At 36.5% G+C, this 136,050-nt stretch overlaps 2 protein-coding genes across 3 annotated transcripts; both read right to left on the bottom strand.

Moving 5' to 3' along the window:
• Positions 1–11,796: 11,796 nt before the first annotated feature.
• Positions 11,797–25,621, bottom strand: LOC149804858 (kelch-like protein 38). Of its 2 annotated transcripts, none has more exons than XM_089945365.1 (3): positions 25,474–25,621; positions 19,916–20,094; positions 11,797–18,646 (listed from the first exon to the last, which is right to left on the bottom strand). In XM_089945365.1, exons 2-3 carry the CDS (start codon positions 20,090–20,092, stop codon positions 17,117–17,119), a joined length of 1,707 nt encoding a protein of 568 aa, XP_089801491.1. In that variant the 5' UTR covers positions 20,093–20,094; positions 25,474–25,621; the 3' UTR covers positions 11,797–17,116. The 2 variants fall into 2 exon arrangements, with proteins under 2 accessions (XP_089801491.1, XP_089801500.1); XM_089945374.1 differs by lacking the exon at positions 25,474–25,621 and adding an exon at positions 22,365–22,483.
• A 13,203-nt stretch (positions 25,622–38,824) lies between these two features.
• Positions 38,825–131,504, bottom strand: LOC149804857 (tRNA (guanosine(18)-2'-O)-methyltransferase TARBP1-like). The gene is made up of 27 exons (XM_089945356.1): positions 131,388–131,504; positions 128,821–129,883; positions 124,123–124,192; positions 119,601–119,749; positions 117,679–117,731; positions 113,529–113,629; positions 112,959–113,094; positions 110,898–110,994; positions 108,825–109,026; positions 106,100–106,342; positions 94,465–94,574; positions 91,086–91,226; positions 88,041–88,240; positions 79,820–80,021; positions 79,295–79,477; positions 75,469–75,641; positions 70,938–71,009; positions 66,450–66,681; positions 60,256–60,405; positions 59,406–59,489; positions 58,437–58,624; positions 51,873–51,954; positions 46,551–46,734; positions 45,858–46,073; positions 45,019–45,143; positions 44,051–44,187; positions 38,825–39,114 (listed from the first exon to the last, which is right to left on the bottom strand). Exons 2-27 carry the CDS (start codon positions 129,877–129,879, stop codon positions 38,946–38,948), a joined length of 4,758 nt encoding a protein of 1,585 aa, XP_089801482.1. The 5' UTR covers positions 129,880–129,883; positions 131,388–131,504; the 3' UTR covers positions 38,825–38,945.
• Positions 131,505–136,050: the final 4,546 nt, after the last annotated feature.

Here is a 136,050-nt window from a genome sequence, read left to right as displayed (position 1 = left end):
AGTCAGTCTTAGGAGAAGGAAGTGGAAACTGGCATGGTCTTAACTTTACTCGCTTGAGAGCATGTGGACATTTATCAAATAAATCCTGTGTTTCACTTTCAGTGAGGACTCATCTGATTTGGATGCTAATGGCAGGTCAATATTGATGTTGTTATAAGCACCTCACTACAAAACACCCATGTTACTTCACAGAAGGTTATTGACAATCAGGCTTCAGTTCATGACTTTTGATTTGGAAATACATGTAGGCCAAAAATCAACAGTTTTGTATCATGTTTTATTTTGTGAACAAGGAAATCAATCATTAGCATCATCAACAAATAACAATGAACTTAACAATTTTCTCAGTATCTTTTTGTTCATTAAGACAATGAACCATAAAATGATGATCATATTTTAAAACTTTACATGGAGTCCACTGAGCTGAAAACAGCATCAACTTCACATGGAGTCCATGAGTTGTAAACAGCATCAACTTCATGTGGAGTCCACTGCTTCATAATGAGCTGGAATATATGGGGCTACATTTTGAACAAGAAATCATAAGTATGGTGAAACCAAACAAAAAAGACCCTAATCTGGGCCTATGCAGTTTGCGATTGTGTAACTTGTTAGAAAGATGCATATTTATTGTGTCAAGCCTGTTACTTGAAGTCTCGATTGGACAAAATGGTCTAAGGCAGTCATACCTTTACAAATTGCTCACACATCTCACCTCTGTCTGCATGAGTGTAAGTTTCTGCTGAGCCAACATGGGTTTATGGATATGTGAGAGGTTTTCCAGTAGCTTATTGTAGTTTTGTGGTTCTAGTGATGTCCTGGGTTCTCCTTCCACCTGATAACGTTACTGCAATGTATAGCTTAATATCATGTATGGACAATTGGCATTAGATGCCATATGCCAAACTAAACCAAGCCCTGCATGCCACTTGTGAAGCCTCAAAGTTAACAGTTTAAACCAAGGGACTTGGATGTTGTCCTTAATGCAGGATGTGGATAGATTTACAGACATGCACAAGGATGGTGTCATATGTGCAGACATGCACTAGGATGTTGTCTTATGTGCAGACATGCACAAGGATGTTGTCTTATGTGCAGACATTCACTAGGATGTTGTCTTATGTGCAGACATGCACAAGGATGTTGTCTTATGTGCAGACATGCACAAGGATGTTATCTTATGTACAGACATGCACAAGGATGTCTTATGTGCAGACATGCACAAGGATGTTGTCTTATGTGCAGACATGCACAAGGATGTTGTCTTATGTGCAGATATGCAGATGCATGTGGACATATACACAGATATGTATAAGAATGCAGACAGATGTCCATATATGCAAAAGGCTATGGACAATGAACAGACATACACAAAATTGTGAACAGATATACACAGATATGCATAAAGATGTTGACAGCATTACAGACCAGTACAAAGATGTGGATAATGTACAGACAAGCACATGGATGTGGGTAATGTACAGTCAAGCACATATGTGTAGGCAACGTACAGACAATCACATAGATGTGTGAAATGTACAGACAAGCACATGGATGTGGCCAATGTACAGACAATCACATAGATGTGGGCAATGTACAGACAAGCACATGGATATGGACAATGTACAGACAAGCACAATGATGTGGGCAATGTAAAGACAATCACATAGATGTGGGAAATGTACAGACCAGCCAAAGGATGTGGGCAATGTACAAACAAGCAAGCGGATGTGGGCAATGTACAGACAAGCACATATATGTAGGCAATGTAGACAAGCACATGGATGTGTACTATGTACAGACAAACACATGGATGTGTACAATGTACAGACAAACACAAGGATGTGGGCAACATACAGACAAGCACATGGATGTGGGCAATGTACAGACAAGCACAAAGATGTGGGCAATGTACAGACAAGCACATGGATGTGGACAATGTACAGACAAGCACAAGGATGTGGACAATGTACAGACAAGCACACGGATGTGGGCAATGTAGACGACAAGCACAAGGGTATGGGCAATGTACAGACAAGCACAAGGATGTGGGCAATGTAGACAAGCACATAGATGTGGACAATGTACAGACAAGCACATGGATGTGGACAATGTACAGACAAGCACAAGGATGTGGGCAATGTACAGACAAGCACATAGATGTAGGCAATGTACAGGCAAGCACATGGATGTGGACAATGTACAGACAAGCACAAGGATGTGGGAAATGTACAGACAATCACATATATGTGGGCAATGTAGACAAGCACAAGGGTATGGGCAATGTACAGACAAGCACAAGGATGTGGGCAATGTAAAGACAAGCACATGGATGTGGGCAATGTACAGACAAGCACATAGATGTGGGCAATGTAGACAAGCACAAGGGTATGGGCAATGTACAGACAAGCACAAGGATGTGGGCAATAGAGACAAGCACATGGATGTGGACAATGTAAAGGCAAGCACATGGATGTGGGCAATGTAGACAAGCACAAGGATGTGGGCAATGTACAGACAAGCACATGGATGTGGGCAATGTACAGACAAGCACAAGGATGTGGACAATGTACAGACAAGCACATGGATGTGGGCAATGTACAGACAAGCACAAAGATGTGGACAATGTACAGACAAGCACATGGATATGGGCAATGTAGACGACAAGCACAAGGGTATGGGCAATGTACAGACAAGTACAAGGATGAGGGCAATGTAGACAAGCACATAGATGTGGACAATGTACAGACAAGCACATGGATGTGGACCATGTACAGACAAGCACAAGGACGTGGGCAATGTACAGACAAGCACATGGATGTGGGCAATGTACAGAAAAGCACAAGGATGTGGGCAATATAGACAAGCACATGGATGTGGACAATGTAAAGACAAGCACATGGATGTGGGCAATGTAGACAAGCACAAGGATGTGGGCAATGTACAGACAAGCACATGGATGTGGACAACGTACAGACAAGCACAAGGATGTGGACAATGTACAAACAAGCACATGGATGTGGGCAATGTACAGACAAGCACATGGATGTGGGCAATGTACAGACAAGCACATGGATGTGGGCAATGTACAGACAAGCACATGGATGTGGGCAATGTACAGACAAGCACAATGATGTGGGCAATGTATACAAGCACAAGGATGTGGACAATGTATAGACAAGCACATGGATGTGGGCAATGTACAGACAAGCACATGGATGTGGGCAATGTAAAGACAAGCACATGGATGTGGGCAATGTATACAAGCACAAGGATGTGGACAATGTACAGACAAGCACATGGAGGTGGGCAATGTACAGACAAGCACATGGATGTGGACAACGTACAGACAAGCACAAGGATGTGGACAATGTACAAACAAGCACATGGATGTGGGCAATGTACAGACAAGCACATGGATGTGGGCAATGTACAGACAAGCACATGGATGTGGGCAATGTACAGACAAGCACATGGATGTGGGCAATGTACAGACAAGCACAATGATGTGGGCAATGTACAGACAAGCACAAGGATGTAGGCAATGTACAGACAAGCACAAGGAAGTGGGCAATGTACAGACAAGCACATGGATGTGGGCAATGTACAGACAAGCACATGGATGTGGGCAATGTACAGACAAGCACATGGATGTGGGCAATGTACAGACAAGCACAATGATGTGGGCAATGTACAGACAAGCACAAGGATGTAGGCAATGTACAGACAAGCACAAGGAAGTGGGCAATGTACAGACAAGCACATGGAGGTGGGCAATGTACAGACAAGCATATGGATGTGGACAATGTACAGACAAGCACAAGGATGTGGGCAATCTACAGACAAGCATATGGATGTGGACAATGTACAGACAAGCACATGGATTTGGGCAATGTAGACAAGCACAAAGATGTGGGCAAGTTGTTGTTGTTGTTATAGGGTTTAACACCATTTTTAGCACAAGATAGGCTATACATGGTGGCCAGTATAAATGGTGGAGGAAAACCCCGGGAAGAACCACCAGCCCACAAGAAGCTACTGGCAAACTTTCTCACATAGCCACATTGGCCAAGCCCAAAACTTGAATCCACGCAGACAGAGGATTTGGGCAAAGTAGAAACATGCACAAGGATGTAGACAATGTGCAGACATGTATATGCATGTAAAAAGATACACAAATAATATGCACAATGATGACAAATTGTACTCAATGGCACCCTTCTTCCAAGTGACTGTTTTACAATGAAATCTAACTATAATAAGACCAAGTACTTTCTGACGCAATGGTGAAAGCATAATAGGGTATTTAAGGTAAGGATAAGGATATCAAACTAATATGTACCTTGCAAAAACCACCAAACATGGATGGATAACCACTGGAGTGAGGATTGAACCAAGAACTGTACATGTGAAAACAAGTGCCTTAACTACTGGCCTATTCAAGCTGCATATATTAGGCATACTAGAGTGGCAAAAAAGTAACATATGCATACAATTTTTGATGTTTTTTTTGTGTGTTCCTTTTCCACTTTAATTTGTGTCCATTCAGTGGTGAGAAACTAATATATGCATAAAAATTTTGTTAGGGTATTTTGAGTTCATTATTTCCTTTAATTTATTTGTGTCCATTGAGTGGTGAAAAACTAGCATGCACACAATTTTTGTTGGGTATTTTGTGTGTTCATTTTCCACTTTAATGTATTTGTGTCCATTTCACTATTTTAGAAATGTCACTTTTATGAATAATTTTTCAAGTCTACATGAGGGCCATAGAAAATAGTCATAAAAATTATTTCCTTTAATTTATTTGTGTCCATTGAGTGGTGAAAAACTAGCATGCATACAATTTTTGTTGGGTATTTTGTGTGTTCATTTTCCACTTTAATGTATTTGTGTCCATTTCACTATTTTAGAAATGTCACTTTTATGAATAATTTTTCAAGTCTACATTAGGACCATAGAAAATAGTCATAAAAATTATTTACTTTAATTTATTTGTGTCCATTGAGTGGTGAAAAACTAGCATGCATACAATTTTTGTTGGGTATTTTGTGTGTTCATTTTCCACTTTAATGTATTTGTGTCCATTTCACTATTTTAGAAATGTCACTTTTATGAATAATTTTTCAAGTCTACATGAGGGCCATAGAAAATACAGTCATAAAAATTATTTACTTTAATTTATTTGTGTCCATTGAGTGGTGAAAAACTAACATGCATACAATTTTTATTTTTTTTTTTGTGTTCATTTTATACTTTAATTTATTAGTGTCCATTTCATTATGTTAGAGATGTCACGTTTATGATTAATTTTTCAAATCTACATGAGGGCTATAGAAAATACAGTCATAAAGATTACCTGGAGTTTGTAAAGCTGCTTCCCGATAAGGTCATTAGCACTGTGGATATTCTGTCCATTTTACCTGGACGATGGGTAAACCGGCAGTTTCTCTTATATGCAACCACCAAAACTGACAACTGAACAAGCCAAAACTGAAGCCAAATTAATTTATATATTACTAATATAGATACTAACAGAAAGCCTGATTTATGTTCTATTCATGTATGTATGATTTGTAATAGTATCTCCAGAATCAATGAATTTATTTCAACTTCCAATGCCATGTGTTGGTTGGCATTTAATTTATAATTATATCTAATACATGTATATATCCCATGAAACTTCTATATACAGTACATATCATTTGGTTTGGTGTTTTATAGCACAGCAACACAAGCAATGACATGCTATGGTAGCTGAACCCAGGCCAAATTAATGGTAAGATATTACCAGCACCCTCTCAGTCATAAGTCTGGCGTACTAACGACTGACCCAGCACTTGTTCTATCTAATGCATTGGGCCGATTCTACAATTACAGTCCACAAGCAACAACTGCTCTTGTCAACATTAACATTGATAGATTCCTCATATTTCTGAATGCTTTTAATCTACCAATGATAACCCCATGGCTGTGTATAACAAGTACAGTGAAACATTTTGTACCTAGAGTCTGATCACCTATATGGACGATAACTATGTCCCCCAAACTTTTTACTTATTACTATATATATATATATATATATATATATATATATATATATATATATATATATATATATATATATATACGTCCTTTGGGACGTCCACAGAAGGGATTTACCTGCATACACGATCAGACGGCAGACTGTTCAACCTGGCACGACTGAAGGCAAAGAGCAAAGTGCGTGAAGTAACCATCAGGGACATGCTCTTCGCAGACGATGTTGCTCTAGCCACCCACACAGAAGCTGAGCTTCAGCACCTGATAGCCCGCTTTGCTAAAGCGTGTGATGAGTTTGGGTTAACCATAAGCCTAAAGAAAACAAACGTGATGGTTCAGGACGCGGACCCCCCAAGCATCATCATCAACAACTACGAACTTGAGGTGGCGAGTCAGTTCATGTATCTCGGCTCTACCATCACCAACAACCTCTCGCTCGATGCTGAGCTCAACAAGCGGATCGGAAAGGCATCAACAACTCTCTCCAGGCTGTCACAGAGAGTGTGGAACAACAGCATGCTGACCATGAACACTAAGATCACCGTGTACCGTGCATGCGCGCTAAGCACTCTCATGTATGCCAGTGAAACCTGGACTCTGTACGCCTCACAAGAGAAAAGACTGAGCGCCTTTCACATGCGATGCCTCCGAAACATACTCGGGATCACCTGGAGCGATCGAGTAACAAACAACGAGGTGCTCGAGCGTGCCAAGATTCCCAGCATGATCACGCTCCTCCGCCAACGCTGCATCAGATGGCTGGGCTATGTATCTCGGATGGTTGACGGACGGATCCCCAAAGACATTCTTTATTCGGAACTCGCCTCTGGCAAAAGGTCGATCGGACGGCCACATCTCCGCTTCAAGGATGTCTGTAAGCATGACATGAAAACCCTTGATATTGATGTCAACACCTGGGAAGAGCTCGCTCTTGACAGATCAGGCTGGCGACATGCTCTGATCACTGGTCTGAAAGCCGGAGAGGACAAGCAACGCTTGCTAGCTGATGAAAGAGGATCGCAGAGGAAGAAGAAGCAGCTTCATCCAACACCTGACACAACCTTCAAGCGCAGCAAGTGCAGCAGGGACTTCCACTCCCGCATTGGACTACTTAGCCACAGCAGACGCTGCACAACCACCAACCGGGACATCTCTCATGGGCGCAGTTCCATCGTCTCTCGAGACTAAAGGATGCCAACACATAAAGCCAAGAAGTAATGTGTCATGCAGAAATGTCAAACTAATCAGACATGCTTAAAGACTCAACAGTGTGATCAAACACATTATGTAGTCCAGGTCCAAGCAGTTAACTATCTATCTGTGATCATTAGTGACACAGCAAGTGACAGAGTTAATTACCTACTGGCACATGTGTGAACAAACCAATATTAGCCACAGTTAACTTTGATTAAAGCTATTTGGCACATGGCTCCATAGACCAAATATTCATTACATGTAAAGTTTGGCAGGGGCAGCCCTTGTGCAGCTGCCAGCAATTTTGGTGCCCTTGGCAAACCATGTAATCTGTCCCCAACACCAATCTTCCATTAATTTCTCCTCAGATTTAGCATCCCATATAACTTAGCGCCCTAGGCAACTGTGTAGTTCACCTCTGTGGACTGGCCACCCAACCCTTCACTTTCATCAATACCTTTAATATTTAATGAAAGCATTTTTAAAATATTGTATTGATTCTGCAGTTTCTGCTCTTAACCATGTAATAACATGTATACAAAAATGTTAATATTGATTCAGTTAGTGATACATACATTTAAACATACAATCTTCAGGAAACATTTAATACAGAGATTTCCATTCACAATTCTACATTTTTACAAAAATTTGATTTTCCAGGAACTAATTATCCAGAAACCGATTATCCAGACATAATCTGTCCACTAATGGGTCTCGATAGCCAACATTTTGCTGTGACCTACTCTCAATGCCTGTCAGTTGCTACTTTCCAGCAGAATGTAACCATTGCATTTCATTACTGCAGAAGAAATCTATTAATTACTTAAGTGTCCAAGAAATGGAAAGAAAAACTTTGAAGCTACCGAGACTGCGCAAGTGCCAACAACACCGCAAATTCTACTATCAGTTACACCAAAGACATTGTGTATTTCCATAAGTGATTACTATGATTGTTTTGCAAAACCATGAAAATGTATACCCCCAAAATAAACATGTTCATTATAAACTTTTATAGTTGGCATGCAGTTCATTAGGTTTTCAAGAAACAATCCAGTGTAATTGAAGATTGAGAAGAAAAAAAAGTGATTATATGGAATGTGATGTTTTGCCTGCTCCATTGTTTGACAAAAAAATCTAACATAGTTAATTAAAGAAAGAAAATGAGGTCAAAGTAATCCAATTTCATCAGTGCAAATTTTGATATTTGAAAATGCAGTTAGTGTTTCATGACTGGGACAAAAACATTACCTTTGGAATAAAAGATTATACTTTACACATTGGTGTGGGTAGGAAAATGCATCCCAATGGTCAGAAATTGTGGGCAGGGATGTAGCTTTTCAGAGTTATTGTTCAAAAATTTCAAATACTGAAGCTGGGTTCTTCCTACCCACAACAGTTCATGTGAAGGATTATTTTTCACTATATTAGGACATTTTGGAAAAGCAATATGGCATTACATCAGTATCTATACAGCTTTAGAAATACAGAAAGAAAAAAAAATCTTCTGTCTTTTACATCCTTCAAAACAGCACAAATGTGTTAGGTTGACAAATGAATTTGTTCTAAACAATGATTAATGTTTATAGGTTAGCAAAATATTTCTTTTCATTAACAAAACCGATAAGAAATTGCAAATGATTATGACATCACAAGAATAAAGTTGTCATCTACAGTGCTACTCATTGCAATTGTGGGAGACAGATGTGTCCCACATGGCTTTCTCACATGGGCAAACAGTATCAAATATATAGGAGAAAAAAACAAAAAACAAAAAACATTTCTGGCCTTTGCTTCTTGGGTCACACAACAGAATGGAACAATAATTATATATACAGATTGATATAATCATGTTAAATGTACTGCATGGGATGATCCAGTAAATCTTAGGGCATCATCAGTCACTTACCATATATATATATATATATATATATATATGATCTCAAATGGGTAATGATTTAATATTGAATTTATGAAACGAGTTGAATATACATATATATATATATATATATATATATATATATATATATATATATATATATATATGTGTGTGTATATATATATATATATATATATATATATATATATATATATATATATATACACACGTCTTTCTTTGGTATAATCTGCAGAATGAGCAACACAAACCCTGTTCTGCTGATGCATTATTTGATGCATTCAGTTTCTTTCCTGTTTGAATTAGGACTTGACTTACAGGTGAATATATACGGTATGTTGTGCTTTAAGCATACATTGGAGCCAGTAAGTTTGTTGCTATGTATATGTAACATAAAGGGACAACGAGCAATTTTTGGAAGCAACAGTAATGTAAAATTATGTCCTGTTATACTTTGTATTCATGCACAAATCTACTGTCAAAATAAATGAATTAAAATTTCTCTTCAGATATTTTTACACACTTTAAATTTATGGAAAGTAATTTAAAAACAATTTTATTATTTTACAAAGAGGAGAGTACTATAATTATCACAGTGTTTCACAGGTACTTGATCCTATCAGTAAAACAGGGATTAAATGATGATAACACCCTACTCTACTCCCAATTAAAACTTTGAGTAAAAGAGGGTGTTATCATGAGTTTTCCCTTTATACTGATAAAATCGAGTGCCTGTGTAGTGTTTGTACACTGCTGAATTGAGGTTTTGTACAGTAAACATGTTGGGGGCTTAAATGTGTATATTTCTTACCATCTCAACCTAAGATATGTTGTGAATTGTCAATGATAAATAAAGTTTAAACATGCTACATTATTCATGTCTGTCAAAATGATGAGATCATATATTCTTGTGTACTACCACAAAGGAGAAAAAGCCTTTTAAAAAAATGTGTAGTTCCAGTTACGGCATATAAAAATATAGTTTAGGAAGGTTGGTACTAATTTGTTCTTTTTATCATTTTTTGATCCATCTCAAAGAATCTAAACCTACTGGTTTCAATGTAAAAACAAGGCACAATTTGGAAACCATTTTTTTGTTTTTTTTTGCACACACGATAAAAGTTACAGTTTGGGGCCTTTATACGAGGTAAGTCATGTTAATGGAACCATATTTCTTTCTATGTAATTTAGAATGACTTATTATACCCTCACAAATCAAGTCATGTATCTCCTAACTATTCCAATTATTTATGCCACAGTGTTTTAGCTATGTAAAGCAATATGTATTTCTGTAATGATGCATAAAATCAAGGGATTGACAGAAACTTTCTCTTTAAGAAGGATATAAATATTTTACTTCTCAATCTTTTCCTGGTAAGTGATTTTTACCAGACAAACATTAACCCATTACCAGTGTGGAAATTACTCTTGAGTACTCATTAGCTCCAAAAATGTATGTAAAGTCTGTTTTTCTTAAAAAAAAATTTAATTAGGTTATTGCATTGTATATATTTAAAATATAATCTCAAGTGATCAATTCTTTCTTCTAAATATACCCTGAAATTATATTCCACATGACTGTAAAATTTTATTCCACATGACTAACAATTGTTATTCCACGTTACTAGAAAATGTAATTCCATGTGACTGGAAAATATCATTCGACATGACTGGAAAATGTCAAAGTTATGACTGGAAAATGTCAAAGTTATGACTGTTAAAATGACATGATTTAATATTAATTTTTAAACCATTCTGAAAATTTCAAGAAAACTGTACTCATAATGTACTCATGCTATAACTCTCTGCCTCCTTTTGTATCAAGTGCTGTACATAGTGAAAAAAATAAGTGGAATCAGGTCACAATTAGTACTTCCAGTTCAGTGACCCATGAATATAGTTCTAGTCTATTTTTAGAACATTTTTCCCTCTCATTTTGGTGGTGATAGAAGAATTGTATTTATGTTTTTTTGGTGGGGATTTAAAGGTAATTGTTTATTCTTGCAAATATGAGCTCAGGGTGTTGTTGTCTGTGTGTATTTCGACGAGAGTGCAGAGTGAGTAATAAGGCCTTAGTGATGATCCGAAAGTGAAATCTGTGTTCTGTTTACAAAATTGCTGCTCTGTTGACAGTCCAGCCTCTCAAAAAATTTATAGGTTTATTTCAATGTCCATTTTACAAACAAATCCTAATTGTTAATGACAGTTTAGAATATATAAGAATGTGTTATGCTCATTGGAGTTACATTGTGGAAAGGATTAGTACTGGTTGATTATATTTATACTATTTGAATAATATATTTCCTTAATTAAAAGATATAAACAATTACATTTTCCAAGACAACTGCCAGCCCCCACCCCCTTAAACAATGTTGATAAAGTGTTCTTATTCATGTTTTAAATAGAGAGGTGTGTATGTAGTAAAGTGACCATTTCTTATATTTTGTTTAGCACATAAAATTACACTCTACTTATTTGATGTGATATGCTTGTATAATCTAGAAATGTTGCACAGACATTCCATATATTTAAAAACAATGCATCAATGTGTGTTTTGGGGTTTTATTTGTTTGTTGGTTTGTTTTGCTGGTATTATGCATTAGTGATTTTATCAACCTTTTCTGATTCTGATGTGTTAATCAGTAACAAAGATAAGAAAAAAGAAGAGAAATTTATATGTTTATTTCAATGTCTGTTTTACAAACAAGTCATAATTTTGAATGACAGTTTAGAACATATAAGAATGCATTATATTCGTCAGAGTTATGATGTGGAAAAGAACAGGACTGGTTGATTATATTTATACTACATGGATAATACATTTCCTTAACTAAAAGATATATACAATTAAATTTTGTCGGGAGGTATAATTTTCTGCATGTAATGATGGAAACAGCAAAAAAAACTGCTGTCCCTAATGACAACAGCCACCCTTAAAATAATACACATTTTAAACACAAACACTAACTGAAAAGAAAACAAAGTAAATAAATAGTATTGGTTTCAACACATTCATTTGAGAGAGAGGCACACACACACACACACACACACATAGTAACTGCTCATGTGGCCTATTGGTTAGAGTGTCCGCATCGGATGCGGGAGGTCATGGGTTCGATACCCGGCCAAGTCATACCAAAGACTTCTAAAAATGGTACTAACAGCTGCCTCGCTTGGCACACAGCATTAAGAGGTTAGTGTTAGGACTGGTCGGCCCCGGTGTCAGGATAATGTGACTGGGTGGGACATCATGCTACATGTCTTTTGCATGATGCCCCAGTGCTAGACATGTCTATGAACTGCCCCACTGCAGACATCATAGCCATATTACTGAAAAACTGTTAAAGCTATGTTAAAAAATCCAAATCACACACATGCATACATACAAACATACACACACATACATATATAATATGCATATAGGAGAGTTTTACTAAATGAAGATTAGAAAACAATACAAACGGATGACAAAGAAATACAATGTACAAATTATTGCTCATATATTATAGCTGAACATATGACAACTTTACATAATGAGGGAAGTGCAAATAAAAAAACTTTATTTTTGCATATATATCGCGAATTACTACATGCTACTAAGCGTATCTCTGTGCTTTGTCTGAAAAATGTACGGCGGCAGACAGGCACAATGATGTTATGGTCTATTTTTAGCACAAGGTAGATTTAAGTACAAGCACCATTGAACTTGTACCCATCTAGTCAGGAGTCAAGCTCCTTAACCACTGAGTCAAAATGTACATTGTTAAAAGTACAATAGTATTGGACAGTTCAGCATTCGAACTCCTGCAATCTTAAAGTGAGGATGTGAATACATATTACTTGACAATTACCAAGCATTTGTATTGGTCGTTAGTTCATTGGAATGACAAAGATGTAAAGGTTTGACTGACAGATGATCAATTTGTTGTTCACTGACTGTAATGAATGGCCAGGCCATCATCAGGTGCAGATTCCATATTGTTCATTGACTGTACTGAATGGCCAGGCCATCATCAGGTGCAGGTTCCACATTGTTCATTGTTTGTAATGAATGGCCAGACCATCATTAACTACAGATTCCATATTGTTCATTGTTTGTAATGAATGGCCAGGCCATCATCAAGTACAGATTCCATATTGTTCATTCATTGTACTGAATAGCCAGGCCATCATCAAGTACAGATTCCATATTGTTCATTGACTGTACTGAATGGCCAGGCCATCATCAAGTACACGTTCCATAGTGTTCATTGACTATACTGAATGGCCAGGCCATCATCAAGTACAGGTTCCATATTGTTCACTGACTATACTGAATAGCCAGGCCATCATCAAGTACAGATTCCATATTGCTCATTCATTGTACTGAATAGCCAGGCCATCATCAAGTACAGATTCCATATTGTTCATTGACTGTACTGAATGGCCAGGCCATCATCAAGTACAGGTTCCATATTGTTCATTGACTATACTGAATAGCCAGGCCATCATCAAGTACAGATTCCATATTGTTCATTGACTGTACTGAATGGCCAGGCCATCATCAAGTACACGTTCCATAGTGTTCATTGACTATAATGAATGGCCAGGCCATCATCAAGTACAGGTTCCATAGTGTTCATTGACTATAATGAATGGCCACGCCATCATCAAGTACAGGTTCCATAGTGTTCATTGACTATACTGAATGGCCAGGCCATCATCAAGTACAGATTCCATATTGTTCATTGACTATAATGAATGGCCACGCCATCATCAAGTACAGGTTCCATATTGTTCATTGACTATACTGAATAGCCAGGCCATCATCAAGTACAGGTTCCATATTGTTCATTCATTGTACTGAATGACCAGGCCATCATCAAGTACAGGTTCCATATTGTTCATTGACTGTAATGAATGGCCAGGCCATCATCAAGTACAGGTTCCATATTGTTCATTCATTGTACTGAATGACCAGGCCATCATCAAGTACAGGTTCCATAGTGTTCATTGACTATAATGAATGGCCACGCCATCATCAAGTACAGGTTCCATATTGTTCATTGACTATACTGAATGGCCAGGCGATCATCAAGTACAGGTTCCATATTGTTCATTCATTGTACTGAATGACCAGGCCTTCATCAGGTACAGATTCCATATTGTTCATTCACTGTACTGAATGGCCAGGCCATCATCAAGTACAGGTTCCATATTGTTCATTCATTGTACTGAATGACCAGGCCATCATCAAGTACAGGTTCCATAGTGTTCATTGACTATACTGAATGGCCAGGCCATCATCAAGTACAGATTCCATATTGTTCATTGACTATAATGAATGGCCACGCCTTCATCAGGTACAGGTTCCATATTGTTCATTCACTGCACTGAATGGCCAGGCCATCATCAAGTACAGGTTCCATATTGTTCATTCATTGTACTGAATGACCAGGCCTTCATCAGGTACAGATTCCATATTGTTCATTCACTGTACTGAATGGCCAGGCCATCATCAGGTACAGGTTACATATTGTTCATTGACTGTACTGAGGTCAGGCCATCATAAGGCACAGGTTCCATATTGTTCATTGATTGTACTGAATGGCCAGGCCATCATCTAGTACAGGGTCAATATTGTTCACTGACTGTATTATATTATCTTATTTTTATTATCTCCACATCCACATTCAGGGAACAGCAGTAGGTCAGTTGGTTGAGTGCTGGATTCTTAATCCATGTGTTGCTGGTTTAATACCCACCCAGGCCAGTCAAGGTCATCTGCCTTTGTGTGTTACTGGGAAAAAGCATCCATCTGATATTTCCATGGCAAGATGCAGCCACTGATGTGTTACAAGTACAGGTGTTCTTACTAAAAAAACAAAATTAAATACAATATACAAACATATGCATGCCAAATTACAATAATGAATACAGACTCTACATGATGTTGTTGTTGTTGTTGTAGGGTTTAACGCCATTTTTCAGCACACGATAGGCTATACATGGCAGCCAGTATTAATGGTGGAGGAAGAACCCGGGAAAACCCCGGAAAGAACCACTGACCCACATGAAGCTACTGGCAAGCTTTCTCACGTACCCACATTGGCCGAATCCGAGACTTGAACCCACGCAGACAGAGGTGAGATGGCAGTGATCCGTAACAGAGAACGCTTTAGACCACTCAGCCACTCGGGGCCCCTGACTCTACATGTACATTTCATCCTGTACAGACCAGTCCTTGCTGGATGCCATGGTGTGCATCTGGGCGTGGCAGTTTTGCTCCCAATGCATCTGCACAACATAGCCTTTGTTGTGATTATGTGCCTTTAAACAGCAACCAACCCACCATGTAGTAAATAAATAGGTCATTTTTGAGTTTTAGATCTTACTTTTGTCTGTGCTCTGAAGGAATTTCAAAATTATGGAGCCCAGTGGTAGTGGTAGGCTTGAAAATATTAATCTACAGTATTCTTCTAAACTGTTCATAACCTTTACAGGGGCTCATCAGTAAAAACTGTTTTACTTCATCTTGGTTTTAAAATTGCGTAAAGTTCAGAATACTTTTACAAAAAATATATCCACCATGATTGCCATAATAATAATTACATGGAGTTTAGATTTTACACCTGATGCCTTCTGTTCATCTGGTCTGTTGTTACAGTTTGACTATTGCACATGAGATTTTCAAAAATTAAAGTTCAAAATTTATTTTAAGCTTCAGGTAGTATAAGTGTTTCAAACTTCAGGTAGTCTAATTATTTATTTTTTTAAAGAAAATATGTGGGTGCATAGTTAGGTATATTGAATCCAGCATTTGAAAAACTTGCATGCAGTATTCACTGAATTCACACACACAAATGTTAGGGAGGTTCAAAATGCAGTTTCACAATAACTATTTATTAGTGACATTAACAGTCATGACTCTTAAACATGTGTCTAGTACATAGTTTGAGGTACCACTGTGTGCCAAACAACCAATTTTTAAGAGTCAGTGATTCACTGGAATGCTAAAAGTCTCACCTGATGCTCAAAAGTATACCGTATATACTCGCTTATAACATAAATCCAACAGCATACTGTACACACCCAAATCTTCTGCCACAAACTGTGCTGGCAGATCTGGGTCTGTGCAGTTTGTTAGGAATAGTCAGTAGAACAAACAGGATAGACCCTGATCTGTGGGTAAATTGTGCTATGGCAGATTAGGATCTTTGTTGCTTGCAGTTTGACATAACTACAAGCACATACATACCATATATTACCTGTTGCATGCAGTCAATATATATCTCAGGACTACAGGCAACAATCTTCTCTCTTTGTAGTTGATTTTTTTGTATTTACCACACCATTTTACAAATTAAAATTCTTAAAATATTATGGAGAACTGAAGTTATTCAAACACATTTTAAAGCAATAAATAATATAACACATGGTGGTGAATGATATTAAAATTATTTAATTATTAATTTGATAATCTAGCAAGGCTCAAGTGATCTACTTCTACTTTAATGGGCAAATACTCAAGGAAGAAAAAAAATAAGTCAGGAAACTTTAAAAGACAATTACTTCTCCCCTTGTCCACATTAATGATGATTTTCATACAGGCAAACCACATCCCTTGGAGTATGTCACAAATGACGGTCAACCTTTTATTCCAAATCAGCTGGCTGCGCATTTTCTGAAAAATCTAGTAACTGATGTGTTTCTTGACTGGAGATAGTGAGAAGAAAAAAAACTATAAGGACATATCCAATAAAAGTGTGGTTGGGACTAAAATTAGACACATATGCAATGATGATATCATAAACTGAAATAGTTGACCTGGAGTATTACATGGTAATCAAACTCAAATGGTGAAACAATCAACATTCTTTAACTTGGAAGTCTTACAAGTCTTATCCCCACTCACAAATTTATTCAAACTTGATAGAGTCATTTACCATTCGACTGTATTCCATTGACTGATAATATTTAAAGCCTAGGTTCTAATATACACTGGCTTCAAGCAACATCAGTTTTCAAAAAACTTCTACGAATGTACATTGTAGCATGACCAAAATTCTTGGCTTCAAAATGCAGTTTTTCTGGTAATTCAATGCTAACACCACTATCTGGATTGTAAAGGACCATGGACTTTAATGTCCTCATCTCCCCTGATTCCCCTCCAACTAACAGGACCTTGTTGTCATAACTTGCTATCCCATATTCCTTCTTTGGACAATGTTCCACCTCGCCTATTTGTTTTGGAGTAGAACGCCCATCAAACGAAAAGGCAACACCTTTTCCTGACATAAACATGATCAGCACTATTGTATCCTGGATTATCACTGTATTCTGGATTGTCACTGCCCCTAAAGTTGGACCTTTTGTTGGAATTGGGAGCTTTGCATCAAGTTTGCTACCATATCTTTTCTCTGTGTTAAACATCTGGATAATGTTTGATGGGCCTCGACCTGTTTCTTGCATGTTTCGTCCACCAAAGAGAAAAATATTGGTACCAAGAACTGCCACGGATGGGGAATGGACTCGGACAGCCAATTGCCCAACCTGGTCCCATCTCTCCTGTGCAATATCAAACCTGTCTACTTCCCACATAGCGGTAGAGTCATCTACACCTGAATGTCCACCAAGTATGTAGACTCCTCCTCTAACTGTATGCATACAGTGTCTTTGCCTTTCCTCAATCAAATCCGGAAAATCCTTCCATACACCTAGAGTTCCACTGTAGCAGAGAAACTGATCTCGTTTAACACTTCCTCCGCTGAGGAAAAGGAAATCATTCAACGCGCATACAGCAAAGAAGAATCCTGGATCTCTTCTCAAAGATGGAAGCTCAAGCCATCGTCGATCTTTAAAACTGAAGCAAGTGATATTCTTGTTTTCGCCAGTCTCTTTTCCACCAATCATTATAAAACACTTGTCATACTCACCAGCTGGAGATGGGACAAGTGACGTGAATGTCATTTTTCTGACTGCTTCTAAATGTTCTTGGCAAACTGTCAGTCCAGCAAGTTGCTGACTACCTCGAACTTCTTCGTTAATAGTTTCGAAAGTCAGTTTTAACTTTAGCAAATGCATGAACAAGTCAAGGATATGTATATGCCTTTCATCTAAGTCTGCCTCCAACCAGCGAACCACTGCCCTGCACTTCAGATGATCCTCGGGGCAATTTAACAACGGGTCTTCTAGAATCCGTTTCAATTCATCAAATGAAAGCTGTGGGAAATCTTCATTTTCAAAGGTACCTGAAAAATTTTTGAGGATTTCATACCATGCCTTGTCGGCAACATCGCAACAGCCATGTAGACCAGCCACTTTCCAGATCCCAACACAATTCTCCTTTGTGATACCACTTGTCAGGAATTCCTGACACTGCAGGGACAGTGACGGAAGCATGTAGCACTGAGCTGCATCTAAGAGCTTGTAGACGTTTTGTTCTGTAACAACTTTGTCACCAGTGTAGATGAAATTGAGAACAGCTTCAACAACATCCTCATCGTCCTGCAAGGTGATCATTCCACTGCCAGACTCCTGAAAGCAGTGACAGCAATACTGGCAAATTGCTTTGTAATATATATGTAGCTAGGATTTAATTAGCTGTTTGTACATTTAGGGCTTGTAATGACTGTCTGACGAAATACATATACTGTATGCTAAATAAGAAAGGTGACATGAACTAATTCTCAGAATTGTTGCCAAGCGTAGGTAAGGTTCATTTTGGTTCATGACATTCTTAATAAATTCAAACAACAGAACAATAAATGTAAGTCAGAGTTATAATTTAATTACAATTTTGCATATATATTCATAATATTAACAAAACTCTTCCAGGACACATTCGTCACTTTTGCGCCATGTTACCTGCCTCCAAACTTGATCTCCAGTCGCACTAAAATTCTTTGTTCACTTGTAAATAGTCCAGATATTGATGTAGACCAGACAGCCGAATTGGTGGAGCTTAAGGTGGCAGGGTCCAGTTTCGTAAATTGGCCCCTGGCAAATTTCTTAACTTAATGCTATGGTGTGACTTTTTCAGCTATTATTGTTTAGTATTTATAGATATGGATATATTTGTGAACTAGGTGTTTTGGGCCTGTGTTGTTCTTGAAACTGATGTCAGGCATGTACACCTTCCATAGTTTCTCTGCAGTATGTTGATAGTGAAATACCAATAGTTGGCTAGGAAGAAGAGCTAGCCTCCCATAGCAGTAGACACGTGGGTTCAAGGCAACTAGAGTATCTCAAAAATGGCTTGGATGACAACTATTCTGAATTGCATAAAAAAACTATTTAGTAGACAATGTTTTTCAAAATTTTCATCCAGGGAACGGGCTTGCGTTTGCACTGTGAGCACCACATGCTGTCAAAAATGGCATTTGGATGTGAAAAATGCAGGTATAAAATAGGGGTTGGGGTGCATAAACCTCTTCTGCTGTGAATTGCCATTGACTTCTCTGGTCAAGTGAATACTATTCTTATGCTTTGTTTTAATATAGGTATCTAAAAATATGGACCTTTTTGACCTCACTTGTGTATTTGATTTTTTATGATTTTTTATACTAGGTCGCTGATTGCGGCATTAAATTTGTACATAAAAACTGGACCCTGCCCCCTTAAACCTAAAAGCAGCATCTCATCTGTCATCATGATATTCTGTTATGTTAATTAAAGCTCTAATGGTACTGTATATGTCTAATGTGTTTGATTTTCTTTCAAAACACACACATACAAACGTGTAAACACACACACACACACACACACACATCGGAACTTATCTTACTGCAAATAAAATGTACTGACCTTCATAGGATTCTGCAGCATTGCGTCGAAATATTCAGACATGGCGCAAAGTACGACTCGGTGACAGTAGAACACCATCTCCCCCGCCTTCACTTCCACGTCGGTGTAGTGCTGACTGCATCGGAAGCTTTGAAGCCGCGATGCCAAATCTGCACTGTATTTTTCACGCCAATTCATACCTAAAACAGTGAATTCAATGAAGCAAGTTATATATGTCGCTCTTTTCACAAAATCAATATTTGATGTTGGCTGTTTCAATTCAAAACTGTCTTTTCAGCTCGAGACACACGTTAAAATCTAATCTGTACAATGATCAGGCGTGCATGCTGACATGTTCTATCCTAATTAGTACATCCAACTTATAGCCACTTTTAGGCCATTTTCTAAGACACAATGTTAATGACTCTTAGATTAACGCAACTGTGGATACAAAGCGCTTAGAACATGTGGATTCTAGTACAACTCTTGAACGAAGAATTTTGATATTCCTGTTCCTTAAAGCTTCAGTGTTGACTTCGTACCGCAATGTCAACAGTGCGACATTATGTTACCAATTACTCCTATTCGTATACTGCTGATAAAGGAAAGTTCTCCAATTTATATCTTTTTGTCAAATTCATTTATCCAGTCGAATGATGTTTTAATTCAGACAACCCAAATGTTATTGGAAGATTTATGTTATCCTTTTTTTCTGTACTTGAAACCCAATATTCAGTCACACTACTGAAATTTAGTGAAAATTACATAGCAAGAATATCAAATGGCCAGATGAGCTTTCATAGGCAATAGTCCAAATGTTTCAAAAAATATGACATAATTTCATCTGGACATTTGTTTTCAAGCACACACGAGTCTTAGTTTTGCTGATGGCATCCATATGTGGTTTACTAAAAGGTTGAATACCGTATTCATCATGAGAAGAGAAAATAAATATTGGATCCTCAAGCAGTAACAGAGGTACAACTACAAGATCTGTTGTTTCTTCAAAAGTTGTACCACGAAGAAATAATCTTGGGTAAAACATCAACCATAACGCGGTTGCATAATCTGACGTCTAAGTTACTAGTATTTTATCTATGCAGAAAGTTTTTTTTTTTTTAAATTGCAAATATGCAAAAATTTAGTCACTGCCTTACCAAAAGCGGGAGGTATAGTCACGATGTATTTTAGAAGTGAAAATTTAGAGGGGAACTATATCGTCTTTTTGTAAAATAAAAGAGCAATTTTTGAACATAGGAGAGATTTGATGAAGAAACAAAATAGGGTTGGGAAAGTATTATCGGCGATTTGTATTAAGTTCATTTCTCAGCACAAGGTTTTAAAAATAAGCGCGAACCCCGCAAACGCCCGTCATATCTTGCATAATATTAGTGTTTCAGTCCGTTCGTCTGTCATACTTTCACTTCTATTCTATTATTTTAAAGACGTTTGAGATAGACGGATAATACATAGTTTGATAACATATAACCAGAAAATGACATGTCGTGGAAAACATCGGGGGGATAGGCCATGTCGTTACGGTTCAGGTCACTGATCAATTTGATTCGTTTTCCGTCTTTCTTTTTCGCTCAATAACTTTAGGGTTCTAGGATATCAGTAAATGACTTTGTTTCCTTAAGTATCATTGTGTTGTGTAATATATTTTGGGGTCATGTCTTCAAGGTCATGGCCACTGGTCAACATTTTGATTCTCTTTGTTGCTACTACTAGGTAGAAGATCTTTCCGAATTTCAACGATCAACTTATTTTCGCCATCTGACGTCATACTATATACCCTTATCAAAATCAATCTTAAGGTCATGGTAACTGATTCATTCCCTCCCTCACCCAGTCTGTGCTAATACCCTTTTAAACAAAGTCATGCGACTTCGTGACTTTCCAAAGAAGTTCGCCCAGTAGGTTATATCACTGCAAATGTCACGTTAAAGTTCGATACAAGCTTTACAAATTCCGGTGTTTTTCAGAACCTATTACTTCCATTTAAGCATCATAGGAATGCAAACTGCATGCAATATTTATTGACCTCTGAAACGTAAGAGCTTGACAAAGAGCAAAAACTACACACCTCAGGAAATGATGATTTGATCATGTAAGTGCTGAGAATGGGCAATATCACGTTTTGCAAAAAGATAAGCGATTTTGCGAAGCAGGACTGTGGATAGGATTTGTGGGCCCTAGGAAAAATGATTCAGTAGGCCCCTCTGAATTACAAATTGTGACGGCAGTGGGCCCCCTGACCATTGTGAGCCCCGGAAGTTTGTCCCATTTGTCCTACCATGTCGGCGGCCTTCTTGTGAAGAATTTCACTTTGCTCAATTTACAATCAAGACATAATATTACACCATCCTTAGAAAGTCACCACAACTAAAAACCTAATGGATTCAAATGTTTGGAACTATAGTTTTGTATATTTAATTTGTGTTTGTTATTCTCTCTCTCTCTTAATTACCTCTCTTGTTGGTTCGTCATTTCGCTTAGTTTCTATTCCACAATAATTTCCATACGCCAGCACGTAAATGCCTCACAGTTCAGGTTCAGTGTACAAGATGCTAACTGTGTTTGTAGTGCACAGTGCCACTACTTTCTTCATAAAAACCATATTTCATGTTCAAATCATGAGTGTGTCTTATATTGATTTGATAAATGCGAATACATATAGAAACTCAAAAAAGAAAACAACCAACTTATCAATTTGCATATGTGGTCGTGAAAAAAAGAAAAATCATAGAACTACATTTTGTTGCGGACACACTCGCAGGGATGTGAGGAGTTCATTCACTCGATCAATACACAGTTGCCTGGCGCATATGATAACACCATTCAAAGTACAAATGTGTGTATTTGTATGTAATATAAATAAAATATATGTATAGTATGTACGCTGTATCAATGATATACCACTTGTTGTATACATTTTTCATTAAAAGGAAACTCGGCAAGCCAAGTTTCCTTTTAATAAAACATTTATACATCTCATGGTATATCACTGATGCAGCATATATTACATACTATATAATAATAATAATAATAATAATAATAATACAATCATTATCTTGGTCTGAGTCAAGGACATTATTTTTTACGATGTTCTTTATTACAATTTTAGCAACTGATTTTATCTTGTTAAAAAAAATAAAATTTTCTAGAACGTAAAATTTCACTAGATAAAACTAATATTTTCAGAAAATGCAAATTGCGACCTAGGTCAGGTATAGGGGTTTATAATCTTGTTAATTTGAGAAACTACTCATTCCTGCAATAACATCTGAAGCAGAATCAGTTGTATTGTTGTGTAAAGTAATTGATTTGGGTGAAATTATTTATTGAGATTACTTATTCGGTAGAAATACAAATTGCTCATAAATAATATTCTTGGACAGATATTAACTGGGATTTATACTGAATTCAAACAGGGACATCTTGGATTATATTACTGTGATTCATCGAAATAATGTTGGCACATCTCAACGTCGCAGGCTACTAATGGCACATCAACACTTCTTTCGAACACCAATGGAATTTATTTAGAACTTTATTTATAAGAGCTGGCTATATAACTTTTTGGACTAATTGGGATTTAATTCCCAGTACTGTAAGTTCTTTTTAAATTTTCACTTTCTGTTCAAGGAAAATATATTATTTGTTGAATTTTACAAACCTTGTTGGTTTTCGATCTTTTATATTACTTAGTTTAAGACCACAGAGTCATAATACTAATTTGTTAGTCTCTTAACAGAAACGTGTCGGTTGAGTTGGTCTGCAATGGAATAATATCCAAAAACTGGAGAGGCGTTTACACAGTTGCGATGGTGCGAATGAAATTTACTACTGTACAATTTTAGGAGGTTGGGGACAAAAGTTAACCTAATTTTTTCTTTCCTTTTTGGTGTGTATAATGCACATACCGTACATTTTATGCCATAGCATTTTGGGGATCAAAGGATACCTTTGCGAAAGGTTAACACTCGTGAAAGTAATAAACACCAAACGAAACAATTAACAAGAAAAGCGTGGAAATATAAAATGCTACGTGAAACTCTTTGTTTCAGCTATATAGAACAGTAAATTCTTAGAGATGACTACAGGTCTGCGTGCAAACCTGATTTTGTCTTGATCGATTGATGGAAAGGACATAAAATAAAGGAAAGCATTCCGAGCAGAGCTTCCCACTACTAGCGATATTTCTGGTGACTGAAAATTTTGTGGGAAATTTCAAGCTGGCTGTGTTATTGGAATATCGTTGATTTCTCTCTGTAATCATATTACGCAGCGTTTGATACTCTCTGTGTATGTGTGTGAAGATGCCCATTTTTATAAGAATCTAACAACCTTGGACAATTTTATTTGTGATTATGGAAAGAATTAAAATGTCTGTTTATTTCAATTTTCAAAGACTTTTAAAGACCTTAGGGTAATCTGCTTGATTTTCCCAAAGTGTTAAGGCCTTGAAAATTCTACCTCATTTTTCCCAAACTGTCAAAGACCTTAAAAGACCGTTATGAACCCTGTTATTACTTCTGGTTGAATCAGTATGCCACCACCCCCCCCCCCACCCCCGCCAAAGTTTCTGGATTCCAGTTAGGTTGAAGATAATTCCAGTTAGTCTAAAAATACAAAATAGATCCTGAATACTGTTAGGCACGTTTACACCAGTTCTGCGTTGGCGGGTGCAAGTTTATATAAGTCCTTTAAGTTTCTGTCTGTCACACACACGTTGCGCTCAGCTTAAAAATGAATTTTTTTATTTGCTATATAATTTATATTCCAGATTTTGGCACTGCCTTCTTGTTTTCTCATGCAAATTAAAACATAAAAATATAATTACCACAGGAATGAAATTATTCTCGCTAAGTCGTAATTTTGTTAAGAAGAATTATTAATTCGTTCGTGTGTGTACTCGGGCTCGATGTATGTGCATCCGATCGGTAGTTTTAAAATGTATTATGACCATATTTTATCCCCAAATAGATGATGTTCATTTATTTGTCACCGGTCGTCGAAAATGAAAATAAAGCATTGTGATCACTTCCGTCTTGTGTGAGGTCAATATTTCAAGGTTATTTAAAAAGTGAAAGTAGAACTAGCTGCTTGTTTCATATATTTGTTTTATTGATAGAGCGAAGAATACAGGACAGTATTTGATGTAACTAAGGCTACTGTGATGTAACTAAGGCTACTGTGATGTAACTAAGACTACTGTGATGTAACTAAGGCTACTGTGATGTAACTAAGACTACTGGGGTGATTTTCCATTTCTACCTTATTATATCTTCGTAAGTCAGTGAATAGATACATACATAGGCGTGCAGAAAGAATGGGTGAACGGGGTGTATTGGTGAGTGATAACACGAGCACAAAATTTAGTGCATCCACCCATCCAGAGGAACATACATTCATACATACATACATACATACTTCCATACATACATACATACATACATACATACATACATACACCTATTCAACGACCTATATCATTCAAGTTCCTTTATTCCTTCCGTTTGTTTATCAAACTCTCCGTCAATACGACCATATAAATAAGCATTTACATTTCTTACCTTGCGAGTTCAAGTCGGATACCGTTCCTGGTTGTGTCTTAAGATACAGAAGTAGTCCAATGTTCACGGATAGGAGTGGAGTCCATCAATGCGAGTACAAATGATATGCTTTTAACCTCGGATAACGATAAGCTACCAATGAGGGAAATATTCCGAAGAAATACAACAACAACAACAACAACTAAAAAAAAAGAATCCATTGGAGCCCCTCGGTCTTTTCCCTCAAGTCCAAAAAGACGCTTTAGATATAATTCGTCGCCACTGAGAACTACATTCTGAACTACTTTCGTTTGAATGATATGGCAGTGATAGGAGACATACTTATAATCGGAACAACGTTTGCTTTTATAACATGTGGTGCATTCCACCAGAGGAGAATCACTAAACACATCAACATGATGTGTATTCTTACGAAATGACTAAACGATGTTCCCATCCAGAAAAAAGTGTACAAATCTGAGTGCGTTTCACAGCTGACCTATTTAAAAATATTACAAGATATCTTGATAACAAAATGGACGGATTTAGACTTTATAAAACGATATAGACCGTCAGTAATTGCCCACCCTACACTGAATACTGGTGTGTGTGTGTGTGTGTGTGTGATTAGGATTTTTAACGTAGCTTTAACAATTTTTCAGTCATATCGCTACGAAGTCTGCAGTGGCAATTTATAGTGATGTCTAGCACTGGGGCATCATGCCACAGACATGTAACATCATGTCCCACCCAGTCACATTATCATGACACCAGGCAGACCAGTCCTAAAACTGACCTCTTAATGCTGAGCGCCTAGCGAGGCAGCTGTTAGTACCATTTTGGTAAGTCTTTGGTATGACTCACCCGGGGTTCGAACCCACGACCTTCCGCTTCCAAGGAGGACGCTCTAACTACTAGGCTTCCGGAGCGGTCGAACGTTGTAGAACCTTTGTTTTAAAGTCCCCAGCATGTTTGCATTGCATGCTTAACAAACTTTCCGATATTAATAATGGCCATATTGAAATGACTTCAAACCCGTGGTTGTTTTTACGCCATAATAACTTCATTGGCATCGCAATTTTCTAGACGATGTGTCATCAATGACAACCATATAAGCAACACTTTCAAGTTACTAAAGAAGAAAGATCAATTAAACTCTTCAAAACATAGGGAAGTATTTGCACGATTACATCGAGTCTCTTCCAGAATGTCGATACTCTTCGTTTCCACTCTGGAAAATCACCACTAGGAATGCGCCCCTTATATCTGCCTATTTATTTTCCATCTTTGGATATTATCCCTACCCCGACCAGCTCACCAGACAACTTGTGTGTTGGGAGTTTACAAAGACAGTTCGAAATATTAGGTATCAGACAGGTACACATGACTGTGTACCTCCTGAAGGGTGAACTTCGACTAGAGAGCATGCCATGCCCGTGTCTGCTGACAGGGGAACACATAGTTGTCAACTACGTAGACTTCCACCTTGTAAGACAGATGTTCACGTAAACTGCATGATGAAAATGTAAAGCAATCTCCCACCTGAGAAAATCTTTATTGAGGGAATGCGGCTAAGAAAACAAATTGTGACTATCTATTTAATTGATTTCACCGGTGTTACTCTGTGTGTGTGTGTGTGTGTGTGTGACTGGATTTTTAATGTTGCTTTAAAAAAATTTCATTAATATCGCTACGATGTCTGCAATTTGGCAGTTTAAAGTGGTGTCTAGCACTGGGGAATAATGCTGCAGATATGTAACATCATGTCCCACCCAGTCACATTATCCTGTCACCAGGCCGACCTTCATGCTGAGCGCCAAGCGAGGCAGCTGCAAATGCCAATTTTATAAATCTTTTCTATGACTCGACAGGGGCTCGAACCCGCGACCTCCTTTAACCACTTAGGCCACCGGAGCGGTCTATCATTTGCATACATTTTACAGAATTTTAACATCCGTATGTTTTGTATTTTATCTTCCTTGTGCTGTATATTTGTATTTATTTGGAAGGGTTCAGCTTACAAAAAATTTCTGCTAACCTTTACCTTTAGTGCACACCATATAGCCATTATTGTACCGAGATGCCGTAAAACTGTTTAATACATACTGGGCAGGCTGCAGCTGTACTGATCAGTCAGAAGAATAAAACGTTAAAATTGCGCCCCCCCCCCCCCCCGATTCTCTGGTACCCGGCTAAATATGGCAGGCCGGTATCATAACTAGTGAAATGTCTCACAATAGAATTTGTCAATGAATCAATACACAGTTATGACGTCATTCACACACCTGTGATGTTATCAAGAGAGCTGTGACGTCATTCACACAGCGGTTAGTTTGGAAGCTGCACATGCTTCACGAGAACTAGTGTTTTGTGTTGTTTCGTTTTTCAATGCAACCATTTCCTTTTCTTTTATTTTTGTATTATGGAATTGCGTACTACAAGCAAGATTTACTTACCTCCAAAAGCTGATGAAATAGACGAGGTGCAATACTACGCACCGCCAAAACTGAAGATTTTACAATTGAAGTGCTCCAATGAGCACATGCGATTTTACTTTTGCGTGTTAAAATTATTTTTGCAAAAAACGTACTTATTTAAATAGCAATCAAGACATATATTAGATTAACCTTGGCAAGTCATGAATACAAAACAAAGTAATGGAGCCATGAGCTTGGAACTATTTTGTTACTTTTAACAGATCTACATTTCCCATGAACTTTACAGCGTAGGGATAATATCCAAAATTGTTTGGTGAATCATCAGATAGCAGAGGCGCTTAGTTAGAAATGGTGTAGAGTGCTGAAATACATTGACTGGCATGTACCAATAGGAAAATTCCTAGGCCTTTACCGTCTCATGCTAGTAAAAACCCGAGTATGAAAGAAAAATTGTCAGTTTTGAACTGCCGTTGTGTTTCCTTCATACTAGCAATATTGACTGACAGAGTGCCTACATCTTCGTTCGTTATTAAACTTAAAGATGGCAAGTGTGACGCGGTACCCAGCGAACATTTTTGATCGTTTACATTACGCGGATACATTTTCATCTCTTCCTTTAACAAGAGCCGATTTCGATGTCGATTTACTCTAGGTGTGCATCATGCCCAATGAACGTCCCCAAGAATAAAACAACGGTAAAATTTCAAATGACAAGTGACTATACTTTTTGTCCGTGTACGTTTTTTGGCCGGGGTGATGTGGGGTTCTAGACCCCCTTCCCAGCTCCGGCCCTGTGTTCGCATAATCGGTATTAAGACGTTAAAGCAACGCTAGACAAGTCTCACCGCCCTATATTGCGCTGATGATGACACTGCCATCAAAAGGTGAAACTTGTTGAGGAACTTTGTTTCCTTGGCTTAACCTTGATTTGGAAAGAATGTGCCAAAGTTAACGGATAAAGTAAAATATGCAATGCTTCAAGGGGCCGCTTACGTACTTTTAATTTTTTGTTATATAAAATGTCTGATAGAAAACATATTAGGTTTCAGTAGGTAGATAAAGTTACGAAATGTCTGGTAATTACATCAATGGAAAGCGCAATATGAAAGAGAGGGAGTCGGGTGTTATCCTAACTCTTAGTTAAGACATGATTGTTGTGGTTATTCAATTGGTTTAATAACCAGATAATGAAATATGTTCATACGCGTTTGAGCCCATGTAAAATGCTTAATATGGTACGTTTTCGAGTTCGGATTTGTTGATTTCACTCGGAATGCAACCCATTGTCGCTAACCAATGGTCGTCAATCCCTTTCACGATCAAGGGGGGGGGGGGGGAATCTACGCACTAGCATTTACATTCGGTACATATTTAGACAAAAGTAGATCAAAACTCTTATCTTCATAACACTAGAACTATTCACTAACTTTACGGGCGTGTAATGTAGAAACCATACTTTTATACGATGCATGAAAATAAATGTCTTTTCCAATCGAAACTTTTCTGCCAAATTCAATAAAATATGACAAGTTCATCGAGCCTTTGAGATCTAGAGCTGTCATTGTAAAGTTATCGATCTGTTTGTCAACTAGTCATCTCCATAAGAAAATAAAGTAGTATAATACCAGTATTAGTTTCTGCTGCGTACATATAGATACAGATTTCAAAACGAGGCTGACTCTGGGCATTGAACTTTGGTGGTGTTAGTGGCACTTGCGCAGTTTGTCATCTAATCTAGTACCCTGACAGTTTCCATTACGCTTCTTTTCATTATGAAGGTCCATCGTAACGAAGACAAAGGTAATGGAAACGTTAAGGGTACCATACTATTTGTCATGGAGTCATTCGGACGTACAGCGGATACTTCTGTGAGACTAAAATCTCGGACATATGTCGAAACAGTAATATATATATATATATATATATATATATATATATATATATATATATATATATTAAAAATCATACATTTTATTCGCCTGAAGTTTCTCAACAAGAATTGAACCCTATCTTTTCGAACCACCTTGCCTACTTTGTTGGATTCGCTGTATGACTGACCAAATTGTTACGAAAGAAAAAGTAGTTAATCACTGATAACTTCTCCCTCAATCCTTGTTTTGCAAAAAGCCAAAAATGGTTCGATTAGCAGCTATCGCCAAACATTCAAGGTGCTATCCGTAAGACTGACCTAGAAGTTGCGTTTTGACTGCTCCGGTGGCCTATGCGGCTAGAGCGTCTGTCTCAGATGCGGGAGGTCACGAGTTCGAACCCGGCCAGGCCATACCAAAGACTTATAAAAATGGTATTAGCAGCTGCCTCCCTTGGCGCTCATCATTAAGAGGTTAGTGTAAACTATAAACTACAACACTTCTGACATAGTAATTGTTGTTGTTGTGGGGTTTAATGCCATTTTTCAGCACACGATAGGTTATGCATGGCGGCCAGAAAGTGGAAGAACCACCGAGCCATAAGAAGCTACTGTCAAGCTTTCTCGCATACCCACTTTGGCTGAATCCTAGACTCGAACCCACGCAGAGGTGAGATGGCAGTGATCCATAACGGAGAGCGCTTTAGACCACTCGGGGCCCCGACATCGTAGTGATATGACCGGAAACGTCAACGGTTAAGGGTACCATACTATTTGTCATGGAGTCATTTGAAAGTACAGCAGAGATACTTCTGTGAGACTTTGTGTCGTTTTGTTTACTCATTCGGTGTATTTTCGTCTCTATTTTTTAGTGTTAGCCTGTCCAAACTGAATCTACACAGGGGACACGCTACATAAGGTCCATTTTTAATATGCACATATGCACGTGTGATGTAGTTTTACGTAGCTTTAACAATTTTCCAGTGATATCGCTACAATGTCTGCAGTGTGGTAGTTTAATGTGATGTCTAGCACTGGGTCATCATGCTGCAGACATGTAGCATGATGTCCCACCCAGTCACATTAGCCTGACACCAGGCCGACCAGTTTTAACACTAACCTCTTAAAGCTGAGTGCCTAGCGAGGCAGCTGTTAATACCATTTTTGTAAGTCTTTGGTATGACTCAGCTGGGTTCGAATACACGACCTCCCACATCCGAAGCGGACGCTCTAACCACAATGTTGGCATATTGTACTTGTGAAAATTGTGTAAGATCTAAGTACATAGCTGACTAAAATGGCTGCTCTCGTGTAATCGAAAACTCAGCCTGAATTAGTCCAAAGCACACTAACTTTAGCGGTTATTTATTGAGAAAACGAATTTTTTGCCAGAGTAGTCCACACTAGCGTCTAAAATTGCAATGAATGAATTACAAAATATATCAAAAGTATGGGAAAAAAACTTATCGGATCTTTATTGTTTGGCAATTCTCCTCTGAAATCAAAGATGAGAAAATGACCAAGCCAAGCCTGCAGATTTTTTAAAAAAAAAGTACACAACGGAAGTAATGCCAAGCTGTATACTCTAAACCCCAAATTATACCCATCAATATTCATGAAACCAAAGGAACTGAAAGTACTTTTAACAACATATGAGACATACGAGGTCTTTCTAAATAGACAATATAACTAGTGGGAAAAACCTGGGAGATTAGTTTTCCTTTCGAATCTAACCCGCTGCAAAATACGAACTGTACAGGTCCACTATAGAGAATTTGTACATGTTAGTCGGGGGGGGGGGGGGACCCCAAAAATATTATTACTTCTGGTAGGTTGTTTACATCAGGTACACATATCCCATTTTTGATAAAGTGCTGATATAACAGAGATTATAACGTCATTGCACATTTTAATGAACAGGTGGAATCATACCTTTAAATTGTTGGTCAGTATCAATACATGTTGGAGGTATTTTATCGGACTATGGTACTATACAATAAAATGAAATTTTTGTTGCCCATTTTTAATTATCAATTGCAGTTAAAATATAGGAATATACGTAGTTAGGGGAATAAGCTTAAATGGCCCTATGTGGGGCGAGTGGGAATTAACATTACGTCACCATGTTAAACGGGCCTAATTGGGATCAGTGGGAATTTAACATGTCAATAAGTTTAACATGATGGTTTGTATGGGGTCAAGGGAAAATATAATGCTAGATACGTCCATAGGAATAACATTATAGGGGGTCAAAGGAAAATATAATTAATCAGAAACACCTCTAACACCTACAATTACTGACCAGCACCTACCTATACCTGACTAGCACCTACACCTACTAACAGTGTCTAACTGACCGGCACCAATGTTTACAGTGTTACTAACCAGCATCCGCATCTACTGACCAGCACATATACCTACTGATCAAAACAGTCTTACTGACCAGCATCCATATCTGCTAACACCTAACCCTACTATCCAGTACACAACGTTACTGACAAGCACATATACATAATATTACAAACTACTGACCAACATGCAGTCTTACTGACCACCACCCACATTTATTGATCAACATGCTGTCGTACTAATCATTTCCAGCCTTTACTAACTGGCACAGCATCTTACCGACACGGACATAACATTTACTTACCTTCATTCACACATACTAACATAGTCAAACTGAACAGTGTCCACATCTACCAACCAGCACATATGGCCACTAACCAATACAGCCCCACTGACCCACACCCACATCCACCAACTAGCAGCTACATCTATTGATGAACATCCACACCTACTGACCAATGCTCACGCATACAAACAGGTGTGCAAGGACAGGATGCAAATTAATGGGTAAAGTAATAAAGATTAGTACTTAATTTTAGACAGCATCTCACCCTTTTTACACATCCAACAAAGCAAATGAAGTCCCTTAGACAGAATGCTGCTGAGTGCCTACATGCAAATATCTTAGATTTATATATAAAGCATCATTTATACCTTTGATTACATTATATTCATGTTATAAATAGCTTTAATCAAAAAAGTAATTTAAAAAAAAATACTGAAAGGACAGTGACTAAAAGTAATGACAAAATTTAGAACATAGTAAAAACAGAAGAAAAAAAAAACTGCAGAACATTAAAATGGCTAAAATGCTAAAATTCTGAAATACAAGCTTTAATGGAGACTAAACCAACATTCAGAAAAAGAATGTAAAAAAACGTTTGGCTTAGATCAAAATCTAAACTGACACAGAAGCTGATGGATACTAATAAATGTCTGGAAAAGGTAAAAAAATGGTCAAGAGTAAATGAAAGAAATAAAACATTCCATGACTAACAAGAAATTTAGATGAAACTGAAAAAATACAACAAACAAATAACAGAAATAAATAAGGCCCAGACTACAAGTAACACTCAAATTTCAAAACTAATATAAGATTAAAAGAAGCAACAGAATGTCAAAACTATTACGAACATAAGCAGACACACAAAAATCCAAGAACAAATGTAAAAATTATGGTTTACAATGAAAGTGTTGCTAATATGTGAAACTGAAAACTAGAAAAAAATCTAGAAAAGTAAATCAGAATAGCAACAATACTAAAATTATGAAGAAAAAGATACGTCCTTGAGTGGAGACTGGAAAATATCTGGGAAAATCTTAAAATGATAGCCGAGACAAAAAGTAGTACTAAAATCTGAAACTGACATGGAGTTTAATGGAGAGCAACCAGTTTGTAAAAATGTACAAAACATGTCTTGGACTAAAATTAATGCAAAAATTCTGACACCAATATGAAATGTAGCAGACTGAAAAGGGACATCAAGTCAAATTTTATAAAATACTTAAATTTTGAAACATATCACCTTTACTGGAGACTGAAAAAAAAATTCTTCAAACAATGCAAAATACTCACTTAGACTAAAGGTAGTTCTGAAATCTGAACTGACAAGAAATTAAATGGAAATAAAATATGAAATTAAATTTTAAAATATGTCCCTTTCACATCCAGCTGACTTTGCAGATAGGTCTCATATGGCTTTGTATAGTCACAAGGAAAACTTTTCCTTCAAAGTGTCATCTGCACAAAAGGAAAATGGAGAGAAAGAAGCAGAAAACAGACATTTCAGAAAACAAAGAACAAGCAGTTATAACCTATTCCCTCCAAAGAATTAAAAGCAAGACCACTGCAACAAAAAAGTAACTTTTGTGACACAGATTAACTTTCACTTTCATTCTTGTTCACAAGAATAAGAATATACCAAATGGAACTGAAAATCAAAATACCACTGGACACACACACACACATTACATACCTGTCATAAATTGATGTTACGATTTTGTTTACTCCCAAACTCCCTAATGTGCTAAGTACTTTGAAGACCGTAGTGGGCGAGTCAATTGTGCTAATTTGCATAGGAAAAGCTCACGAAGTGGAACAACACAATATAGGTAAATCAATACTAGAAGCTTGTTGTATAAAAAAGTTATTACATATCACTGAGAATGTTTAAGCCATCTGTATTGATGATTATTGACAAGTTTGCGATCAGTGGCACTGTTTTGAAGCTGGATTGTACTCCATATATAAAACACAAAGCATGATTATTTCAGTTGCTGGAATAGTGTTCAAGTGTGATTCATTCTCTGAAGGTGATTCAGAAAGCAATCAGCTATCAGCAAAGCCATGCAAATATAAACTTCAACTCCTGGTTAGTTTTACTTCGCGAAACCAACATGGAGGGAGGCATCTAATTCAATGGACAAGCTGCAAACAACATATTGGCATACATCATTGCTGTGTACATGATGTGTTGAAATAGGACCACCACCTGTATGTAGCATACTGGACACACTGAACTAAACATTCAGATAAGTTCCCCTTATTATACATCATCTTAATCTTGTTAAAATACTAACTATTAATCAACCTATGCATTTCAAGATCATTTTAGCAAGGAAATATTTGCACTGAAATACAGTAATAAGCATACAGAGGTGTTTATGACTGCTGTATTGCCTGTAAAGCCTCCATTAAACTTGAAAATATTATAGGCCCCCCCTTCCCCACTGAAATGTTCAGTCCCAAAGGTGATGTATATAGTTATTTTACTATAAAGACATGTATATCTTGTTATCAGACTGCATCAGATACATTTATGGCAATGCTATTGTTATGGTCATCCAGACAACAAAGTTCTGACCAGGACTCGCTTAGAGAATCCAGCCGAGAAGTTTGAACACAGTACCATCGAATCTCTAGTGAGTTTGGTGATGAACCCTAATGACACTTGCATTACTTTCAAACCCCCTACTGAACTATTATTGACAGTAAAAATGAATGAATCTTATTAATCCTATATTTTGCCATCTAATGGATTTTAAAGACAGAAACTTGATGATATTTTAATTTAATGTCAGTGTGGTTGTAATTATGGATGGTAATGATATTTGACATTACTACGTCTTCCAAATAAATTTTTCTTTGTAAGTGTATTAAATTCTTTGAACATGATAAATTATTTTCAGATTTGAATTTCTAATCATCTTCTATGTTACCTTGTTCTCAATAGAACATCACTTTTTTGCGTCATGTGCACTGACCACCCATGGGACCCCACAACACACTTTTTGAGTCACTAAAATCCCCCAACACTGTCTGGGAATATTGCATATATATATATATATATATATATATATATATATATATATATATATATATATATATATATATGGAGAATTTATCTTCTTGATTTCACCATAGTAGTACTGGAGAAATATGGGTCATATGGTTTGTGTTGTTGCTTTGAAAAAAAAGTCTTCAAAAATCATACCTCTTCCATTTTCAGCTGCAACTGTCTCAGAGATATTCTACATTTGAGCCACCTACAACTGTAGTGTTTTCATCCTTGTTGTAACTGCTGCAGCTGATCCCCTTTCAGACAAGTTTGTATGGAAGTGTATGGGCATTGTATAGTGAATAATGTGTGTTGGATTGCAAATATGTGTGATAATACTAATTAACTATATTATCATATTATCTGTAACCCCTTTCACGAGTTGGTGTGTGGTCTGGAAATTAAATAGTTTGTCTTCAATTGTATGTCCCTTTTGAAATGAATCTGGATGAATGTTTATTTTAGTTTTTTTTAGTAAGGGTGTGTGTTTGCACATAAGAAGGTGTGAGTGACCCTGGACTATCCCCATTCCATCATCTGTCCTGTTTGTAAGTGTGTGATTTGGATTTAATTTTAATAAATTAGTGACCATCACATGACTGTTTTCTTAATTTGTGCCTATATTGGATGGTCAACGTAAGTGATGGATGGTTATTAGATGTTTGTGATTACCACTCTAAAGGTTACATCAAAACAGTGTAGCATATGTCAACAACCTATAACTTTGTTAACCCCCATTCTCCCTCTTCAGAGCTACCAAGGTTTCTAGAAATATAAAATACTACCTAATATTACCAACCTCAAAATAATTATGAAATATTTCTTAATGTTATAATGTTTCTTATTTAATTATTTTAAATTTTATTTCTAAACTTTATACAGTTGTATAAAATTGCAAAAATGTTTAACATTTAAAATGGTTTCCAGATTTATTTTCAGTCTGTGCTAAATTTCGTATAATTTACTTAAGTTTAAAAATTCTAATAGCAAAATTTATTAACAAATATTTTTAAAAGTTTTGTTTGAAATTATTGTTACAAACAGTTTGCAATTCCTTTTTAGAAAGTTTTTATTTTTAAAACTTATTTTTAGTTTCTGATAAATTGCATACTAGTTTCAGAATGTTGTTATTATTATTAGTTTGGTCATATTTAAATAAAATTTCAGACAATATTTTTCAGTAGCTGCTAAATTTCATATTAACTTCTGAATTTTAGTATTTCTTTTAGTTTCATTAAAAATTTTACATCTGTTGATTGTCTGCTTCACTATTTTGAACTTGATCACTGTCTGATGGAATGCCAATTTTGTCTTCAGGGTGTTTACTGATTTCACTTGAAATTCCTATGTTTATACTTATGGAGCTATGACAGTTCATTTGGTTGTGTCAGACTTGCAATCCAAGGGTCACAGCTTTGACACCTGCTCAGTTCAACCTTGGTTTGATGCCTTGGTGTTTCCTTATGAAAGGCCTTTAGTTTGGTTTGATGCCTTGGTGTTTCCTTATGAAAGGCCTTTAGTTTGGTTTGATGCCTTGGTGTTTCCTTATGAAAGGCCTTTAGTTTGGTTTGATGCCTTGGTGTTTCCTTATGAAAGGCCTTTAGTTTGGTTTGATGCCTTGGTGTTTCCTTATGAAAGGCCTTTAGTTTGGTTTGATGCCTTGGTGTTTCCTTATGAAAGGCCTTTAGTTTGGATTCATGCCTTATGGCACAGCAACACAAATACTGTTTATATTCTCTTATAAGTCCAAGTGCAAACTGCATAGACCCAGATCTGCTGTCACATAATGCACTGGCAGATCAGGGTCTGTGCAGTTTGTTATGAATAACAATCAGTAGAACAAACAGCACAGACCCTGGTCTGCAGGAGCATTATGCTATGGCAATCCAGGGTCTTGTTGTTTGCAGTCTGACTTGTCTTATAAGTGAGTATATATGGTAGGTTCCATTCCACGACTTCCAGAAACAAAATCTCCAAGAATAGTCTGCCGTCTTAACAGAAGTGTGTGCATATACTATGAATGAGAAAATCACTGGCTCTTGTACAATCAGGATCTCATGAACAGCTGTGAAATCACTGGCTGTTGTACAATCAGGATCTCATGAACAGCTGTGAAATCACTTGCTGTTGTACAATCAGGATCTCATGAACAGCTGTGAAATCACTGGCTGTTGTACAATCAGGATCTCATGAACAGCTGTGAAATCACTGGCTGTTGTACAATCATGTTCTCATGAACAGCTGTGAAATCACTGGTTGTTGTACAATCAGTATCTCATGAACAGGTGTGAAATCACTGGCTGTTGTACAATCAGGATCTCATGAACAGCTGTGAAATCACTGGCTGTTGTACAATCAGGATCTCATGAACATCTGTGAAATCACTGGCTGTTGTACAATCAGGATCTCATGAACAGCTGTGACAATTTCTTGCTCAGACTCCATAAAGGGAAATCAAATTAAGCATGCAAATTCACCTCAGAAGAATCAATATTTAAGTAACAAAGAAAAATAAACATTCATAAAAGTAGGACACAAATGACTAAGAAATTCAATAATCCTTTTTTGAAAGAGAACAAAGTAAACAAAACAGTTGTACTTTGGTACAAAACACGACTGATATTAAAAGAACAGATTAACCCTTTCAAATAGTTTTAACAATATTATGTAGCCATCATATGTAATTTTGTCACAGATCACTGTGTGTGTTTGTGTGTGATTTTGATTGTTAACGTAGCTTTAACAAATTTCCAGTCATATCGCTACGATGTCTGCAGTGTGACAGTTTATAGTGATGTCTAGCATTGGGACATCATGCTGCAGACATGTAGCACGATGTCCCACCCAGTCACATTATCCTGGAACCAGACCGTCCAGTCCTAACACTAACCTCTTAATGCTGAGCGCCAAGCGAGGCAGCTGTTAGTCCCATTTTTGTAAGTCTTTGGTATGACTTGGCTGGGGATCTAACCCACGACCTCTCGCATCCAAGGCGTAAGTTCTAACCACTAGGCCATTGTAGCGGTCAATCACTTTGTTGTGCCAAGATTAAGAGTCAGAGCAGGGCGTTGTTTGCCAGTTAGGGCAATTTTAAAGTGTATTATGGTCTCTTCTGCGGAGCATCCTCTTTATTCAGGGCATTTTTATGGACTCCAATGGTGCATTAAGGCATTATTTGCAATGGAAGTGAAAAATAAGGGTAAACAGTGCTATATTAATCCCAAAACTGGACATGTAATACTATATGCAGTGTATCTAAAGTGAAACAATCAAGGAGAGCTCAGCATGCGCCAAGAGGGCAGGGTTCCCCCAAGGGTGGGCAAGGCACTATAATGGTGGGCAGGGGGCATCCCCTTCCAAAAAGATACTAGGGACAACACTGACACACATTTGTTTATTAAAAGTAGTCGATAGGTATGATTACAAATGAGATATTTCACTTCTGTCTTACATTATCTATCCTCTACCCAGATTTTGTAGCTAAAATCTTGATTTTTCCTGTCATCTGTCTCCTGTTGACCCTTTCATGATCTGCTGTCTCCTGTACTCCCAGATAAGCAGGGCCCCACTGACGTGGACATTAAGGGACCGTATGACTCCCTGCTGAGGAATCTCCACACACACATCCAAAAGACTAATCAGCTGTACAGGAATACCTTCACGCTCATTTCTGTAATAAAAATTATTACACTCAAGATATGAGGGGCAAAAAAAAATAGGAATACATATTACGATGGAAGAAATTAAACATTTTCAAATTAAAATTATTTTTTTATTATTTTGAAACAAAACAAAGGGTCAATTGTTAGTCAATGTTACCTAGTTGTAAAAAATATCATAGCTTTATATAAAATGTTACCCACCAAAATCTAACTACTTAAGAATTAAGAATGAATGCTCTGAACCGTTAAGGGGGCCCTGAGTGGCAGAGTGCTCTAAAGCGCTCTCCGTTACGGATCACTGCCATCTCACCTCTGTCTGCATGGGTTCGAGTCTCGGATTCGGCTAATGTGGGTATGTGAGAAAGCTTGCCAGTAGCTTCTCGTGGGTCGGTGGTTCTTTCTGGGGTTTTCCAGGTTCTTCCTCTACCATTAATACTGGCCGCCATGTATAGCCTATCGTGTGCTGAAAAATGGCGTTAAACTGTACAACAACAACAACAACAACATCTGAACAGTTAAGTCCTGTTTATTTCAACGTTCATCACTTGCATCTCCAATACCACATATTTAAATATATAATATGTTTCTTCGACTTACGTACCCAATCATAATATTACGTCCATTACCTCTTATCATATTATGATCAAGTAACATAGATGAAGAAGAAACCAATTTTTGAAGGTAAAATAATTGTTCTGGTAATACTTCAATGATCAAGACATATCAGGAGGTAGAAGACATGTCAGGAGGTAGCATACATGTCAGGAGGTAGAAGACATAGTAATAACATATATTATCAGGTAATGTATTTGAAGACGAAAACAACAGTCCCTCCAAGGGAATCATGATTTACTGTCCAGAAAGAATTTCCAGGAATTCAAGATAAGACCATTTCTTATTTTTAACTAATGAGTGCTGAAACCATCTCTCATATGCCAGAAAAACAGTTTTCAATTAGCCACTATGGCAGCCATACTGGATCTAAGATTGGCACCAGTTTCATTTAAGTCAAACTAGACATCATTACAAGATTTTTTGTGTCACCCACCCTCACCTGCCCATGTTTACGAGATCATCAATTCTGGAGAATTTACAAGAAGATTTTCAACATGTTCATTGTGACAGACATATTTGAGGTTTGATCAGCACCATTTTCATTCAGGGCCAACTTGGTAACATAATCAGTCTGGTGAAAACCCCATGTGGATCTGCTACCATTTAGAGAAGTAGCAATAATAATAACTTCATGATGGCAGACCTGGTGGTCATACTGGATGTCAGATAAGCACCATCTTCATTTAGTACGAACTAGACATCATAAGAAGTCTTCTGCTGAAAACCCAATATTGATATAAATTTCCATCTAGGTGGAGTAATGATACAGTTTTCAAGCTGTTCACTTATTATGACCAACTAGCCACCATCAGAAGTCTTCTGGTGAAAACTCCAAGCTGATATGACTTTCTCTGGGTTCATACAGCCCTGAAGGCAATATTTCAAAGGGTTTTTCTAGGATTTTACCAGTTTTTCGAGAAGTATTTCCAACTACCCAGAATCAACACTTGGAATAGATTGTAGTTTTGATATGAATGGTGTTCAGTCACGATCATCAAAGTTCACAATATTTCTGCTTATAATACATCCTTGTTGCAATATTATCAATACCACCTGAAAGCAGATTAGTCGCTTATGACAGCAGTGGCAGAGGCATTGTTAACTTTTCACTTGAGACAGTGGGTAAAATTTCAAAAACCTCCCTTGTTATTAGTCACATAAAATGAATGCAACACGACAGCAGGGAAACTTGCATTATTTCTCTGTTGTTCGTCAGTTGTCAAATGAGCCTTGAAAGCATTTTCTCCCATGGTGGAAATGTCAAATATCTTGACACTAGCCTTAAAATTGCCTTGCTTATGTCTCTTCAACACTTTCACTCAACTGCTATAAAGTGGGTCATGTTCCCATTAGTACAGCTCATGCTGTCAAGTGTGACAAAGGTCAGCCATTAGCACTGTCAGTGTGATTATAGTGCCATGTCTGCAAAGGGACACAACTTGTTGTTGTTATTGTAGGGTTTAACGCCATTTTTCGGCACACGATAGGCCATACATGGCGGCCAGTATTAATGGTGGAGGAAGAACCCACGAAAACCCTCAGAAAGAACCATCGACCCACGAGAAGCTACTGGCACGCTTTCTCACATACCCACATTGGCTGAATCTGAGATTCGAACCCATGCAGACAGAGGTGAGATGGCAGTGATCCGTAACGGAGAGCGCTTTAGACCACTCAGCCACTTGGGGCCCCAACACAACTTGTGCCAATACCTACCAGTAACATAAATTCAGCAACTCAATTAAATCATAGTATGCTTTTAATAAATATTTTTAAAAAATTTATTTTCTTTTTGAAATTACATTTTTAGCATTAAGAATTTGACTAACGATAAAATCTGAAAGGTTACTAAGATATTTGAGGATTTTTTTTTAAAAAGTTAAAGTGCTATTTAAAAACAAAACTGATTTTTTTTAACTCTAGGACTTTTCAAGGCAAACCTAAATCCAAGACTTTTCAAGTCTGTATGAACTCGGTTTCCATTCAGGAGTAACAATAATAAGATTTTTAAGATGACTGCCATGGTGGCCATATTTGCTTCTTGGATTTAGGACTAATTAAACATAATAAAATAACCTTTTGGTGTAAATCCGATTCTGATTTGACTTTCTGTTTAGGAGATTTAGCCATAACAAGATCTTCAAGATAGTTACCAAGGTGGCCATAGACATCAGATCATTTTTATTTAGGCCCAACAATAAAAATTCTTTCAGTGAAAATGATTCTATGACCATCCATTTAAGAGTTAACAATAACAAAATTTTCAATATGACTGATGAGGCAGCCATACTGGATGTACAAGTGGCACCAGTTTCATTTACAACCAGCAGGACCTCATAAAAATTCTGCAGAAAAAACCCATGTTGATATGACTTTATGTATAGGAGGAGAAAAAAATAAACAGATTTCAAGATGACTGCCATTATTACCATTTTCATTTAGGACCAAGTACACATCAAAAGAAGCCTTTTGAAGAAACTCTAATGTTGATATGACCATCCATTCAGGATGAGTAGATATAGTAAGATTTCAAGATGGCTGCTATGGTGGTCATACTGAATGTACCAGCCAAAACTATAATTTTATGACCAACTTGACATCATAAGAAGCCTTCTGGTGAAACCCCTATGACAATACGGCTTTCCATTTAGAAGTAGCAGCAGCAGGATATTCAAGATGGCAACCATTGTCACGGAATTGTATATATCTATCGTTTATTTATTATCTGGATTAAATACATGTACTCGGATTTCATTTTTGTGTACAGCGTTACCCGAGGGTGGTTTATGTATATCGTATATTATTTCAAAATGGTGAATTGGTTCACCCAATGCTGCATGAGCAAAGTGCTTACGTTGGGAAAACCAAAATACCTTGAGTACAACACAGGCAGTGTATGGCTACATGGCCTATGTATAAATTATCTCATCATAGAGTAAAACATCACATTACAAAGAGTCTTGTCAGTGAGCAGTCCACTTTATGACATGCGATCTCCAGCTGTAGAGCTGACTGATTGGTTATTGATTGATTGATGGCAGGTGACTGGTGAATGCTGAGTGTAGTGCTGAAGGAGTGAGGGAGGGATGGAGTGATAGTTATGCTATATCTCCGTATATGCACCATCTTGTAGGTGTTATTTAGCCATGGTGCTAATTTGGGTTGTGTTATACCCAGTGTGCTGCTGTTGGGGGTGGCATTATCCCGGAAGAAGATAAAAGGTCATCACGTAGTGAAGAACCAAGGCTTCTGGACCAATGGGTCTTCAGAGAACAAGAGCTTTTATGAATCTTTAGGAAGACCAGGAGGGGCAGACTGTTCTTGGTGGCTTCTCAACCATATGACAGCATTGGGGATAAGAAGACCTTTTGGATTTGTGTTCGACTCTGCAAGATATATGTCCCAATGTTTCATATCATATTTCACTACTTGAATGGAAACACATCATATATCATTAGTTGTGTGAAACCTATGTATGATGTATGATCACTAATTGAGTGAACTATATCATTTATTACTATTTGTGTAGAAATTTTCAACGTTTATGTGAATCATTTTTCCATTGTTTGTGTGGAATCACGTTGAATCATTAATCATTGTATCTTTTTACTACTTAAGGTTTTTTCTTGCATATCAGTTCAATCGCAATACATTATCAGGTTCATATATATTTTGTTAAATATCCAATATTTGCATTTTGTTGGTGCATGAATCAAACACAGTCTTTTTCATTGAATCATTCATAAATAAGCATTGTATTTTTGTCACCATCAAAAGATTTCTTTGTTGTAATCTGACCCCAACCAGGTTATCTTGTTACAACCATGATAACTATAATGATCACCAATTCTGTTTAAGACCAATTCAACATCATAGAAAGTTTTTTTAAAATGAAACCCCCCATGCTGATATGACCATCCATCCATTCAGGAGTGATACAAATATTGTCAAGATGTTGGACTTAGGACCTTATGAACGTTAACAAATTTGATCCTTATAAGTTTGAAAACAGCCTTTTAATGTAGTTATTGTTTATATCACTCATAAAAAAATGCTCAAGCTGTATATATCTGCCCGAATCTGGTGTTCTGCAAAGGGGGTATATACACACACACACTTTTACTAAAAAATTAGCAAACGCCCATATATTTAGTTTACTCATATGAATAAGTATTATGTCCTCTAACTTCTTGATATTTGTTGCGGTAAATATAAAGGTTTTGTGGGAACATTTTAAAACATGTACAGTTAGGAACAGCAATTTCATTCTAGAAGACCAGTACATAAATTTAATCACAATCAGCAGCAAAAAGCACAAGACAACATTACCCAAGCAATAGGAGAGTTTTCTGAGGAAACTGGAAATCAGTCAGACAGACACTGTTTGCCGTCTGCTCCACCCCAACCAGTGTGTAGCCCTCTAGTCTCTTTTGCTGTAGGTACTCTGGAAGCTTGGTCTCATACACCTGAAAGTTACAGTACAATAAAACCACAGATACCAATTTTTGTGTTCTTATGTATTTGACATGTATATACATTTAAAAAATTTGCCCATGTCTCAAAGATTCTCTACCCAATCTTAACTTGTTTACTCTCTAACTCAGGCATCTGCAACATCCTCTAGGACACAAGCCAGACAGCAATTTTTAAATGTATCCTAATGATGTAAGTGTAAAATATAAATTAGTTTGCAGGCTGGATGTAGTCATAGGTTGCACAATGCCAGCTGTAAATCATCTCTAACCACTGATGCTCGAGTTTTTACATGCCTGATCAGATTACTTACAAATGCCAATAACTATGAAGTACTATGGTCTGCTTAGACCTAAAATTAGTTTGAAATTCAACAAAATATGTAGATACTAGGGTGTGATATTTACCCTATCACAATAAAGGGATATAACGTACTGAATCTGCTAATTTTCACTCTGAAGTTGCTTGGATTGAACTTTAAACAAACTTTGGCTGAATCAAACAATGTGGATACAAAGAAATTGATAAAAGCGCAGATGCATGTCTTAGCATCCCAATGTACAGCATAGTAAAAGTGCTAAACACAAAAATGTGCACCTTAACTTTACTAAATATTTTTAATTTTTCCACTATCAAAAAAAGGCAAAATTTGTTTATACTACTCACATATGCAAATAGATAAAGCATGAACACCAGGTCTTTCTCTCCTCCTCAGTGTCATACAATAACTGACACTATTCAAATTCTTAGACCTTGAGTCCTTTAGTATACAAACTAAGTAAACTAAGTTTTACTGATTATCACTGACACTGATAAATGATTACCTCCGTGATATTAAGCCACTTGTGAGCAGTAACACTCAAACTTTGAAATGCTTTGTCCTCAGTGTAACTCAGCTTTCCTAACACAAACTCTGACACACCGAATATCTCACTGGTTCGACACAAACCTGGACAAAAACAATAAAACAATTACTTCATACAACATGCTCTAAGAGTCAAAACAAAATTAGTAAATCTACATGCAACACATGCACAGTTTTTCAAATTGTTTCATCACAGTAATGGAACAAGTGTCTGATAAAATGGAAGAGTTAAAAAATTTCATCTTAAATTGTCCATGGTATCCTATTTACACCTAGCAAGCTTTCACCATTTTTATGGTCATTTAAAGAGCGTCACTGACCACAGAACCTATATGGTTTTTCAAAATGGAAATAACTGTTACAAAATACTGTTCTGGCCAAAGCATGTCTAGGGACACTGCTGAATTCCTCATTTTTCTATGATTTTGCTTTGTTAGTAACCAGATTTTTTTCCTTGCCAACCGGATGTAAGAGCCCCAAATTCCATCCTGACAATTTTATTATACTCAACGGTAGACAAGTTGATCTATGCCATTAATGTCCACGCTATAACATGCAAACTGCTCCAACACTACTTTATCTATCAAGTTATATATGATGCATATAGTTGGCCAGAAAAATAACTGACCTGGTGTGTGTTGGCATGATTGAGAGAGACCACTGGGCAGTCAGATTTAGGCCAGGGCCATGACTAGCACAAATCTTATCCAATTGGGTTAATTTTTCCTGTCCCAAAAACGCAAGGAAGATTCTTAAAAGATTAGTTAACTGACCCTTCAAATGACTGTCTAAGCTCACCTCCTAAATTTGGTGTTTTATCAATAAGAGAGGTCACAACTACAAGCCCTTCCCTCTCTAGAGTCTTTATTCCATGTTCTAACTCCAGTGTAGTTTCTTCATCTGGGACCATTATCTTCCATGGCATGATTTTCTTCTGTACATCCCCCTCTACATCATCTACCCCCTCCTCTTCAACATCCTCTAAAGCATCTTCATCAGCATACATATGAGCATCTGGAAAAAGTTGATTTATTACGATTTTCAACACTACTGATGACTTTCATTCCTTTGCATGAAAGATGCACAGTATCACAGCAGTAACATGCACGACTGAGTTATAGGTTTGATTAGAAGTTCCAGTACTTAAAAGGGTCAGAGGCTATGCATACAATGATGGTGTTTTCCTCAAGAATATGCAAATTTTTTCAATGACATCATAATGCAAAAAATCAGAGCTATTTCAATTATGTTGTGCAATTTGCTGCCAGAAATTATCACAATAATTACAAAAGAAAATTTAACTTTCCTGTATATAAAATACATGCCTCTTTATGTAAACTCAAGGAATATTTATTTTTATTTAATATTTATTTTTCTTCCAAACACTGTCAAAATCTAATTTCCCAAAACTATCAGCAGAGACAATTGTCTCCACCATATTTTCTGCAGTGTATTTAACTGTGATTGATCTGTCCTCAACAGACTGCTTACTCTGGCTTTTAAGTCTCCAGGGTCCTGGCTCACAGTTCTTCAGGTCTGGCCTCTCATTGTAAAGGGGGACAAAGTGGTAGCAGGACCCATCCAGCCACAAAGGGTCGGCCTGGGAGAAGAGGGATGGGGAAATCCAATCCTCATCACTCAGGCTTGTAAGACAGGGAAATGTGTGAAACAAAGTCTGAAGAAAAAAAATCACGCACAAGCCATGTATCTTATATTACCTTCAATATGTAACAGCTGCAGCAGCCGAAAATGTTTAAACTTAGGTAGTCTATCACTATCTCTAGCAAAGTAAGCTAACAGTTCTACATACTAAATGCATCCAGAATAAAATGGAATTTCTTGGTTGTTCTCTTTATATGATTTTTATGTGGAAACAATATGAAGTTTAATACAAACCAATTTTTCAAGTATTATGTTTCTTTGATTATACTTACCTGATCATAATACCACTACATAGCAAATCCAGCCCTCCCAGCAATAACTTTTAACTATGGGAGTTAAATGCTGTCTGGCCACATGTATGGCAGTCAGAGAATGATCACCCTTGACACAGGGATTAGCACCAAATCCCACACTTATCTCAGTTACTAGTGGAGCCGAATGCACACTCTGATAAGTGTGTAACTATGGGAAGCCTGGGAGGGTGTATAGTTCTTATGATCAGGTGGGTATTACCAAAGAAAAAAATGTTACCACAAAAAATGGTTTCTTCTTCAAATATGTTACCTGATCATAATACCTTAAAAACAGTAGGCATGAGGTGGTGAAAGTTACATGCCCTTACCCTGGAGAGACCATCTCTGGTCCCATAAGATATAAGAGGCATCTTATAGACTCAAAACCCAGCTGGAGCACTGACTCTATGTGTTGAGACTGGTTCTATGTCTGTTAAGTAATTAATGGTCTGATACCTACATTAAACATCAATTTTGAACATTTATGTAAACTGACAGCACCAGTATGCGCTACAGTAATTTGAGCGGTCTTCTAAGCACATATAATAATCGACACTCATGTCATGCTGACAGATAATAAGAATGAATGCTGCTTGGCAAGAAATGTTAACATATTCATACATTATAGAACAAATGCTGGGCTTTTAATGGCTTGTTTATCTTAATTCCTCTGGAGTCTACCATGTTCATGTGCATACATGAAATATGCACCTATGGACATTGTGTAATAGGAGTTAATTAGTTAGAGTTTTTGTTTTCTTGGATCATATTCATAAAGGAAATGGGCCGAGTGGTCTAAAGCGCTCTCCGTTACGGATCACTGCCATCTCACCTCTGTCTGCGTGAGTTCGAGTCTTGGATTCGGCTAATGTGGATATGTGAGAAAGCTTGCCGGTAGCTTCTTGTGGGTCGGTGGTTCTTTCCGGGTTTTTCCAGGTTCTTTCTCCATCATTAATACTGGCCGCCATGTATAGCCTATCATGTGCTGAAAAATGGCGTTAAACCCTACAACAACAACAACAACAACATAAAGGAAATGCTTTCAGTATGGCTTTCATCTTTAGGATATTGATATGCAATAGACCATTCCGAGTGGCACATTCTCCACTGGCCTTTTGGAATGATAGAAGGTGATGTGCACCATAAACTGATGTGCTTGCCTCCATAAAACCCCCATCTTCTGTGGTTGTACCTACAAGGGAACATCTGATGTATGTCATGTGAGGATTGGCCATTTTGGGGGATTGCAAGTGTTGGGACTGTTTTCAGTCAGTGGAAGGGATCTCCTGGATAACTTAGTGGGTGGTAGGCCCAGTGGTTGCAATACTCATTCAACAGTTAAACACTGACAGTTGTGGCATAAGCATCAACGTCAATTGTATCTTCATGTAAATGTGCTAGTAATAATACTGTATTGTTAATTCCCAAAGCATGAAGTAACATTACCCTGTAGCACTGGTTTTGTGATCAAAATCTGACCTGACTCCAGAACAAAAAGAAAATTCTCGTTTGTCCTCCTTGTAGATTTTTGAACTTCATATTTTATTTTTAATCTCAGAAGTTCAACTTGAAGTAACCATGACCTGGGTAGACATTCATAGCTAAAGTAGCAAATAAAGTAGTTTATGGTATCTTAGGCAACTAAATGTCTTATAAACGATGAAGTTGTTTTTGTTGTTGAGGGATTTAACGCATTTTTCAGCACATGATAGGCTATGCATGGCGGCCAGTATTAATGGTGGAGGAAGAACCCGGGAAGAACCACCAACCCAAAGCTACTGGCAAGCTTTCTCACATACCCACATTGGCCAAATCCCAGACTTGAACCCAAGCAGACAGAGGTGAGATGGCAATGATCCATAACAGAGAGCACTTTAGACCACTTGGCCACTTGGGGCCCCTATGATGAAGTCAATCATAGGACACAATCATTATTGCCAACTGTTTGCAATACAGTGAAGAGGAGCACAAATTATGCCTTGCTGGTATATAAATAATGCACCTTCCTTGCATATGCAGTCCCAGATTTCTGGTTTGTTCTACCCTAAAAGACCACCTCATGTAAATGGCTAAGCTATCCAGATTAGCCTATCTAATCCTGAACTTTCCAGATTAAATTGTATAAGCAACTGGAACAATCAGATTACTGTACGTTAACATTCAGATTACCTCAAGTAAACATCTATGCCTTTGATATTACCTCATGTAAACATCTTAACAATCCAGAACAGTTTTCACTAATTGATAAAACCTGTAGTATAGCAGAGATGACTACGCAGATCAAAATGTTCATGCATTTGTTATGCATGTTTAAGTTATGTTGTGTGTTTGACCTTTGTCTGTGACTGAGGGTAGAGTTTTGGCCAACATAACTATTATCAATGTAATGGCAACCTGTCATGGTTATATGAAGTGGAACACAAGATGTTTACTAAAATTTAAGTTCAAGGTCTACCCTTGTTTATGAATTAGTGGAATTTGTCCATTAGAAATCGTAAGCTTTCCAGAACATTCTGTTGTGTCATGGGTCAAGTGACAGTTTGTATATTAAGAGGTTTTAGTAAACAATTCTTCTTTCCTGTTTTTAACTTAGTCTGTAGAATCATACACTGTTTAATTATAATCTGAAAGGAATCAATTATTTAAATTATTCATTGAAATTACAAAGAGCTTACTGGCGTTTTGGACTAATTACTTTGGGATTATTGTGGATTCATTCAAAGAAATTCTGGATTATATTACTGTGATACATCTGGTACATCAGTGCATTCAATATTGGAATTCATTCATAACATTCTAAATTTTTGGACTTGTGATAGAACATTTATGATTATCTGCATTTAATTCACAATATTGTAAGTTCCTCACTTTGTAACTTAGAGAAATGAATTATTTGTTAATTTGACTAAACTTATTGTTTTTGCTTCTTTCTGCTCTTTGGTTTAAGAACATAGATTTGTAACACATTAAATTCCAACAATTACTAACAAGAGATCCGATTTTCTTGATCCAGCCTTTAATTTACCTGAGTAATTTTATGACAGGTTAATGATGGGTTTGGCAAACCATACAGTCAGGCACTGAAATGGATAGCAAGTGATCACTATACCAAACTTCATCCAAGGCAAACCATACAGTCAGGCATTGAAATGGATAGCAAGTGATCACTATACCAAGCTTCATCCAAGGCAAACCATACAATCTGGCATTGAAATGGATAGCAAGTGATCACTATACCAAGCGTCATTCAAGGCAAACCATACAGTCAGGCATTGAAATGGATAGCAAGTGATCACTATACCAAGCTTCATCCAAGGCAAACCATACAGTCAGGCACTGAAATGGATAGCAAGTGATCACTATAACAAGCTTCATCCAAGGCAAACCATACAGTCAGGCACTGAAATGGATAGCAATTGATCACTATACCAAGCTTCATTCAAGGCAAACCATACAGTCAGGCATTGAAATGGATAGCAAGTGATCACTAAATCACGCTTCATCCAAGGCAAACCATACAGTCAGGCATTGAAATGGATAGCAAGTGATCACTATATCAAGCTTCATCCAAGGCTGACTGAACCAAAAATTACCCTGCAAATGTTACATTTATCTGATAATTATTGTCAATCAAATGTCACAGGGAAATATTTGCACAGTCAAATAAAGGCTTCAACCTGGATCTGCTGAATGTTAGCTAGGTACTATACCACATGAGCTATGTGAACTGATGTCCAATACAGGCACCTGTGACCTGTGTTCTTCCTGCAAAATGGCTGATCCCACCCACCAAATATCACAAGCATTCTACTCAAACTATCAAAGCCAACATTCCATGAAGAGACCAGTAACACAGGCTATAATCCAAATGACCATGTCTGTGTATGTGTGTGTGTGTGAGCTATTTGGATGTTTAACATAGCTTTAACAATTTTTCAGTCATTTCAATATGATGTCTGCAGTGTCGCAGTTTATAGTGATGTCTAGCAGTGGGGCATCATGTCATAGACATGTAGTATGATGTGCCACCCAGTCACATTATCCTGACACCAGGTTGACAAGTAATGGTGAGCACCTAGCAAGGCAGCTGATAGTACCATTTTTTTAATAAGTCTTTGGCATGATTTGGACAGGGTTTGAATCACATCTGAGGTGGATGCTCTAACCACTAGGCCACCAGAGCAGTCAAAATGACCATATCTATCCATGTATAACATCCATCTAACAGTGAACATCAATCAAGATCTGCCTGGACATTATGTGACAGTACATATGGGTCTATGCTATTCACAGTTTGGCCTGTTTTATATATAAATGAATATGGCAAGATATCTTTCTTGCTGACTTAAAGTCAGGGCCCTGAATTCGCTTTTTGAGTAAAATGCTGAAAGTCAAAATGCCTGAAAGCCAAAATCAGATGCAACATCAAGACTGTCAGAACAACCTTGAAATTCAGCCTGCAAGTAGAAGACCATGAAAAAAGTCCTTAAAGTCCATTGGATTACATCTTTATTCCAATCAAAATTACATAACATCGCCGACTGGCTGACAGCTCGTTTGAATTTTAAATATACAACAACTGAGTGGCAGGTAAATGGAGTCTGGGGATTTGTCAATTAAATGTATTCACTAAGTACAATAAAAATGAAGATGACCTCAGCAAAATGCTATTGTAAACACTCATATTTGAATCTATTAAAAAAAGTGTGAGAATTTTTGAATGTGTTAAGAATGTAAGGACCATTTTGGTTCCAAGTTTTGTTTCTGACAAAAGTCTATCAAATCATCAAAAACAGAAATCACCATACAGAAACAAATCTTAATCACAGGTAAAAATAATACCACTAATTGCTCTCACCTCTATGCTAAAATCTTTCTTGAAATCCAGAACTTGAAAAAAGAAATTATCAAGTAATTTCCTCACATTCTTATTAGAATTGCTGAAAGAAAAAAACAAGAAGATTAATCAAAGGTAAAGAGTAAAATAAATGTTTATAAGTAATACTTTTGTGAAAATACCTGAACTTTAGAAATAAAACATCAAGTGGAATGCGACACATTTGAAATTGTTTATAATCAGGTTATTTTTGGTAATGTTAACTAGTGTAAACACTACACACTGAATCAATAGTGCAGCTTTTGTTTTGTATTTTGAATAAACAGCATTTTATCCTGCACATAAAATTCAAACTATCAATTTTTTGCCCCATCAAAATAAAAGATAAGCATACCATTAATGTCGCATCATATAACTGCTACATATTAAAGAGTAATCTATGCTGGCACTAGAAGGGTATGGTTGACTTTGAGATTACTGACCAATGAATTTCATTTTACCTGACCTCTGGTTTGACCTTTTGAATAAAAAATCCATAGGCTTATTTACTGGCAAGTCATTCACAAAGTTTGGTCAAGGAACTCATTAAAGTAACCTTGACATTTGACCCCCAAAACAGAAAGGGTTCTTCCTACCACAGTAAAAGCCATCCATACAGTATGGCAACTGTAGATGGTGGGCAACTTCAGTTATTGTGCAGAAAGAAAATTGGCAATAGACAGTCAGACAACATCATAATATGCTTTACCTTATGGCAGGCAAATAAAAACGAATTCCACATGGACAGCATTTTGTAATTGGCAATTTAAGAAACAAAATTTCCCTTTTTTTGCACTAATGCAGAAGCAGAAATGCATCCACAGGACACAATGGCCAATGCCAACATGGTATAACTGAAGAAACTTTGATGTTGTATTTAACAGCAAGGCTCCAATTCAAATTGTGTCATTAATTCAGTCAATTTTTCATGGAAATAGGTGAAAATGAAACTTGAACTAGATTTCTTAGTTTAAATTTTTATATCAAATCTGATTTCAATCCATGAAGTCCTCAGACAGTTACCGAGTGGAAATGAAATTCATAGTGTACAGGATGCATGTGATATGTACATAGGTAACACTACATAATGTGATATGTACATAAGTAACACTACATAATGTGATATGTACATAGGTAACACAACATAATGTGATATGTACATAGGTAACACTACATACCTGCTGCATAGAGTATGGTGGGAGTACAGGACTCTAGATAATGGTAGCCCAATTGCCCGAGGCAATGAAACTAAGGTCAGGACAAGTGAAAGGTATAACAGCTTGTCTGACTGGGCAAGTAATTTTCAGCTCTTACTGTCAAAAATAATAGGAGGAAAAAGTAAGTAGAAATTTTAGCTAAAATGATGAGAAAAAGTAAATTCTGTTCCACACTATTTGCACTTTATAAACTTCATATTAATTACAAGACTTTTGCTGAAATATTCCACTCTTTACTCGAAACCAAGCTCAGTTTACACTGTCATTAACTCAGCTATCTCAATTCATTCCAATCCAATAGATCCTTGCACCTAATATGTTTGATAAAATAAGCATAAAATATATGTACAACACTGAACTATTTTTAAAACCAATATTTCAAATTACTGATGCAATCCAAACTAGCTGATATTTCTGTATTAAAGTGAAAACAGTTTCATTATTCTCTGCCTGTCAAACTTCAAGTTATCTTATTTTGTGACTGAAAGAAATTCTGATATAGGACAGTTTAGAAGTATTAAAAAACATTTTGTATTGGTTTTCACTGTGGAAGGAAAAGAAAAGGTAGGGAAAAAGAAAAGGTGAAGTTCCTGAATGAGAATACTAAAGGGACATTCATACAGAATGTCTCAAAATCGAGAGGTGAACAGGTGGTTTGATTTTGACAAGGATCACTAATTCTGGTATATATGATAAAGTTTATGAACATGTTTTCATTTAATACTTGCATTTCTTTTGTATTTTATACCTAATATTGTTATTCAAAAAGAATTTTTTTACATTATTATTTTTATAAAAATGATAAAAAGAAAAAAACAAAACCTTTTGCTATACTTACAATAATTTCCAACTTCTGTTTTTTGAAGTTACTATTGGCTTAAGTAAAAAAAAATCTTGCAAGATCTGTGATCTTTCAATATGAATTCCCTATTGCTTGAACAAAGTGTGATAGATACTGACATGAATTCTCTATTGTCTGAATGCAGTGTAATAGATAATGACATGAATTCTCTACTGTTTGAATGCAGTATGATAGATACTGACATGAATTCTCTATTGTCTGAATGCATTGTATTAGATAATGACATGAATTCTCTATTGTCTAAATGCAGTATAATAGATACTGACATTAATTCTCTATTGCTTGAATGCAGTATGATACTGACATTAATTCTCTACTGTCTGCATGCAGAGTAATAGATGACATGAATTCTCTATTGTCTGAATGCAGAGTAACAGATACTGACATGAATTCTCTATTGTCTGAATGCAGTGTAATAGATACTAACATAATAACATGAATTCTTTGAATGAAGTATGACAGATACTGACATGAATTCATTCTTGTCTGAAGGCAATGTGACAGAACTGACAGGCATTTTCTAATGTCTAAATGCAGTGTGACAGATACTGACAGGAATTCTCTATTGTCTGAATTCAGTGTGATAGATAATGATATAAATTCTATATTGTCTGAATGCAGTGTGACAAATATTGACAAGAATTCACTATTTGCTGAATACAGTGTGATGCATACTTATATGAATTCTCTATTGTCTGAATGCAGTGAAATGGATACTGACATGAATTCTATATTGTCCAGATTTAGAGTGATAGATACTGACATGAATTCTCTATTGTCTGAATGTAGTGTGATAGATACTGACATGAATTCTATATTGTCCAAATGCAGTGTGATAGATACTGACATGATTTCTCTATTGTCTGAATGCAGTGTGACAGATACTGGCATGAATTCTCTATTGTCTGAATACAGTGTGATAGACACTGACATGAATTCTCTGTTGTCTGAATGCAGTGTGATAGATACTGACATGAATTCTCTATTGTATAAATGCAGTCCAATAGATACTGAAATGAATTTCTACTGCTTAAATGCAGTGTGAGAAAAACTAATATTAACTCTTTATTCCTTGAATGCAGTGTGATGGATATTGACATGAATTTTCTATTGTCTGAATGCAGTCTGACAGATACTGACATGAATTCTCTATTATCTGAATGCAGTGTGATGGATACTGACAGAGAATTCTCTATTGTCTGAATGCAGTGTGACAGATACTGACATGAATTCTCTATTGTCTGAATGCAGTGAGATGGATACAGGCATGAATTCTATACTGTCTGAATGCAGTGTGACAGATACTGACATGAATTTTCTATTGTCTGAATATAGTGTGATAGATACAGGCATGAATTCTATATTCCTTGAATACAGTGTGACACATACTGGTATGAATCCTCTATTGCTTTTACATTTTATCTTTAATGGTAAGAAGTGATTGACACTCATCAAAATTTAGCACATAAGTCAAACAATTAGATTAATACTACAGTGAGTGATTAAACAATTAGACTGTGAAATAAATAAATTATAAATCGATTTACAAGTTCCAATTTGTTCATATATAACCTCATGTTCAATATCAGATGATAAACATATATAGGTAACAGCATTTATATGGGAAAATATGAACAAGTTTTTCGGCCGGAAATACTCCACAACCTTGGGAGTGCAGTATATCCATCTGACAAATTGAGTTCATATTTAGCCATACAAATACAGTAACCTTTTCATTGCATGCTCATTTCTTACTCTACCTAAGGCTTAATTATATAAACAAAATACACTACAAGAAGTAAAGTAACTGAATATATGCCGTATTCCAAACTAAATACACAAGCGCAGATTCATCATTACACAACAATATTATTAATGCACTAATAACTCCACCAAGATACATTTGAACTTAGTCACCCGCTAGACATAACTTCGAAAGAAAATGGCATTTTGGTCTACTTAAAATTGATATTTAGAGTCATATTGTGAATGAATGCACATGGCAACAACTTTTCCATTTGATCTGGAATGAATAGATTTTAGTACTTTTGTTGATTCTATGAAATGTCGTGATTATGGACTAAATTTATCTGTGACAATTCTACATAAAATACGTTAGACTGAAACAGTGAGGGAGAAGAATGTTGACATTTGCAAGTGTTTGAAATCATAATGTGGGAAAAATATGAAGTCTTTCAACTGCAATTATCAAAATGATGCTATGGAATATAATGTTTTTTTTCATTTTGAGTGTAGTAAGGAGGATGTAACTGCACTTGGAATAAGTCGAAATTACAGTACAATTTGGAAATGTGTAATCAAGCTTGAGAACTCGTGGCATGACTCATTTTATTCGGATTTGAAGAACTATGAAAGTACATTTTGAGGAATTCAGGAAGTAAAACTAAGTATATTTTTTGCCATTCTTATTACCAGCTAAAGAAGACAGTTTATGCCTTGTCATTTGCATGTTATTAGTAGATACCCAGCAATTTTATGAAATCTGGCATCTATCTCCCACCTAAATCCAAAACACTGTCTCAAAAACGTTGACACAGAATGTAGCAAAGCAGCTGGTATGTGGCAGTCCACATAACATCTGCTTTAGTTCATTCAGAAACAAATTGAATCAACCAAAATGTAAACCGCCTACCATGTGAGTGTTCATGATTTGTTTACAAATCAAAAGTGCTGGCCATCAGTGTCCATTGTTTGTTTACAATAGAAAGTACTTCCTTTATGAGAGAAATATGAAGTTGTGCACGAGTTCAATATCATAAAATACTGAATGATTCTGACAATGCAAAGTTAATAGAGAAAAAAAATGAGCATATAATAATATGACAAACTACCTTGCAAAATCACATACAGCATTAAGCTTAACCTATATGATAAATCAAGCATAAATTCTTGTTCATTAGCCAATAAATGGTAAGATTGGGTCTTGATGTTAAATTTTAAATTGGCAATGTTACTTACTGTAATTTTATAAATTTTAAATTTCTTTTTTACTACAATTTAGTATTAAAAAAAAAGGATATTCGCTAAAATAATTTACTGCAGCAATCTGCCATCTTGCATGTCAGTACAGTAGTTGGTGAGTCATGGAGTAGTTATCTTTTGCACTGTGTGATGTCAGATATGCAACTACAACATTTGTCACTGACAAGGCAAGGATGATCTTTTACATAATGCTAACTTCCTAAACAGATTTTTATAAAGATTTTCTATCATCATTAATGCTAATGTTCATCTATGAACTTGAATATACAGAGGAAATATTGAGATTAATAGTTTAAAAATGGAAAAGGCAAATAATCAAGGGGTGTTCAAGTATTGTGTGAATACTCATTACTAAATGTGAAATCTTAGTTCATAAGTTATGGATATATTATATGCATAGTTCTAAAATTTATCAGATTGGGGATCACCAGTAAAGCCTTACCCTCTCCACATTCAACAGTCCAAAATCTACAAAATCTTTGTTAACATTGACAATAGCCGTACATTGCACAGGCACTTATAACAATAATCATTAACTAGGAATACAATACTATCATTTATTTATTTTGTACATCTAATTAAATGTAATTGCTGTAAATGCTTTCATCATACTCTTGCTCTCAATGAACAGGAATTGCAATGATGATGTAACAGCTTGTGTGCCCTCTACACACAAAAAAATGGCATGTCCCAATGCTTGTGTGCCCTCTACACACAAAAAAGGCAACAGCTTGTGTGCCCTCTACACACAAAAAAGGCAACAGCTTGTGTGCCCCCTACACACAAAAAAGTCATGTCCCAATGCTTGTGTGCCCTCTACACACAAAAAATGGCATGTCCCAATGCTTGTGTGCCCTCTACACACAAAAAAGGCAACAGCGTGTGTGCCCTCTACACACTAAAAAGGCAACAGCTTGTGTGCCCTCTACACACAAAAAAGGCAACAGCTTGTGTGCCCCCTACACACAAAAAAGTCATGTCCCAATGCTTGTGTGCCCTCTACACACAAAAAATGGCATGTCCCAATGCTTGTGTGCCCTCTACACACAAAAAAGGCAACAGCGTGTGTGCCCTCTACACACTAAAAGGGCAACAGCTTGTGTGCCCTCTACACACAAAAAAGGCATGTCCCAATGCTTGTGTGCCCTCTACACACAAAAAAATGGCATGTCCCAATGCTTGTGTGTCCTCTACACACAAAAAAATGGCATGTCCCAATGCTTGCTAGTTTTGCATCTTTAAGACAAAATATCTTTTATAGGAGATGGCAGATTTTTAAAAAAAGATCTACCAAGGTACATATCTTTCATTTTAAATATGCATTAATGAACCCCAATCTTCTCTTTCAACTGATAAGAATCATTTAAACAACTTTCCATGGCCGCTCATCGCTGTAATTATTCAGCTGCATAAATGCTTGTAAGATCCTCCACAGAAGTTAAGTTGGCCTGTGGCTAAACTTACTTATTGGACTGACTGAAGTCCATACAATGCCTGATAACCATGTGAGTCTGCCAGACGCTTTCCAGCTTGAGTTCTTCACACTGCCGCCACAGCTTTACCAGTGTGGCCTGAGCAAAAATACGGATGTTGTAATGGTGTGCCATTGTCAACGGTAGAACACGGGCAAAAGCTTCATTGTAAAAGTCAACCTATAATTTACAAAAGAGAATTATTGTTTTGCATATGCACACATACCTATGATTAATTACATACCCTAAAACACAGCCATTTGGATACATGTTGTCACCATTTTTTGACAACTTACATGTTCCTAATCAGTGAGTTAATGATATCTCACAAATATGGACTATTAGCGAGTGTAACTCTTAACACATCACTTAAAAGCAATTTTAAATAAAAATGAAATAGTTAGCATAATGTAAATATGTATAGTGGTTTACTGATTTACAGTAAAACCATTCACTGTTATTCATTAAGTCTGCAATAGTTCATGGTCATCATCCTGTGTAAGCAAAGTTCTTTCTTTTGATTAACATAATCAAATACTGTATCCCTGCAAGATTTATATATGCTGTATATATATACCAACCATTACACTGTATATAACTTTCTGATGATTAACATAACCAGGTACTGTATCCCTGGTAATATATACCAACTATTAGATTGTGTGTAACTTTCTGATAATTAACATAACTATGTACTGTATCCCAGTTAGTAATACATTCTGTGTAAGTGCCAACCGTAACACAATATGTAAGCCTTTTTTCCAACAAAGCTAAGGAAAATGTAAACAACAAACTGTGGCAAACAATAAAAACCTCCAAAACTTATGTGATTATAGTCCATGTATATGCTGATGCCATAAAGAGAAAATCTGATTTTTTTTGGGGTACAAAGGGGTGTTTAAACTAATCCATTTTGACTCCAGAAAAACTCTAAATACTCTATAAGCAAAGGAAGACCAACCTGCAAATCTGGTGTCAGGTAAGGACCTACATGTGAGACACTACAAAGGAGGGAACATATCACCACACTTCTCTTGTTGCGACACTGAAATACATACAAAGACAGACATGCATGTAACTGCTATATATTGTGAAATCAGATAATGAACACAGTGTACCATGCTGACGTACACTGTGAAACAAGCTATTTAACACAGTATACAATACTGCTGTACACTGTTACACATAAGCTATTGAACATGATATACCATATTGCCGTACATTATAACACAAGACGCTAAATACAGTACATTATACTGCTGTAAATTGTCACACAAGTTATGGAAGATGTTAAACCATATTCACACCTGTACGATGTGCATTGATATGAAAACAGTACTAACCCTGTTGTGTCATCACATAATGTTCTAGCATATCAGGGTCTTTGCTGTTTCTTTACTTGATAGTTCTTGGTATTTTCCAGTAAATTATGAGATGGCAGACTTGGGTGTACAATGTTCTCAGATGCATGCATGTTAGCGTATGTACTCAAGCCAAGAGTGTATTGGTATGGTTTGTTACATGTTACACAATAATCAATATCATAATTATATAGCTGGTGGAAGGCGAGGGACTCCATGGTAGAGGAATTTAGACAACCTATAGAAAAACACAAACCACGCTTCTGCTAAACAAGTGCACTATTTACCACAAATACATTTTCTGTGAAGTAATAAGTTAATACATAATTACCTTAGCACAGTGGTTAAACACATACCAACCATGGAATCATTGGAAATTGATACCCAACACATAAAAGGGAATTCAAAGTACATAATGAAAGTTGTAAAAATAAAGAGAACTTTTTTTACCTTGGTAAAAAGGTCCCATATGTCCTTCACCAAGCGGGGATACCTCGATGCAAGTGAAAAGACCATCCATTCGTACATGTTACGCACTGATGGCTGATACTCCTCTACTATAGATGACCACACGATGGGGTAGATTTCTTTTGCTGCATCCTGCAAAGAAAATCATCATTGTGAAAATGCTTTCATGACTAGGCTTTCAAACTGTCCAGGAGGTTTAAATCTAGGCCATTACAACTTAAAATGAAGCTACCAAGTGTTTACATCCACAGTAAAAGTCCAACAGTTTTATAATCAAGCCAGCAAATATAATGAATTGTCAGTAAGAACTGACAAAGTTTAGATTACACCTCTTTTCCTCCCAAACTTTGTCACACTGTGGTGGCATTTCTGCCCAATGAAAAACATTGCATTTTAAAAATTGCTTATCAGTGGCTTATGAAAAAGAGAAAAATAATGGTTAAAAAGATTAGAACTTGAACCTGAACCACCTAGAAATTGAGGATATCATTCACATACTGAGACACGTTAGCTCTTCTACCTGAAAAGCAAATCAGGAAGCTCTGGAACCTATTGAATCAAGCAACTGTGGGGGGAAAATTGTCTTTCACTTTAAATACCATTTAGACAAAGGGATTTAACTCTTCCTAACACTTCCATTTACCTCCCCTCACAACTGCACTATGGATGTGGATGTTTACCAGTTTTAGCTTGAGCAAATACCTTGATGTGGATGCTTGTATTTGCAGTGAAGTGTGAGAGGGTTTAACAGTAATGAGCTTGGATAAGTATTCTCAGAGAAACATAATTTACTAACAAAATATTTGCTGCCTCTTTTGAATATTGTCTGACCACATTAATATTTATAGGTAACAGGGGGTGGCAATGCTGAGCATCCTACTCCAACGTGCTTCCCATCAAGGAAATTAGGATTCTTCCATATATGACAATAAACTGCACAACTAATATCAGACCAGGACAACTGACATCCACTTAAGCAATGTCAACATTAACTAAGTAAATGTAAAGGAATAAAATGACTTTTCCTTACAGAGCAAAATCTCCATCTGAATCCACCAAAAATACTGTTTTACACCCTGGTAAGGCTAAGCCACCATCAGACTGGTCTGTTGATGGTCTGGGCTGCAGCCACCAGACCAATAAGATTCAATTCTTGCCTCTGCACTCTTGACTGCCCATTGACAGCAGCCAGTTGTTCGCAAAGAAGCCTGGTTACATCAAAAGGAACACAGAACCATCTAATCTGATCTTAAGATCACTCTGTTCCACATACTGGGTTTGCTCACCCTCCATGCTGAAGCTAGAGCTATCAAGAAACACATTTTATATGATAGCAGCTTGAACGAGCTGCTGGCTAAGGGATCAAACTGATTCGAATTATGCAATGTTAATACCCACAATGAATTCAACTTGGGAAACAGGGCATGCTATTTTTGCCCATTAATTCAAAACTGGCTAAAAAATCTGATAAATCTATAGTGTGACCTATACTATGATGCCTAAATCTGAGATTGTGAAGCCTCTGATTACGCTGGGGGTTAAATTATTCTCCTTTCATTATTATTTATGAATATTTGATTATATAGCCAGAGAATAAAGTGACCAATTGCTGGGACTGATGCATGCATGCACCAGTCCATGAAAACCAGACACTTTACCTAGTACACCTTTTGATGTTTGCAAGATTTTCTCCACAAGAAGAAGGCTTATATTCTTTTCTTCACAAGGTTCTCCTGAAAAGACCCAGTTGTGATGAAATTACCTGTATGTGCATGGATGAAACACCTGCAACTGTTACAGTAGCTGTTTGAGCAGGTTTGGTTTCAGGGGAATATTCCCAGGAATGTGTGTTGTTTGATAATTTACCCAAGCCTTCTCGCACCTAAGAGGGGTTATCAAAATCAATTTACATTACAGTCCCTCACTTTTTAAAATTATTTTTGGTACTTTGACTTGGGGTTGCTAGACACAGCCCGAAAACCACTCTAAAACTGACTGCCAGTGGATCCACAGTCAACTCCTTTGGGGCCAGGACTCGTGAGATCAAGATTGGCAGTTGGTGGTTCCACTTTGTTGGAAACAGATCTATCTCTGGGCAGACCCAAAAATTTGCAAAATGATCCTGAGCATTGTGAGGTGAAGGGTCTGGCTCCTTCGTACAATTAATCAGCCAGGTTATTAAGCCTTCCCGGAATATGTTTGCTGTGGGCTATCATGTTCATCTGCGCACACCAGTGGTGAAAATCCCAAACCAAATCCCCTTCTTCCCCTTCCACCCACCCACAACTTTGAGAAGGTAAACCAACACAGAATTATCAGTCATATAGAGGACTGTTTTCTATATATAACTGGACTGTTTTCTATATATAATTGGACTGTTTTCAATATATAACTGGACCGTTTTCTATATATAATTGGACTGTTTTCAATATATAACTGAACTGTTTTCTATATATAATTGGACTGTTTTCAATTTATAACTGGACTGTTTTCTATATATAATTGGACTGTTTTCAATATATAACTGGACTGTTTTCTATATATAATTGGACTGTTTTCAATATATAACTAGACCGTTTTCTATATATAATTGGACTGTTTTCAATATATAACTGGACTGTTTTCTATATATAATTGGACTGTTTTCAATATATAACTGGACTGTTTTCTATATATAATTGGACTGTTTTCAATATATAACTGGACTGTTTTCTATATATAATTGAACTGTTTTCAATATATAACTGGACTGTTTTCTATATATAATTGGACTGTTTTCTATATATAATTGGACTGTTTTCAATTTATAACTGGACTGTTTTCTATATATAATTGGACTGTTTTCAATATATAACTGGACTGTTTTCTATATATAATTGGACTGTTTTCTATATATAATTGGACTGTTTTCAATTTATAACTGGACTGTTTTCTATATATAATTGGACTGTTTTCAATATATAACTGGACTGTTTTCTATATATAATTGGACTGTTTTCTATATATAACTGGACTGTTTTCAATATATAACTGAACTGTTTTCTATATATAACTGGACTGTTTTCTATATATAATTGGACTGTTTTCTATATATAACTGGACTGTTTTCTATATATAACTGGACTGTTTTCTATATATTATTGGACTGTTTTCAATATATAACTGGTCCTTCAAAAAATGAACTGTGTTTACTATGGTCTTCATTTCTAGAAGGTTGATATGAAGAGGTAACTCTTCTGGTCCCCATTAACTACTGACCATGGTGAAGCTGGGCTGCAGATCAGCTCACATACTGTATGAGCTAGCATCCATGAAGATAGTAACTTCTGGCTGGAGTCTGTCTAGAGCAATTCCTGTCATAGTCATAACTTGCTATGTCACTGATTCAGAAAAGACACTACTTCATTACAGATCATGATGGTGTTCAAAGAGTCAACTGCCAAAGGGGTGCTGCCGAAGTAGCAGGACCTTTTGCTATGGACGCATTAAAAAATTGTTGAGGAAAAACAATTCCACAACTGTGCTGAGCTGATGAGCAGACCAAAGGGTTGCATATAATCTTTTGCTTACATCCATTCTCTGTCAGAAATTGACTCTGCAAGCTCAATAATTCATGTGCAAATGAAGGAGGGAAACATGACTGAGGTTTGTAAAAATCAAAACCCGATGACCAGGTTGACAAAATGTTGGAATGGAGTGAGGTCTGGCTAATCTTAATTGATCTGAAACCCCAAGTAAGAAAAGATCATTTCTACCTCTGACCAAAGATAAATTTATATCATGTGTTTTTGGAGTACATCATTGAGATACCCAAGAAGAGAGAGGATATAGTGGAAGCTCTTGGTGAAAGACCCATGGACTGGTTTTTGGGAAAATGAGAGAGCACAAAATTGGTAATTGTTTCCTTAGAAACCAAAGCAAAGGACCTTGTGCGAGGATGTGTGTATAGAGACAAAAACGTCAGTCAAGTCTAAACTGATTGCAACTTCATCTTCTTTCACTGGATGTCAGGCTAATCTTGCCATTTTTAAAATTTGAACCTTTGTGCAGCTATGTACTTGTCCAGCCAGTTGAGGTCGATGAAGTCTCAGATTCCTGTTGGTGCTAAGTACTAGAAACAGCCTGGAGAAAAACCTGGAGAATCTGGTTTGCAAGCTCTCTGCACCAACCGACTTGTTCAGTAGAAACCAGATATCCATCTGCACTATTCCTTGCCTTCTCCAGATCAGATAGCAAGTGGAAGGGGAAGTTCAAGTGGAAGGGGATCAGATAAATTAAATCCAAAGCCCCTCCTAAATATAAATATAAAGTATAAGTATAAATCAGAATTAAAACTGGCACAAATTTAATCTTTCTAACAAATTACTTGAAATTTATATCACAAGAACCTTCAATCACAAACTTAAAATTTAACTTCAGAAAATGTATCATAATATGCTGGCAGATTGGAGTCTGTGTTATTTATTCTACTTATTACTCCTAACAAACTGCACAGATCAAGATCTGTCATTACATCATACAGTTGGACCTGCCTTACTAAGTGCCTACATACATTATTTTAATTTAATGAAGCCGTTAAATCTTGACTAACTTCAGTGGATTCTGTTTTTTTCCACTTTTCTTAGATCTATAGAAAATGATATTGTCTATGGTACTTAAATCTATGGGTATTCTATTGATGATGATAGGTCCTACTTTTCACCGGATTTTAAAAGTGGTAATTTTTGTCACATCTATGAACAATTGCAGGGCTTAAAGAAAATATCTGAGACACAGGCCCAGGGCTGGTGACCTAAATGAACTCACAAGTCCTGACTGAAATTCCACAAACCTCGACTCCAATTTAAACATGCCCAGAAATTACCCCTATTTCAATATTGTAACATGTTGTTGCATTAGCTACAATTCACATGTAAATTCAATAGTGTTCAAAGGGGTTTGAAGGTATTGCAAATGTCACTAGTGATCATCACTACACTCACTAGGGACTGGGTAGTCCTGGTGTTAAAACTTCTCCAAGTGAAACCTAGTCAGAACTGAACTGATGCATGTTGATATGTCCCTTATCTGGTTTTTATTATTTTGGCGTGTTTTGGCGTGCTTCACAAAGTAAAACTTCATCAACCAGGAGTTCTGAAATTAATTTTGTTGGGGTTTGCTGATACTTCAAAGAAAAATTGCCATTGTTCACAAACTTGTCAAAAATGTTAAACATATTGCTTAAACATTGTCAATCAATGCAATGATACGTAATAACATTTGTTCTTGTACATGTATCTAGGATCTCTTTGGATTTGGGTTGTTCCACTTCCTAATCCTACCTAAGCAAATTGGCAGAAAAGGGCTCACCCACTGAAGCCTTTAAACACATCTACACTAGCTAATGTCAGCCAATTAAATAATATGTGAAATGGTGGTTTATACCTGACCTCTTTGCTTTTAACTGCCACTAATTACTCTGCCCAAGGGATAGTTTTACATCAGATCTAGTCATGGTCATTTACCGTTTACTGTTTATACATACTACATGTAATGGGCATCGCCTGAAAGTGGTGGTTTTTTTCTTTCTATTTTTGAAGATTATTGAAAATTGTGTTTTCTTGTAACATGACCTTGTCAGTGGGTTTGGGAGTACAAAATCATATTTTTACCATTGACATGCCATTGATTAAAACTAGTCTTCAATTTCATGCAGGACAGTGGTGATCTGATTTAGATTGCATCATGTTATGGTAAGTATGTCAACATCTTGAAAATACATTTACACATTTCATCAGTACGATCAAAGTTTCCTCAGGCAAATTAGATTTTTTGACAAGCCCGGTGGGCACCTCACTTAGAATACAGGATGGGACTGATCTAAAATTTAAGGGGCCCCAGGCATAAGGCTATCAGATTTTTTTTAGCACTGAATTGGTACACAATAAATAAACTGAAGTCTTAATATTAAGGTGACAGTAAACAAGGGTTCCATAAAACAGTCTAACATGTGAAGATTAGTATAAAGCACTGCCAAAAAACTTTAACTCAATTCTGTCACCTTTAATGCCAGAAAGCAATATCTACATATCACTTTCTGCTAAATTATGAGGGCAAGACTGGAAATGCAGTTCAGAACAGGGATCAAATATCACTTAAATATGAGAAAGAAAAATGAAACAAACGCAAATATTAACCTCTGAGAGGAAAGATTCCAAAAGTAAGAGTGCCTGAACCAGTCTATGTTTCTGTCGATGAGATAATGTATTGCTGATAGTCTGAATTGTTGTTTCAGAAATTTCCTTGCATGTCTTTAGGATTATATGACATAGGTTGGTTGCTAGGTTACAATGGCACTCATGGCTAGGATTCAGCTTGCAGAGGAAATTAACCAGGGCAACTCTCACAAGGGCGTCTCTTTTGGCAACACTAGGAATAGAAAAATTTCAATCTGAAATGCATCATCTTTCTTTGTTTCAATATGAATAATCATTACACTAATGATAATATTGCTATATTTCACTATTTATCTATTTCAACATTAATAATTAAGCACCATATTGTATGACAGGTTATTTTAGAAGGAGGAAATAATTTGAATAATTTTTGTTTCTAAACTGGAATGTTGCAATATAGTTAAACTAAAAAATATTTGCAAAATCAATCAAACCAAAGAGATTCATAAAGGGCTGTTCCAGTAAAACATATAACCCTGGGGGGAAGGCACTTTCAAATTCAACCAACCCACAACAGAAGCAATTTTAAAAAAATTATGATCCACCGTCAGATATGTTTTAATTGAAAAACACTGCCCCCTACAGAAGCATATTTTTTTAACATAATTTCTAGCTATGGGTTAATGGGCAGTAGAAGCGATTTTAATATTGGGTTGGGGACAGAAGTGATTTAAATGACAGCTGGCTGGAGGTAATCTACTGAATTTACTGAATTCTTATAGATCATATAATCTACTGCATATTTTTATTTGTATTCATTCATTATAATCAATCTTTTGTTCTTTTATTTGTTTGTCTGTCAGCCATGTATGTCTCTCATACTATGAAATCACACATTTTCATGGTGGCTTATTATTTGTAGATGTCATTGATCAGTCCCTTAATACCTACTAATTTAACATCCATGAATACAGATTTTATCTACCTGTCAATAGAAAAAAGACAATTACTCTATAATTGTATGTTTACATTTGTTGCAGATGCAGTTATATTCTGATTTATAACAAATTTAATGCTGTCCTTTGAATTTGATTATCTATTTCGTTACAGCACACTTTGATGACAAGTTATTAAAGCATTTTTGCATTTAATCCTACCAAAAAGCAAATTTTAAAGTAATTTACGTTTTTCCGAGAACACTTACCCAGTCACATTATGTTAGGAATATTAGCCTGGTACCTCGTGAATTCAGCCCTACTAAAAGATGACAATTTACCTTTCCCTGTTTATATCAATAGACCAAGAGCAATGACACTTGTCTATTACATCCCTTTGACACTGCCAGATATTGCTACTTTTTAGCTGAGTGAAATACTAACAAGGATGTCGTATAGCAGGGAGTTTGGGAAGGTTTTTAAGTGATGTAATTGGGTAAGTATTCTAGGAGGAACCTAATTTACTTAAAATTTGCTTTCTTCTTCGAATACATTCCCCAATCATATTACATTAGGAGAATAAGTAATAGGAAGAGGGAATGCTGAGCATTCAACCTCTACATTAGGGATCCTTCATGGGAAGAATTGATGAATTCCCCCATGTGAATGATAACCCATTCTCCTAATTACATAAGCAATACAGCCTGGGGTCACTTGACCTGTGACAAGCAGTTAAATTACTGAAATCTTCTAACCTATGAAAAGCTAACATGTTGCATTGATTGATTCAGTTGGGTTTGGTGGCTGTCTGTACCAAATTCAAGGTTGTTTGTGTGACGCCATATCTCTGACATGGAGGCTTGAGAAGGCTGACTCTCCATGCCAGTCAACAGCTTCTATTATATCTTGGGTCAGAACATTGCATTCGAATGCAAGGCTCACAGAGATTGTTCAAAACTTTTGAGCAGTAATCTATTTGAGGTGACTCTGATCTGGTGAGATGTCCGAGTACACCAACCGTACGACCCATTTCAGCCATGAAGAAAGGACTTGATGTGTGATCTTGCATGGCTACTGTTCTCAACCTGTCTATGGAAGACAGTGAGCAAATGACAACTCTTTGATTACAGACAGTAACCTATTTTGTCAAGAGAACCAACAAACCTTCCGTTCTGAACTGAAGAGAGTTTTGGTTGACATAAAGGGCATGCAGCTCTCTTACCCTGCATGAAGAAACTAAAAGTAGCAGGAAACATGACTTGTGTTATAGTGACTTTAGTGAAGTGTAGGCTAGAGATTTAAACTGAACCATGTTAAAACCCAGGATTGGTTCCTTTTGGAGACAAATGACAAATGAGGGATACTGGTCAACTGAGACAAAATTGTCTAAACAGGTCTATATCCTGCCCCAAAACATGTCTGCCATGATACCAAAATGTGTCTAATATCTTGGGGCAGTAGCCTTTGACAGAGGATGGGGCCAAATGTTTCTCCTCAAAGAGCCAGAGAAAAAGTTGACCAGTTGAGGGATTGAGGCATGCAAAGGGACAACGTTGTTGGTACAGCACCAGTCCCTGAAAACATGCCATTTTCCCTCACAAGCCTTCAGAGTGGAGGGTCTTCTTCCTCTCAAGATTATCTCCAGAGTCAAAGGTTTGAATTGTTTGTTTTGCAAGGTTATCCTGGTAAAAGCCAACTGTCTAGAAGAAGAGGATGGTCCAGGCAGGGAAGGATAACCCATGATCATCGATGCTAGAGAAGATTTGGGTTGGCATATCGCTAGACTGAGTAGATTGGTGACCCAGGACTTATCCCATCTGAGAGAGGCTCTCAGGATCATCTTGCCATTCTGATCCTGTAAATTCTGGATTATTTTCAGACTCAGCACCATGGGAGGGGAGGCAAATGCCCACAACCCCTCCCAAATGATTGACAGTGCATCCACAGCCCAAGCTTTAAGGTGTAGAACTGGACAGATCAAGGTGGGTAGCTTGTGATTCCACCTCACTACCAAACAGTCAATCATTGGACAACCCGAAGACTAACTGATGGAGATACCATTCCATGTGAAGGACTTTACCACTTCTGGATTGAGTCTCAAACAAGACTCTGCCAGGAATGTGTCTGATTTGTATGTTGATATGGAGATTGTTGCCCAATGTCGAAACTGCTGAAACAGAACAAACAGGTTGGGTGATTTTGTATCTCCCTGTCTGAGGTATTCACCACCAGCACTGTCAAAGCAAATGAGGACCGTTTTAGCCTCCATGTCAACCTTCTCAGAAATGAAAGGCATTGACCAGAACCTTCATTTCAAGGTTGTTGATGTGTAGAGGCCATTCTCCTGGCTCCCATGTGTCACTGATGGCAGTGAAGGTCAGCACCCCCACTGTGTGTGCTGGTGTTGATACCTAACATTTTATCTGACTGGGGCTTCTCCAGCAGGATTACCATAATCAGCCGATTTGGACTGCTCAACTTACACAGAAATGATTGAATCTTGGGCTTGGTCATGACTTTTTGATCAATGGGACTTGAAATGAGGTACCAAATGACAGCCAAAAGGGATCAAGCCCGCTGCCAACAAACTGAGGAGTTGTAAGAACTCTTGCTGAAATCCAAGTCTTGTTAGAAATGGAGTTGATGAGTTCAATGATTCTGGTAATGCAAACACAAGGAAGCTGCACCTGATTCTGGTTGGCTAAGAATTCCATAACCAGATAGACAAAGTTCTGGGATGGATGGATGTCTGACTGTCCGAATTCACTAAAAAGTCTAGATCATCTAGAAGAGAAAGAAGATCGCAAGGTAGCAGGCTAATATTCCTAATGTAATTTGATTGAGGGACATATCCAAAGGAGAAATTGGAAACCCCAAATTTAGTAAATGCAATTTGATACAATAAAAATTAAATGAAACAATGAATGGAATAAATGCAAAATCTGAATGCCTTTCTGAAACAATAAATGAAAACTGATGATAGCTAAAATGTAAATATGAATGTAAAACAAATGAAACACTTAAAGAAATGCATAATGAATGCAAATAAGGTGCAGATTTGATTTGGGTACATGAGAAAGCTTGCCAGTAACTTCTTGTGGGTCAGTGGTTCTTTCTGGGGTTTACCCAGTATCTTCCTCCACCATTTATACTGGACGCCATGTATAGCTTATCTTGTGCTGAAAAATGGCATTAAACCCTACAACAACAACAAAAACAACAGCATTAATATAATTTATTATGCATAATAAACTTTAAGATTACAATTTACTGTAAACATTTTTATCCCAACAATATGTTTTAAGATCATGTTATTTCATTACAAAAATGTACTCATGCCTTCCTTTTCTCTTTCACAGCACACTCCTCTTTAAAATTAACATTACCAATACCAACCCAGGTCTTATCTGTTTCAATGCACAAATCCTTTAAATATTAGCTTTACAAAATACATACCTAGGTCATATCTCATTCACAGCACATTTCTCTTTTAAATCAAACTTACAAATACCTACCTTGGTCGTATCTCATTCACAGCACACTTCTCTTTTAAATCAAAATTACAAATACCTACCTTGGTCGTATCTCATTCACAGCACACTTCTCTTTTAAAGATTCAATGTGAAAGCACGCGTCCTGCCACTGTCTGAAATACAAACAATAAATGTCTGAAAGCAGTATACTAAAAGCTCTGAATAGATGTATGCATAAAAGTATACACAGATATATGCATAAAAGTATACACATGTACATATCTGTGATACTTTCAGAACACCAAAATGAGATCGGGCACAAACTTCTGTTCTCCTTGGTGCTGAATATTTGAAATTAGGGCTGTTCCATTTAAACATACACAGTACCCAGGGAAGGTACTTTTTTAAATAATATATGCCTGGGTACTACGAATACCCAAAGAGTTCATGTGAAAACATTATAAAATTATAACACGGATCTGTGGGTGAGTATTCTACATTAAAAGTGCCTTTCCTGGGTCACATGTAGGCCGTACTATATATTACTCAATTACAAGTCAAATCCAACTGAAAAAATGCACAGACCTAGATCTGGCATAACATAATGTGTCAGTAGATCTGGGTCTATGGAGTTTGTTTGGGATAATCAGTATAACAAACAACATAGACCTTGATCTGCTGGCACATTATGTGATGGCAAATCAGGTCTATGTTGCTGGCAGACGGCAATGATTTATATATATGATTTATTTATAGTACACATTTTCTTTGACAATACCTATGCTTTTTTTCGCCCTAGGGCAATGATTCTGAACATTTTTATTTGATGATAATAATATCTGCATATATTTACTTTTTTAATGTTTTACAAGTCTACAACTATTTAATAAATGTAAAATTTAATTATATATATATTCCTGACTAAAGAAATCATTACAAAATCCAATTCTTACTTTCAAGGCTCACTATCAATAATTATTATATGCTCATTTTTTTCCTCCATTAACTCTGCATTGTCAGAATTGCTCAGTATTTTATGATACTGAACTCGCGAGAAACTTCATATTGCACTCATTAAGGAACTACTTTCTATTGTAAACAAACGATGGACGTAGATGGCCAGCACTTTTTGTAAACAAATCAAGTACACTCACATAGTAGGTGGTTTACGTTTTGGTTGATTACATTTGTTTCTATGAACTAAAGCAGCTGCTTCATGGACTGCCACATACCAGCTGCTTTGCAACATTCCGCATTAACTTTTTGGACTGAGGCAGGAGATGCCAGATTTCATAAAATTGCTGGGTACCTACAAATAATATTCAAGTGACAAGGCATAAACTGTCTTCTTTAGCTGCTAATAAGAATGCCAAGAAATATACTTACAGTTTTACATCCTGAATTTCCCTCGCCATTTCAATCTGATGTATTTCATGTAGAATTTGCACAGATGAATACAGTCCGTAATCACGAAATTTCGTAGAATCGACAAAAATACCAAAATCTATTCATCTCAGATCAAATGGAAAATTTGTTGCAATGTGCATTCATTCATAATATGAATCTAAATTTCAATTTTAAGTAGACCAAAACACCATTTTCTTTCAAAAGTTATGTCTAGTGTGCGACTAAGCTCCAATCTATCTGGACGGAGTTATGTGTACATTAATAATGTTGTTGTGTAATGATGAATCTACGCTTACATTCAGTTCCTTTGTTTCTTGTAGTGTATTTTGTTTACATAATTAAGCCTTAGGTTGAATAAGAAAAATGAGCATATAAAAAAGGTTACTGCATTTGTATGGGAAAATATGAACTCATTTTGTTAGATGGATATACTGCACTCCCAAGGTCGTGCAGTATTCCGTCCAAAAAACTTGTTCATATTTTCCGATACAAATGTAGTAACCTATAAGTACAGTTCAAACAAGCATCATAACTGATTTGAAGTTGAATAAAATCTGCATTTATTTTTCAGCTCAAAATGACATAATCATAATAAAGAAATTGCATTCTTCAACCTGTGCAAATTTTATGAACTTTTAAATACTCATTCATCTTTTATTTGATGGACAATTGGTCATGGGATACTTTTCTGTGTTTCAGAGCAATTTGTGAAAAGCTGTGGGACTACAGTGGTCCCCCTCATGAATTCCCCCTCCCTCCAACCAGCAGCCACCTTTTACAGCCAGAATCCCTTGGCACTAATGAGGTTGTATTCAAAAGTACCCCTCAAGAAATGCCACCCTTCAAATGCAACCAGCAGCCAACATATTAGTGTCAAAATTTCAAATTTACTCCTCGCAAGCAGCCACATTTTTTGTAATATGTGTCCAAAAACTAATATTTAATTTATACGGTATGGGAAGTAATCCAATTATCTTTACCAATGTATGTTTCCCTGATGTCATGTTTTCATTACTGAAAGAAGAGCTTACCACATAGTTTCATATTATGTCATTCACACCGATGTTTACAGGAAATGGGGTCAACATTGTTATGATAGAGTTTTGGGCTTCACACAGCAGTTAGTTTTTTTCTTTGATGTATATGGCCGGACATAACTGCCAATATCATAACATTGTCAGCATAGACTAAATATAGATTTTGTAGATTAACACACAGAGAGAAATTAACCTTGAACAAAACAGGGTACCAGATAAAGACCGAAACATCATGTGATAGTATATGTATTCATTCCTTTATAAACAAGGCATTTTGCTGACTCGACAAAAGTTTTGTCTGCATAATGAAGTTGCAACACTAAACAATTAGAAGCATAGGAATAAATCATTACGAAACTTTAACATGTCATCATCTAATCAGAAAAATAATACTTTAGGAGGAAAAGTAAAAGTCATTTGACTTGATGACAATGGGGAGAGTTCAATAGTTCTTGCCAAAAATTTATGTTGGAAAGCCTCCTATACAACACAGTAATATTCTGTGGCAGTGGGAAAATGGAGTAAATGGAAAGAGAATTATTTTAAATGCCATGCAATATATGTACCAAGAATTAAATTATGTTTTGAACAGTTTTGCCATGCACATGTCAACAGTATCCTACTTGCATATCACGCTTAAGAAAAATATATATTTTAACCTGAAATAAGTCAGAAGAACCTTTTAATAATCAGTGCTACTTTGAAATGAAAATATTAAATGTTGTGAAGTTCTTTGTAGTTTACTTACTGCATACATATATTTGTCACAAATACAGTCCACCTCTGGAAAGGCCACCAATCTTATACAGCCACTTTCCTGGGGAAAGAAGGGTGGCTGTATAAAAGGGGGACAACTGTAGTTGCACCCACAGGATTATGATATCCTATAAATATGTGTTACAACCAAAAAGGGGCACAACCTAAGAAAAATGCATTAGAGCACGATGATAAATGATGTGTACACATGTTGACCTTGCATCAACAATTTCTGCCAAGTTTCAGGGCAATTCATCAAAAGCTGTTAAACCAGTTACACACACAAGAATTAACACTCTACATAGCGTACACATGTTAACACAATATGGGGAATAACTCTGGGAAAAACATTAACACTTAGCAATGCATTAAAGAATAAGAATAGAAAGACATGCACATTTGACTGACTGACTGTCAGTATGTCAATGAAATTTCAAGGCAATTCATCAAATGATGTGGGACTGATTAGCAAACCCACACATTTTAATTGTCATACGTAGTACGTGTATGTAAAAAGGACCCAAACTCTAAGAAACAAATCAGGTTGGATTTAGTGTTATACACAGCAACATTTTGAAGATTATATTATACAAAGGCAAGTAGTGTACAGCCCATCAACACACCATGATAACCAAACCAGGGTGATCCAAAGGTGGGGAAATTACCCACAATCTATTGGTCACGAATCCAATGCCCATACCACTTGAGTCACAATGGCTAATGAAATTCAAGAACATATTATGATTCAATACTCTAAACTTTTAGCTTTATTATGCAATCTCTTAAACATAGCAATACTTTTACCTTTCAGCTTTATGTATCATCATTCCTCCAAACATAATAATTTTACCTTTCAGCTTTATGTATCATCATTCCTCCAAACATAATTTTACCTTTCAGCTTTATGTATCATCATTCCTCCAAACATAATTTTACCTTTCAGCTTTATGTATCATCATTCCTCCAAACATAATAATTTTACCTTTCAGCTTTATGTATCATCATTCCTCCAAACATAATAATTTTACCTTTCAGCTTTATGTATCATCATTCCTCCAAACATAATTTTACCTTTCAGTTTTATGTATCATCATTCCTCCAAACATAATAATTTTACCTTTCAGCTTTATGTATCATCATTCCTCCAAACATAATAATTTTACCTTTCAGCTTTATGTATCATCATTCCTCCAAACATAATAATTTTACCTTTCAGCTTTATGTATCATCATTCCTCCAAACATAATTTTACCTTTCAGCTTTATGTATCATCATTCCTCCAAGCATAATTTTACCTTTCAGCTTTATGTATCATCAGTCCTCCAAACATAATAATTTTACCTTTTAGCTTCAGTATGCAGTCCCCTAAACACAGCAATACTTTTACTTTTCAGCTTTATTAGTCATCTCTTAAACACAATAATAATTTTACCTTTCAGCTTTATTATGTAGTCCCCCAAACATAGCAATACTTTTCAAAAGTGATAGGAACTTGATGGCATGGTCTAGCATTCCTGGCTCTTGCAGACTGGTTAGCAGCTGTGTTACTAAGGCATTAGCTACACCTGTCTTTTCGGCCCCAATTTCCATAAGTCCGTCTGCTAGCTGCAATAAAAAATTCAATACACTAGCATATTTTTTCTCACTTCTTAACTCTTCTGCTATTGGCACACTGCAATAATCACAAATGTAAACATCTTGAATCTGAATGTGAATACAGTGTATTCTATTCTATAAAACAATGATTACAAATCCTGATCTCTGAAACAAAAAAAATGTTAGGTTCAAATTTTCATCTACCCTTATGTAAACTGACAATGCATAAAAATATTTATTATGGTCATCTGCCATGATTCTAACTTTCAAAATATTGGAATCCAGCAAAAATATCAACAACATACAATATACTTATGTTACAATTTTATAACAGCATTTTTCCATTTTGGTTGAGAAAATCCTACATACACTGCATGAAAATAACAGTCTGGTATACCAAGCATGTGAACATACAAAAAAAATACATTAAAAGCTGTGTATCATAATCTACATAACAGAGATGTGCTTATCCACAAATTCTATCTACAAATTTATGATAAATTAAATATAATTGATATTCTAATTTACTGACCAGAAAGTTTAGGAGCTAAAGGCAACTGCAGGTTGATTTCAGATACGATCTGCTAAACATGGAAGGTGGTTAATAAATGAGTAACATGGGTTCCCTTTTCTAACACTGAGCTATAGACACAAACATGGATGCCAAAGTGGTCACCAAACAGACTAAATAAAAATCATGGTGTAGAGAAAAAATGTCTTTTGCATGTGAGAACAGCATTTAGAGAACTGTCATTTAAGAGCAGCTAAAAAACCCAATTCAAATGACAGTCTAGAAAATATATGCTACACAAGATAATCACTCCATCCAGTTGTTATTACATTCAAGAAAAGGCCATACCACTGCCAAAATGTTGAAAAATTGGCCAAAAAAATCCAACCTAGTAACCCAAGTCTTCTGAAATATGATCAACCTCAAATAACATAATAAATTAAGTGATCTTTTTTTAGGACACAGCTTAGTGCAAAATATTAAGAGTTTATATAAATTACAGGAGAAAAAAACTGAGATTCATTTCATGAAGAGGTGGGATGGAGTATTTGATGTTAGCTGGTAAGAAATAAGTCGCCATGATTTTATTTGTCAAAACTTAATGGCATAATATGCAGCCCTAGACATTTTTTAAAACTTTCCTTGTAGCCAAATTGAACAAATCGGTTTAGAAATCTACTTGAATATTCACTAGTTGTTCCAACAAAACAATATCAGACACTTATCTGGATTAACAACACATTTATTTATTATACACAAATTTTGCTTTAAAAAAAAAACCAGCTTACTTAGAAATATTCACTACAAGTTTACAAGAAAAATAATGACAGTGAGTCTCCAGAAATTTGGAAAATAAAGCAACAAAAACTTAATAAGAGACAAAGACAAAGACCTTATTCACACTTGTAATTTTGCATTGCAGTTCCATAAACAGACAATTCAAGGAAGTATCCATTCTGAGACAGTGAAAGCTTATTATAGCGGATGAGGCACTGTGCAGGCTTTCACAAAAGATACAAACCTTTGTGCAAAATATGTTTCTGTGATGCTTATCATTTAAAACTGGACTGGTTTTTCATAAGAGAGATTTTGACGACCATGGCAGTTCAAAATGTTCACAAGTCTGATTACAGTCTTTAAACCTGAGTTTACTGTGACCTTTCATATCCCTTTTTAGATATGTTGATATTTACGATGGGGTGTGAAGTCAGAACTCCTATTAAAAAGCTGCCACTCGCAATTTCAAAAAAGAAAAATCATCTTCTCAATTTCATGTGGGTAGAGCTTGACATAAGGATGTTTAAGTTTACAGGCTATTTTATGATGACACCGAGTGACTGCAGCAAGTTCCAACATTTCAACAGACAATGAGCACTAAACTTGTACTCCAACAAAAACCTCAAAAAATCTTAAATGGGATAGGAAAGTGCAGCAGAAACATGGACTCGTAAGTCTCTGAATAAAACTTAACATCATAAATGTATTAAAATCAAAACAAAAAAATAGAGTCACATTTTTAAATAAAATTTGTAAAATACTCATTTGTTCTTACTCTCTTGGGGAGCAGCTGAATCTTGAGGATGGATGTGATAAATCCCAAGATAACCTGGACATCATTCAGACTTTCAAAAATGACATGATTGCAAATAAATGCTGACTGGTCACAACTTAAAGCCACTGGATGACTAAAATTATGAAAACAACTCATTCAACACAAAATTTACTAATCTTGGGCTAGCAAACTATCACTAATTTTGTAATAAGGTCGTGAATATAAGCAAGGTCGTGAATATAAGCAAGGTCTTGAATATAAGCAAGCATAATCTTCAGTCTGGTACCCTACATTTGGTTTTAACAGCCCTCTAGTTTTGATGGAACTAAATTTGAATTTAATCCAAACTGTAATTAACTAATATTCAGAAGAGATGGACAATGCTGATATGATCTTTACAAACTGAAAATAAACATTATGGCAATAAAATAAAATGAAGCAATATGATCTGCAAAGAACAAGAAACAGGTTGAGAATTTTCAGACTAACTAGTATTGAACCTTGTTCAAAAATTTAACTCGTGGTGTCCTCAACTACCAAATGACCAAACACTACCTTTCACTTTCAATTTTTTGGTGTAACAGAATTTTGGTCTGGATCACAATTTTATGAGCATCTTGATTTTTAGCTACGATGTCGTAGCCTCACCTTGATTTGTTGTGGTTGAGGCTACTAACTGACCCCATATCATGTAATGGAGCGAAAAAAAATCATCACTAAAGTCAGAAAACAAATAGTGTAGAAATCTACTACATAAGTATAATCATGTTGTGAAAGAAGTTTGGCTTATTTTGAATTTATTAAGCCTTTACACGATCAAATAAATTAGCATGGTTACACTAACCTCACTGTGTCCACCTTTACAGATAATGCGATACTCTCACCGTGACCCCTTTTCTATATAAGCCTTGCCAGACCATATTTGGACATTTTCTACACTATGTTATTATCAATCAAGTGGCGAATAATGGTTTCTTGGTGGAATTTCAAAGTTGCTGTTAACCGTATTTACTTTTAATGCACAGAATTTCTGACTCAAACCGTGCCATATTTTAACTACGATTTATTTACGTTTCCAAATAAGGCCTCAACGTCCTTATATGGCATACAAAAAAACGAGGCTGAAAACGGAAGTAGTCAATATTTTAACTAATATGGCAGACGATCTAAACGAAAATATCGGACAAGAAAGGTAAATGCAATTTTATAACTATTTCTACAATGATTTGCGATACTTCCGGTATTAAATAAGAGGACTACTCAATTTATTTCATTATATGCAAGGAAATTTATTTCATTATATGCAAGGAATATGTTCAAATTGTTGATAATAGGCTAAAAGAGCAGTGGGTATGATTCACAGCCGGCTTGCTCCATTGACACATATATGCTCATGTTAGTACCCCGTCCACGAGGTAGAAGTAGGGGTACTAATATTAGTACTACTTGAACTTATACTAAGATATCCTGGAAATGGAGGTAATTATTAATGTATTTTTTCTAGTTACTTTAAGGCATAAACAAGACCCTCTGATTAAAACATTTCAGAGGAATCCATAAAATTATCATGCCTGTTGACTGGTACTAAGCGTTACTTACTTCCTTTAATCTCTTCAGCACTTGTGAAGATTCTGAGCAGGCTAGGCAAGCTGACTGGAACACTGCAGCACAGAATGCCGTTAATAAAAGCCAGTAGATCTGCTGTCTATATTCCTCCTGCAGTCGTGACCACATGGCATTGAATGTCTGAACTACTTTCTCTTCATCATCTGAATCAAGCAGCTGTGGAAAGAACAAGTGAATAGCTGTCAAAAATATTAAAAATTAAATATTCTTTGGTAAAGGACTCTGCCAGCAAAATATTTAAATATTCTATAAAAAAAAACTAAACTAACTTTGGCTCACTCATCAGAAATTCACCATTCTCTCTGTAAGGAATCTCAACATCGAACAATTCACTAAAGGTCATTTAGGAAAATTTGATCCATTTATCGAAAATGTGGGTTCATCAATCAATAATATATGGAACTATTTGCAATGAATTAATGCGACTCAGCTCTGCCTATACCTTGAGCATACCTGTAAATAAGTTCTGGACATGATGTTGGCCACTAAGCTAATTACCTTTGAAATAATAATCTTGAGGCAGTTGAAGACTGGTAAACATGTTTCCCTTGATCCTACAGACAGTGTCTGAAGACACAGATCCAATATGTCAGACACTGGTCTCCACATCTCTCCACTTTCCAGTGCTAGCTGTAACACCTGCCACTGACTCCTCAGGAACAGGGAAGCTATTTTACCCCATTCATTTTTACTTATTGAACTGAAACAGGTGATACATAGAATCTTACACAAGTGTTAATTTGATACAAAATTTATGAAAGAAAGCAACTTTTTTCAGTAAATTAAGTTTCTCCTGGAGTACTTACCCAATTACATTAATGTAGAATATATGCACTACAGCCTCCCAAATCCAGCCCTCCCAAAAAGTAAAATTAGTCTTTTCTATTGTTATGTATATATGGTTTAATTTAATTGTTTGTTTGTTAGTTTTAATTTTGTTATTATTCCAGTACATGCTATTGTAATGTAATTTTATTTACTGGAATAGAGTTTAGTTCTAATATGTTTTCTTCTTCAAAGTAAACAACTAGTAATAGAAACTTTGTATCTAATGCTGACCTAGTTCCTGACCTTGATTCATAACCATTATCAGTTGCAGTAAACAATGTTTTTCATTTTTTAAATATTTTTTCTCAGAGTAAGGTTCATAAAGTGGAATTGAGGTCATACTTGGAGTACGTGGCAAATAACATGTGTTTATTGTTACAAACCTTTGGTTTTCCCAGAAGGATGAACTCTTGACCTCCACCCGGGAATCTGTTTTGCATTGTAGTTAGATTTATTACTAATGTTTTGAGAAATAATAGTCATTCTTGCCTTAACACTTGAAACTTAAAGTGTTTTATGTTGTGACCATATCTGAGCTAATTATTTTATTTTCTTGAAATTATATTTAAGAAAAGGGATTCATTTACCTGGAAATACTAGTGCTCTAAATTAATTCTTGGACAAGGATATTTATTGAAATTTATACAGGATTCAAAAACTGGAATAATATTTTCTATGATTCAACAAGAGACTATTGACACTGCAGTACTTCACAGGTTACAAATGATGTTATTGTCTTCCATTTTGGATTTCATCGGGACTCAAACTCAGATTCATTTAGGACTTTTTAATAATAGGACTTCTATTATTTAATTCTTGGATTCATTTTGACTTTGATTCATAAAACTGTAAGTTCTTTTTCTCATTTTATTCCTTGTTTTTCTAGGGAAATAAATAACTTTTTTAATTCTATAAAGCTTGTTGTTTTCACTCTTTTCTTGTTACTTTTGTAAAAGCCTGAAGACGTAACACTATATACATTATATAGGCAACAGGCAATAACTCTTACCCATTACTGCCCCATGCCACCTACAGGTGGCATCAATTTTAAGCTGAGTGAAACATCATGTAACAGGATGCTCGCATTGTGGGAAAGATGGGAGAGTATTAAAATAATGTGATAGGGTATATATTATAAGAGGAATATAATTTACTTAAAAATTTGATTTTTCCTTCAAAAGCATTCTCCAATCACATTAATGTTATGAGAATAGGTAATAAGCAGAGGGAACATGGAACATCCTATCTATACCTTGGTTGAGCTCTGAAGGAAGATTACTGGGTTCCCAATATGAAGGTTAACCTACTCTCCTAGCTTGCAAGCAGCACAGCCAGAGATAATGTGGTCAAGTCTGGGAAGAAGAACTACTGAGATCTTACCACATACAATTTCCAGGCAAATCCATCAAAAGCTGGACAGGGTGCCCATCCAGAGGTTGTGCTGATGTCAAAAATGGGTCGAGAAGCCACTTGTGCAACTGAAACTGGGTCTACCACATCCAAAGTTTGCACTGTGGAACCCATTCTGATGGATAAAACTCGAGAAGGTGTGAAATGATAGCCTTGATGACATCTTTGATTGACAGTCAAGTCAAGCCTCACAGAGACTGCTCTTATCTTATGAATAAAGACCTATTATAGCGATATATCAAAGCATGCCGTGCATACTACCCATTTCAACCACAATGATTGACTGGTTATGCCTTCTTTCAAAGGTTTAACGGGGAGAAAAAGGCATGTCAGAGCTCCACAAACTGGCACAGTCTGCTTCAGATAAAGCCTCGGTACACCATCTAGCTCCTGTTTGAAAGCCTCAGGGGCTCTGTCAATACGGGACAGAAGTCACATTATGACATTCTGCTCGCCCACTGACGACAATCAATTCCTGGCAACAAAGGCAGGTTGCATACCAAGCCATCTGACTGAAATTTAAGGTAGGCTGGGTCAGCAGAGAGGACATGCATTTCACTAACTCTGCATGCCAAAGCAAAACACTATCAGGAAACAGGTATTGTACGAAAGAAGCTTCAGTAAGGTCCTGGCTAAAGGCTCAAATTTCTTTTGAATTTGGCCAAGTAAGAACCAAGGAAAGATTCCACTTAGGAAAACAATGTGAGTGATTTAGGCCTTATGAAGTCAAAACTGACAACAAAGGGGCCATCCATTTAGCATGTACACAAAAATCTGGCAAAGCTTGACCCCTCACCCCTCCCTGTACACATGCATACTTTTTTACACTCCCATCTGCAAACATACGCTTGACGCACCCCCCCCCCCCGAATTCTCTAGAACAGCTTATTATATTTAATCCATACAGAAACCATAAAGGCTTAATAATATTAACGTGTTTAATAAAACAGTCCACCAACGTTGAACGTCTGGCTGCATCAAAGAAATAAGCTGCCTAACTTTAAACAGTTTGTCTAGTGTCCGCTAAAATTTAAATGCCAACTGAAGTCAAACAGGTTACGTATTAGACAAATTATTATTGAGGTTTCACCCCCACCCCCCATTTCCTATGCATATGTACATTATCAGTAGACCCCAACCCCCATTTGCAAAAGTATGCATTTGGGTTACCCCCTCCATGCGTACATACTAAATGGACAGCCCCAAATCAGAGAGGTCTTTGTTATGACCAAGATCCTCCCTACCATGATGATGGGACATGCCCTTAATAGTAATAGGAGCCAACTTTTTTTCCTGAACCATCCAAAGAAAAAGTCAACTACCTGTGGGACAGAGGCACTCTAAGGGATAATGTTTTGACTTTGCACCAGTCCCTGAAAATGTGCCACATCCCTATGCAAGCCTTTAAATTGGAGGGTCTTCTAGCTTGTGTGATTCTTTCCACAACTGAAGGGTTCGACTGTTTCTACTGCAAGGCTCTCCCGACAAGAGCTAAGCATTATGGACAGGATGGTACAGGTAAGGATGGTACAGGTAAGGATGGAACATGTTGATCTGAAGCTGTTTGAGATGATTCATACTGACTGGAATCAAGAAGATTGTTGATCCATGATTTGTTCCTCTGAAGCAGGGAAATCAGAATCATTTTGCAATTCTGGCCTCTCAATTTCTGTATAATTAGACTGTTGTGTAGGGGCAGGCAACAGACCACAGACCTTCGCAACTAAGAGAATGAGCACTGACAGATCAAGCCATGGAATCCAGTGCTGGGGAAATTAAGGTGGACAGTTTGTTATTCCATCTGGTTTTAAAAAGATCAGTCATTTGATGCCTCCATAGCTGGCAAATCTGATGAAAGACGATGGATGGATGGAGGGTCCATTTTGTATGGAGAATCTGTTCCAGCCTTGATAGAGAATCTACCAAGATACTGTGCCAGAAATATGTCTAATCTGGATGTTGATTTTGCATTATGGTGGAATGCCCAGACTGGAATGTAGATTTTGGATGATTTGGTACTACCCTGTTCAAGGTGATTCATCACCACCACTGGATTGCCTGACATGGTAAGCACCATCTTGTTCTGAAAAAAGAAGCACCAAAATGAAAGGTTTTGATGATAGCTTTCATCTCAAAGACACTGATGTTGAGACCCATGTCCTCCAGACCACCACTGGTCATTGGCAGTGTCAAAGTCCATTAATAGATGGATTCCTCAACCACAGGTGCTTGTGCCTGTACACATGGTCACAACAGAGTGCCGGTGTTCATGCGGTATTCCTGGCATGAGCCAACCTGAGTTGCACCACTGGTCCAGGAATGATACTATCTCATTTGTTACACTAATGCTGTAACTGAGTGGCATGGAAGAGGAATGCCCTAGAAATAGCAAGGTCATCTACAAAAAATGCATGTAGCGGCAACCTAGAAGGAAAAGATTGGCTGCTGCATATGACAATCCAAGGATTTGCAGAAACTCCCTGGTTGTGATAAATTTTGTGTAGAAATGGATTCTGCATGGACAATGATTCAGACCATCTGAAGCTGGGGATGATGCACCAGTTTGAGATGGGTGAGAAAATCCATATCCAGATGGATGAAATGATGGGATGGACAGTGATGGGATAGACAGTGATGGAATGGACAATGATGGAATGGACAATGATGGGATGGACAGTGATGGGATGGACAGTGATGGGATAGACAGTGATGGGATGGACAGTGATGGAACTTCCCAACTGATCATAAAACCCTGATGATGTAAAAGTGAAATGAGATTGTTCTTTCCTTCAGTAAGAATGGAATTGATCACATGTTTCTGGAGGATGTCATCTAAATACACTGCTGTGGAAGGAGATAAAGTCATATGGATACAATACAGTGGAGTAGTTTTATAAATGCCCATGGACTTAAGTTCAAGCTGGATGAGAGCATGAATCTGATAACAATATCCTCAGTATGCAAACCGGGAATTTCCATAAGGATGGATGAACGGGAACATGAGAATATGCACTGACAGACTGAGACAGATGGCGAGGTGGTCTGATCTTGCCATCACCATCTTAAATGCCATTGGACATCCTAACTGGAAAAGGCTTTTGAGGAAAACTCTGGAGATTGTGGATTTTGAACAATCTCCACCACCAGGTTACTGACTAGTGTTCAGATCTCTTGCTATAAACGTGTTGCCATTACCAAGTCTAATGGTACTTTCATCAGGAATAGAGAGGATGAAAGTGTAAGAGTTTGCCAAAATAAGAAAAGCTCCTCTGAAACAATCTGGATCACAAACTTGCTTGGCAGAAAGAGATAAATTCAACGCCGAAAAAACAAGAGTCAGGCACTAATAAAATACAAGTCAGTGGCAAGAGAGTAGAGACATGGGTTTAGAGAAACTTTGCTTCCTATCCCCTTATCTGAAACTGAATAGCAGATTGTATTCATGAATGGGATTGGGATCACAGCTGGTTTTTCAGTTGTGCAAAGAATGATCCCATATCTCCTTTTGTCTGGTCATCATGTCATTGAGGGTGAATCAGAGATGATGTATAAGGCCATGGTTGCTGCACAGAGAGCTGGAAGGGCAGTTCTTTTATCTTGCCACTGAACAGTAAAGGCGATCCACTGACAAATTGGCAGGGTCAAGGCAGGATGTGCATTGCTGGATTTGTATGAAAGCCTAAAAAACTCAACAGAGATGCCCAGTCAAACAATGAAGACATGGACACTATATTGCGAACAAGGTTCGAAATACTGTGCAGAATGTCTTTATCCACGATATAGAAGCAAGTGAAGTCAGATGAACACATCATAGTTCTTATCTAATACCGGGTGATCTGTGAAGAAGGCATTGGACAAGAAATGGTGTTTTCAACATGGTATCGCCATAGACAAGGCACATCAAAATGGGTCTTATACCTGCAAATTTGCCAAGAATGCTGGAGGTTGACTCTCAGAAGAAAAAAAGGCTTCGTCTTAGATGACAGCAATACCACATCTATGCAAACGCTGTTTGAAAAAACAAGAGTCAGGCACCAATAAGATAGATTTCTGTGGGCAGTTGGGGAATACAAGTCAGTGGCAAGAGAGTATAGACATTGGGTATAGAGAAACTTTGCTTCCTATCCCACTAATCTGAAACAGAATTCTTCATTTACATTTGCTGCTCTTTTAGTAAGATGACCCAACGAAGTTCAAAATTATATTTCTAATCTTCCAGTCAATGGGTCTGAAATAGGGAATTCTTATCTTACCTAGGTCAATGGTCTTGGCAGAAAGAGACTCTGCAAATTCCTTTTAAAAAAATTGACAGCAAAGAAGACAGAAGGAAGGGCTGACTTCCTTTTCATCAGAAACAACTGAGGACTTGACCCTGCATTCCAATGTAGAAAAGGGGGAGTGGCAGATATTCTGAGTTCAGCAACATACCATAAGTTCTTTTGCTGCCTAACAGCAATACTCAGTCTGCTCAATGGTGGGATCTAAGCAAGAATCATCATCAGGTTTGTCCCCACACTCATTACCTGGATCAAGATCAATATCTGTATAATACATTCCTGTCTGCATAGATGAGGCATTGCTGTCATCTAAGACTATCACGGTAGCATCCAAGATGGTAGGCAATGAGTAAATGGCTAGCCATAACTGCAGCATGTAGTTGCTGAATTGGTACAGACTGTCAGATATGTGGATGGCAGTGCAGATGGCTGTATTACCCGAGTAAAGGTAATGTTAGGCAGACAGACAGATCTATCAATAAGCTCCCAGGTAATGTTAACGTACCACGGCTCAGCTTGATGAGGCATAGTATGATATGTAATGGAAGCCATGCAGTCACGGAATCATATGGATCAAGAGTCAGGGGGTTGGTTAGAATGGTCGGTGGCCAAGATGGCGTCAAAACTGTTGTGCAGCTAGATGGCACAGCTCATTCAAATCATTTATAAACCCCATGTACCAGGATTTATAGGCCCAAAGTTCTGGCTCTGACATGTGTGTGTGGGGGAGGACTTACACCACCTGGGCTGCCTAGAATTGAGTGGAAACTCCAGCAGAGTGCCAAAATTCTCCAGATGTAATGGTGTTCCCCACTAGGCTGGCTAAAGACTCTGAATAAGGTGAATGTTCAAAACATTAGTTCTCTTAGTCCTATGATTTGCCATGTATCTCCCCCGAGTCTTGCAATTTTCCTTAGAAATGCCAACCGCGTATTCTCCATAAGCTGCATGTAGATGACGACATACACTTTGTACTTGTGAGACACGAGTCATGAGATTTCTCGCTGCTTTGCATTCTTGCATTTAGCTTACGTAATCATCATAGTTAATTCTAAAACAATAAACTAAGAAAAGAATTAAAAAAAGAAATGCAAAGTTTACTTTGTTTTGTATACCAGAGACAATCACTACACCTATTGCATGAAAACAAACTTCAGCATGTTCTATTTACATAGTTTTATCTAGCCATGCGGTCAGAGAACACAGGTGACAAAAAAATTCACAAAATTATGGTCAAAATTATAACAAAAATATGTAAACCAGTTGTAGAATAATCCTTAAATACATCTAAAACAAATAACAAAATCCCCAATGAAAAGCAGACAAAATTCAAATTGATTTCAGGAGGCAAAGTAAACATAGTTGTCAGTTCACAATGAAAAGCTCAAAACTGGTGCCATCTGTAGGTGGTAAAGGGGAGGCAATCAGCAAGATCTACTTCCCTTTGTTTACAGACAAAAAAACCCCCAAATTTTCATCTTTGGGAAGGCTGGATTCAGGAGGTAGAAAGGCATATATTCCTAATGTGATCAGCGAACATATTCAAAGAAAAAACTGAATAATATTCAATGCCACATGCTGTCTGAAGCATGAGGCATATTGTAATTATTCAAAAATATTTCATAAATGTCATGTTTTAGTTTCTATTTGTCACATAACATCAAAACCTTTTCATTTACTCAATAAACATGCTGTGTGGCATTTGCTATGCCACAGTACTGAATGGATTTTATCATATCAAGAGGCTACTAAAGGTAAACATTATATAATAACAAGTAATTACTGCAAAAATGATGGTAATTTAAAGAGAAGTAGTTTCAACGTTCACTGGAATATTTCCTTAGGTATTTGGATGTATGCATTTAATTTGCGTAATGGTTGGCATGGATGTCTAACCACTAGGCCACCGGAGTGGTGTGCATTTAATTGGCAACAGGTTTTTATTATGTAGTCCATCTGAGAAAATTAGCTCAGTAATAATATTTGTATCACCTGATGTGCTGAGGGCAGATAAACAATGGAAGGTCAGCACTAAAATTTTTTCAGATAGATATATAGATACATACATACACACACACACACACACACACAGACACACACATAGACTGACAGACAGACAGATAGATAGATAGATACATAGATAGATAGATAGATACATAGATACATAGATAGATCGATAGCTGTGTGTGTGTGTGTGTGTTTACCTGTCTTGCCCATCCTCAGTAGGTTTAGAGAAACACAGGTCAATCTCCAGATCTGAGACAAATCTACACATGGCAGCTTTTAACTGTTTTGCATGATCAGGGTAGATGGGATACTGGAATGATGTCTCTGATAAAATCTCTGCCATAACTCCCAAGAAACTTGTAGCTGCTAACTGACACATTCTGGTCTCCACATTTTTCTATAACAATGCAATTAGCACTACGTTAATGTAAATATACTATCATCCACAGTATTTTGTGTACAGCACTCTATAATGATTTGATGAATTTGATTCTGGCACATGAAAAGTTCATAAGACATTAAAAATAGCAAGAATGTTCATCGGTGGTAGAATTCTCTTCCAAAAATCTCTTACTAACCGGAAATCTGTGGTACAAATTTTCAGTATTTCTTGTGCCTTTGACATTACTCAAGTCTGCAACTGGGTGTATATTTTAGATCATTTTTGAAGAAAGTGTATTTTTTCAACAAACATATACCAAGTCTGAGTCAAGTCTTATGCTTCACTGTATTCAATAGAATAAATATAAAGCTCTCAAAGTCTTACCAATACAAACCTGTATGCTAAATAATGTTTAAATTTGATCATTCTTAGTAAATTTATTTTGGTGGTTCTGAAATCAGGGACTATAACTCTACTTGTGTAAATGATGTAGAATGGTGAAGATCAACATCATTCAGTGACAATCCCTGCATAAATAAATCTCCATAAATAAGAGTCTGGATGAAGGAGGCATAACTCTTTTAAATGTCAAACAAAGTTGGAATGAACAAAGTCACATCAAAACGAAGTGGCATGCTAAATTTGGTCAGAAAAGTCAAGTTGCAAAAATTAAAGTGAGCGAAGAGCAATTTAGACAATCAGGGGACACAACTCCTTTAATAGATCTCTTTGAGCACTAGACATGAAATTCATTCAGGTCTTATCAATATCGAGCTGACTGTAATCCAACAATCCTTGGTAAAGTTAAGTTGTTTATACTGACTTTACAGAACAGACAATCAGGGGGAACAACTCCTGTCAATGATGCCATATACACTAGAAATGAAATTCATTCAAGGTCTTGTCATATTTATACTACAAAGCAATCAAAATGAAATACAATAATCCTTAGTACAGTTAAGGAGAACTAGCAATCAGACATCATATTTCCTGTAAATTATGAAATAGGAGGCCAAACAAGTAAATCCTTTAGAGGTCTCATTGAAGTTAAAAATGGATACAAAAGTTTGTTAAGATGCAACAATGCCAAGCAAAGTTATCTTGCAAACACCAAATCATAGTGAATGGACAGAAAGACAGTGATTACTGTTGGACTCTGCCCTAACAAGGACAACAGCAACCATTTCTAATCCCAAAGTGAAGGATCATGGATAATCCCTGGAAATCATAGTACTGTGTTTAATAAAAAACAAGACATTGTCACCAAGTTAGAATCTACCTCTTCACATGGCTGTACTCTATTCAAAACTGAATAAACATAAACAAAAACATTTGAAAGAACCTTTCACACACAATATGAACAACCCAACAATTATATCAATTTTGACAAAGAAAAAGTCCACGACTGATATACTGAAATTAAAGTCCACATTAAATTTGCTATTAATCCAACAGAATCTTTTCAATGCCTTTTGAGCGGGAATGAAATCTGTGACCTACAGGACCAAATGATATTTGGCCTGATATGGTTACATTTCACTTGCCCCATCATAGAATATAGTGAAGTCACAAAAAATTAATTTAAAACGGTGGTTCCCAACCCAAATAAGGATCATGAGGACGTTCTAGAGGGTTGCCAGGATTTTTTTTAAGCTGGCAAAACTTATCAAAATGTGGATATGGGGTCATGAGGCTCATAAAAATTATATTTTATTTTCGTGGCCAAAAAAAAGGGTTGGGAACCACTGATTTAGAAGATCCTGAGAAGGGAACAAAGTATTCTTATGATAACTAGTTGGTCCACAATGAAAATGATGTTGATCTGACATCCAATATGGCCACTAAGACAGCCATCTTTAACATCTTGCTATAGCTATACCTCCTGAACTTAAGGTCACATTGACCTGGGATTGGGTTTCTACCAGAAAGACTTCTTACGATGACTAGCTGGTCTTAAACAAAAATGTACCATTCTGTTATCTAATATGGCCATCGTGGTAGACATCTTGAAACTTTCTGTACTGCTTCTTCTCATAGAAAGGTGGTCATAATGGCTTGGGGTTTTCACGAACAGACTTATTTTGACAAAGTTGTCCAGTGCTGATCTGATACAATAGCAATCACTGTGAAATCTTGGTTATCGCTACTCCACCTGAGCTAAGTCATTTCAACATGGTCTTTTCAGCAAAAGACTTTTAAAAATATTAAGTTGGTCCTAAATGAAAATGGTTTTGAGCTGATATCTAAAATGGCTGCCATGGCAACCAACTTGATAGTCTTGTAATCATTACTCCTTCTAGACAGATGTTCATATTGACATTGGTCTTTGACCAAATGACTTCTTTTGATCACTAGTTGATCTTAAATAAAAACAATGCTGATCTGACGTCTAATATGGCCACCAAGAACGGATGCATATATTGTTATGGGTGTTTTCACTCAAATTCTTGCATCTAGTATTGCCACCACTACAGCTGATTTTAAAACCTTGTTACTGCTCAAGAATATCAGACACAATTTTAACAATCTGCAATTAAAAAGAAGAAAAGATCTTATCTTTGAATTCCTGGAAATTCTTTTCATACAGTAAAGCATCTGTTCAATTGAGGCACTCTTGTTTGTAGAGTTCTAGTTGGTAAATTGAAGTCTTTTAGTGAAGACCTCATGTTAATATGGCCATTCATCCAAAAGTAGCAATAACAAGCTTGGGGGAGCAACAATAACAAATTTGTGCCTATGGAAAGACAGACAAGACAGGGTGGATAAAAGGTCATCCCATAAGCTCTTCTGGCTTACATCCACCAACAGCTAAAAACCTAAATTTTGTTCCAGAGCTGAAGTACAAGTGTCATATAATTACCTTCTCTTTCCCTTTAAGACCATTCAATGTCCGAATACAGACATTAATGAGTTTATCCAGATTTCCACCCACAGTACCACTGGTCTTTAACAACAGCTGGGTGATATTGAGATACAAGTTCAAAGCTGGCATGTCTGATAGCTGAAAGAAGAGCAAATAAAAGAATAAAAACATCTAATAAATTACTTACTTCTTAAAAATCCCCCCCCCGCATGGGATTGGAAAGTCTATCTACTTGTAGCAGTGTTAGGTCCAGGCACAATCTATAAAAAAATACCTTTAATTATTGTCCTCTGATTTTCCCATAAAAATATATGTAATTAAATTTTGTATCTCCCAATTATGGGAATTTTTACATTTCTCCATTAAAAAACCATACCAATTATGCAGATGAAAAAGAACACAGACCTATCTAGCTATATCTTTGCCTTCTGGGAGTGAAACAGCAAATTAAGAATTATTTAAGGAGGCAGAAAATCAGTACCATGCAAATGCAATCATTATGCATATATTAGTAACTAATAACCAGAAGACTCATTTTAAATGTTTAGTTAAAAGTATATCTTTCAATCTGCTGCATCCCCCTTGGAGCTTGGGATGTAGAACAGACCCTTAGGGACCTCATGTTCATTGACTTATGGAGACAAATTATTTGCCCTGGAAACAGCCAGCAGTGCTAAAAACAGCATTGCACATTTTTATCTATGTGCAAAATTGCATTGTCTTTTAAAATATTAATAATAAAAAAATCTTTACTGCAAATATATCACACAATTTATTTCTGAAAACAGATCAGGAAAAATTCAGCGTTCATGTAATCAGAGTTACATTTTCTATCAATATAATTATGGCTGTTGCATTTAAACATACATGGTACCTAGAGAAGGCAGTTCTTTTCTCAAATATCCACCATGGTACTCTGATTATTTAGAGTTAATCTAAAATTATTTTTAAATGTTCTAAATTGCATCTATTTGGCGGTCTACTCCATGCTGAAAGTGTGTCCCCTGCTTCACCAGTGTTTTTTCAGTGCGTTCCTTGGTTCACCAGTGTTTTAATGGAACAACCCTTGGAGATAAAGACACACTACTAACCTGGCAGACACTTCCAAGTTTATACTGGAACAAAGATATGGTTTAAACTGACATGAGTAAATTCTTTCAGACTTATAGGGATATAAATTGTTTCAGTCTGACAGGGATCTGATCTGATTGGTTTAGTCTGGTTTGGTATGTTATTATGTTATGGCACAGCACAAAATTAAGGTAATATCATACTGAGACAACTGCTGTAAAGTGCCTTGAAGTAGGACACACCATAGTAGTCAACTTGGACACACCACAGTAGTCAACAAGGACACACCACAATAGTCAACTTGAACACACCACAGTAGTCAACTTGGACTCACCACAGTAGTCAACAAGGACACACCACAGTAGTCAGCACGGACACACCACAGTAGTCAACTTGGACACACCACAGTAGTCAACTAGGACACACCACAGTAGTCAACAAGGACACACTACAGTAGTCAACAAGGACACACCACAATAGTCAACTTGGACACACCACAGTAGTCAACTTCAACACACCACAGTAGTCAACTTCAACACACCACAGTAGTCAACTTGGACACACCACAGTAGTCAACTTGGACACACCACAGTAGTCAACTAGGACACACCACAGTAGTCAACTTGGACACACCACAGTAGTCAACAAGGACACACCACAATAGTCAACTTGGACACACCACAGTAGTCAACTTCAACACACCACAGTAGTCAACTTGGACACACCCCAGTAGTCAACAAGGACACACCACAGTAGTCAACTTGGACACACCACAGTAGTCACCTAGGACACACCACAGTAGTCAACTAGGACACACCACAGTAGTCAACAAGGACACACCACAGTAGTCAACTAGGACACACCACAGTAGTCAACTTGGACACACCACAGTAGTCAACAAGGACACAGCACAGTAGTTAACTAGGACACACCACAGTAGTCAACAAGGACACACCACAGTAGTCAACAAGGACACACCACAGTAGTCAACTTGGGCTGATCCAATGGCAGGAATTTAACATGCATATTTCTGTTCATCATACAAACAATCCATAAAGATGTGCTGAATGTAGAGATGACTGTTGGTGACATTGAGTTGCCATTGTTCATAAAGATGTGAAATACGGTGATAACAGTTGGTGGCACTAAGTTATCATAGTTCATAAAGATTTGATAAATGTAGTGATGACTGTTGGTGATACTGAGTTACCATTGTTCATAAAGATGTGATGAATGTAGAGATGACTATTGGTGACACTTAGTTACCATTGTTCATAAAGATGTGATAAATGTAGTGATGACTGTTGGTGACACTGAGTTACCATAGTCCAGAAAGATATGATAAATGTAGTGATGACTGTTGGTGACACTTAGTTACCATTGTTCAGAAAGATGTGATAAATGTAGAGATGACAGTTGGTGACACCATGTTGCCATTGTTCACAAAGATGTGATAAATGTAGAGGTGACTATTGGTGACACCATGTTGCCATTGTTCATAAAGATGTGATAAATGTAGTGATGACTGTTGATGACACTGAGTTACCATAGTCCAGAAAGATATAAATGTAGTGATGACTGTTGGTGACACTTAGTTACCATTGTTCAGAAAGATGTGATAAATGTAGAGATGACAGTTGGTGACACCATGTTGCCATTGTTCATAAAGATGTAATAAATGTAAAAACGACTATTGATGACACCGAGTTGCCATTCTTTATAAAGATGTGATGAATGAATGTATGTATGCATGTATGTATGCGTGTGTGTGTGCGTGCATGCATGTATGTATGTATCTGTATGTATGTGTGTGTGTGTGTGTGTGTGTGTGTATGTATGTATGTATGTAGTAATGTTTTAAAGCACAAAGTGCTGATTCAAAGTCAAGCTCTTAAAAGATAAAGGCATAAATAATCTCAAACTATTTTTTTTAAACATTTTGTATCAAAAATAAAATAATTACAAGTAAACTGAAAGGTACTGATCTAAAATCATTCAGAAAAGGAAAGCATCAGCCAGGCAATTGTATTAAAAAATTTAATTGAAGCAAAATTCATTCTATAAGGCATGAAAGTAAAATGTAAATGTACACTATAAGTATTCATAGTCAACAATACTTATTGAAAATAGTGAGGTTTTGTGGGGCACTGATTGCAAAGATAAATATTCTCTATTGAAGGTTTAGCCTAGTCTTATCAACAACTTCAATTTATCTATGAATAAAGGAATTAAAAAATGTGAAAAATCACCCCTTATTCAAATTATACTCCACACTGATGAATAGCCTAAAAAATACAGTAGTTACCATGGTAATGCCCTCTGTCACTTGTCTACACAGGAACATTTCTAACTCTGACTGGCAATCACACAGAGATTTCCTAAGAATAACAGCGGCTGGGCTGCCATCTTGCAAACCTAAGATTAGAACATATCACATATTTATGCCCAGTAATATAAAAATGTCTCTAAATCCACGAGTTCAGTTGCATGCATCTATCTCAGTTCTTCAACATTAAGAAAAATCTTTACAATGACAGGCATAATGTTACTATCAAACAAAAGTCACATTATATGTATGTTATTGCAAGACTGACATAGAGTAAATTAAAGAATTATAACAGAACAATTCCATGTTGGAAGAATTTTTAAATACTATTTTATTTATACTGAAACTCTCACTTACAGTTTTGAAACAAATGAAATGCAAAACATCTTTGGACAATATGCAGTCCTTCAAAAGGGTTTGAGGAAATGTGTGATAATGTGATTATAATGGGCCAACCTCATACCGAAATATTATTTTACTAAAATGACATATCATTTGCACAGTTTATTTTACCTGTTATTTGCATGAAAAACCAAACAAATTAACTTCCTTATTCAATGATCCATCATATTTGATGCATCTGGTTATGTTCTAATAGTTCAGGGAAACCAAATTTTATAGTAAATTGCTTCTCCAAGAACACATACCTGAGCTCATTAACATTTGGGATATAAGCCTGCTATCTCTGAATCTAGCCCTACTAAGAGATGGAAATTTGTCTTTCCTCAATGTCACAAAAAGGACAGTAACTCTTGCATATTACCTGCCTTTGCCAGCAATAGGGGTTTCCAGCTGAGCAAGATACTAACAAGGATACTCACATAGCAGGGTGGTTGATAGGGTCTTAAAATAATGTGATTGGGTAAGTATTTTTGGAGAAACACAATTTACTACAAAATTTGCTTTCTCCTTTGAATACATTCCCAATTAAATTAACATTAGGAGAATAGGTAATAGGTGGAGGGAATGCTGAGTATCAGAATAGGTAATAGGTGGAGGGAATGCTGAGTATCAGAATAGGTAATAGGTGGAGGGAATGCTGAGTATCAGAATAGGTAATAGGTGGAGGGAATGCTGAGTATCAGAATAGGTAATAGGTGGAGGGAATGCTGAGTATCTTATTTATACCCAGGGTATCCTTCTATTAAAAAAAGACTGGATTCCCCATATGAATGATAACCCAGTCTCCTGCTTAAAGTAATACAGCCTATGATCAGGTGATCTGTGACCACATTATCAGGTTAAGAATTAATGAAATTCTTTTTACTGTTAAAATTCACTAACAAATCCAGTGAAGCTAAGAAGCTGTGGTGCTCATCTGGGCTGCAGCCATAAGAACCACCAGATTCAGATTTTGTTTCTGCAAAACTAAATCACTGAGATACAAACTTGATATGGCGGACGCTGCACGCCAACCAACAACTTCTATGATGTTTCAGATCAAAACATTGCATGATGCTCACAGAGATCGCTCTAATTTCATGAGCTGAAATCTTCAAGAGGTGACCCTGATCATTTCAGACATCAGAGTATGCAGAGTGTAGTATAACCCACAAAAAGTATTCAGACAAGGCTTGAGTGGTGATATCCTGTTTTTCCCACCTTCATGGGGAGAAAGAATCGTTTGCCTTGCTGTGACTTGTCTCTGTGCACTTTAGGTAGTGCTTAAGGACATGGACAAGATCTTGCATGGCCCTGCTTTCAACTTATAAGAGATGGAGCGTATGATGACATTTCTCCGATTGCTCATTGACGGTAACCAGTTCTTGGCCACAAAACCTGACTGTGGCATGAGGACCACCATCCTATCTGTACAGAATATAGTTCAGGTCAACTGAGGGCATGTAACTAACTCATCCTGCAAACCAGAGCTAACACTATCAGGAAATAGGTTTTGTCTGATAACAGCTTCAGTGACTTCAGCCTAATGGCTCAAATTTCTCTAAGTTACACCATTTTAGGACCAAGGACAGATTGCATTTTGGAAACACGGTGAGAGATTTTGGTCTGTTCAAATTAAAATGTGTCAGATATCATGGATTGGAAGCCAATGATGGTAATTAGTGCCAGCTTTTCCTCACAGAGCCAAAAGTAAAGTCAGCCAGATGTGGGATCAAGGCATTCGAAGGAACGTTTAAACAGACTGTACACCAGTCCCTGAAAACACACCACTTTCATTAATAAGCCTTCAGAAAGGAGAGCCTTCTTGTCCTAAGATTACCCCGACAATCGAAGGTCTGAAGTCTTTCTCTCGAAAGGATGCCCTGACAAAAGCCAAGCATGAAGTAGAAAATGGTTCTGGTTGGAATGAAACACCTGCAACCTTGGTTGTTTGAAAAACTTTGGTCTATCACTAACTTGAGTAGACTGTTGTCCCATTTTAGAGGGACTATCAGAATTATCTTGAAGAACTGACCCCATATTTTCTGTATAAATTTTGGTTCTAAGGCCTGGGAGTGGATGTTGTCACGGAATTGTATAAATCCCTTTATTTATCAAATACATGTACTTGGGTTTCGTTTTCTGTGTACAACAATACCTGAGGGTGATTTATGTATATTGTACAAATATTTTGAAACAGTAAGTTTGGTTCATCCTATGCTGCACGTGCAAAGTGCTTTCGATGGGAAAAACCGATTCGTCAAGTGCACAGACGATGTAGGACTACATTGTGTATAAATGCCTCACCGTATAATGAAATCTTTACATTACGGAATGTCTTGTCAGTGAGCAGTCTACTTAAGGACTTGCACATCTTCAGCTGTAGGTGTTTGCAAGTTATTTATTATTTCTTATGCATATTATAAGTTATAACTATTGTACTACCATATTTATTTTTGTATATTTTCTATGTAACTCCAGCTAGCATAGTATAATGCAAATATTTTATATTCTTGTATGTGACTCAACAGGAGATCTATATTAGCAATAAAGTTGCATTTATTAAGAAATGTTTAATACCATACGATTGCTTTGTAATGTTGTGCCAATAATGTAATTTGTATAGCTTATTGTATATAACGTCATTACGTGTTATTATATATGCCCGTTTCATTTTTTGGAAACAGAGTTAGATTTAATTTCAGCTGATCAGAGTTGATGAGGTACAAGCCGGAGAGCTGACCATAGAAACTGATCATAGCAGCTGTAAAGCTGATGATAGCATCTGTAGAGCTGAATGAACAATGCTTTGCTGGTCGAGTAGCAGGTGATCGGGTGCTGCTGACCGACTGGTGGGCACTGGTTGCTTGACTGAACAAGTAAGTGAATGGTGGTCAGTGACTACCTGTACTGCTGATTGCTTGATTAACCAGTATGACTGGTAGCCAAATATGCTAGTGATGGAATGTTTTGTTTAACTCCATACATGTAATCTTTTAGTTGTGGATTAATACAGGGGTTTGTTATACCCAGTGTTTTGAGAGTGTAAAGATATTTCATATGATATCTGTCCCATCATTTCATCATTTTACTATCGAGTAAAGAACCTCATTTTTTCACTATTTGAGTGAATACATCATTTTACTATTTGGTAAAACACATCATTCTTTTCGTTGTGCGAAATTACTGTGAATGATTAACCTTTGTCCTTGTACTGTGTAAAGTCATTTACTTGTATTTGTTACATTATTAGGTTCGTGCAGTTGTTCATGCAGATTGTGTCAATTAGTCCAATATTTGGATATTGGATTATTAATCATAATTCTTTTTCCATTCAAGTCATTCATCAATAAACATGGTATTTGTATCACCATCAAAAGTGTTCTGTTATAAATCTGAAATCCAACCCGTTAAAGGGGTAAACAAATGCCCCCATACACACTCCCAACTGACTTATAGTATATCTACGGCCCAAACTTATGGGTCTGGGACTGGTGAGACAAAGCTGGGCAGCTTGTTGTTCCACTTTGCTGCAAACAGGTCTACCATCAGACACACCAAAAATGCACAAATCCAATGAAAATCTGATGGATAAAGGGGTCATACTATATGAACATCAGCCAGAACATTGAGTGTGCTGGGAATGTGTCTGATTTGCATGTTGATCTAAAGTTGGTAACAACAATGATGACACTCAAACCAATTTGGTGTCCCCCTGTTTGAGGTGTTTAACATAATCAGAACTGACTTACCACAAAGTCAGTCCTTCCGGAGCTAAAAATTGTTTATAATAGTTTACATATCTAGATGTGATGTGGCCATTCCCCTGGTCCCCCTTTGATGCTGACCATATCAAAGCCTGGCAATAAGTGGGGTCCCCAACTGTCTGTATATTGTTATTTTCAGTTGGGATTTCTCCAGAAGGATTACTTTCATAAGCCAACCATGGCTGCACCACAACATGCATCATGATGTATAAGTCAAGATTGGCAGAGGCAGTCAATGCATTAGCTTGTATAGTGAGCTGTCCTGTTAATGACCCCAGCAATTCAGTATATCGATTCCAGCCATGTTGGTTTGCCAATCTTCTGCCAGTCAGAAAATCGAAAATGAGGTCAAATCACCTTATAAAATAGTGGTGCAGACATGTTAACCACCTTTACATTCTTACCCTTTGCAGGGTTTCAGGATGGTAGATGGTGGACTATGTCCTATACAAGTGCAATGAAAACTTGGCTGGTGCCTGACTATCCAAAAAGAAAGCTTCATCTTTCACTGGGTTGCAGATATGATTTGACACTGATCATAAATCTCTCCATGTTTTGCTGACTGAGGAAGTAGCCAGAAAGATGGACACTCGTCCACAACATCAATGTTAAATGATGGTCTGACTTTATAGTTATGCATGGTGGTAGGAGGTGGGAGGCATTTCAAAGACAGCAACACTGGTGTTATCTCCTCAACAGCAGTATTAAAGCTTAAGTCTGTCTTCTCAATGGTCAGATCAAAGTAGTGGAAATACTCTTGATCCTTGTCTGCTTAATCGATAAAGCATGTAAGTAGTAATGATACCACGTCGCCAGTCCTAAATAATCAATTGCTAATATTTTGTAGGTAAAGCAGCAAAAATAGGAAAAGTCAGCCCTGCCAGGAAATTTAGTAACATCTGGGCAGAGTGTTGGTTAGCAGGGATGCTAGTCTGTTCAGTTGTCGGACATGAAGAAGCCAGTTGGTTTGGCTTCAGTGCCGGTCATGCTGGAAGGTTGGATGGATGGACAGATTTTCCGCTACCATTCCTGTCCCCCATCAGCTTGACTTTATAGATAGATCAATTCTCTCTGAATCCAATCCTTATATGCAAGAAGCCATATGTCTGCTTAAACAGCTGGATCTATCAATAATATCTCTATAACCTTGACCACTTTGGAACAGCTGGGCAGGCTGGATGGCCAGTATGGCTCTGCCTGGCATGGTACTACATGCTGGATCCACTGGATCCCAAAAATACCCCATGTGCACAATCTTACAGGCTTAAGGCCAGCTCAGACCTGGTATGGCTCTGCCTGGCATGGTACTACATGCTGGATCCACTGGATCCCAAAAATACCCCATGTGCACAATCTTACAGGCTTAAGGCCAGCTCAGACCTGCAGTGGGACTAATGCCCACTGGACTGCCTAAATATAATGGAACAACCCCACACTATAGGCAAATTACATGCAGAAGTGGAAGATGGAAAAAGAGGCAAAATTTGGCCTGAGGTCAAGAACTGCATCACTGTCTCCTGCACCAGCTGTAACTGCTACATAGCTGCACAAAATTAATTACAAGCCAGGCAGAACTTGAGTGTGTCTTGCCTTGAAAATCTTATACTTACTGCATACAGAAAACATGTTTCTGAAACTATTATTGTGCTAATAATTTGCTAAATAATACCTGTTATAAACAGTGTGCTGGACTAGAAACTGTGTATGAACAGGTGAAAGTCAACATGCATCAATGATGTGGTCCAAAACTGACCAAGTCCAAGAAAGTGATAAATTTCACAAAATATCCGCCAATTAAAAACATAATGCATACTACATGTTTATGAATGAATATTAATCAAAATAAAATCAGACTTTGAATGGGTGGCTATAATTTCAGACACATAGACTTGGATTTAATGAGGCTTATTTCATAGTATGTTGCAGACAGAAACACAGCTTGAAAACTAGTGACACCTTGCAGTGACAAGGAAAGCTAATTGGCAAGAGTTACTACCCTTTGTCTCTAGGATATGGACAGAAAAGACTAACTTTTATCTTTTAGTAGGGTTGGATTCCGGAGGTTATAGGCCTATATCCATAATCATGGAATGTATTCAAAGGAGAAACCGAAAGTGGTTAATTTTATGCCACTTAAACATTATACATCAGTCTTTCCTAAGTTTCAGCTTCCAAGCAATTTTCTGAGTGTGTGAATGTTTTTCTTCTTTAGTTCCATTATTTGGAACTCAGTTCTTGATCAGCTGTTTCACTTTTTTGTTTTACTTTCATAATGACTTATGTGGATTTTACTGGGACATTCACTGGAGTCATCATCTCCAGTAACTTTTATCACCTTCACCATCTAAACGTGACAGTGGTGTTAAAAAAATTAAGCTATGTATTTTTTTTGTATCTACTTTGTAGCAAACCTTTGCTGCCTTTCCAGATGCAGATGATACAATGTCAAGGACATGTGTGACCGGAAGCATGTGACTTATGAAACCCCAGAGAGTAAAATCTTGTCTTTAAGTAATAAATGTAAATAAAATAGGCAGAAGTTAGCTCAAAACATTACTTAAATTTCTTCTATATTTTCATGCAAGCGATTACCATTTGGTAGCTTGCCAAGCTTATAGTCGAGAGGATATGATATAGGACATACTGAATATATGATTAGTTCTGGATGATCATGATTTTAGCCACATACAAGATTTAGGAGAATGGTCAAAAAGCAGACAAGTCACGTGTAATCACTGGACCAAATGGAAAAGATGCACGAGGGATTTTGTTTATTTTCATACAAGCAGCAATCAAGCAATTTGGGCATTTAATGATTGGTTGGTCAGATTAAAGGCAAAAAATGCACCTAGGTTTTTTTTTGTTTTGTTGCAGTTTTGGCACAGTCAATTTCATTGCTAGTGGGACATGGGTATCTATTTTAATCCTGCAATGGTGCATCCTGGATGAAATAATGAATACGTAATGCATATAAAATTAACTAGTTCTGTCGCAGTAAACCATTTAGTAGTCAACAAAATACAAAAATGCAAACAATACTGAAAAATTGTGATAAGGACATGAAAATCATTCAAGCATTCAAACACACATACTAAAATTTCACTTGCCTACCTTGAATGATTCCTGCTAAGCTAAGAGGGTCTATATTGTAGAAAGGATCAGCTAATGTGGGAATGTGAGAAAGCTTGCCAGTAGCTTCCCGTGGGTAAGTGCTTCTCACTGGGGTTGCATGCATTTTGTTTTCATTTCAACTGTGCTTCATTAGCATTCATTCTGCATTTCATTTGCACAATGTCTGCATTCCAATCCAATTGGCCTTTCAGCTACAATCTCATCATTTTTTGTCACAGTTTCAGATTTCTGATTTTGTGTTTGTCACATCCAGTGATCATTTCCTTTAATTTCAATCGATTTACTTTAAAGAATTCAAAAAAACATCTTCTCATACAATTCAAAACAAAGCAATATCTGGGCCGTTAGATTAAGCTAAAAGCTTATTATCTCCCCTTTTACAAAGAACGTCAAGCAATATTTGTACACTGCATTGATCACTAAGATATGTAAATACACACATGATCAATTCTGTAATAACTGTAGAGAGCTATATATTAAGAAATGATAGATGTCGTTGTTATCTATGCATTATCTTGCAAAAGGGTTTTCAACAACGGAAAATTAGCAGCAGCCCAAAATAAATAAAACCGTATTTTCAAATTCATTCATGAAATACATTCACATTTAATTTTGTTTTCGCTTATTATTCATCATTCTGCATTGAATTCTCTAATTTCTTCATACTGCAGTCATCATTTTATTTGTGTTCATTCTGCATTTCATTTGAATCCACACTGCATTTGGAGTTGGTTTTCAACCAAAAAGTTTCAAAATAAGTATCATTGTTTTGTTTTTAAAAAGTACTAAAATAAGCAGAAATTTCTAGTCTGTTCATTTACCCATAAATACAAATTTGACCTACTAAGCTTTATTTTTCTGCATTAAGTGTAGTTTTACTTGTTTATGCTAACAAGGTTTTAATAAAAAAACAAATCAAAATTGTTCAAAATTGTTAGACAATGACAAATTTCTTTAATCAGTTCATCAACAAATAAATAATGCCTTTTACGTTTTTTTCTACTTCAACTCACGTTTGCATACTGATGCTAAAAAGATCTGTGTCAAAAAAAGTCCATAAAAATCACGTTAAAAATTAAAAAAGCATTTGTAATGTCCTGAAAAATGTAATCACTGTGACAAGGAATACAATCTCATGGCTTTGGTACTTTATATGCTATTGTGCTATATCAGATCCAGTACAGATATATGGTTGTGTAGACATAGAAACTTATAAACAGTAAAATAATAGGCCTCCTACTATCACAGAATAAAAAGCGATTTCCCATTTTTCTGTTGGTTTTTTGTGTGGTTTTTAATAGGTTTGGTCTAATGTTGAAAAGCGTTTTATAGAGCTTCTAAAGATGAGGTGCTATACAAAGTCCTCATTATTATTATTATTTATTACATAGGTGGATCTTAAGTTTATCATATTGTTTGACAATTATAGGTACCTGAAAAACTGATTCAAAAAAGATAATTTACAAAGTAAGAAATGTCTAAAGAGTGTTACAGCTCACAGCTTTAAAGATGTCTTATCATAAAAGTTATGAACCATGTAATCATACTTAAATAAATATTTTCCAGCTTTTCCAGCATCAGTTTGTTGATATAAAAATACAATATTACAATATATATATATACACACACACACACACACACACATACATATACATATACATATACACTCACTTATAATTTGTGCATGGTTGCAACCATCAGACACAGATCTGCCATCATACAATGCACCAGTAAATCTGGGTCTTTGCAGTTTGTAAGGAGTAATCAGTAGAACAAACTTAGATGATGATGATCTTCCAATGCATTATATCACAGCAGATCAGGGTATATGCTGTCTGCAGTTGAATCCAACTTATAAACAATAACACACAACATATACCTGTCCCTAAGATATCAAACCGTATAGCTATATGGACAATATTACAAATACAGTGGTTCCTTGACTTAGGAGTGTCTCAACTAAAGAGTTTTTCGAGATACGAGCTGTCTCTCGGCCGATTTTTTGCTTTGAGTTGAGAGCTAAAATTTGGGTTACAAGCCAGCTTCAGATACCCCACCGCTAGTTGGCACAGCAAATGCCACAGTGAACGTCGCAACATCCGCCCAGCATCCCATGTCTCACTAGTTCACTTTAAGCGGTTAGTTCACAGTGGAAGCATCAGTGTTGTGCTCGCATTTGTGCTTGCAGTTATTTTGCAAAACTTCGTTTTTCCAACCATGGATCCAAAGAAATTGAGTGCGAAGGACAGTGCTGAGAAGAAGAAGCGGATGATGTGCATTGAATTAAAGAAAGAAATTATCGAAAAACATGACCAAGGTGTGCGTGTAGTCGACTTGGCGAAGCAGTACAAGCATAGCACTTCTACGATCAGCACCATATTGAAGCAAAAGGAGTCGATAAAGGCTATAACGCCAGCCAAGGGCGTTAAAATAATTTCTAAACAGCAGACATCTATCCATGAAAATATGGAGAAGCTGCTGATGGTGTGGTTGACGGAGAAGCAGCTCGCAGGAGATACCGTGACGGAGGCTATAATCTGTGAGAAGGCACGAGCTATTTACGCTGATTTGCTGCAGCAGACCCCAGGTACTTCAATGGACGAGGCATCGGGCAAGCTGTTTAAAGCCAGTCGGGGCTGGTTCAAGAATTTTAAAAAGAGGACCGGCATTCACTTCGTTGTCAGGCATGGTGAGGCAGTGAGCGCAGATATGAAGGCAGCTGAGGATTACCTCAAAACTTTTGCTGGAATTATAGCAGTAGAAGGATACATCCCCCAGCAAGTCTTCAACTGTGACGAGACAGGACTTTTCTGGAAGAAGATGCCAAGGAGGACTTGTATAACAGCAGAGGAGAAGAGGATGACAGGCCACAAACCCATGAAGGATAGGCTAACCCTCGCACTGTGCACCAATGCGAGCGGTGACTGCAAGATTAAGCCGCTGCTCGTTTATCATTCGGAAAACCCCAGAGCCTTAAGTCACATAAGATTCTGAAAGAAAAACTGCAGGTGATGTGGAGGGCAAACCCGAGGGCATGGGTCACCAGGCATTTCTTTGTGGAGTGGGTGAATTTGGTCTTTGGTCCTGACGTTAAGAAATATCTCCAGAAAAATAACCTACCCCTGCAAGCCCTTCTCATCCTGGACAATGCACCTGCTCACCCACCTAACCTCGAAGATGACATCCCCGAAGAGTTCAAGTTTATAAAGGTTCTCTTCCTTCCACTCAACACCACCCCTATCCTGCAGCCCATGGACCAGCAGGTGATTTCTAATTTCAAGAAGCTCTTCACCAAGCACCTGTTCTGCCGCTGCTTTGAGGTGATGGAGAGCACAAACCTCACCCTTCGAGAGTTTTGGAAGGACCACTATAACATCGTGATATGCCTCAAAATTATCAATATGGCCTGGTAGGGTGTTACAAAAAGGACCTTGACCTCTGCTTGGATAAAGCTGTGGCCTGAGGTTGTGTCTGAAACGGGCCTTGAAAGACTCGAACCCGAAGCAGCAGTGGTGGAGGAGATTGTATCCCTCAGCAAGTCCATGGGCCTGGACATTGATGAAGGTGACATCAACGAGCTCATCGAGGAGCACTCCAAGGAACTGACAGTGGAGGAGCTAAAGGAGCTACAGACGCAGCAACACATGGAGGTTTTGCAGGAAATAGGTGACACGGAGGAGGCAGAGGAGGTTATCTCTACAAGTGAGATAAAGGAAATGTTGGGAATGTGGGAGAAACTTTCAGACTTTATTCAAAAGAAATGCCCAAAAAAAGTTGCAACTGGGCGTGCGACGGCACTATTTAATGACACTTGCCTAACTCATTTCAGAAACGTTCTAAAACAGAGGATGAAACAGACCTCATTGGACAGGTTTTTATCGAAAACCCCTGCAGATGAAAGTGAGGCAAGCGTGGCAAAAACGGCAAAAAAACAGCGAATAAGATTCAGTTATTCACTTCAGCCTTTCTCCTCCACCTCCATCAGCATCTTCAAGTCGTCTGATCTCCAAGGTAAATGCTGTACATTATACATAATAAAACCAGTTTATTGCAGTACATTCTATTGTATTGTGTTTTTATACAATATTCGTTATTTATAAGTACATTTTTCTTATTTAAAAACATGTAACAAAAAAATTGCAGTGTTTTTGGGGATCCGGCACGGATTAATGGCATTTCAATTCATTTCAATGGGGAAAATTGATTTGACATATGAGTAATTTGAGTTACGAGCTCCGTCACGTAACGAATTAAACTCGTAAGTCAAGGAACCACTGTAATAAGAAATATAAGACAATAAACATAATTACTTGAATTCAGTATGATAAACCAACCTTTCAAGGTGAGTTCTGTTGCTAATGATGACAACAGCTGAATAGCTTTATCTGCTTTGCATACTGGCATGTATACATGAGAGTTTATGGAATTTATTATGGTCACAAGAGATCCTGTGACCTTTTCAAGCAAACATGGTTCTTCCTCTTTGGAGGTTGTTGCTATGGCTGCATCGGATGCTAGCAACAGGAATCTGGCAATCTGTAGAGCTATTACTTCATCCTCTGAGATAAATTTGGAATCTAAAATGTTAAAGGCAGATAAAATGATTAAGCATGATTTCTGAAAAGTAAGTAATACTTGCATACTCGAATGAATGTGTGTGTGTGTGTGTGTGTAATTTGGATTTTTAATGTAGCTTTAACAATGTTTCAGTCATATCACTACGATGTCTGCAGTGTGACAGTTTATAGTGATGTCTAGCACTGGGGCATCATGCCAAAGACATGTAGCATGATGTCCCACCCAGTCACATTATCCTGACACCAGGCCGACCAGTCCTAACACTAACCTATTAATGCTGAGCACCAAGTGAGGCAGCTGTTAGTACCATTTTTGTAAGTCTTTATTATGACTCAACCAGGGATCGAACCCATGATCTCCTGCATCTGAGGCAGATGCTCTTACCACTAGGCCACTGGAGTGGTCTCTAATGAATGAAAATTAGTATTCTGGCTTTCTCTCTCTCCCTCTCTCTTGAAACTTTACACAAGAGGCCCAAGTGGTCATAACACTGATCAGCTCAGTCATATGTCTTATGGGGGCGCTCACCAATTAATATGTACTTTAGAAAGAGTGACGTATGTAAGGTGAAGTAGTTCGCATTTAAAACATGCACAATGGAGAGAATGTTGGCATACTTATATGCTACAGTAATGTAATGTGGATGATATTTCTTTGGATATTGTACTTTGGAAATTTTACATGATTTAAGCACACTGCTAACTAAAATGACTGCTCCCTTGTGTTAAAAAAATCAGCCTGAATTAGTCTAAAGTACACTATACATAGCAGCTATTAGCATAGGGAAAATGAATTTTGCCAGACTAGACAATACCAGCTTCTGAAAGTGCAATGAATGAATTACCAAATATATAAAATGTAAAAAAAGTTATCGGCTCCTTTTTATACAATTTACCTCTTAAGTTCAGGAAGTGAAAATGACCAAGTAGAGCTAGGACTTTTTTGAAAGGTGCACATTTGAAGTAAGGCCAAGCTGTATACTCTATAACTCATAGTACACCCATCAATCATACACCAAAATAAAGGGAATTAAAGGTTCTTCTAATTATACCTAAGATATACAAGGTCTTTTTTAAATAGCCAGTTTAACCAGTGGGGAAAGCCGGGGAAATTCTTTTTCTTTAAAATCCTAACCCTATGGAAAATACGAAACTGTAGAGCGCCACCATAGCCAAATGCAAGAGCTGTTTGCAATGAAATCTCAGACAGAAGGATGCTCTCTTCAGGATTATCTTCCAACGTTGTTGATTGCTTATTTTATGAAAAGAACTAATTTAACATTTTTCTGTTTTTGTATCTTCATCCATAATTTTTTTTATCAGCATCATTAGCAACATGGCCATATTTGGTGACTGATTGGCACCAATCTGTATGAATCTGAAATGCCTTCAAGATATGTATACTGTCAGATTTGGTAAAATTCTGTCCAGCAGTTTTAGATGATGGATAGGCATCACTTGCATAAATCCTTCATGCCATTGTATTTTCTGTCAAATTTTTGGCCAAAAATTGTTGACTGTTTATGGGAACAAGTTAATTTAAAGATTTTTTTTTATATATTAGTGATGGCAGTCATTTATAATGGCAGATTCACATCTTTGATTTTTAAAAATTAAATCACGTTATGCCAGAAAGCATCCTGTAAACTTTGGTTGAATTCTGTTCAGTAGATTTTTATAATTCATTAAACGAGTTTTCCTATTTACAGTATTGGTGACGATATTTAATGGCAAAATGGCATTGTCTTCTGAAATGTGAAAACCCTTGATGGTTGAATGCTTAGTAATGGTGGCCATATCTAATGCACTATTAGACCAGATATTTCAATTTCAACATGTAAGGATGCTCTGTCAAATATTGTCCAAATCTGTTTGAAGTAGTTTTCGTCAATGTTGTAGGGTTTAATGCCATTTTTATGCACAAGATAGACTATACATGGTGGCCAGTATAAATGGTGGAGGAAAACCATGGAAAAACCCGGAGAGAACTACCAACCCACAAGAAGCTACCGGCAAGCTTTCTCACATACCCACACTGGCCGAGCCCGAGACTCGAACCCACGCCGAGAGAGGTGAGATGGCAATGATCTGTAACAGTAGACAAGAGTAATCAATAACTGGATTCAGCAATTGTCACCACATCTGATCCATACTTCAGTTACAACTGGAGCAGATATCCATGTTGTTAGGTTTAAAAATGTAACAATGTGGAGACTAGGAGGGTGTGCTCATATTATAATTGAGTTAAGTAATTAATGAGGAAATATATTTTACTTCAAAAATTGGTTTATTCTTAAAATATATTGCCTAGTCGAAATACATCTGAAGAACAGGTAAGTAATTTAGCATACTATACATTCTAACATAATCAGCCAATGAGATGACTTTGGCATACTTGCAGACAGACATGCACCATATCAAATTTCAAATAATGTCTAAATTTTCAAGCAAAAAAGAAAATAATAAAAATGCTATATGTTACCTATTTCAGTATTAAGATAGGCAGTAACACTCCTGCAAATCATGCTTCTAATTTTGTCAGCAGTCCACAATGTACATTCACTCTCACTTGCTCCTTTCAGCCATTGTACATAATTGCTCCAGAGAGTTGTTCCCCTTTGAAAGCTCTCGTCTTGTTTGAAGATTGTCAGTACTGATGCAAGGTCTTCAGGGCCACATTTTTCCTATAAGCAAATGAAGACTGATATTCATTCAGGACTTTTAACATATGTAGATTGGCATTGATTTCATTTAGGATCCATTAAACACTATACGATTTCTATTGTTGAAAGCACCAATGATGATATGAATTTCCATTAAGGAAGATAAGTGATAACAAGATTTTTAAGATGGGTGATATAGCAACCATACTGATTATGAGATTTGTACTATCCATCAGACAGTAGTAACTGCTCCGGTGGACTAGTGGTTAGAGCGTCCGCCTTGGAAGTGGCAAGTCGCGGGTTCAAACCCCAGCCTAGTCATACCAAAGACTTACAAAAATGGTACTAACAGCTGCCTCGCTTGGCACTCAGCATTAAGAGGTTAGTGTTAGGTCTGGTCGACCTGGTGTCAGGATAATGTGACTGGGTGGGACATCATGCTACATATCTGTGGCATGATGCCCCAGTGCTAGACATCACTATAAACTGTCACGCTGCAGACATCATAGCGATATGACTGAAAAAATTGTTAAAGCTACATAAAAAAATCTAAATCACACACAAATCATATAGTAGTAGTAATAACAACATTTTCACTTATGGTTAATTACATCCTGATGGAAGTCTTCAGGTATAAACCCTTTGTCGCTATGACTGTCCTTTTAGGAGTAGCAATAAGATTTTCAAAGTGGCTGCCATATTTGCCATATTGGATTTTAGATTGGCACCATTTTCAGTTAGGACCAACAATATATAATAAGATGTCATCTGGTGAGACCCCATGTTGATATTACTTTCTGTTCAGGAGAGTGGCAATAAAATGAGTTAAAGATGGTTGCTGTGGTGCCATACTGGCCTTCACACGGGAACCATTTTTATTTAGGACCAACTGGACATGATAAAAAGTCTTTTAGTAAAAACACCATTCTGACTTGACTTTTCTTTCAGGACCTGTAGAGAAAATATTTTAATATGGCTGCTTTGGTAGCCATTTTGGATGAAAGACTGGCAGAATTTTTTAAAGAACCAACTAAAAGACATCATAAGAAAAACAGTTCGAAATCTATGTAAATGACTGAAAAAATAAAACTGTTACTTGATTTACCCTTGCAAATTTTAACCAAGGCATGTTTTTACCTGCATACTGTTTCTTTAGACAAAGTTACTTAGAGGAAAATTACTGAGACAAATTAGAAGCCTCTAAACATATGGCTGGCAAAAAATCATTCAATTCTGATTAAATGTTGACATAAAATTTTAAAAAAGGTTTAGGTAGTAGGGCCATTTTGCAAAAAGTAGGGGGAAACAAGAGACTATGACAATAAAAGGGGGAAAAAATTAGAAACAAAGAAATTTAGGGCCATTGGAAAGCCTGCATGAGGCCCTCCAGCTACAGTCACATGACAAATCCTAAGACTGCAGGATCTTTTAGTTCAAAATTTCCTAGTCTGACATAGTAAGGACAGCACTTTTTAAATCCAACTCAATCCACTTTTCCTACAACTTAGATCAATATAAATAATAATATGTGACCTTTACTCCAAGGTCAAAAGGGACAAGTGAGCATGTGGCAGAATTCTCTTAGCTTCATAATGGTTCATCAAATATAACTGCATTAAAAACTCGAACCAAAACTTTCGTGTACATTTTCTATAACAGTGACCTTGACACCAAGATAAAAGGATGAGCAAACAAGTCATAGAATGAAATGTTTTTGCTTTGAAATGAGTTAAGTCAATCTATAAAAAGCTTTAGGAATTATTAGCAAATGAAAAGCTTTACAAAACCTTAACAAATTGTCCATAAAGCCGGAACTGGAAAAGTGACTGTAATGTCTAACTTCCCACCAATGTGAGCTTGGCAAGTATTACCCATGTTTCAGACCTACTCACCAGGCTGATGAGGTTGATAATGAACTGGGCACTAAAACTTTGGATAGATGCTCTGAAATACGTATCCATACTGCATAGATAGCCAATCATCAGTTCCCTACAAAGAAAGTGAAAGTTTAATATTTTGTTCAGTAATTCAGGCCACCGACCATATTACAAATGTAATACTAGTAAATATAGTGTGTGCCATGGTTTATAGGAATTAAATCTGGTGTTCAACATAAGCATACATATACAATTTCCAATAAATAATCAGCAGATGATATTATAAGGCGTTACTATCACTAATTATATCATTAGTATGAGTTATGAAAGATTGTCCAAGACAAAAAGCTGAAATGATATAGTAAGAAAGCTTTTCAGAATTTATATATTATTATGACTCGTCAGGGATACAAATGTTGGGGGCTAGGTATGTATGTAAATATAAACATTGATGTCCAAAAGTTCTAAAAAAAATTAATAAGAAAGAATTGCTAAAATGAACTTTAACAAGATAAATCTTGCCAAATAAATATTAACATGTTGTATTACAAGGCAAAAGGTCAAGATGTAAAACTTACTTAAAATGTATATAAGTAGGTATTAAAAGCTGCCCTAGCTGACCAGGTCAATGGGCTGCCAGCAGAGCAAAAGTAAATATTTGGCACATATTGAACAATAAATGTTATGCCATCCCTATTCATAAAATCAATAAATACATGCATCTATCACAATGTCTACTTTTCTTCTATCATTTTATGCATAAATCTTTGTTTTTCTTTTATTTTCATATATAAAAATATGTTTGTTTGAGGTATGTAAAGGGCATTATTTGTGCAGCAGTGGTTAGTCCAAACGTTGAAATTTTACATACATGTTTATTGTAAGGCTTGGGATTATGCGTGGTATTTCCCATGTTACCATATTTAGCACCATTGTAAGCAGGCATGCATAAATCATGTGCGTTTTATATGTGATCAGCTTAATGCAACCTGATCTCTGTGATTAGCTCATGATGAAGGATGCCACTCTATAGTTTGGTCTTTGATGTTAGTCAACATTTTCTTGGCAGTTTTCATTTCAAATATTTTCCAAGTATGTATCACATACCAATATATATGTAAGTAATTGAATCTTCCATTCAAAAAGAAGGGAATGATCACTCTGCAGAATGTATACATGGGTTAGGTACGTGTCCTATATATGATAGGCACAATACAACCTCAACTCTGTGATTCGTTCTATGAGAGCTGCCACTTTCTCTCTCTTGATAGGTTTGATGTTCTTAAGTTTTTCAGTGAAGTTTACGTTCCACATATTTTACCAAGTATACAGAACATGGCAATTTATTGTATATATATATTTATATCATGTGTATTATTTGTATAATACAGTTTTTATTGAAGTCGTTTAGTTAATGGCATTTTTAATTGTATGATCCTATGAATGGGTTGTCTATAACTAGAGTTAAGATCTTCTGGTTTACTCCCAGTCTGTGTTTACCAGGATTTATATTAAATCAATCTTTTTTAACATCTGTCCTGAGGTATCTAATATGGGAAACAATTAGCATTAACAATTAGGTCTCCTAAATAACAAGGATAAGAGAACCATCAATACTGAGTTCTGGGTCATAGTTACGTTTCATGTAATTGGCATACAGTTTTAGATTTGGAAAAATTGAACCTCTCCTTCTGACCAGTTTTAAACTTGCTGATACATCAGATTTTAAAACTAAACCGAAAAAGAAATGCACCTACAAGAGGTCATCATTGTTATTTCCGTCTACATAATGAACCTAAAACACAGCATAAAACTGACTCAAAATTTCAGTTACATTATGCATCTGATGTGGAAGTTACAGGACTTATTATATATATAGCCTTGGCAATGGAATAATGAAAATAGCTCCAGATATAAGGACAAAAATACTTGTATCAACAAATTTAAAATACTTTTTTATTAGAAAAAACAAACAAAATCAAACAAATACAATACCATTGTTTTGAAAAAGTAAATTTACCAAACTTTAACAACATGAAAATTTCCACTTTTACAATAATCTGTAAAGTCAGATACCTGAGATTGAGAAGTGCCTCTCTGCCCAGCAGTGGGGAACATGGGACTGCAGTCAGCCCCTTGCACACAAAAACAAGAGGGACAGGACTCCAGTTGGAGAGGCAGATATGATTTAACAGCTGACAGAAAAATTCCGCTGCAAGGTAAGAAAATCAAATTCACATATTTACATACACAAAGCATTGTATATTCTAAAATATTCTATGTAAATTATCCCTGAAAATAATACTGTATCTATAATAAAATGCAAACTGACTGATGCCAATATTTTTAAAATTATTTTTAAAGGATTCTAAAGACTAAGAAAATATTTCCAGGGTCCACTAGGGGGCACAAACAAACAGTGTCAGAAGACAGCTAAACAGAAATAAAACACAGAGGATCCAAAATAAGTCACTGTGATCTACATCTGCAATTGGTCAGTGCAAGCAAAAGTTTCTTAGATACAGAGCTAAATTTAAAATCTTTTTAATGACTCCAATGGGAAAAAATACAACACCAATAGAAGAAAAAAAATGCCAATGACTAACCCATGTTTTACAGGTAGGATGGAAAACAACATAAGCTTACCTCTCTTGTTATTCTCTGCTAGAGCCTCCCAGCAGGACTGAAAGAAATGCTCCAGGGCATCTGCCACCACTGGGCTGGCTCCAACTGAGGAATTCAACTCCCTGATTAAAAATTGATGCAGAATAATGGTAACTGTTCAAAGATTTATAGCTAACTAAGCATTTCATATAAACGTTGTTTCACTGATAAAAAAATTTGTGAATATAATTATGTAGATAGGTATTCTTTTACTTTTAGCATAATTCAGTACTTAAAAAACACTGCTGAATAAACAAGTGAAAGTAGGTTACAATGACAAATTCTTCATGTAAAACACACTTATGCAAATATGCATATTCACTGCATATTTTGCTCGAACAGATTAAGTCCTGGAGTTTGAAACCTGATATAATTTTTTCAGCAATTTCCAAAAATCCTGGAAAGTTAAGCATAGACCAATTAAATTGTATGGCACATCACAAGTAAATGTTTTGGTCAAACAGATGCACTGGAATAATGCAATGGCCTAAGTGACTGATAGAACAATAGTCTGACATTCAAAATGGATGCAATATTCGATGAATACAATGTATGGTCCACTTACAATAAAATAGATTTGTGTTTGAAACATTAAAGTTCTCATTGCCAACCAGAATAGTCTCCAAACAATTAAAAAGTCCAGATAAAATGTGAAAATTATTATAATGCAATGAAAATAAAATCAAGTCATCTATTATATAATAAATATAAACATGCAAACTGAATATATCTACTTCATGTGATTTTTTCTCAATTGTCCTAACAAGATTTTCATCAAAAAGTATAAATAATAATAATTTAAGAACTATTGAAAAACAAACTGAACAACTGCAAAATGACTTGAAAGTCTAAAAATAAAGGTCAACTTAATAACACAAATAAGCCTTCTAAATTTAAACTGTCTACCTCAAATTATTTTTGATTAATTATGCTATCAAGGGTTTTGTCAAACAAATTTATACAACTCAACAAAACTTTTAAAATGATGTAATGAACTCAAAATCTAATTAGGTCATTTACCTATAAATCAGCCAAATATTGTCTTCCCAAAGTGGTATTTACCTAATTGTGCTAAAAGTATTTAAAAGTATTTTGGATTTTGTCATACGGATTAAGTCAACTGTGTAAAAGAATGTACCAAACCAGACCTTTTTTAAGTAAATTATATTTTTCCAAAAATATTTACCCAACATAAACTTTAAATATTTCTTGCCTTATAGCATACTGACAAAAGCAACTCTTACATATCAACTCCCCTTGCTCCAGCAAGGTGGCCACCTGTATCCTGGATTTTTAAGTTGTAATTTTCAGCGAAACCTGTAACAGGATGCAGGACTGGGTGCGAGGAATTGATAATAATGTCATAGAGAAAATATTTCTTGAAATACATAATTTCCTTTTTAAAAATTCCTTTCTCTGTCAAATACATTACATGACCACATTAATATTTATAGATTAGGAAAAAGAAGGAAATGCTGGAGCATCCATCCTCTAACTGCATCACCTTGTGGCATAATTATTTCTCTACTGAAAGAATGAACTTCCCCTAATGTGTAGAAAGCACAACAGAAATTTATGGGATCTCATGTATGGCTAATGTCCTAATGCAATAGTTTTTCCAAGCGAATATAGCAATATCTGTAAGGTCATGCCTAGAGTTGAGGTTGTGCTGTCATGAATGGGGCATGATAATTGTCTGCAGCTACAAGTAGCCCAACAAGATTCAGTTCTCCATTGCCAGGCCATGTCACATAAATAGAAACTGGTGAAAGTAAAATCAGCATGCCAATTAACTGTCTCAAATATATCTCGAAATCACACAGTATGTTCAAAGGACAGGCTTATGGAAACCGCTCATATTTCATAATAAAAAATCTTTTGAAGTAGTATTTGATCCTGTGTGAGGCTGTGAGCTCAGAGAACACTGATCTAATAACCCCTTTAGCCAAGAGGTCCATGGTTGTGGGGTTATATCTTGTTGTTTTTTTGCCTTAACCAGTAGGAAGAACCTTTGACAGCTGCTGCATCTATTCTCCATGTGCCTCAGAAAGCATCTGAGAACATGTACTGGTAACTGCAGCTTTTCCTCTCTCGACAGGTTCATAAAAGAGAGAGTGTGAGTAGTTATTTGTTGACTATTGACAGTAACCAGTTTTCCTAAATGAAACCAGGTTATAGCTAAACTGAGCCATTGCAATATAACTGCATGAATCAGATGCACAGAGACCACAAGCAGCTCACTCATCCTACAAGCTGAAGAAAGTACTATCAGGTAGCATGGCTTGTATGATGACTGCCTCAGTGAGGTGGAAAACAAAGATTCATATTTGGGTTGGGCAGAGTCAAATCAAGACCAATGAGAGGTTCCATTTTGGGAACAATGTGAGCTAGTCAGAAAGATCCTTGTTGTGGCCAATATTGTCCTTTCAAAGATGTCGGAAATCATGAAATGGAATCCCTTGATTGAGATTGGAACTAAAGATGTCGGAAATCATGAAATGGAATCCCTTGATTGAGATTGGAACTAGCTTCTTGTCTTCAAAGAGGAAAAAAGGAATTTAGCCAGATGTGGAATGGAGGCTGATAGTGGCATGCCATTGGTAAACAGACATCAACTGGTGAAAACATGTCCATTCCACTAATATGTCTTCATAGTGGATGGCCTTCTAGATTTTGTAATCCTTTCCACAATTTAAGTGCTGAACTTCTTTTCATGTTGAGTTTCCTAGACAAGAGCCAGGCATGAAAGAGGAGTTTAGCAGCATGAGGATTGCTACAATTTTCATGGGCATTGCTAGGCCAAGCAGATCAGTTACCTGTCCCACTAAAGAGGGGCAATCAGAACTATTTTGCAAGCCCTGTCCCTAAGTTTTTGGATTAGTTTTCTTATTAGAACTGCTGGTGGGAAGGCATATGCACTTAACCTATCCCAGCTGAATGAAAGGGTACAATTACAGCCCATGTTTCAGAGTCAAGTAATAGAGACAAAGGTGTGCATTTTGTTGTTCAACCTCATCATAAACATCAGTTGGCCATAAATAATGCAAACTCAATGAAAAATGGACCGCAAGACCACTCTATTAAATAGACAGCCTTTCTCTTTAATGAGTCAACCAGGACATTAAGCCTGAGCAACATGTTTGAGACTTATATGCTGATATGGCATTAGGAAACAACAAAGATACACTCATACCATAATGCAAAGACCTGGGCTGATATGGCATTAGGCAACAACAAGGATACACTCATACCATAATGCAAAGATCTGGGCTGATATGGCATTAGGCACAACAACAGGGGTACACTCGTACCATAATGCAAAGATCTGGGCTGATATGGCATTAGGCACAACAACAGTAACAATAACAACAATACTCATAACATAATGCAAAGATCAGGGCTGATATGGCATTAGGCACAACAACAGGGGTACACTCGTACCATAATGCAAAGACCTGGGCTGATATGGCATTAGGCACAACAACAGTAACAATAACAACAACACTCATACTGTAATGCAAAGATCTGGGCTGATATGGCATTAGGTACAACAACAGTAACAATAACAACAACACTCATACCATAATGCAAAGATCTGGCTGATATGGCATTAGGCACAACAACACTCATACCATAATGCAAAGATCAGGGCTGATATTGCATTAGAAACAACAGGGGTACACTCATACCATAATGCAAAAATCTGGACTGATATGGCATTAGGCACAACAATAGGGGTACACTCATACCACAATACAAACTGCTGTCTGAAGGTGTACTTGCATACAGACATGATTTTATCCTCCATAAAAAAATTGAAAAAGATCTGAAGGGTCGTTTGGGGGGACCTCCCCTAACGGGGTCTTGAGGGACAGTGCAGTATATTTGCCATATTATTCACTATATCCTATTCATCTGTTTTACCAACACATAAAAACAATTCAACTGCAGTGTCATTGATTTTTATTTGCCAAGTTCCTGCATAGAGTTATCACATATTTTTAATATCTAAACGCAAAGCTTTGCTCTTAACTTGGTTACTTAATTATATCTACCTCCCAATTAACTTGTGTTTATCACTGGATTTTTTTTGCCTCACAAATAACTTAGCTTGTTACTGAATAATCCTTACCTCACAAATAACTTTGGCTCCTGCAGTGACAGCAGCATTGATCCATACAAAAACTGTAATGAAAAATACAATTATATGTTCCCAGATAAGTAGTGATAACTTTTGTCATTAACAACTTCAATCATTCATAACCAAAACAGAACAATATCATTATTGAATTCAATGTTTTCAACATTCTACCTCATTACAAGATACAATATTATTTACCTGGTAATCTAGGTCACATGCCCATAATACAATAATATATACAAAGACAATTTCAAATGAAGCCCATATATATAATATATATATACAGGTTAGAGAATTTTTCATTCGTACTCTGCGGAGATTCAAACCCAGGTCCGTGGGTAAACAGCACCTATCGCCATGCCTGCAAACACAAAGCCCGTATCCCTCACGACTAAGCGCACATCACCAAAACATGTCATTACTCAATCGGTGTTATATGCACTCGTGTGTACCAGACACACTCACACACTTGCTACACACGAGTGCATATAAGACCGAGTCCCTAAGACTGGAAGCCGATGACTGTGGGGTATAGGATAGTTTTAAGATTTGCTTAGATGTAGAAGATAGATGGGTATCTGTTCATTCTTAGGTACATAGCTGTGTAATAGTAAATAAAGAAATAAGAATATACTTGTGAGTTCCCAATACCTTGAAGAATAGCATAAGCAATAAATAATGAGTCCTTGACAAATTTTACCATAGCATTTGAATAATTACATAACAAAATGAATCTATCAAATTGCAATCCATAACTCAACCCAAGAGACCACAGGTACAGACATGTGATTAAAAAAATTCACATACAGAGTGATGTTAACATCAGTTTTAGTGTTTTATATCAATTAAATCCTGTGTACTACCCAAATTACCTCCCTTTGTTAGAGCCATTCTTTTCTTTTTTTTTACAAAAATCAAACTATCCAGCTTTTTAAGTGGGAAACTCATTCTTTTGTGGAATCTTTTTTATCAACTGTTGATTTTAGTTGGCTTGCAAACTAAAATGAATTCCTCAATATCTTCAAACCAGTAATTGTAAAACAACTATGCTTTTGTAAGAGGTTTCGAGGAGAAATGTTTTTGGCAATGGATAATATGACAGAAAAATTTAGAGTAGGTTACATAAAACTTTTACAAGTTAAGAAACCTGCCTATGGGTGGTGAATATTAAATACTGTAATTAGAAGAACAAAGGTTGCTGACTTGGTAAAAATAATTAAAGAAATTCAAACATACAATTTGGAAAACTGCTGTGTATGGGTAACCTGTACGCAGTAGTAGGCTTGACCCTAACACCATTTCATACCATTGCTGTTGCTGCACAGATACTTCCTGACGTCAAAAGGTAAATTTTACCAAGCTGGATGCTGATAGTGGGCACACACAAGGAAATTTTTTCAAAAACAATCAACTGAATATAATTGTTAGAGTTTACTTTCGGATTAGATCATGCTTGGGATGAAAGCATGCTTTTTGGTCTTACCATGAAATTCCAGTAATCTGGAAAAACATCAACACTACAGTCAATGGGTATTGAATTAACTGTTTGTCCCTTACAGTCAATGGGTATTGAATTAACTGTTTGTCCCTTACAGTCAATGGGTATTGAATTAACTGTTTGTCCCTTACAGTCAATGGGTATTGAATTAACTGTCTGTCCCTTACAGTCAGGGTATTGAATTAACTGTCTGTCCCTTACAGTCAGGGTATTGAATTAACTGTTTGTTCCTTACAGTCAGGGCATTTAATTAACTGTCTGTCCCTTACAGTCAGGGTATTGAATTAACTGTTTGTCCCTTATGAGAAGCTGATTGCACATAAATGGAATACTAGTGAATGGACAGAAAGGTGTTATAATGAATCTACATCCCCATCCATATTTTGGCACAGGCATAAACAAAAGCAGGAACTACCTGATCTTGCCCCTGTGTCAGCATGGGACACTTCTGTAGATCCAGGGACAGGATTGTTTCTGCAGACCACCGTATGATCTGTACACTCTCATGAAAGAAACTGCGGGTAAAGATTACAGTCAACCATGAGGTGTGCAAGAGTTGAGGTTCTGTGAAAATATAATACAATCTTTTAAAATGAAAACATATTTTTGCAAGGCAATTAATAGTTCAGATTGCATGAAAATGTAGACACCTTTACATGATTAAAAACGAAAGGATAAATGAATATATAAACAAGGCAAAATATCAAGTTATAGCATGCTGAATATATAAACAAGGCAAAATATCAAGTTATAGCATGTTATCACTCAAAATTCATTTGGCATATAAGAGCATTATTAATTAGCTGACATCTGAAATGCTTGTTATGCAGTTCAAAACCCTAATTTCAGCAAATTTGCCTTTTGATTAATTATTTCTATGGTGACATACAATCTAAATGCATGCATAAACACAAGTGTATGTGGAAAATAAGCACTCAAACATTTCAGTTTTTTAAAACAAAACTGAATGCCCATATGTGCAATAGAAAATACATGCCCAGGGCATAAAATATCCTTCTCAAACAGCTGTTTGGACCCGAATTAGATGATCAGCTCAACTACTGACCTATTTTGCACTTGGTTCTGACCCAACTTTTCTCTTCTCACATTCAATATTTTTTCAAATCTTTCTTTATATGCTGTTGAATTTTCATCAATAATAATGCATATTGAAGTGTTGCAGTCAACAAATTAAGGTACATTCATGATTGACAAACACATTTCATAAATTAAAAGGTAAGGTTCTATTGCTCACCCAATCAGATTTCTTGGTTCATAACACTTATTAAAGACAGTTCTTGACCAACCTGTGCCTAATGGAATCTTATGGAGTACTTTTTAGAGTAATATCATGAAAGTTCCTTTGCTAGCAAAATCCAATGAAAATGTCACATTTTCTGACTCCAGTGCATTGCTAAAAATGAAAAAACTATCAATAACAATACCAATATATTGTGCAAATTAATAAATCCTGAAGTTGCATTGCTTGCCAATAACAAGAGTCCGTTGAAGGAAATTAAGCTCTAACATCCAAAAAGAATATCCTGGAATTCAAGGATATATCTTCTTTTTAACTGCTGAGTGCTGAACTACCTCAGATATTCCTGAGTAATACAATTTTCAAATTAGCCACTGTGGCAGCCATACTAAATGAATGATTGGCACCATTTTCATACTGGATAAACTTGCTACTATTAGAAGAATTCTGGTGAAAACCCCATGCTAATGTGACCATCAATTTAGAGGAATTAGTGACAATATTTTCAATATGTTCTTTATGGCAGTCACATTTTGTGTCTGCTGGGCACCATTTTCACTTAGAAAAAATTAAGTGTCATAACAAGACATGAAAATCAAATCTGGAGGAGTTGCATTAAGATTTTCAAGCTAGCTGCCAATAAGGCAAATATTTAAGGTCAAATTGGCACCATTTTCATTTAGACCAATTAGATGTCCCAAGAAGTCTTCTGGTACAAATATGTTAATATGTGTTTCTGTTCAGAAGGAAAGGAAATAAGATTTTTGAGATGGCTGCTGTGGTTGCACATATTGGATTGCAAATCAGCACCATTTTCATTTAGGACCTGACAGACATCATAAGAACTCTTCTACAGAAAATCTCATGCTGATATGACCATCCATTCAGGAGAAGAAGCAGTAACAAGATTTTCAATATGACCACTATGGAGGCCATACTGGATGTCCAAAGTGGAACCATTATCATTTAGGACCCACCAGACATCTCATGAAGTCATTTGGTGAAGACCTCATGTCTATATGACATTCCATTCAGGAGTAGCAATAACAAATTTTCAAGATGACTTCCATAATAGCCCCATGGATATCATGTTTATACATAAGACTGGAACCATTTTCATTTAGGACTAACCAGACATCATGTTTATACATAAGACTGGCACCATTTTCATTTAGGGCCAACTAGACATCATGTTTATAGATACGACTGGCACCATTTTCATTTAGGACCAACCAGACATCATGTTTATACATAAGACTGGCACCATTTTCGTTTAGGACCAACCAGACATCATGTTTATACATAAGACTGGCACCATTTTCATTTAGGACCAACCAGACATCATGTTTATACATAAGACTGGCACCATTTTCATTTAGGACCAACCAGACATCATGTTTATACATAAGACTTTCACCAGTTTCATTTAGGACCAACCAGACATTATATTTATGCATCAGACTGACACCATTTTCATTTAGGACCAACCAGACATCATGTTTATACATAAGAATGGCACCATTTTCATTTAGGACCAACCAGACATCATGTTTATACATAAGACTGGCACCATTTTCATTTGGGACCAACCAGACATCATAAGATGTATTTAAGTGGAAAATCCATATTGATATGACCATTAAGATTTTCAAGATGGCTACTGTGGTTGTCATAATGAATGTCTGAACAGCATCATTTACATTTAGTACCAACTAGATCTTGGGTTGAATGTGTGTAAGCTTCATGGCAGACAGCTTAGCAATAGTAGCAATAATAAAGTTGTGTTAGCAAACAAAGCACATAAGCTCTTCTGCTGCATGAGCAGCAGAACTAAAAATTGCCAATATCACAAATTGAGACCTAGATTTTCTGTATGAGCTTATCAAGTACTCCACTTATCGTATTTACCGTATATGTTGGGACACGATAAAATAATTGTTGTTTTTTTTCTGTCCGAGAACTTATCGTCAAACTTTCTGTCACCTAGGTCATATGTCCCAAAACTTAAGAAACGAAATAAATTTCTATTGAATTTGTGCCCCCCCCCCCATGTTGCAATAAAATAGATAAACAAAACGCTTATTTGATATTCAAAAGAAAGAAACCAACCTTACATTGTTATCATTTATTCCTTTTCTCTTTCATCATGAGCATTACAGAATAAAATACATCCACAAACTCTGTATATGTAGTGTAGGCTTCCCTACTGTCCAATGACACATGACACGTTGTTCTTTGACATGAAGATAGAGAAAAAAATCATGTTTGGTTGTGCTCAAAAGTTTGAATAGGTTATTCAACTGAAAACTGGATAAAACAAAATCACAAATGAGAGAAATAATCAACTGATATTTTGAAGACAACTGTCATTCACGCATAACATGGTGTTAGGTGCAAAATAACCAAGACTGAATTATATTCAGGTCAACTATATGACAGTATATTGCAAATAAAAATAATTATTTGACACATTCACATGAGTGCAGGTGACAATCTTTTTGCTAGCATGGGCTACAAATGTATCATTAAAGCAAGATATTGCTGTGTATACGATTTACCTGCAAACATCAATGCCTATTTGTATCAATTATAACTACAGATGCCAAGCAACCAGAAGCCCAGGTGGTGAATAAACACAACTGGCAGTGAGCAGCAAACTCATTCTTTGAACTTACCAACAGGACATCAAAAGGCAAAGGTTGTTTTTATTACAAAGCAAGTCAACCTTGGAAGCTGACTTTAGACACTCTGAAGCCATTTGCTCTGTTTTTAAAGGATATCAATACAAAGGTTATTTTATTGTAAAGCAAGCCAACCTCAGAAGCCGACTTTGAATTCTTTACAGTGTGCCAATATTTTTGGGGGGCACATACAAAGAAGGCCAAGATATGGAAGCTAACTTTGCTTTCTTTTCACTGGTATTCACAGGAATCGTGAAAATAAATTGAAACAATGAAACAATTTTTAAAGTGACACAATATAGTGCTCGTGCACAGACATCAATGAACCAGCATCACTCAGAAGATTTGGAGAAAATAAAATCATTTGATGAATTAGTGAAGGCAAAGAAGAGAAGTATATGATTTTGCTGACAATATGATCATCAACATGGATGAAATTCTAGTGTACTTGGATCTCACTCCTGGACGGACTGACAATAAGATTGGGGTCAAAAGTGTGAGAATTGGCATGACTGGTGCAGGTTTGAAAAATCTGATTTCAGTCCCAGTTTCTGCTTCAGGTGATGTGCTGCTTCTAACAATAATTTTTCATGGTATGAGAAAGCTATAAAAAAAATATTCATGCACTGCAAGAATGGATCATACATGTGGAGGAGAAGGGTTGTGTTAATGAGATGCTGCTGCAGTGGATTAAATTTTATCTCAAGTACACAGTTTTATATTTTTAAAATAAAATTTCAGTTGGAGTACATTTTCTGACATAATTTTCAAATGATTTAAAAGGTGTCCCACAACTTATGACTTAGAAAAAACAATGTGTCCCAGAACATACAGTGCACAAAAAAATTACTTTGAAAATTAATTTATGGTGTCCCAACAAACACGGTGTCCCAACATATACGGTAAATACAGTAACTGACTTCCTCGTGCATGTGTTACAAACATTAAACAGCACATTGCACCCTTACATTAATTAGATTACTTAATTTTTACCTCACCTGCTTGTGTAGCCATTGTAGCTTTGATAAGGCTGGACATCCGTGGTAGGAGAGGCTTGATTACATGTACCTAAAATACAAAAAAAAATCTAAATTGCTAGTTATCACCATGTTTGAAATACTAGCTCAATGAAAAGTCTAATTAAATATAAATTAGTGTTTTGACAGATGATACGGCTGGTTACAGCAAGAAAAATACTTTCTGCAAAACTATAACATATAAATTATAAAACAGCATTGTTCTGCATAATCAAATTTTACTCTCTCCCTCCTATAGCATGGGTTAATAAAAAAAAATATTTTTAATTGACACAGTGAATGTCAAATTTTTTAAATGCATACAGTAATAAATGCTCCTGGAAACTTTTTATTTCAAATGTCTGGCTTTTTTAAAGTTTACGATCACTAGGAATTGCTGGACATAATGTTTACAGCCAGACTAAGCAAGCAGTAGAATTAGTTCTGTACAGTCAATGGACTGATTAATGTAGTAACCAGTTTCAACCTTGCTAAGCAATGGTGCATGCCAAATTTTAATTGAATTTTTCTAGTCTTATGAAGTCACTAACCAAACTGAAAAAAATTTCCACCAAAAAAAAGATTCTAGTGAAAAATGTTTTTCTAATCCAGTGACGTGACATCATGTGATTTGTGATAATGTAAGAATTGCATTGTCATTATATGAAACACTAAAATACCATCTCCCTTTCCTGATTTGCAATAATTCATGATAGAACAAGATCTCAGCAGAAATGCATTTTGACTGAAACATAATGAACTTTAAAACTTTGCTTTAAAGGAGACTAGAAATCAAAATTTTCCTTCTACGCATGTAATTCTCTACAGATTTTAATTCGACTGCAATGTTTATAAATTAAATATCATAAGCGGGTAGTGATTTTATTGCATGGAAGATACCACGATTCCGTAAATTGCCGAGTTTTTCCGAGTTTTAATGAGACGACAGATCACGTGGTACCGTGACGCAATACTAGCCAGTCCTCGAATACAAACAAACATTGGCGAGCGAGGCAGACGGAAGGAGACCACATTTGGGTTGCACATTCAAAACTTGAATCTGCAGTCTGATATAATAGTTTATGTACTGTACTTGTCAGTGATAAAAGAAATTTTTTAGGCACAGGCCCCGGGCTGGTGACTTAAATAAACTCAAGCCCTGACTGAAATTCCACAAGCCCGGACAGTTCATACCTGTCAACTCTCAAGCCAGGAGAAAAACCTCCCGATTTTGGGGGCATTTCCTCATCTACATCCCGATCTCGTAATATCTCTAAATTTTTCGCAGCGAAGTCCCGATTATTACATTATGTCTGTCAGTTTTCATTTGTCAGAAGAAATAAACCCCAACCCCAACCATTTATAAATAGATATAACGTATGCAATCCACAGTCTAAACTGCCACACTGCAGACATCGTAGTGATATGCCTGAAAAATTGTTAAAGCTACGTTAAAAATTCAAATCACACGCACACATCTAAATCCGGTACTGGACAAAATAATTAATATCACACAACAGTTTTTTTCTTTTTTCTTCTTTAGTCAATAGAACGTGAAAATTAAACATTATTCAAATAAATTTCAGATGTTTTTAAACAACTACAACAGTACTATAGTATAAAAAATTAAAAGAATAAAATTGCCACCAATTAGCTTAAATGAATGATCACTGAAATTTTCTCCGCAAACAAAATCGCATCTCCATTTCCGCCAAAGAAAATCGGCCAGTTAACACCTGACATTCCTCTACCGTATACGTAAAGTTTAATTACCATGATTAAATTACAAGGAATAAAACAAAATATACCATGCAGTATATTGTTCAGCAAACAGTGTTACATGCATTAAGACTTAAACGTGAAGTCCATGGCATCGTAAGTAACAACAAAATAGGCATCGTTTATTTTGGCAATCAATTGCTGGTGCTTAAACATACACACACTGTCGAACATGGTTTCTTTGAAGTATGTCCGAAGGGCAGTCCTTTTCACAAGATCAATGCAAGGATAAGGAGTTACGTTCATTAGTCACACCGGCTTTATTGTTTGCGTACTTAAATCAAAACTTTTGCTATTTTGCAATTTAGCCAGATTGTGCCGTGTTAAGGCATGTATGTCAACATTTTGAAAATACATTTACTAATTTCACCAGCGCGATTAAAGTTTCCTCAGGCAAACAATTTTTGTTTCGACAAGCCTGACGGGCACCTCACTTTGAATACAGGATGGGCCGAAACTAAAACCAGAGGGGCCCAGGGTGTCGGGCTATCAGATTTATTTTTAGCACTGCTGGTGTAGATAAAAGATCTGTGAATTGATTGTTGCATTTTGTGGTCACTTATTCGGCCTTCTGCCTATTTTAGTAACTCGTACGTTTAACACTTTTATTATTCAACGTTATGTCTGGAACAGCGCCAACTTTTAGTCTAGGCCTAGTATTTGCGTATCTTTGAGCTGCCATTTTTCAGAATCCCTCTCATAACAGTCTTTTGAGAAATGTAACGAGCACAGAGTGCTGAATGGTGTTGCTTTGAAATCGACTCGTTTGTAATACTGTATCCATTCTTTCATTATGCCTTTATCTTTCGGAAAAGAAAAAAAAATGTTGTCCACAGGCTTTTCTTAATGTTCTATTACACCCGTAAGCAACGCAAAACGGTATTGTCTTTTACTCTGGCAACTCCCACTTGGGCTGCTGGAGTCGCTACTATGACATCACATCCCGAAAGTAACCGAATAGGCACGGAAATTTTGCATACGAGGTCACGGAAATGCAGCTTCTAGACGATAGGCCAATATTTTAATATTGGCATTACGGTCGCTGATGATACTTCAGAATAAGGTTTTCTGCTATAGTACTTTTATTATTATTCTATATTTCCATTGGTTTCTGGTCTTCTTTAAATCCTGAAAATAAAACAAGTTTTGATCTTTGTTTCAGTAAATATGAAGGTAAACCTATTATATTGATCCCAATTTCACACTGGTAAATATGAGGTTGAATGGATCAGACAACTCTGTTCATCTCATTTAAGGGCAATATATACCACTCCCTCGATAACTCGTGCCCTGATAACTCGCAAACCCACTTATAACACTGGGTCAGGTGTGGATCCCACTTTTTAATCTAGAAAATACCCACAAAATTGATCTCTGTTTATTGAACTTGAAGAAAATCGCGATAAAAATTGGTAATGGAAACTTTGGTGTATCGCTTACTTTATCGTTGAACACGGTAGATAGGACCTGGAAATTTTAATCAACATTATGAAATTTCAAATTTAAAAATAGGTCATACAATTGTTTTAATTTTCTTTCCAAATGACATTCATAGTACACCACAATTAACAATAAGAAGGAAATTTTGATCAACGAAAATGTCACTTATGCCGAGTTGAGGCAGTACTTTAATAAATACAAATTAAATACTTTTTTTATCAATTGAAATTTGTGCTCTAGTTCTATCTTTTAGTTCCTTTTAAGTGTAATCATCATAACTGCAATGTGTCCTCTTGTAATTAAATTTAACATGGGTCAATCTACCGTAACAGCTCTGTCCGCAAGCCTTTCTCTGAGAACCTAATTAAGTACCAACCATCTTTTGATAACTGACCTGCGGAAGTATCTGTTGTATTGTTGTACTGAATTAAAAGCTGGCCTCCTTTGTATTATCATGTTAATTATGTCTTTTGAATCAAATAAAGGAGGTGGAATAAAAACACGTTAAAAGGCACGAAAATCCTACAAACTTAAAACCTAGCGGGCCCCGGTCATATGTCAGGTGAACTCACTTTATTTAATCAATCAAAAGCTTATAAATGTTATTGTGTATCTAACATAAACTACCTTAAATTAACCTACTCTTTCATAACTGTGATCAAAGATAACAAGGCAGCCAAGCGAAATGAATATTTCGCAAAATAAAGAGCTTGATTTCACAGATATGGACCATTGTGGGCAAGAGAGTTTCAGAGAATTCTTTAACTGGCACTTAGAGATATTCTGAAGGATGATAAGAAGTTTCATTATTACTTCCAATGAAATCACGACATCAATATTCTACTAATTGAACAATACAAAAAAATTGAGTTTCGACGTAGATGATTGTCTCACGAAACAAATGTTGCTTGTTTTTGAAAGAAAAGGAATCTTGTTTGGTGGTGTTTCAACAGTTAGTCTAGTTCCCTGCTCAGTGGACTCCCGATTTGGCAGGATACTATTAAAGACCACTACAAGAACCAGACTAATCAAGAAAACAAAAAGCAGTGATATAATACACAGATTTTTCTCGCACACGTGATGGTTGTTGTAACTAGTTGAAACGATCTTTCACATGTTGGACATTTTGAAGAAAAAAAAATGTTATTTAAAAAGAATAATGAACAACATCATCAGAAAAAGCGTGTTATTAAAAATTATTATCGACATGATTGTAAATTGAGGATTCAGTCATTAAACAGCCCAGTTCCCTAACGTCGCTCCCCCCCCTTTTCTTGATGTCAAAGTGATTTTTTTTCTTCAATTTTTGGCAGTCCCTCGGTAACTTGATCCCTCGCTTATAGTGCGGTCTATGTTTGTGGACCCCATTGTGTAGGAGTTATCAAGGGAGAGGTGTATATTTAATAGGGGCTTTTCTAATAGAAGCTTTAACAAAAACTGTCAATCTTGCAGCTGAATTACCTGTTTTTCCTCCAAAGTCTCTAATAAAAGTATGAAGTTCTCCCATATTTTAAATAATTTGGTCTCATGTTCCTTTCTCCACCAGAACAGTGGACAATCTTGCCAATTTGGCATATCATTTATAGCAGCTCCACTTTGTTCACTTATGTCCACAATCCTTTTCAACAGATACATTGCCCTTTTACGATTTACCGGGTTTTTACTTGGTAAACCTAACTGCACAATTATCCAAAATTCCCCGATTGTTCGCAAATCAAGTCCATATGGAACTCCACCTACTGGAAAGAAATAATTTGCTAAGCCACACAGAACAAGAAAGTGCTTTGTGTTTGATATGGATGTATCCTGTGCAATGTTCTGAACCTGCTTCCAAATACTGGCAAGGTTTTCAGACAGAGTGTGTTCATCAAATTTCAGAAGTTTTACTATCACTGGAACTGCCAGATTTCCAACTAAATCTTGATCCATCACTTGGAGGGCTTCTGACAGTCTTGACAACAGCTGAGTTACTTGCCCTCTGAACTTCTCGCTGGTGGCCAGATCACCCATTGCACATGTTGTGAAAACATGAAGCAACAGTTCAAGAACTGAGTAAATATCCATCATTTCTAGATTGTGAACATTGTCATAAGTGGTTGGTTTTTCTAAGTTGAAAATTTCAACAGACTGAAGACAAATCTGTGTGAGATTAGTAATCAAGTCTTGGTCTAGAGAGATAATGCCAGATACAAGATTACATGTTTTACCAAGCAGTATCATAACCTCTTTTCTCCTATCAAATGATGGATAAATTCTTTTTAACAAAGGGAAACAAATAAAGTCAAGAATATTTTTCACCATCTCCTTGCAAGCTACAGAAATAGGTTTTTTTTCCTGTAACTGAAGACAGTGAAATAGCTTCTCCAGCAGCTGAATCTTTGGATATGACCTGGCAAGGTCACATATGTTGTCATGGTTACCAATCTCCTCTATTAATTTGGCTGCTATGCTCTCTATGCCAGATTTTACACTGTAACCTGTATGTGCACATAACTCTTCAAGCAGAATGTTTGATTCCATTTTTCTGAAATAATTAAAAAAAGAACAATGTTTCATTCATTTTTGTGAAATAATTACACAAAGAACCACATGCAATATCTACTTAAGTATCAATCTACATGAATGAACATGCTGCAAATAAGGTGTGTTATTACTTTCAACAGCTGAAGAAGGTTGAAGTTAATTCATTCCATGAGAGTTCTTGAAATGCAGATTGGGTGGTATAGGTGGATTTTTGTAAAGTGACCAACCAGTTTGGTGTTGCCTTTATCTGGATGGTCTCATTCAGTGACTTAGTCCTTCCCACCTGGCAACCAAAATTTTTTGATAAAATTAAAGCCTTAGTACTTAAATAATCACATAACATAATTAACAAATACATTAATTAACTGAAATATTCAGATTTCCTCAAATTTTCCAGGCACATCTATTCAAAATTTGAGGTTTATTTCAATAGAAACAAACTTTTACAGATACCAAGAAAGTTTAAAAGGTAACATTCGGGTTGAAGTGTAAATGTTGGCCAAGAAACTGCTTTGAATAATCTAATTATGTGGTAGATTAACTAAAGGTGTTGTCAGTAGGCAGCAATAAAAACAACTGACATAATTGGAAAAGATAAAATAAGTGAAATGGAATTTTTTCATGGCATGTATCAGATGCATCTTTGTTTCAATTCACAAATAACAATGGACTATTGAATTTTCAGAAGGGGCAGGAATTTTTCCAAGTAGAGATATAAATTTTCTGTTACCTCAGGATAATTTAAGTTTTCGAATCAATATAATGGATATAATCACTTGGTTTTTTTGTTCATTTGCTGGAGGGGCTGGGGTGTTTTTTTCTTAAAAACTCACAGCAAGAATATTTTCTTCAAACTATCTTTGGGACATTTATTTTAAAAAATATTTGCCCCATCCTCACCCCAAAAATTAAATTGTTCATCCGTAACGGTTGGAACTTCGACATATTTGCCTGTCCATATGAATCAGTGTTAAAAAGCATAAGCAAATATTGTCATATTACGGAATGTGTTTGATCGAGAACTTGGCCTTTATGATAATTGATATTGCGTTAAAAGTAGCGTCCAGACAGGGTAAGGGACGATAGTCATTAATCTAAAATAAGTCCTAAACCTGATCATTTTACTACGGTTAAAGACCGCGTTTTCCCTTCAGGTGAATGAAACATCCCTTCAATATATCTAGAGTAGATATAAAAACCGTCCTCTTGTTAACTTTTCGCGCAGTATAAAATTAAACTAGTTTCAATCTCGTGTTTTCCAATCACGTAACCCTCGACATTCCAACCTTATATTACGGCCCTATTTTCCTGTTCTGAATAATACACAAACGATATCGTGAGTTGTGTCCTATGGAATTTACATGGAGACCAAACGGATGGCTCTTGAAATACACGTATAGTGTCTCGAAATTAGATAACTTTCCCGAAAAATGGTACGCATAATTTGTAACCCTTATTTTCATGTCAAGTGATAGGAAAATAACAAAATACAAAATAAGCATTACATCTGCGTAAGTAAGACAAATTTCACGTCAAACTGTCAAGAGATTCGTCAACTAATATTGGAACGCATGTTTCGAGTAACAGAAGCGTGGATAAATTTTGTTGACAACTATTCTACCTTCAACATGAAAGATCTCCTCCTCTAAAATATTGCTCAACACATGTGTCCGATGGTTAGATTTCTTTTCGTGTGCGTTGCTTTATTGATATCGTATTAATGTAGTTTAAAATAGGAGAGAGACAGACAGACAGACAGACAGACAGAGACAGAGGGGCAGAGAGAGATTTGGATTTTTAAAATAGCTTTGACAATTTTAGTCATATAACTACGATATCTGCAGTGTGGCAGTTTATAATGATGTCTAGCACTGGGCTATCATGCCGCAGTCTTGTAGCATCATGTCCGATCCAGTTACATTATCCTGACACCAGGTTGACCAGTCTTAACACTAACCTCTTCATGCTGAGCGCCAAGCTAGTACCATTTTTTTTAAAAATCTTTGGTACCATTTTTATACGAACCGGCGACCTCCCGCATTTGAGGTGGACGCTCTATCCACTAGGCCACCGGACAAGTCCATAAAGATGACACCGAGGTACCTGAGAACAGTAGAGCAGATATGAATATAATACACTGTGACCGATAATAATGTTAAACAACATGTCAATAACGAAAACAGTTGAGACGTCTTTTAACTTCATGATAATTAAATGTTATGATAATTGCGATTGTGACGTAGCAGCAGAGAGGGTGAACAGACCATAGAATTCCGACAAAACAAATAAAACAAACAAATAAAATCATCTCGTAGAAAGGTCAAGATTTTACAAATAAACTTTTCCTTGAGATGTTTTATTTCTGTAATGACCGATTGTACCAATAAAACCTCAGTTCGAAATAGTATCTGAAAAAATAAAGTACTCTACGTGTTTATTTATTCTTGTTTATTTTTTTGACGACCAACGTTGGTAGGTACCCTCTCTGCTGCTCCCCTTCTGCTGATATTAATTAAATTATTATGTTATAATAAAATGATACATCCAGAATCTCATACTGCAAGAACAGCTCGAGAACGATTAGAAGCAATTAAAAAATTTCTTCCTGTCAAAGACTCATTTAGAAAAAATCAACAAGCGCAGCAATAAGCACAAGTTGAGTATGAAGAAGAAACTAAAAAACTATTTAAACCCGTCACTGCAGCTACTGAGAAAGTTACAACTGTCATCAAAGAAGATCTTCTTCCGGTATCAGAAAAAATAGCAAGAAGAACTAAACAGGCAAAGAAGATTTTACGAGACCTTCCAACTGACATAGTTGCAGCTCAACCTCCACCTGTTGGTGAGGAAATACTTGAAAGTATTGGAGAACTTCGTACTGATGTCGCCGATGTGAGAAAAAAACTTGCATCTAAATCCAAATCAGCAGGAGAAAGCTTAAAATTAATTGCAAGATTTAACGAAGGAGTTGTTGAGGAAATTAGAAAAACTGAAAGAGAGAAATTACCTAAGATGATATTAGATAATATATCTGATAAATCTAATTTTTTAAAACCCTTTTATGGAAAAACAAATGATGATAATTTCATTAAATGGATATATCGCGTATATTACAATAAAAACAAGCTAGAGGTTCAGAATTTAAAAGATTTAATGAAGAAGTAAATAGACTTAGAGGGAGACGGGAACAACTAGGACAAGGAGAGTCCTCCCAGTATCAGCTTCCTCCACCTCTGCAACAAATAGAACAACAGCAATCTTCTTCGCCGCAGCAAAGGTTGAAGTCGGAAATTAAAAGGACTAAAGAGTCACTTAAATCACCCCAGCGGAAACTTCCTTCACCTTTACGTAAAATTTCTGCACCGGATATAACATTTGCACCGATAGATTCACCACATGGATTTCGAGAAGGTGACTCACCCCCGGTCACCACTGAAGTACTTACTCCGGTAATGCAACCACCAGTATTTAAAACACCTCAAGATGAACCTAAAACAGGATCTGGTTTATGTCCTGATAATATCATCAATGATGTGTCACGGTTAGAAGTTCTCATAGGAGGAAAACGTGCCGGAAATAATTCACCAGAAATAACCAATGAAGCAGCTGATATTTGTCGGCGACTATTTCAAGGTGGTATCATGGATATTGGCGTTTACCGAGAACTTATTGATGAGCTCGTTGATGATTAGTCACCGCGATTAGATAAATGGTAAATAAAATAAGATGATTGTGCATGATAATCATCGCAAACCCGCACAGGTCAGAGCGGTAAACTCACGATTACCAATCTATAGTGTTATTTACGGAAATGGACTTGGTGATGTTATTCAGGGATTATTTACAAGGATAGCTCCCAAAGTAGCACCTGTAGCAAAACAATTATCGATGAAGGCTATTGATATTGTTCGTGATAAAGCTCCTGGTGCAATTGTCAATGTTGCTGGTAAGGCGTTCTCGGCGATCAAAGAAAGACTAGCACGATTATTGCAACGAAAACAACAACCACCGGTGAAACTGGCAAGTACTGAGGTGATGCCCGCAGACGTAAGTAAAATAATAAATCAAGCTGCAAATCAAAAACTAGCGGCGATATCTGAAGAAGCAGAAAAAAATATAACAGCAAATTTAATAGCAGGAAGCGGTCTTCGTCGACGATGATCATCATTTGAAAAATGGTAACTATAATAAAAATGTTCAGGCGCGAATCAGACCCAGCATTTGATATGGAGGCACCTGTCCTTAAGTATGAATCTATACGTGATTATCAATTTTATTCCTATGACGCAAGACTACCAAATCAGCGAGGGAGAATCGAATTACGGGTTCATGATACAAGTAGATATTTCTTGCCCGCTGAGGCGTTTATTGAAGTAGAAGGTAGACTTGTAACGGATGTTGTAGCTAATACGGCATATGCTGCTAATTTGCGTGTTGGTTTTGTCAACAACGGGATCATGGCATTATTTAGTGGCGCCACATACATGATTGATGGAAAAAATATTGAATCAATTCAGAATGATGTCGATGTTGCTACAACAATAATTGGTCTAGCCAGATATTCTGACGACTTTACAAGATCGGCTGGTCCAACAATGATGTTTGCCAAGGATATTACTGACAACGCTGATCATGTTCAGTATACCAAAATACGAACACCACAAAATACTGCAGTTAATCCACAACCAGTTGATTTTGAGCACGCAGACAGACCAGGTGCTGATTTTGATATTATAGGAACCGTTAATGCGACTTACAACCTAGGATTTGCAACACGCCGAGCGGCGCTGTTAGGAAATGATAGAAATTTTTCGTGTGCAATTCCATTATCTCACATCTTTGGATTTTGCAGAAATGTTAGAAAGGTCATCTTTGGAGCTAAACACACAATTGTGCTCGTAAGAAAAGGTGATGATAATGATGCAATCTGGCGAGGTGATGGTGTTGCTGTTGGTAAAGTAAATATATCAAAACTTTCATTGTGGATGCCAGTAATAACTCCATCTATTACTGAGGAACAAAAATTACTATCTTTCATGGATCAAGGTGGTAAGTCATTGCTATCATGGTTAACAGTAACCACAGATGCTGTTCAAAGCAATATTAATGGTTTATTTACATGGCATATAGCATCACAACAGGATGTTTCTGCACCACGACATATTTTTATTGCGCTGCAAAATATTGACCGGATAAATGATCAAGAACAATCACATATGATATTTGATAACCTTGGAGTTAATGAAGTTTCCTTACGGATAAATGGACATCAAGAACCAACAGAAAATATACAACTAAATTATGCACAAAATCATGTAGCGCGCGCATATCATCGTTTAATGTCATTCATGGGACGTGATCAAAATATAGATACCGGTTTGCAAATATCACAATTAGATTTTACAGGTCTATATCCGATTTATTATTTTTCGCTAGAACATCTTGATTTATCCAAACAATCTGTTGTTGATATACACTTTCGAGCTCATGTTACTAACCCACCACCTGGTGGTGCCTTTTACAGAGAGATCGCGGTCGTACTTAGCGACAAGGCCATGTTACTTGAAGGTGGTAGTGGTCGAATGAGGGTCGTTGATGCACCGGTGGAAAATATTTAATCGTGTTATTTAGAAAAATATTATTTATATAAAAATGTCGTATAGTCATGTTAATGTTACTCTGACCCCCGGTCAGGTAAAAAAGCTTCAATCAAAAACCGCCAACAAATGCGGAACTAAAATATCACTAAAACGAGATCATATTAGTGGTGGTCCAAACAAATTATCGTTGACAAATAATCAGATTAAACATTTCAATAAAGCCCTAGAATCAAAAACTGGAGTTCAATTCCATCTCTCCCCGAGCGCCATCAAAGACATGGTTAAAACGGGTGGTATATTCCCACTTCTCGCGGCCATTCCGGCATTAATAGCTGCAGCTGCTCCAGCCGTAGCAAAAGCAGCCGCGTTAGGTGCTGTTGGAACAGCTGCTGGAATGGCACTAAAGAAAGCAACAGGGCGAGGATACAAAAAAAAAGGGACGCGGCTTAAGATTGCCAGGATCTCGTTGGGGGAGAGGCCTAAGGCTTCCAGGATCACTTCGTTAGACGTTCCAGCATCAAATTTTGATTTACTTGATGCTGCTAAAAAATTAAAAATATCTGCCTTT

Source organism: Sinohyriopsis cumingii, chromosome 2 (assembly GCF_028554795.1).
Source record: "Sinohyriopsis cumingii isolate HCF-2022 chromosome 2, ASM2855479v2, whole genome shotgun sequence".
NCBI lineage: Eukaryota > Metazoa > Mollusca > Bivalvia > Unionida > Unionidae > Sinohyriopsis > Sinohyriopsis cumingii.
Note: the sequence above shows the minus strand (reverse complement) of the source record. Positions and strands in the feature narration are given on the sequence as shown.

Coding starts and splice junctions, on each gene's coding strand:
- LOC149804858 (XM_089945365.1), bottom strand. CDS start 20,092: ATGAATTGGCGTGAAAAATACAGTGCAGATTTGGCATCGCGGCTTCAA. Junction 18,647..19,915: donor TGCTGCAGAATCCTATGAAG/GTCAGTACATTT, acceptor CACTGCTTTCAG/GAGTCTGGCAGTGGAATGAT.
- LOC149804857 (XM_089945356.1), bottom strand. CDS start 129,879: ATGGAATCAAACATTCTGCTTGAAGAGTTATGTGCACATACAGGTTAC. Junction 124,193..128,820: donor AGACTTTGGAGGAAAAACAG/GTAATTCAGCTG, acceptor TTTGTATTTTAG/GTACATGTAATCAAGCCTCT. Junction 119,750..124,122: donor TACAATGGCTACACAAGCAG/GTGAGGTAAAAA, acceptor ATATTTTCACAG/AACCTCAACTCTTGCACACC.